Below are 116,751 nucleotides of genomic sequence, written 5' to 3'. Positions count from 1 at the left end.
CCTTTGAAGAACCCTTTTTGGTTCCAGGTAGAACCTTTCCATTCCAGGTAGAACCATTTTGGGTTCTGTGTAGAATCCTTTCCACAGAGGGTTCTACATGGAACCCCCAAAAGTTCTACCTGGAACTTCAAAGGGTTCTCCTATGGGAACGGCCGAAGAACTCCTTTGGAACCCTTTGTTCTAAGAGTGAACCTTTGACCAGGGCCCAAAGAGTTCTGCTGAAAAGTAGTACACTATATTATGGGAAATAGGGTACTATTTCTCTCATCAGTGCAGCAACCAACTGTATAAGTTAGCATAAGCTACACATCTAACAACCCTAATCCTCCCAGCCTTCAGCAAACTATTATACAATGAAGGAACATTTATTTTACAGAGACAACGTTAAAAAAGAGACAGTTGTATTAGAATTAATGATATCATAGAATGAATTATAAAGCCCCTACTTAGAATAAACCATATGCGACCCAAATGGTACCCTATTCCCTATAGAGTGCACTACTTTAGACCAAGGCCCATGAGGCTCTCTGCACTATAAAGGGAGCATGGTGCCATTTGGGACCTAGCCTCAGGCTTTTGAACTGAATACTCACCATATTGTGGAATGTCATTGTGGATTTCTGGTCACACTGAAAAACCCCCTCAGGTACTCAATGCTACTAACTGAAGACAAAAAAAACATCCAAACTTCTTCAAGACAGTTAATGGTTTCCATCTATTAATGCTGCGGTTAGTTTCCATTGCTTATTAATGCTGGGGATTTAGGTTTACGTCCCAAATGGCAGCCTATTCCCGATGTAGTGCACTACTTTAGACCAGAGCACTATGGGTCTTACATAGGGAATAGGATTCCATTTGGGATGCAGGCTTGGATCACAATCAACTCCCTCTACTAGTCTATAGTGATGACCATCAACCCTGTCTACTAGTCTATAGTGATGACCATCAACCCTGTCTACTAGTCTATAGTGATGACCATCAACCCTCTCTACTAGTCTATAGTGATGACCATCAACCCTCTCTACTAGTCTATAGTGATGACCATCAACCCTGTCTACTAGTCTATAGTGATGACCATCAACCCTCTCTACTAGTCTATAGTGATGACCATCAACCCTCTCTACTAGTCTATAGTGATGACCATCAACCCTGTCTACTAGTCTATAGTGATGACCATCAACCCCCTCTACTAGTCTATAGTGATGACCATCAACCCTCTCTACTAGTCTATAGTGATGACCATCAACCCTGTCTACTAGTCTATAGTGATGACCATCAACCCTCTCTACTAGTCTATAGTGATGACCATCAACCCTGTCTACTAGTCTATAGTGATGACCATCAACCCTGTCTACTAGTCTATAGTGATGACCATCAACCCTGTCTACTAGTCTATAGTGATGACCATCAACCCTGTCTACTAGTCTATAGTGATGACCATCAACCCTGTCTACTAGTCTATAGTGATGACCATCAACCCTGTCTACTAGTCTATAGTGATGACCATCAACCCTGTCTACTAGTCTATAGTGATGACCATCAACCCTGTCTACTAGTCTATAGTGATGACCATCAACCCTGTCTACTAGTCTATAGTGATGACCATCAACCCTGTCTACTAGTCTATAGTGATGACCATCAACCCTGTCTACTAGTCTATAGTGATGACCATCAACCCTCTCTACTAGTCTATAGTGATGACCATCAACCCTGTCTACTAGTCTATAGTGATGACCATCAACCCTCTCTACTAGTCTATAGTGATGACCATCAACCCTCTCTACTAGTCTATAGTGATGACCATCAACCCTCTCTACTAGTCTATAGTGATGACCATCAACCATGTCTACTAGTCTATAGTGATGACTGTATATATACCATCAACTCCCTCTACTAGTCTATAGTGATGACTGTATATATACCATCAACTCCCTCTACTAGTCTATAGTGATGACCATCAACCCTCTCTACTAGTCTATAGTGATGACCATCAACCCTGTCTACTAGTCTATAGTGATGACCATCAACCCTCTCTACTAGTCTATAGTGATGACCATCAACCCTCTCTACTAGTCTATAGTGATGACCATCAACCCTGTCTACTAGTCTATAGTGATGACCATCAACCCTCTCTACTAGTCTATAGTGATGACCATCAACCCTCTCTACTAGTCTATAGTGATGACCATCAACCCTGTCTACTAGTCTATAGTGATGACCATCAACCCCCTCTACTAGTCTATAGTGATGACCATCAACCCTCTCTACTAGTCTATAGTGATGACCATCAACCCTGTCTACTAGTCTATAGTGATGACCATCAACCCTCTCTACTAGTCTATAGTGATGACCATCAACCCTGTCTACTAGTCTATAGTGATGACCATCAACCCTGTCTACTAGTCTATAGTGATGACCATCAACCCTGTCTACTAGTCTATAGTGATGACCATCAACCCTGTCTACTAGTCTATAGTGATGACCATCAACCCTGTCTACTAGTCTATAGTGATGACCATCAACCCTGTCTACTAGTCTATAGTGATGACCATCAACCCTGTCTACTAGTCTATAGTGATGACCATCAACCCTGTCTACTAGTCTATAGTGATGACCATCAACCCTGTCTACTAGTCTATAGTGATGACCATCAACCCTGTCTACTAGTCTATAGTGATGACCATCAACCCTGTCTACTAGTCTATAGTGATGACCATCAACCCTCTCTACTAGTCTATAGTGATGACCATCAACCCTGTCTACTAGTCTATAGTGATGACCATCAACCCTCTCTACTAGTCTATAGTGATGACCATCAACCCTCTCTACTAGTCTATAGTGATGACCATCAACCCTCTCTACTAGTGTATAGTGATGACCATCAACCATGTCTACTAGTCTATAGTGATGACTGTATATATACCATCAACTCCCTCTACTAGTCTATAGTGATGACTGTATATATACCATCAACTCCCTCTACTAGTCTATAGTGATGACCATCAACCCTCTCTACTAGTCTATAGTGATGACCATCAACCATGTCTACTAGTCTATAGTGATGACTGTATATATACCATCAACCCTCTCTACTAGTCTATAGTGATGACTGTATATATACCATCAACTCCCTCTACTAGTCTATAGTGATGACTGTATATATACCATCAACTCCCTCTACTAGTCTATAGTGATGACCATCAACCCTGTCTACTAGTCTATAGTGATGACCATCAACCCTGTCTACTAGTCTATAGTGATGACCATCAACCCTCTCTACTAGTCTATAGTGATGACCATCAACCCTGTCTACTAGTCTATAGTGATGACCATCAACCCTGTCTACTAGTCTATAGTGATGACCATCAACCCTGTCTACTAGTCTATAGTGATGACCATCAACCATGTCTACTAGTCTATAGTGATGACCATCAACCCTGTCTACTAGTCTATAGTGATGACCATCAACCCTGTCTACTAGTCTATAGTGATGACCATCAACCCTGTCTACTAGTCTATAGTGATGACCATCAACCCTGTCTACTAGTCTATAGTGATGACCATCAACCCTGTCTACTAGTCTATAGTGATGACCATCAACCCTGTCTACTAGTCTATAGTGATGACCATCAACCCTGTCTACTAGTCTATAGTGATGACTATCAACCCTGTCTACTAGTCTATAGTGATGACCATCAACCCTCTCTACTAGTCTATAGTGATGACCATCAACCCTGTCTACTAGTCTATAGTGATGACCATCAACCCTCTCTACTAGTCTATAGTGATGACCATCAACCATGTCTACTAGTCTATAGTGATGACTGTATATATACCATCAACTCCCTCTACTAGTCTATAGTGATGACTGTATATATACCATCAACTCCCTCTACTAGTCTATAGTGATGACTGTATATATACCATCAACCCTCTCTACTAGTCTATAGTGATGACTGTATATATACCATCAACCCTCTCTACTAGTCTATAGTGATGACTGTATATATACCATCAACTCCCTCTACTAGTCTATAGTGATGACTGTATATATACCATCAACCCTCTCTACTAGTCTATAGTGTTGACTGTATATATATATACCATCAACCCTCTCTACTAGTCTATAGTGATGACTGTATATATACCATCAACCCTGTCTACTAGTCTATAGTGATGACTGTATATATACCATCAACCCTCTCTACTAGTCTATAGTGATGACTGTATATATACCATCAACCCTCTCTACTAGTCTATAGTGATGACTGTATATGTACCGTCAACTCCCTCTACTAGTCTATAGTGATGACTGTATATATACCATCAACTCCCTCTACTAGTCTATAGTGATAACTGTATATATACCATCAACTCCCTCTACTAGTCTATAGTGATGACTGTATATATACCATCAGCTCCCTCTACTAGTCTATAGTGATGACTGTATATATACCATCAACTCCCTCTACTAGTCTATAGTGATGACTGTATATATACCATCAACCCCCTCTACTAGTCTATAGTGATGACTGTATATATACCATCAACCCTGTCTACTAGTCTATAGTGATGACTGTATATATACCGTCAACTCCCTCTACTAGTCTATAGTGATGACTGTATATATACCATCAACCCTCTCTACTAGTCTATAGTGATGACTGTATATATACCATCAACCCTGTCTACTAGTCTATAGTGATGACTGTATATATACCATCAGCTCCCTCTACTAGTCTATAGTGATGACTGTATATATACCATCAACCCTGTCTACTAGTCTATAGTGATGACTGTATATATACCATCAGCTCCCTCTACTAGTCTATAGTGATGACCATCGACCCTGTCTACTAGTCTATAGTGATGACTGTATATATACCATCAACTCCCTCTACTAGTCTATAGTGATGACTGTATATATACCATCAACCCTCTCTACTAGTCTATAGTGATGACTGTATATATACCATCAACCCTCTCTACTAGTCTATAGTGATGACTGTATATATACCGTCAACTCCCTCTACTAGTCTATAGTGATGACTGTATATATACCATCAACTCCCTCGACTAGTCTATAGTGATGACTGTATATATACCATCAACCCTCTCTACTAGTCTATAGTGATGACTGTATATATACCATCAACCCTCTCTACTAGTCTATAGTGATGACTGTATATATACCATCAACTCCCTCTACTAGTCTATAGTGATGACTGTATATACACCATCAACCCTCTCTACTAGTCTATAGTGATGACTGTATATATACCATCAACCCCCTCTACTAGTCTATAGTGATGACTGTATATATACCATCAACCCTGTCTACTAGTCTATAGTGATGACTGTATATATACCGTCAACTCCCTCTACTAGTCTATAGTGATGACTGTATATATACCATCAACCCTCTCTACTAGTCTATAGTGATGACTGTATATATACCATCAACCCTGTCTACTAGTCTATAGTGATGCCTGTATATATACCATCAGCTCCCTCTACTAGTCTATAGTGATGACTGTATATATACCATCAACCCTGTCTACTAGTCTATAGTGATGACTGTATATATACCATCAGCTCCCTCTACTAGTCTATAGTGATGACCATCAACCCTGTCTACTAGTCTATAGTGATGACTGTATATATACCATCAACTCCCTCTACTAGTCTATAGTGATGACTGTATATATACCATCAACCCTCTCTACTAGTCTATAGTGATGACTGTATATATACCATCAACTCCGTCTACTAGTCTATAGTGATGACTGTATATATACCATCAACTCCCTCTACTAGTCTATAGTGATGACTGTATATATACCATCAACCCTCTCTACTAGTCTATAGTGATGACTGTATATATACCATCAACCCTCTCTACTAGTCTATAGTGATGACTGTATATATACCATCAACTCCCTCTACTAGTCTATAGTGACTGTATATATACCATCAACCCTCTCTACTAGTCTATAGTGATGACGGTATATATACCATCAACTCCCTCTACTAGTCTATAGTGACGACTGTATATATACCGTCAACTCCGTCTACTAGTCTATAGTGATGACTGTATATATACCATCAACCCTGTCTACTAGTCTATAGTGATGACTGTATATATACCATCACCTCCCTCTACTAGTCTATAGTAATGACCATCAACTCCCTCTACTAGTCTATAGTGATGACTGTATATATACCATCAACTCCCTCTACTAGTCTATAGTGATGACTGTATATATACCATCAACTCCCTCTACTAGTCTATAGTGATGACAGTATATATACCATCAACCCTCTCTACTAGTCTATAGTGATGACTGTATATATACCATCAACCCTCTCTACTAGTCTATAGTGATGACCATCAACCCTGTCTACTAGTCTATAGTGATGACCATCAACTCCCTCTACTAGTCTATAGTGATGACTGTATATATACCATCAACTCCCTCTACTAGTCTATAGTGATGACCATCAACTCCCTCTACTAGTCTATAGTGATGACCATCAACCCTCTCTACTAGTCTATAGTGATGACTGTATATATACCATCAACTCCCTCTACTAGTCTATAGTGATGACCATCAACTCCCTCTACTAGTCTATAGTGATGACTGTATATTAGAGGTCGACCGATTATGATTTTTCAACGTCGATACCGGTACAGATTATTGGAGGACCAAAAAAAGCAGATACCGATTAATCGGCCGATTCTTTTTCAATTTTATTTGTAATAATGACAATTACAACAATACTGAATGAACACTTATTTTAACTTAATATAATACAAATCCATTTAGCCTCAAATAAATAATGAAACATGTTCAATTTGGTTTAAATAATGCAAAAACAAAGTGTTGGAGAAGAAAGTAAAAGTGCAATATGTGCCATGTAAGAAAGCTAACGTTTAAGTTCCTTGCTCAGAACATGAGAACATATGAAAGCTGGTGGTTCCTTTTAACATGAGTCTTCAATATTCCCAGGTAAGACGTTTTAGGTTGTAGTTATTATAGGAATTATAGGACTATTTCTCTCTATACGATTTGTATTTCATACCTTTGACTATTGGATGTTCTTATAGGCACTTTAGTATTGCCAGTGTAACAGTATAGCTTCCGTCCCTCTCCTCGCCCCTACCTGGGCTCGAACTAGGAACACATCGACAACAGCCACCCTCGAAGCAGCGTTACCCATGCAGAGCAAGGGGAACAACTACTCCAAGTCTCAGAGCGAGTGACGTTTGAAACGCTATTAGCGCGCATACCGCTAACTAGCTAGCCATTTCACATCGGTTACACCAGCCTAATCTCGGGAGTTGACAGGCTTGAAGTCATAAACAGCGCAATGCTTGAAGCATTGCGAAGAGCTGCTGGCAAAACGCACGAAAGTGCTGTTTGAATGAATGCTTACGAGCCTGCTGGTGCCCACCATCGCTCAGTCAGACTGCTCTATCAAATCATAGACTTAATTATAACATAATAACACACAGAAATACGAGCCTTAGGTCATTAATATGGTCGAATCCGGAAACTATCATCTCGAAAACAAAAAGTTTATTCTTTCAGTGAAATACGGAACCGTTACGTATTTTATCTAACGGGTGGCATCCATAAGTCTAAATATTCCTGTTACATTGCACAACCTTCAATGTTATGTCATAATTACGTCAAATTCTGGCAGATTAGTTCGCAATGAGCCAGGCGGCCCAAACTGTTGCATATACACTGACTTTGCGTGAAATGGACGCAAGAGAAGTGATACAATTTCACCTGGTTAATATTGCCTGCTAACCTGGATTTCTTTTAGCTAAATATGCAGGTTTAAAAATATATACTTCTGTGTATTGATTTTAAGAAAGGCTTTGATGTTTATGGTTAGGTACACGTTGGAGCAACGACAGTCCTTTTTCGCGAATACGCACTACATCGATTATATGCAACGCAGGACACGCTAGATAAACTTGTAATATCATCAACCATGTGTAGTTAACTAGTGATTATGATTGATTGATTGTTTTTTATAAGATAAGTTTAATGCTAGCTAGCAACTTACCTTGGCTTCTTACTGCATTCGCGTAACAGGCGGGCTCCTTGTGAGGCAGGTGGTTAGAGTGTTGGACTAGTTAACCGTAAGGTTGCAAGATTGAATCCCTGATCTGACAAGGTAAAAATCTGTCGTTCTGTCCCTGAACAAGGTAGTTAACCCACTGTTCCTAGGCCGTCATTGAAAATAAGAATGTGTTCTTAACTGACTTGCCTAGTTAAATAAAAATTAAATAAAGGTGTAAAAAAGAAGAGAAAAAAATAGGAAAAAATAATATATATACCGTCAGACAGACAAACAGGCAGGCAGTCAGACACGCAGACAGACAGAGAGACAGACAGACAGGCAGGCAGTCAGACACGCAGACAAACAGAGAGGCAGGCAGTCAGACAGACAGAGACAGACAGGCAGTCAGACACGCAGACAGACAGAGAGACAGACAGACAGGCAGGCAGTCAGACACGCAGACAGACAGACAGGCAGTCAGACATGCAGACAGACAGAGACAGAGAGACAGACAGGCAGGCAGGCAGTCAGACACGCAGACAGACAGAGAGACAGACAGAGAGACAGACAGGCAGTCAGACACGCAGACAGACAGACAGACAGGCAGGCAGGCAGTCAGACACGCAGACAGACAGACAGACAGACAGACAGACAGACAGACAGACATGCAGACAGACAGACAGGCAGTCAGACATGCAGACAGACAGAGAGACAGACAGGCAGGCAGGCAGGCAGTCAGACAGAGAGACAGACAGGCAGTCAGACACGCAGACAGACAGACAGACAGGCAGTCAGACACGCAGACAGACAGAGAGACAGGCAGGCAGGCAGTCAGACACGCAGACAGACAGAGAGACAGGCAGGCCGACAGGCATTCAGACAGGGAAGCAGACAATCAGACAGACAGACAGAAAACCAGACAGGCACAGACATACAGACAGGCAGGCAGGCAGTCAGACACGCAGACAGACAGAGAGACAGGAAGGCAGGCAGGCAGTCAGACAGACAGAGAGACAGGAAGGCAGGCAGGCAGTTCCCTCTCAGGGAGGGAACTTGTTTAGAATTGAAGATGGGGAAAATAAGGTTCAGTCTAGACACAGTTACTTTTAGTTTAGGTCAGTTCTATCTTGCCTCTGAAGGACCCTTTAAAGCCTTTCCTTACAGGTAGACTCAGAGCTCCATGGGTAGTTATTTTGTGTGGAGTCATTCTATGATTCACTAGTGTGGTTTGGGTTGAGTACCTCCGAGGGTCGAGGTGGGCGGGCAAAAAAACAGCCCTCCAGGAGTCTTAGCCCACAGCCTTCCATCCACTGGTGGAAACGACAAGTCACACTTTAAAAACCCGTTCAATGACTGGAGGAATTCATCTAGTCTTTTTTTTACTACAAGTGGAATGAATGTCATATACATTTAGTGACATCTGCAGGTTTATATAATATTCCCTTTCATGATATTGTTGACTTCTGAAATGTGTTTTATGTATATATATATTTGTGTAAACACATTGGTCAACAGTAGTACAGATAATAGCCTAGCTGAGTGGACACGTCCCATTACCAAGATGTATGGAGCAGCAATGGGAGAATTATCTGATCAACTCAAATCTACATTTATATCATCTAGCAATCAATCATTTTGGTGAAATTATTATTCGACTCTTTTCAAGAGAAAACAGACATTTTTATTTTCTATTTACATCGGGAAACGAGTGTTCAGTCTCGGCTGGGGATAAGTGATGGGTAAACTCATCACCACTTCCTATCAGTAGGCGGTGCTACTGTAAATATATTCAGAAGCATTTCAAGGATATTACATAAAATTATTACCCATAAATAATATTCACACGTTAACGTAGCCTACTGATGATGGAACTTGTAGACAGTATCCTTTAGGTAAATGTATGAATCATTACTTTTCCATTACATTTATAAAATCATGCAGTAAAAACGTTTATTTGAACAGAAGACACACTATTATTTTTTATTTTAAGAATAGTCCGGGTGTAGATTCATGCCCGCAGACAGTTACGTACTGAATGTGCATTCCAAGACTTGTTTCACAAACTAAACAATTCGCCACGACTTGTTCTCTCCCTGTGTGTCAGAGTCTCTCTCTCAGACCAGTGGACAGAATGCGTTTACCCTAAAAACTCTGTGGCTTAAAGTTTCGTGGAGTTAGAGAAGTCCGACTTCAATGTTTGTACTAACGCCTCCCCATCCGTGCGTAATGGTGCGGGACTGCGCCGCAGATGTTTGTGTGCAGGAATGCTTTTTTACTTCTGAGGTTGGGGTTGACTTTTATACGAATTAGTATGTTGTAGGCCAATGACTGTACATATGAAGGTGCAGGCCTACCTCTCTTTTTCTAAACAACCATAAGGCATCTAAACAGTTCCAGGCTCCGGCTGTGAGTTAGTTGATCTGTACCTCCCTGAACTCTCCGATTAGCCGGGCAGGCAGCTGTCGTCATCAGCACCCCCGGTTTTTTCCCTTTTCTAAATGGATGGGGCTGTCCAGCTTTATGCACAGTTCAACGGAAGCCGAAAGATTGGAAACAACTTGTGAATTCACCGGTCAGTTTGGTTTGCGTTTGCGGTAACGTTCAGAAGAATGCTCGACGGCGGCTTCGCTGAAGAAGTTAAAGATTGAGAAGTTTTTTTTTTCTTTCTCATAAACTGTGCGGCGTTCAGGACTGGAGCAGGAGAGGAGGGAGAGGGAACAGCGGTTGCCTACTACAACGTTTACAATAGAAAGGAAACTTCAACTCCCGTTAGAGTGGACTGAAGTGAAGTGGCAGCTCGTAATTCCACAATGGCTTTCGCTGTGGATTGTATATATTTATTGATGTGCTGTTCTCTCAACTTGATATGTTTAGATCACAAACATACTGTGAAATCACATGGTAAGTTCTTATGATTTTACACTTTTTTTCTCAACTTTTTGGTATTCAACTTTGAAGTACTGTGGATTTTGAGCAGAGAGCTATAAAACGTATGGCATACTGTATTTGAAGTTATATAACCCCCTGGGTTTGATAGAGACTGAGGTCTTAGTGATGAACGTGTCCAGAAATGCCACAAACTAGTCCAATAATTTAGTTGTACCTGAAAGGGTTTAGCCAAACTAAACTAAATCTTTAGTGATGCAACTGGCTGGCTCATAACCCATAGACTAAACTAGAGACACATTATCCTGTGTCTCCACTATTCAGAAGTTCAATATCATCTTTAAAAAAGGTTAAAAAAATTATAAAAATATAATCTTCCATATTCATTAACCATTTGTTAGCAGGCCAATTATCCTTTAACTAGCATGCATTACTCTTATCCACACCAGAGTATAATCATAATTGTTTTATTTATGTATTTAACCTTTATTTAACTAGGCAAGTCAGTATCAATTAAAGTATCCTATATTATTTTCTGTGCTTTTCACCAAGTTCCCATACGTTCCCAATCCCCCAAGTTCCCATAGGTTTCTGTGCATAGGTTCCAACTATCTGAGAAAGAAATGTGCTATCTAGAACCTAAAACGGTTATTTGGCTGTCCCCATAAGGTAACCCTTTGAAGAACCTGTTTTGGTTCCAGGTAGAAACCTTTTGTGTTCCATGTAAAAACCGTTTCCACAGAGGATTCTACCTGGAACCCAAAAGAGTTCTACCTGGAACCCAAAAGAGTTCTACCTGGAACCCAAAAGAGTTCTACCTGGAACCCAAAAGAGTTCTACATGGAACCCAAAAAGAGTTCTACATGGAACCCAAAAAGAGTTCTACATGGAACCCAAAAAGAGTTCTATATGGAACCCAAAAAGAGTTCTATATGGAACCCAAAAAGAGTTCTATATGGAACCCAAAAAGAGTTCTACCTGGAACCCAAAAGAGTTCTATATGGATCCAAAAGGGTTATCCTATGGGGACAGCCTAAGAACCCTTTTGAGACCCATTTTTTCTAAGAATGTATATTAGACCTGTCCAGTTGTCTCTGGTTCTCTGATGTTATTCTTGACTATTTGTCTCATCAGAACATCTCTCTGGAAAGTTAAGTGAATATGGTCTTATCGTGCCGTTCAGCACAGACTCCCACGGACGCTACATCTCCCACGTGGTCTCAGCCTGGGCCTCAGCTGCAACGGGAGAAACTGAAAGTGAAGGTGCTGATGCAGGGGGTGGTGCTGGTGATTCCTCATCCCCTGGTCCAGGAAAGAGGCGTGTGGCCCGTAGCGCCCCCGAGACTCCCTCTGTCACCTCTGGCGCAGGCCAACACCTGTTTTTCAACGTCACTGTGTTTGGGAAAGAGTTGCACCTTCGCCTCAAAGCAAACAGGAGGCTGGTGGCTCCGGGGGCATTTGTGGAATGGCAGGAGGACTTCGAGGAGAAGGCTAAGGAGCGTCTCCACGGGGACTGTGTTTTCACTGGAGACGTATCCGACATGCCAGAGGCTACTGTTGCCATAAGCAACTGTGATGGACTGGTAAGTCAATAACCAAACCCACCCTCCCTGAATTCCATACAATACAATGGTGCAAATGAGTTAGCGTGCATACACACACACACACACACACACACACACACACACACACACACACACACACACACACACACACACACACACACACACACACACACACACACACATACCCTAGTACTGTATACTGTACTGTACTATCAGCCAGGTCTCAGATCTGTTTGTGGATTGGAAATGACAAATCAACCGTATGAGTTGGCCTTACAGCACAAACAGATCTGGGACCAGGCTGCTGTACACTGTAATCTAACCATATGAGTTGACAAGACAGCACAAACATATCTGGGACCAGGCTGCTGTACACTGTAATCTAACCATATGAGTTGACAAGACAGCACAAACATATCTGGGACCAGGCTGATGTACACTGTTTAAATGGCTTAGGTATTCTCCTCACACTGTTCCTAGCCCTGGCAGTCACTATGAATGCAGGTTGCGGGTGAATAAAAATCAGCAGTTGGATATCCTAACTCTGGCTGGATTCCAATAGGAATTACACATCACTTTGCAAGCCAGCATAATGTGACATGCAGGTAGGATTGCAAAATTCTGCTACATTTCACAGGTTTTCCAGAAATGGTGTTTAAAAGATTCCTGGAAATCCTTCAACCAGGATTTTTTTTAAATCTGGGATTTTTTGGGAAAGTTACCAGAATTTTGCAACCCTACTTGCAGGCCTGATGTGGCCTGTAAAACCATGAGTTTGAGGCCACTGAGTGAGGGAAAAGTTAGGCCTCAAAATAAGACATTATGAGATATGTAATACATTGTCATAATGAGTTTTATTATAATGACAACATTCACCTATGAACTCACTTAGTGAAGGCCTCAGGGCTGACAATGAAGGAATTCAAAAACCATGTCTCTGTCACTAACAAATGCAGTCATGGGTGGTAACTCTACAATTCACTCGAAAAGGCAAGGCACACTGGGAAAATATATTGGAGGCGTGGCTTAGTGGTGGTGTTACTCAAAATGTCAAGCTGATACAACTCAAATCTGGACCCACTACGGGGTCACAGTGACTCTATCCGTTTGAGTAATGACTACAAAATCCCTTTAAGTAACTGGACTGATATATATTAAAGGGATACATCGGGATTTTGGCAACAAGGTCATTTATCTAATTCCCCAGTCAATTGAACTGGTGGATAATCATGTTTTATGTCTCTTTGTGCAGTTTGAAGGAGGTTGCTAACTAGAGATAAACTTCCAGTCATTGTGTAAACTAGAGGTCGACCGATTAATCGGAATGGCCGATTAATTAGGGCCGATTTCAAGTTTTCATAACAATCGGAAATCTGTATTTTTGGACGCCGATTTGGCCGAATTTCTTTTTTTTTTACACCTTTATTTAATCTTTATTTAACTAGGCAAGTCAGTTAAGAACACATTCTTATTTTCAATGACGGCCTAGGAACAGTGGGTTAACTGCCTCGTTCAGGGGCAGAACAACAGATTTTCACCTTGTCAGCTCAGGGATTCAATCTTGCAACCTTTCGGTTAACTAGTCCAACGCTCTAACCACCTGCCTCACAAGGAGCCCGCCTGTTACGCGAATGCAGTAAGAAGCCAAGGTAAGTTGCTAGCTAGCATTAAACTTATCTTAACCAAATCAATCAATCAATCATAATCACTAGTTAACTACCATTGGTTGATGATATTACTAGTTTATCTAGCGTGTCCTGAGTTGCATATAATCGATGCGGTGCGTATCGTTGCTCCAATGTGTACCTAACCATGAACATCAATGCCTTTCTTGAAATCAATACACAGAAGTATATATTTTTAAACCTGCATATTTAGCTAAAAGAAATCCAGGTTAGCAGGCAATATTAACCAGGTGAAATTGTATCACTTCTCTTGCGTCCATTGCACGCAGAGTCAGTGTATATGCAACAGTTTGGGCCGCCTAATTTTCCAGAATTTTACGTAATTATGACATAACATTGAAGGTTGTGCAATGTAACAGGAATATTTAGACTTATGGATGCCACCCCTTAGATAATATACGTAACGGTTCCGTATTTCACTGAAAGAATAAACGTCTTGTTTTCGAGATGTTAGTTTCTGGATTCGACCATATTAATGACTTAAGGCTCGTATTTCTGTGTGTTTATTATGTTATAATTAAGTCTATGATTTGATAGAGCAGTCTGACTGAGCGATGGTGGGCACCAGCAGGCTCGTAAGCATTCATTCAAACAGCACTTTCGTGCGTTTTGCCAGCAGCTCTGCTGTTTATGACTTCAAGCCTATCAACTCCCGAGTTTAGGCTGGTGTAACCGATGTGAAATGGCTAGCTAGTTAGCGGGGTGCGCGCTAATAGCGTTTCAAACGTCACTCGCTCTGAGACTTGGAGTAGTTGTTCCCCTTGCTCTGCATGGGTAATGCTGCTTCGATGGTGGCTGTTGTCGTTGTGTTCCTGGTTCGAGCCCAGGTAGGGGCGAGGAGAGGGACGGAAGCTATACTGCTACACTGGCAATACTAAAGTGCCTATAAGAACATCCAATAGTCAAAGGTTAATGAAATACAAATCGTATAGAGAGAAATAGTCCTATAATTCCTATAATAACTACAACCTAAAACTTCTTACCTGGGAATATTGAAGACTCATGTTAAAAGGAACCACCAGCTTTCATATGTTCTCATGTTCTGAGCAAGGAACTTAAACGTTAGCTTTCTTACATGGCACATATTGCACTTTTACTTTCTTCTCCAACACTTTGTTTTTGCATTATTTAAACCAAATTGAACGTTTCATTATTTATTTGAAGCTAAATTGATTTTATTGATGTATTATATTAAGTTAAAATAAGTGTTCATTCAGTATTGTTGTAATTGTCATTATTACAAATAAATTTAAAAAATCAGCCGATTAATCGGTATCGGCATTGAAAAATCATAATCGGTCGACCTCTAGTGTAAACGCCAGTTAGCATTGGCTCTCTGAAACTCTCTCTAACTTCCTTTATATACTGGATGCAGAGACATAAAAATGGTTTCCATGAGTCCCGAAGTTTCCCTTTTAAGTGCAACGGGTTTCCTCAAGTTTAGAGTAATGACAGCACAACGGGGTTTACACTGTAGCCTTGTCCACTGGACACAACAACTTGAATTAATAACAACAAGGTGAAGAAAACAGCAGGGAGGCATGATGCTTGTCCATTGCTTTGCTATGGAGCCCTGTTAACTATAGAGAACTCAGTATACAGTAGCCTCTACTTAGCCTACAGCCCTACACTGCTGCTTCCAGCTAATCATTTTCTGTTAAGCTGTCCAGACACTACTTTCTCTGAGGGAATAGTATCTGTTAAGCTGTCCAGACATTACTTTCTATGAGGGAATAGTTTCTGTTAAACTGTCCAGACACTACTTTCTCTTTTTCCAACGCAGTCTGGTTTAAAGTATTGGGTGGTAATGATAGCTGGACCAAGCTGAGGTGACGTCCCATCGCAGTCTGGTTTAAAGTATTGGGTGGTAATGATAGCTGGACCAAGCTGAGGTGACGTCCCATCGCAGTCTGGTTTAAAGTATTGGGTGGTAATGATAGCTGGACCAAGCTGAGGTGACGTCCCATCGCAGTCTGGTTTAAAGTATTGGGTGGTAATGATAGCTGGACCAAGCTGAGGTGACGTCCCATCGCAGTCTGGTTTAAAGTATTGGCTGGTAATGATAGCTGGACCAAGCTGAGGTGACGTCCCATCGCAGTCTGGTTTAAAGTATTGGCTGGTAATGATAGCTGGACCAAGCTGAGGTGACGTCCCATCGCAGTCTGGTTTAAAGTATTGGCTGGTAATGATAGCTGGACCAAGCTGAGGTGACGTCCCATCGCAGTCTGGTTTAAAGTATTGGCTGGTAATGATAGCTGGACCAAGCTGAGGTGACGTCCCATCGCAGTCTGGTTTAAAGTATTGGGTGGTAATGATAGCTGGACCAAGCTGAGGTGACGTCCCATCGCAGTCTGGTTTAAAGTATTGGGTGGTAATGATAGCTGGACCAAGCTGAGGTGACGTCCCATCGCAGTCTGGTTTAAAGTATTGGGTGGTAATGATAGCTGGACCAAGCTGAGGTGACGTCCCATCGCAGTCTGGTTTAAAGTATTGGCTGGTAATGATAGCTGGACCAAGCTGAGGTGACGTCCCATCGCAGTCTGGTTTAAATTATTGGGTGGTAATGATAGCTGGACCAAGCTGAGGTGACGTCCCATCGCAGTCTGGTTTAAAGTATTGGGTGGTAATGATAGCTGGACCAAGCTGAGGTGACGTCCCATCGCAGTCTGGCTTAAAGTATTGGGTGGTAATGATAGCTGGACCAAGCTGAGGTGACGACCCATCGCAGTCTGATTTAAAGTATTGGGTGGTAATGATAGCTGGACCAAGCTGAGGTGACGACCCATCGCAGTCTGATTTAAAGTATTGGGTGGTAATGATAGCTGGACCAAGCTGATGTGACGTCCCACCCCAGTCTGTCACCTTCCCTGCTACTTCTGACAGAAACAACATGCAAGGAATAGTGATTAAGACAGCATTTTCACCCTTGACCTCTAATGACATGTCTATGTGGATATTATTCTGCCACTTGTCAAGTTAACACTGGGAGAAAAAAACATTTGGTTGTCCTAACCTGTCTAACCCTGTTGAACTCTGAACCACCTGGTTGTCCTAACCTGTCTAACCCTGTTGAACTCTGAACCACCTGGTTGTCCTTACCTGTCTAACCCTGTTGAACTCTGAACCACCTGGTTGTCCTAACCTGTCTAACCCTGTTGAACTCTGAACCACCTTGCTGTCCTAACCCGTCTAACCCTGTTGAACTCTGAACCACCTGGTTGTCCTAACCTGTCTAACCCTGTTGAACTCTGAACCACCTGGCTGTCCTAACCTGTCTAACCCTGTTGAACTCTGAACCACCTGGTTGTCCTAACCTGTCTAACCCTGTTGAACTCTGAACCACCTGGTTGTCCTAACCCGTCTAACCCAGTTGAACTCTGGTTGCCTCTTTGTCTATGATGTTTTATGTGTGTTTGTGTCTAATATAAACCATAGTGGTACCCTACATTACCCCATTACATTGCCTTTATTTCTGTCAACACCCCCCCCCCCCCTGACAGGGGCAGAAGAATAGAGCGCCACTGTTCAGCATAGGAACAATGAGATCATTCATTAAAGAGACATTGATTTCTCACTCTGAGGTAATTACAGACACATGCTTACACACACACACACACACACACCCTAGTACTGTATAGTTACTGTACTATCAGCCGGGTCCCAGATCTGTTTGTTCTTTGTAAATGACAAACCAACCATATGAGGACTGTTCTGTTCTGTGTACTCTGAGTGAGGGAATCAGTCCCGTAGCCTAAAAGGGCAGAATGTTGTTCTTTCTCTGACTGTAGTTTCTGCTTTAACATGATGTTGGTGCTCTCAAACAGACTGCATTTCTCCATGGACTGAAGAAAATAAACAATTACTTTTCTGAACAATATTCATCTGGAAGAGTTACATTTTGATTTAACCAAATTCACAAACATTCTCAGACTTATAACGGACAGTATTGATAAATGTTTTTGCGATTTTATTGGGATTTTTTTTTATTGAGATTTTATGTTTCAAACATATTGGTCACTATACACTGAGTGGACAAAACATTAAGAACACCTGCTCTTTCCATGATATAGACTGACCAGGTGAATCCAAGTGAAAGCTAAGCTTATTGATGTCACTTGTTAAATTGGGGCGGCAGGTAGTCTAGTGGTTAGAGTGTTTTCGCCAGCAACCGAAAGGTTGCTAGATTGAATCCCCGAGCTGACAAGGTAAACATCTGTCGTTCTGTCCCTGAACAAGGCAGTTAACCTACTGTTCCTAGGCCGTCATTGTAAATAAGAATTTGTTCTTAACTGACTTGCCTAATTAAATAAAGGTTAAATACAATTTTAAAAATCCACTTCAATCAGTGTAGATGAAGGGTAGGAGACAGGTTAAATAAGGATTTTGAAGTGTGTGTGCCATTCAGAGGGTGAATGGGCAAGGCAAAATATTTAAGTGCCTTTGAACGGGGTATGGTAGTAGGTGCCAGGCGCACCGGTTTGAATGTGTCAAGAACTGCAACGCTGCTGGGTTTTTCACACTCAACAGTTTCCTGTGTAAATCAAGAATGGTCCACCACCCAAAAGACATCCAGCCAACTGGACATAACTGTGGGAAGCATTGGAGTCAACATGGGCCAGAATCCTTGTGGAACTCTTTCCACACCTTGTAGAGTCCATGTCCTGACGAACTGAGGCTGTTCTGAGGGTGGAACCCAATATAAGGAAGGTGTTCCTAATGTTTTGTACACTCAGTGTTGAGAGCAGAGAGAAGAGAGAGCATGAGAAAGTTCGTTTTGATGACTCAGAGAAAAGTTCTGAAAACATGTTGGCTCACTATTTAAAAAGAAGATAGAGAACCAGGAGTTTTGGCACAGGAACAGCCGACTAACGCTAACTAATGATACCTACAGTAGCTAATGATACCTTCAGTAGCTAATGATACCTACAGTAACTAATGATACCTACAGTAACTCATGATACCTACAGTAACTAATGATACCTACAGTAACTCATGATACCTACAGTAACTAATGATACCTACAGTAACTAATGATACCTACAGTAGCTAATGATACCTACAGTAACTAATGATACCTACAGTAACTAATGATACCTACAGTAGCTAATGATACCTACAGTAGCTAATGATACCTACAGTAACTAATGATACCTACAGTAACTAATGATACCTACAGTAGCTAATGATACCTACAGTAACTAATGATACCTACAGTAACTAATGATACCTACAGTAGCTAATGATACCTACAGTAACTAATGATACCTACAGTAGCTAATGATACCTACAGTAGCTAATGATACCTACAGTAACTAATGATACCTACAGTAGCTAATGATACCTACAGTAACTAATGATACCTATGATACCTACAGTAGCTAATGATACCTACAGTAACTAATGATACCTACAGTAACTAATGATACCTATGATACCTACAGTAGCTAATGATACCTACAGTAGCTAATGATACCTACAGTAACTAATGATACCTACAGTAACTAATGAAACCTACAGTAGCTAATGATACCTACAGTAGCTAATGATACCTACAGTAACTAATGATACCTACAGTAACTAATGATACCTACAGTAACTAATGATACCTACAGTAACTAATGATACCTACAGTAACTAATGATACCTACAGTAGCTAATGATACCTACAGTAACTAATGATACCTATGATACCTACAGTAGCTAATGATACCTACAGTAACTAATGATACCTACAGTAACTAATGATACCTATGATACCTACAGTAGCTAATGATACCTACAGTAGCTAATGATACCTACAGTAACTAATGATACCTACAGTAACTAATGATACCTATGATACCTACAGTAGCTAATGATACCTACAGTAACTAATGATACCTACAGTAACTAATGATACCTACAGTAGCTAATGATACCTACAGTAGCTAATGATACCTACAGTAACTAATGATACTTACAGTAACTAATGATACCTACAGTAGCTAATGATACCTACAGTAACTAATGATACCTACAGTAGCTAATGATACCTACAGTAACTAATGATACCTACAGTAACTAATGATACCTACAGTAACTAATGATACCTACAGTAGCTAATGATACCTACAGTAGCTAATGATACCTACAGTAACTAATGATACCTACAGTAACTAATGATACCTACAGTAGCTAATGATACCTACAGTAACTAATGATACCTACAGTAGCTAATGATACCTACAGTAGCTAATGATACCTACAATAACTAATGATACCTACAGTAGCTAATGATACCTACAGTAGCTAATGATACCTACAGTAACTAATGATACCTACAGTAACTAATGATACCTATGATACCTTCAGTAGCTAATGATACCTACAGTAACTAATGATACCTACAGTAACTAATGATACCTACAGTAGCTAATGATACCTACAGTAACTCATGATACCTACAGTAGCTAATGATACCTACAGTAGCTAATGATACCTATGATACCTTCAGTAGCTAATGATACCTACAGTAACTAATGATACCTACAGTAACTAATGATACCTACAGTAACTAATGATACCTACAGTAGCTAATGATACCTACAGTAGCTAATGATACCTACAGTAACTAATGATACCTACAGTAGCTAATGATACCTACAGTAACTAATGATACCTACAGTAGCTAATGATACCTACAGTAGCTAATGATACCTACAGTAGCTAATGATACCTACAGTAGCTAATGATACCTACAGTAGCTAATGATACCTACAGTAACTAATGATACCTACAGTAACTAATGATACCTACAGTAACTAATGATACCTACAGTAACTAAAGTCAAATATCGATTTAATATCGTCCAAAAATAATATTGTGATATGTAACTGTATCGACCCCCCCCCATAATCAATGATTATATATAATATAAGTCATTTATCTGCTGCTTTTATGCGTGCATATATTTCCCGTATCAGTGGCCCCAGCGGGAATCGAACCCCCGATACTGGCATTGCAAGCGCCATGTTCTACTAACTGAGCCACAGAGGACCACCGGGCTGAGACTGTCTGGTACAGTGTTAATACCGTGTACTGCCTTACAGTAGTTGGCCCTGATAGAACTATCGACTGTAGCCAATGGCTCCCATCCACAATATGTCTAGTTCATTCCATGTCCATCCATCCAGAGACTGATGAACCATCTGATCAATGCTAAACAAAAAAACACCAGGCACACACACACACACACACACACACAGACACACAGACACATATACACACACACACAGACACATATACACACACACACAGACACATATACACACACACACACACACACAGACACATATACACATATACACAGACACATATACACACACACACACACACACACACAGACACATATACACACACACACAGACACATATACACACACACACAGACACATATACACACCCACACAGACAGACACAGCCACACAGACACTACTAATAGTGCTGAATGAGCAGCCTACCTCTATTCTCTATAAGTTTGAACTGGTTATTTTGGCAGAGAGTTCTGGGCCAACGCTATGAAGCTGGCATAGCAGCAGCCCTGTAGATGGACTACTCCTCTCATTGGTTAGTTAGACATTGCTGATGTCTGTACATTTGTAGATAAGGGCTAGGTTCCCACCACAGGCACCCCAGCAATGTCAACTATTTCAAGGCATGTCTTCTTCTTCTCTTCCCTGACTCCGGCTCTCTCACAGAATGATTGAATAGTCTCTTGTGTGTCTAAAAGGCTATGAGTTTGACATGGCAGCGGAACATGTGAAAATGGGGTATCATCTCCTTAAAGGAAGTGATCTTGACCACAGTCAGGAGGAGAGAACACAGTCCATGTGTTTCATTGAGCCACAGCCAACATAAACACATCAGGCACGTCTGTACACGTCTGCCAGCCTGCGCTTTTCTGAGAGAGAGAGCAGAGAGAGAGCAGAGAGAGAGCAGAGAGAGAGCAGAGAGAGAGCAGAGAGAGAGAGAGAGAGAGCAGAGAGAGAGAGAGCAGAGAGAGAGAGAGAGAGCAGAGAGAGAGAGCAGAGAGAGAGAGAGAGCAGAGAGAGAGAGCAGAGAGAGAGAGAGAGAGAGAGCTGGTCTTGGCTTAATGTTCCGGTCGGTAGCTAGCTAGCTAACACTCGCGTAGCTAGCTAGCTAGCACCTTCATGAAAAGGGGCATGAGGGAAGCCCTACAATACTAAGTTTCTCTAAGTAGTGAGAAAACAGGCAATGTTGAAAATGAATCATTAGACATATTGTACTTTTCTTAAATGTCGTTTTGTAATTGACTAAAACAAGTCACTGTGAGCCAATGGGGTAACCTAGGTAACCACGGGTTGTTTTCCCCACAGGTGGGCGGGGCCGTGACGTTCTATCTTTAAAGTGGAACTGACAGTGTTTTAGCAACATGAAATCTTATTAAAATCGGTTCATATAAACACCCAGGAAAAATATAACGCCTTTAAAAAAAATTCTGACAAAAAATTCTGACAAGCGAGGATTTAGATATGGTCATTTACACGTTATTTCATAAATTAATAGAATGTTTGGGAATGGCGCATAGTAAGGCATTTTTGAAAATTCTATAGCAATATAGAGTGTGAAAGCGGCCATCCGTTTGGACAATTAATAGACACTGCAGTAAATAAAACCTAATAAAAACATCTGTCTTGTCCAGGACCGGAGTCTACACAGACCGGTGTGCTATAGCCAATCAGAGCTACAGTAGGCTTATATGCAAACATGCCATTTGTCACACGGGCCTGCCATCATTCACTTTGAACTGGACTGTGTGCTTACAGACAGTTGCAAGACATTAGATCATTAGAAAGCATTTGCCAAAAGCCACAAAATACACCTGAATGTATTTCTGTAAATATATAAATACCACGGGAGTCCTCTTACATTTGGGAACTTTACAGTCCTATTAATCAAACAACCATGAACAGGTAGGCTCTCTCCCTCAGTTATGCACATCAACAAGATCAACTAATACCAGAGCAAGATGAGCTAAAATCTAACAAAGGAACATTAGATAAACCCTCTCAAACGTTTTCAGCTAGTTGGCCATCAGAATTACACTGATAAACGATGGGGAATAGAAGCCTCCACGTCCTTCTGCAGCTTGCCTGCCAATGCATTCTTGTCCCAACCCACGTTTTGACAACTGAATGGGAACTTTCCTGTCTGTCCCGCCAGCTCATTTGATTGATGCCAAGTACATTTGATTGATGCCAAGTACATTTGATTGATGCCAAGTACATTTGATTGACAACTTAGAGATACGCTGACTGTCGATAACAGTCATTCAAGTTCAGCATAGCTAGTCAGTCCTCTCTCCTCTCTCAAAGGGGGAACATCTTCCAACACCCTATAGTCAGTCCTCTCTCCTCTCTTAAAGAGGGAACATCTTCCAACACCCTATAGTCAGTCCTCTCTCCTCTCTTAAAGAGGGAACATCTCCCAACTCCCCACAGTCAGTCCTCTCTCCTCTCTTAAAGAGGGAACATCTCCCAACTCCCCACAGTCAGTCCTCTCTCCTCTCTTAAAGAGGGAACATCTTCCAACACCCTATAGTCAGTCCTCTCTCCTCTCTTAAAGAGGGAACATCTTCCAACACCCTATAGTTAGTCCTCTCCCTCCTCTTTCACCCCCCCCCCCCCCCCCCCCCACGCCCGACATGAAGTCAGTCCTCTCTCAAAGAGAGCATGACATCACCCAGTAACGGTTACGTTATCTTGGTACCCTGCCATGTACCCAGGGGGGCAAGATTGTTCATCCCTCTGCTCAGCCCTCTGCTCAGCCCTCTGTTCAGCCCTCTACTCAGCCCTCTACTCAGCCCTCTGTTCAGCCCTCTGTTCAGCCCTCTACTCAGCCCTCTGCTCAGCCCTCTGCTCAGCCCTCTGCTCAGCCCTCTGCTCAGCCCTCTGCTCAGCCCTCTGCTCAGCCCTCTGCTCAGCCCTCTGCTCAGCCCTCTGCTCAGCCCTCTGCTCAGCCCTCTACTCATCCCTCTGTTGGGGTGGCAGGTAGCCTAGTGGTTAGAGCGTTGGGCCAGTAACCGAAAGGTTTCTGGATTGAATCCCCGAGATGACAAGGTAAACATCTGTCCTTCTGCCCCTGCCCCTAACCCACTGTTCCCTGGGTGCCGTGGATGTCGTTTAAGGCATTACCCCGCACCTCTCTGATTCAGAGGGGTTGGGTTAAATGTGGAAGACACATTTCAGTTGAATGCATTCAGTTGTACGACTGACTAGATATCCCCCTTTCCCTGTTCAGCCCTCTGATCCCAGACCCCCAGCACATGACAGTTAGATCCAGGGCCCTGTGTAACAGCTTCTCAGCTACAGTATCAACATTCACATGACAGTTAGATCCAGGGCCCTGTGTAACAGCTTCTCAGCTACACTATCAACATTCACATGACAGTTAGATCCAGGGCCCTGTGTAACAGCTTCTCAGCTACAGTATCAACATTCACATGACAGTTAGATCCAGGGCCCTGTGTAACAGCTTCTCAGCTACAGTATCAACATTCACATGACAGTTAGATCCAGGGCCCTGTGTAACAGCTTCTCAGCTACACTATCAACATTCACATGACAGTTAGATCCAGGGCCCTGTGTAACAGCTTCTCAGCTACAGTATCAACATTCACATGACAGTTAGATCCATGGCAGCTATACTAAGATATACGTATATATGTGTACTAGGATAGTGATAACACCATGACAGATGGACTAGGATAGTGATAACACCATGACCTATAGACTAGGATAGTGATAACACCATGACAGATGGACTAGGATAGTGATAACACCATGACCTATAGACTAGGATAGTGATAACACCATGACAGATGGACTAGGATAGTGATAACACCATGACCTATAGACTAGGATAGTGATAACACCATGACAGATGTACTAGGATAGTGATAACACCATGACAGATGTACTAGGATAGTGATAACACCATGACAGATGTACTAGGATAGTGATAACACCATGACAGATGTACTAGGATAGTGATAACACCATGACAGATGTACTAGGATAGTGATAACACCTTGACAGATGTACTAGGATAGTGATAACACCATGACAGATGTACTAGGATAGTGATAACACCATGACAGATGGACTAGGATAGTGATAACACCATGACAGATGGACTAGGATAGTGATAACACCATGACAGATGGACTAGGATAGTGATAACACCATGACAGATGTACTAGGATAGTGATAACACCATGACATATGTACTAGGATAGTGATAACACCATGACAGATGGACTAGGATAGTGATAACACCATGACAGATGGACTAGGATAGTGATAACACCATGACAGATGTACTAGGATAGTGATAACACCATGACAGATGTACTAGGATAGTGATAACACCATGACAGATGTACTAGGATAGTGATAACACCATGACAGATGGACTAGGATAGTGATAACACCATGACAGATGGACTAGGATAGTGATAACACCATGACAGATGTACTAGGATAGTGATAACACCATGACAGATGTACTAGGATAGTGATAACACCATGACAGATGTACTAGGATAGTGATAACACCATGACAGATGTACTAGGATAGTGATAACACCATGACAGATGGACTAGGATAGTGATAACACCATGACAGATGTACTAGGATAGTGATAACACCATGACAGATGTACTAGGATAGTGATAACACCATGACAGATGTACTAGGATAGTGATAACACCATGACATATGTACTAGGATAGTGATAACACCATGACAGATGGACTAGGATAGTGATAACACCATGACAGATGGACTAGGATAGTGATAACACCATGACAGATGGACTAGGATAGTGATAACACCATGACATATGTACTAGGATAGTGATAACACCATGACATATGTACTAGGATAGTGATAACACCATGACAGATGTACTAGGATAGTGATAACACCATGACATATGTACTAGGATAGTGATAACACCATGACAGATGGACTAGGATAGTGATAACACCATGACAGATGGACTAGGATAGTGATAACACCATGACAGATGGACTAGGATAGTGATAACACCATGACATATGTACTAGGATAGTGATAACACCATGACATATGTACTAGGATAGTGATAACACCATGACAGATGGACTAGGATAGCTCTAGCACATTGTTGTTCTAGGTGCCGATGAACGATGGCTATGATTACACGCCTGCTGTTTCTCATGGTTGGGGAATTAACACCAATGACGTGTGATGGAATGACATCTGTTAGTGAAACATGAGTCCTGGGATGGATGACTGCACTGACTGGGAACTGGGAAGAGAAGACAGGCTATTTCTGTTACCGTCAGTTAAATACAGAGAGAGCCACCTAGCAACAGCAGCGCCGGAGAGGGCATGCGTCACAAATGGCACCCTATTCCCCCTATGGGCCCTGTTCAAAAGTAGTGCACTAAATAGAGAATAGGGTGCCATTTGGGATGCATGTCTGGGATCACATCAACTAACTGATGGGTGTGTTAGGATGGTATTGTGTTACCTCATCCAAGTGGACAGGGACACATTCCAGATTCCTACCATCATGTGATATTGAATTCTTTACGTGTCCAACTACAGTATGTTGGTGCTGATTAGTCTGTGTTTAGTAGTTCACTACTGTACATGATGAAACTAAAGCGTCAGTCACTTTCAAGTAGTTGACCCGTTGGATTGGAGTTAGATGTTACATCATCAGATCTAGCCAGGCCGGTTCAGTGGTGTGTTCTACTAGGTCTGGCTTTAGTACGATGCTTTGTCACGTCCTGCTCCACGCACACAACGGACAGGACTGGAACTATGACATTTAGGAATACAGCTGATAGGCCTGGAACCATGACATTTAGGAATACAGCTGATAGGACTGGAACCATGACATTTAGGAGTACAACTGATAGGACTGGAACCATGACATTTAGGAATACAGCTGATAGGACTGGAACCATGACATTTAGGAATACAACTGATAGGACTGGAACCATGACATTTAGGAATACAACTGATAGGACTGGAACCATGACATTTCGGAATACAGCTGATGGGACTGGAACCATGACATTTAGGAATACAACTGATAGGACTGGAACCATGACATTTAGGAATACAACTGATCGGACATTTAGGAGAATAAAGTGAGCTGATCAGACATGGTTTTGAAATTAATGTTAAAGGAACTGTCCAGTTTTTCCAGATTTCTATGAAATACAGTATGACTTATAATTCGTTTTCCATCCAAAAAATGGTCATTAAGTGTGTTAAAAATACTTGTGTGCGTACAGCGGTCAGAAAACATATTCATGTGAGTAGAGCGCTGATTGGCCAGCTCATCCTCCATAGGAGGATGACATCATCCTCTATGAGGAAATAGCAAGCATTTTATAAACGGTCTGTTTGAGATACAAGTTTGCGGTGTGGTTTTTAAAGAGTTGTTTCCCCAATTTATGCTCTGGCCTACTGTACATTGTTTTTCCAGCCTTCAGCAATAAGGGATGTGCGTTTGCTCTTTTAATCAAAATGTTTATTTTATTTTATTTGAGAATTCATAATTGTCAAGCTATATTCACTTTCATTTCATTTAGTCTTGTGCTGTGGGAATGGGATTGAGATATGTTGTATATTGTAGCCTGTAGCAGTGTCAGGAAAGACATCTGTCACTGTCTCCTTCTGACACCTTGATCGACCCTCACAGATGTACAGATGGAACAAATGAACTGCCCTCCCTGTCTGTCTGTCTGTCTGTCTGTCTGTCTGTCTGTCTGTCTGTCTGTCTGTCTGTCTGTCTGTCTGTCTGTCTGTCTGTCTGTCTGTCTGTCTGTCTCTCTGTCTCTCTCGCTCTCTCGCTCTCTCTGTCTGTATCGAAAGCATTAGCCAATTTCTCACAATTTGGATGAACTTTCCTATGTTGTGAAGATCCTACTGAATGAATAATCGTTGCCAGAAAAGGGCTCCCTCTAACCATTAGTGCAGAGTGAGGAAAAGAGAGTCAAACTCCTTTGAATGATATAAATATTGTAATGTCGTGTATTGGTGGGGTTAAAGATGATATACACTGAGCATACCAAACATTAGGAAGTTGGGGCCAGGTGTCGAAAGCATTCCACAGGGACGCTGGGCCATGTTGACTCCAATGCTTCCCACAGTTGCGTCTCATGATAAGCTGTGTCAAGTTGGTTGGATGTCCTTTGGGTGGTGGACCATTCTTTTTTACACATGGGAAACTGTTGAGCGTGAAAAACCCAGCAACTGTAATATCTAATGTTTCACAGAGTCGTGGCTGAACGACGACATTAAGAACATACAGCTAGCAGGTTTTACACTCTATCGGCAGGACAGAACAGCAGCCTCTGGTAAGACACGGGGCGGGGGCCTATGCATATATGTAACCTGTCTAAATGACTACCGACCCGTAGCACTCACGTTTGTAGCCTTGAAATGCTTTGAAAGGCTGGTCATGGCTCACATCAACACCATTATCCCAGAAACCCTAGACCCACAGTGCGTGCTCAGTCCCCTCCTGTACTCCCTCTTCACTCATGACTGCACGGCCAGGCACGACTCCAACACCATCATTAAGTTGGCTGATGACACAACAGTGGAAGGCCTGATCACCGACAACGACGAGACAGCCTATAGGGAGGAGGTCAGAGACCTGACCGTGTGGTGCCAGGACAACAACCTCTCCCTCAGCATGATCAAGACAAAGGCGATGATTGTGAACTACAGGAAAAGGAGAAACGAGCACGCCCCCATTCTCATCGACGGGCTGTAGGGGAGCAGGTTGAGAGCTTCAAGTTCCTTGGCGTCCACATCACCAACAAACTAACATGGTCCAAGCACACCATGACAGTCGTGAAGAGGGCATGACAAAACCTATTCCCCCTCAGGAGACTGAAAAGATTTGTCATGGGCCCCAGAGAGCATCCTGACTGGTTGTATGGCAACTGCTCGACCTCCGACCGCAAGGCACTACAGAGGGTAGTGCGTACGGCTCAGTACATCACTGGGGCTAAGCTGCCCGCCATCCAGGAACTCTACACCAGGCGGTGTCAGAGAAAGGCCCTAAAAATTGTCAAAGACTGCAGCCACCCTAGTCATAGACTGTTCTCTCTGCTACTGCATGGCAAGTGATATCGGAGCACCAACTCTAGGTCCAAAAGGCTCCTTAACAGCTTCTACCCCCTTCTAGCCATAAGACTCCTGAACAGCTAATAAAATGGCTATACAGACTATTTGCATTGATCCCCCCCCCCCCCCCCCCCCCACGCTGCTGCTACTCTTATTATCTATGCATATCTACTTTAATAATTCTACCTACATGTACATAATTACCTTGACACCGGTGCCCCCACACATTGACTCTGTACCGGTGCCCCCTGCTATTGTTATTTACAGCTGCTCTTTAATTATTTGTTATTCTTATCTCTTACTTTTTTTGGTGTATTTTCTTAAAACTGAATTGTTAGTTAGGGGCTCGTAAGTAAGCATTTCACTGTAAGGTCAACACCTGCTGTATTCGGCACATGTGACAAATAAAATTAGATTTGGACTTTGTGAAGATCTGCACTATGTAAAGATCTGCACTATGTAAAGATCTGCACTATGTAAAGATCTACACTATGTAAAGATCTACACTATGTAAAGATCTACACTATGTAAAGATCTACACTATGTAAAGATCTGCACTATGTAAAGATCTACACTATGTAAAGATCTACACTATGTAAAGATCTGCACTATGTAAAGATCTACACTATGTAAAGATCTGCACTATGTAAAGATCTACACTATGTAAAGATCTACACTATGTAAAGATCTGCACTATGTAAAGATCTACACTATGTAAAGATCTGCACTATGTAAAGATCTACACTATGTAAAGATCTACACTATGTAAAGATCTGCACTATGTAAAGATCTGCACTATGTAAAGATCTACACTATGTAAAGATCTGCACTATGTAAAGATCTGCACTATGTAAAGATCTGCACTATGTAAAGATCTACACTATGTAAAGATCTACACTATGTAAAGATCTGCACTATGTAAAGATCTACACTATGTGAAGATCTACACGATGTGAAGATCTACACGATGTAAAGATCTGCACGATGTAAAGATCTACACTATGTAAAGATCTACACTATGTAAAGATCTACACTGTGTAAAGATCTACACTATGTAAAGATCTACACTATGTAAAGATCTGCACTATGTAAAGATCTACAGTGCCTTCAGAAAGTATTCATACCCCTGAACTTATTCCACATTTTGTTGTCACAGCCTAAATTCAAAATGGATTAAATATATATTTTTTCATACACATCTACACACAATACCCCATAATGACAAAGTGAAAACATGTTTTAAGAAACGTTATTGAGAATAAAATACAGAAAGATGTAATTTACATAAGTATCCACACCACTGAGTCAATACTGTGTAGAAGCACCTTTGGCTGCAATTATAGCTGTGAGTCTTTCTGGGTAAGTCTCTAAAGGCGTCCACATGCTTTCCAAGTGAGGGTTGTTTTTATGGAGGCAAGCCGAAGTTCGGAGCCAAAGTCTACGCCCCTTCCTCTGTGATTGGTCAACGGTAGGGATCCAACGAGAGACAAAAAAATAGTTAGATGTAAAATTGCGTGACTAAGATCTCCTCGGGCAAAAACGTCAAAATGAATGACAGATTTCTTTAGTTATCTTAGATGAATTTTGACTGTTTTGAGAAAGTGTATACTGGCTACTGTGTCTCAAAATGGACAAACCGTACTATTGCCGCTTTTTTTTGCGTTTTTCAAGCGAAGGTCTTTTAAGGGAGTTAACGAGCACTCTCGTTGGGTTTTGGCTAGCTGACTTTGGCTAGGCGCCAGCTGAACTGAGGCACTCTCGTTGGGTTTTGGCTAGCTGACTTTGGCTAGGCGCCAGCTGAACTGAGGCACTCTCGTTGGGTTTTGGCTAGCTGACTTTGGCTAGGCGCCAGCTGAACTGAGGCACTCTCGTTGGGTTTTGGCTAGCTGACTTTGGCTAGGCGCCAGCTGAACTGAGGCACTCTCGTTGGGTTTTGGCTAGCTGACTTTGGCTAGGCGCCAGCTGAACTGAGGCACTCTCGTTGGGTTTTGGCTAGCTGACTTTGGCTAGGCGCCAGCTGAACTGAGGCACTCTCGTTGGGTTTTGGCTAGCTGACTTTGGCTAGGCGCCAGCTGAACTGAGGCACTCTCGTTGGGTTTTGGCTAGCTGACTTTGGCTAGGCGCCAGCTGAACTGAGGCACTCTCGTTGGGTTTTGGCTAGCTGACTTTGGCTAGGCGCCAGCTGAACTGAGGCATGCTGAGATGCCTTAAGAGCTTTGAACACCTGGATTGTGCAACATTTTCCCATTATTCTTTTCAAAATTCTTTAAGCTCTTTCAAATTGGTTGGTGATCATCGCTAGACAACCATTTTCAGGTTTTGCAATAGATTTTCAAGTAGATTTTATTCAAAAGTATAACTCAGCCACTCAGGAACATTCACTGTCCTGTTGGTAAGCAACTCCAGTGTAGATTTGGCCTTGTTTTAAGTTGTTGTCCTGCTGAAAGAGGAATTCATCTCCCAGACTGAACCAGGTTTTCCTCTAGGATTACCTATGCTTAACCCCATTCCGTACATTTTTTATCCTGAAAAACTCCCCAGATTACAAACATACCCTTAACATGATGCAGCCTCCACTAAGCTTGAAAATAGGGAGAGTGGTACTCAGTAATGTGTTGTATTGGATTTGCCCCAAAAATAACACTGTATTCAGGACAAAAAGTGAATTGCTTTGCCACATTTTTTGCAGTATTACTTTAGTGCCTTGTTGCAAACAGGATGCATGTATTGGAATATTTGTATTTTGTACAGGCTTCCTTTTCACTCTGTTGTTTAGATTAGTATTGTGGAGTAACTACAATGTTGTTGATCCATCCTCAGTTTTCTCTTATCACAGCCACGAAACTATGTAAGTGTTTTAAAATCACCACTGGCCTCATGATGAAATCCCTGAGCGGTTTCCTTTCTCTCCGGCAACTGAGTTAGGAAGGATGCCTGTCTTTATTGTGACTGGTTGTATTGATACACCATCCAAAGAGTATTTAATAATACCATGCTCAAAGAGATATTAAATGTCTGCTTTTATTTTTTTCCGCATCTACCGATAGGTGCCCTTGTTTGTGAGGCTTTGGAAAACCTCCCTGGTCTAATGATCAGAACTGTAAGGGAAGGGAAAGTGGTTACCTAGTCAGTTGCGCAATTGAATGCATTCTACCAAAATGTGTCTTCCGCATTTAACCAAACCCTGTCATCGGCACTCAAGGAGCAGTTGTTGTTGGGGGTTAACTGCCTTGCTCAAGGGCAGAACGGCAGATTTTTCCACCTTGCCAGCTCAGGGATTCAAACCAGCGACCTTTCAGTTACTGGCCCCCGCCGCGCTTAACTGTTAGGCTACCTAGGAGGTGTGTATGAATATGAAAGTTATTTAATTTATATGACACTTTATTAAACTTTCTTCTTTTTGTAAGATCTGTAAGATTATATATTTTTTTAAACAATACAAAACATACACATACAAGCGACAACATACAGACGTTCACAAGCAACCACAACATCACCACTGTCCAAACCCACCAGCTCACACCCCCATCTCCAGCACCTGCATCACAACCACAACATCACCAGTGGCCAAACCCACCAGCTCACACCCCCATCTCCAGCACCTGCATCACAACCACAACATCACCACTGTCCAAACCCACCTGCTCACACCCCCATCTCCAGCACCTGCATCACAACCACAACATCACCACTGTCCAAACCCACCTGCTCACACCCCCATCTCCAGCACCTGCATCACAACCACAACATCACCACTGTCCAAACCCACCTGCTCACACCCCCATCTCCAGCACCTGCATCCCAACCACAACATCACCACTGCCCAAACCCACCTGTCACGTTCTGACCTTAGTTCCTTTTTTATGTCTTTATTTTAGTTTGGTCAGGGCGTGAGTTGAAGTGGGCATTCTATGTTGTTTTTCTATGTTTTGTTCTGTAGGTAATTTTCTATGTGTTTGGCCTAGTATGGTTCTCAATCAGAGGCAGGTGTCAGTCGTTGTCTATGATTGGGAGCCATATTTAGGTAGCCTGTTTTCTATTGTGTTTTGTGGGTGGTTGTTTTGTGTTTGCACCTTTCGGGACTGTTTCGATTTTCGTTTGTATCATTCACTTTGTTATTTTGTATTTTTTAGTGTTCAGTTTTAATAAATTAAAATGGACACTTACCACGCTGCATATTGGTCCGATATCTCCTACTCCTCCTCCTCCTCAGAAGAGGAAAATCGTTACACCACCTGCTCACACCATCTCCAGCACCTGCATCCTTCTCTGCCACATGGCCTCGATCTGCACCATTATGTTTCTCTCCGTCGCCCTAGTTACAGAGCGCCCTTTCAACATCTACATCATAAAGCGGTTGACCTTTCCATTGTGTTAACGATGAAGTCTTGGTTGATTTCCAGGAAGATAGATCAGCTTTCGTATTGTTGAGTAATGGGATAAAGTTATGTTTATATACTGTATTTTGTTGTTTGTTGTCACTTATCCTAATTATTAAGATTTTTTTGTGGTCCACTGAAAGGATTGCTGTAGATCATGAGTTACTGTTTTTATTTTTATTATTGCCATTATTTCGTTTTTTTCCCACGTTAATTTTATATCCTGAGATTTTAGAGTATTCTGAAGATATTTTTTAGCAAGGGGGGCATTGAGATTTAAATATGATCAGGTTTCAGGTTGATTGATATGTATCAAGGACCCAGATACAGACAGTGTCAAAGAAACAAAAGTGTATTTCTAGTACAAGGGCAGGTAAACAACAGGTAAACAACAGGGCAAAGGCAGGCAGAGGTCAATAATCCAGTATGGTGGGGTAAGGTACAGAACAGCAGGCTCAGGGTCAGGGCAGGCAGGGGTCAATAATCCAGTATGGTGGGGTAAGGTACAGAACAGCAGGCTCAGGGTCAGGGCAGGCAGGGGTCAATAATCCAGTATGGTGGGGTAAGGTACAGAACAGCAGGCTCAGGATCAGGGCAGGCAGGGGTCAGTAATCCAGTATGGTGGGGTAAGGTACAGAACAGCAGGCTCAGGGTCAGGGCAGGCAGGGGTCAATAATCCAGTATGGTGGGGTAAGGTACAGAACAGCAGGCTCAGGGTCAGGGCAGGCAGGGGTCAATAATCCAGTATGGTGGGGTAAGGTACAGAACAGCAGGCTCAGGGTCAGGGCAGGCAGGGGTCAATAATCCAGTATGGTGGGGTAAGGTACAGAACAGCAGGCTCAGGGTCAGGGCAGGCAGGGGTCAATAATCCAGTATGGTGGGGTAAGGTACAGAACAGCAGGATCAGGGCAGGCAGGGGTCAATAATCCAGTATGATGGGGTAAGGTACAGAACAGCAGGCTCAGGGTCAGGGCAGGCAGAACGGTCAAAACCGGGAAGGACTAGAAAACAGGAGCAAGAAGAGACAGGAGCAGAGGAACAAACTCTGGTAGGTTTCACGAAACAAAACAAACTGGCAACAGACAACCAGAGAACACAGGTATAAATACACAGGGGATAATGGAGAAGATGTGCGACACCTGGAGGGGAGGGGAGACAAGCACAGAAACAGGTGAAACAGATCAGGGTGTGACAAATATTGGTCAGGTTTATCAGCAGATCATCTGCAAATAAGTTGAGTTTATATTCATGTTTACCAATACTGATAGCTGTTACGTTTAGTTCCTGTCTAATTCTTTCTGCAAGCGGTTCAATTGCCACTGCAAACAAGAGGGGGGAGAGAGGACATCCCTGTCTCGTACCCCTTTCTAAAGCAATTTCATCAGATACTGTATTATTTGTGTACATTTTTGCTTTAGGACATTTTATATAATATTTCTAATAAATGTATTATTTCAGCTGGAAAGTTGAAGCTTTCAAAGTTTTGAATAGAAAAGGCCATTCAAGATGGTCGAAAGCCGTTTTGGCATCAACAGCCATTATTGATAAATCTATATCTTGTTTTTAGCATATTGTATTAAACTGAAATATGTTCTTGTTTTTGTTTGTAAGTATTTATTTTTAATAAACCCTGTTTGATTGATATGTATCAAGTCTGGTAAGACGTTTGCCATTCTATTGCTTATGAGCTTTGTTATTATGTTGTTGTCACAATTTATTAAAGTTATGGGTCTGTAATCAGCAGGGGACTACATATTTTCCTGGTTTTATTGATATTCTAGACGATTTGATACATGGAACTAGGAAGTACTGAATTGAGTGATGTGTGTTGTCACTTGTGGAAATAGGGGCGCTACTTTGTCCCAAAAGGTTTAATAGAATTAGATGGGGAAAGCCAATCATTCCTGGGGTGTTTCTCCATGCGAATGTTTTAATAGTATTGTATTTCTTCTATGTTTTTATTGTATTGTTTGTCTTCAGAGTTATGGAGTCGAAGAAGGTTAAAGGATCCCACTGTTATTTCATTCTGATTTATGTCGATGTTCATAGAAGCTTTTAAAAATTGTCATTAATCGCGTTCCTGTTTTACTGGGTTACTGGGTTACATTTACGTATTTAATACATTTCGGGTCTTGAAGATGTGCTCTGTTCATTCTCCATGTTCTGTCACTAAGTGTATTTTCTGTTGGTGTAATTCCGCATGATACCGGAGAATGATCCCATATCACTATTTCACTGATTTTTTTAACCCAGTAACCCGTGTCTTTATCTTTAAAAATGATAACTGGTTTGGCATGTATTTGTTTTTTGAGGGGTTGTGAGATGCTTACCCTGTAATTGTTGGCTCTCTCTTCAAAAGTAAAAGATCATATTCCTGCTTCAGTTCAGAAATGTCATTTCATTTTTTTAACCTTTTAAACCTTGTATAGATTTTTTATGGGCTTATTTGAAAATAGTAATTTATTTTTCTTTCATTTTAATTTCAAACTCAGATTTAATTTTGGCCGAGTATGAGATTATAATTTCCGTAATGTACACCTTTAAAAGCATCTCAAATTATATCGGGGCACACACTTTTCTCTGCCCTCTATGTTTACATTTGTAATGGTAAAATTTTACATTTTTTACATTTACGTATTTAATACATTTCGGGTCTTGGAGATGTGCTCTGTTCATTCTCCATGTTCTGTCACTAAGTGTATTTTCTGTTGGTGTAATTCCACATAATACCGGAGAATGATCCCATATCACTATTTCACAGATTTTTTTAACCCAGTAAATTGTTCAGAGCATTGTTTAAAATAGAAATGTAGTCAATTCTTGAATAGATTTTCTTACTTTGAGAAAAAAAAGGAGTAGTCTTTTGTAGTTGGGAATAGTAATCTCCAGGTGTCCTGTAAATTATTTGTAGAGATGAACATTTTCAGCCTCTTTGTGGAGGTTCCTTGAATTGGCCCTTTTCTTATTTCAACATCTGTCAATCTTATCAAATGTATGATTTAGGTCTCCTGCTTGAATAATAGTTTGTGTCTGGATTTGATCTAATATAGTTTGAATTCTATCCAAAAACGCCAGATATGCCCCTGGTGGGATATACAATGAAAGGTACAATTCAACATTAGAAAACGACCTTCTTGGTCCGTGTGCTGGGATATAATGATTTATTCTTATTTATCAGGATGCCTACACCTCTGCTGTTACCACAGTATGTGGCAGCATAGGCCTCTTTAACCCGGCTCCTCTTTAAATATTCCATTTCAATTGTTTTATGTTTTATGTAACTCTTGCAGGAAAACCACATCTGCTGACAATTTCTTTAAGTGTTCAATAACCTTATGCTTTCCCCCCCCCCATCATGAAGCCCGTGCACATTCCATGTAATTAGTTGTATTTTATTGGTCTTGTATAAAATCCAAGTGTGTTCCGTCTATCATTGAAGAACCAGATAAAACATTTTAGCAGACATGTCCATATGAGGGTGGTGGACATTCCATAGAATGGGAGTCATAGTATGAATGCATAGTGATTATATCCATTACATATATAGAGTGTGTGAGGACTTTATTACACTTGTATTAGACAGTTATTACACTTGTCAGTTTTTTTTTTATCCGTAGAAACTTACTGTACACTGAGTGTATACTTTTTCAGTGTGTCTATGTGATCCCTGTGGGACTTGAACCCACAACTTTGGTGTTGATAGCACCACACTCTACTCTTACCACTGAGCCACGGTGACAGGACCACACTCTACTCTTACCAACTGAGCCACGGTGACAGCACCACACTCTACTCTTACCAACTGAGCCACGGTGACAGCACCACACTCTACTCTTACCAACTGAGCCACGGTGACAGGACCACACTCTACTCTTACCAACTGAGCCACGGTGACAGGACCACACTCTACTCTTACAACTGAGCCACGGTGACAGGACCACACTCTACTCTTACCAACTGAGGCACGGTGACAGGACCACACTCTACTCTTACCAACTGAGCCACGGTGACAGACCACACACTCTACTCTTACCAACTGAGCCACGTGACAGACCACACTCTACTCTTACCAACTGAGCCACGGTGACAGGACCACACTCTACTCTTACCAACTGAGCCACGGTGACAGGACCACACTCTACTCTTACCAACTGAGCCACGGTGACAGGACCACACTCTACTCTTACCAACTGAGCCACGGTGACAGGACCACACTCTACTCTTACCAACTGAGCCACGGTGACAGGACCACACTCTACTCTTACCAACTGAGCCACCGTGACAGGACCACACTCTACTCTTACCAACTGAGCCACGGTGACAGGACCACACTCTACTCTTACCAACTGAGCCACGGTGACAGGACCACACTCTACTCTTACCAACTGAGCCACGGTGACAGGACCACACTCTACTCTTACCAACTGAGCCACGGTGACAGGACCACACTCTACTCTTACCAACTGAGCCACGGTGACAGGACCACACTCTACTCTTACCAACTGAGCCACGGTGACAGGACCACACTCTACTCTTACCAACTGAGGCACGGTGACAGGACCACACTCTACTCTTACCAACTGAGGCACGGTGACAGGACCACACTCTACTCGTACCAACTGAGGCACGGTGACAGACCACACTCTACTCTTACCAACTGAGCCACGGTGACAGGACCACACTCTACTCTTACCAACTGAGGCATGGTGACAGGACCACACTCTACTCTTACCAACTGAGCCACGGTGACAGGACCACACTCTACTCTTACCAACTGAGCCACGTTGACAGGACCACACTCTACTCTTACCAACTGAGCCACGGTGACAGGACCACACTCTACTCTTACCAACTGAGCCACGGTGACAGGACCACACTCTACTCTTACCAACTGAGCCACGGAGACAGCACCACACTCTACTCTTACCAACTGAGCCACAGTGACAGCACCACACTCTACTCTTACCAACTGAGCCACGGTGACAGGACCACACTCTACTCTTACCAACTGAGGCACGGTGACAGGACCACACTCTACTCTTACCAACTGAGCCACGGTGACAGCACCACACTCTACTCTTACCAACTGAGGCACGGTGACAGCACCACACTCTACTCTTACCAACTGAGCCACGGTGACAGCACCACACTCTACTCTTACCAACTGAGCCACGGTGACAGGACCACACTCTACTCTTACCAACTGAGCCACGGTGACAGGACCACACTCTACTCTTACCAACTGAGGCACGGTGACAGCACCACACTCTACTCTTACCAACTGAGCCACGGTGACAGGACCACACTCTACTCTTACCAACTGAGCCACGGTGACAGGACCACACTCTACTCTTACCAACTGAGGCACGGTGACAGGACCACACTCTACTCTTACCAACTGAGCCACGGTGACAGCACCACACTCTACTCTTACCAACTGAGGCACGGTGACAGGACCACACTCTACTCTTACCAACTGAGGCCACGGTGACAGGACCAAACTCTACTCTTACCACTGATGCCACGGTGACAGGACCACACTCTACTCTTACCAACTGAGGCCACGGTTGACAGGACCACACTCTACTCTTACCAACTGAGGCACGGTGACAGGACCACACTCTACTCTTACCAACTGAGCCACGGTGACAGGCACCACACTCTACTCTTACAACTGCAATGACCGGCACCACACTCTACTCTTACAACTGAGGCCACGGTGACAGGACCACACTCTACTCTTACCAACTGAGGCCACGGTGACAGCACCACACTCTACTCTTACCAACTGAGCCACGGTGACAGGACCACACTCTACTCTTACCAACTGAGCCACGGTGACAGAACCACACTCTACTCTTACCAACTGAGCCACGGTGACAGACCACACTCTACTCTTACCAACTGAGCACGGTGACAGGACCACACTCTACTCTTACCAACTGAGCCACGGTGACAGCAACCACACTCTACTCTTACCAACTGAGGCCACGGTGACAGGACCACACTCTACTCTTACCAACTGAGCCACGGTGACAGCACCACACTCTACTCTTACCAACTGAGGCACGGTGACAGGACCACACTCTACTCTTACCAACTGAGCCACGGTGACAGGACCACACTCTACTCTTACCAACTGAGGCACGGTGACAGGACCACACTCTACTCTTACCAACTGAGCCACGGTGACAGGACCACACTCTACTCTTACCAACTGAGCCACGGTGACAGGACCACACTCTACTCTTACCAACTGAGCCACGGTGACAGGACCACACTCTACTCTTACCAACTGAGCCACGGTGACAGGACCACACTCTACTCTTACCAACTGAGCCACGGTGACAGGACCACACTCTACTCTTACCAACTGAGCCACGGTGACAGGACCACACTCTACTCTTACCAACTGAGCCACGGTGACAGGACCACACTCTACTCTTACCAACTGATCCACGGTGACAGGACCACACTCTACTCTTACCGACTGAGCCACGGTGACAGGACCACACTCTACTCTTACCGACTGAGCCACGGTGACAGGACCACCTAATTAGTTAAGCAGGGAAAAGATCAGTGGTTGTTTTAAAGCTCCACCAGGTGAGCCCCATTAGACTCAGTATGCCAGGCTATTCCCCCGTCTCCTCTCCCTGCCTCCCATTAGACTCAGTATGCCAGGCTATTCCACCATCTCCTCTCCCAGCCTCCCATTAGACTCAGTATGCCAGGCTATTCCCCCATCTCCTCTCCCAGCCTCCCATTAGACTCAGTATGCCAGGCTATTCCCCCATCTCCTCTCCCAGCCTCCCATTAGACTCAGTATGCCAGGCTATTCCCCCATCTCCTCTCCCAGCCTCCCATTAGACTCAGTATGCCAGGCTATTCCCCCGTCTCCTCTCCCAGCCTCCCATTAGACTCAGTATGCCAGGCTATTCCACCATCTCCTCTCCCAGCCTCCCATTAGACTCAGTATGCCACGCTATTCCACCATCTCCTCACCCAGCCTCCCATTAGACTCAGTATGCCAGGCTATTCCCCCATCTCCTCTCCCAGCCTCCCATTAGACTCAGTATGCCAGGCTATTCCCCCGTCTCCTCTCCCAGCCTCCCATTAGACTCAGTATGCCAGGCTATTCCCCCATCTCCTCTCCCTGCCTCCCATTAGACTCAGTATGCCAGGCTATTCCCCCATCTCCTCTCCCAGCCTCCCATTAGACTCAGTATGCCAGGCTATTCCCCCGTCTCCTCTCCCAGCCTCCCATTAGACTCAGTATGCCAGGCTATTCCCCCGTCTCCTCTCCCAGCCTCCCATTAGACTCAGTATGCCAGGCTATTCCCCCGTCTCCTCTCCCAGCCTCCCATTAGACTCAGTATGCCAGGCTATTCCCCCGTCTCCTCTCCCAGCCTCCCATTAGACTCAGTATGCCAGGCTATTCCCCCATCTCCTCTCCCAGCCTCCCATAAGACTCAGTATGCCAGGCTATTCCCCCATCTCCTCTCCCTGCCTCCCATTAGACTCAGTATGCCAGGCTATTCCCCCATCTCCTCTCCCAGCCTCCCATTAGACTCAGTATGCCAGGCTATTCCCCCATCTCCTCTCCCAGCCTCCCATTAGACTCAGTATGCCAGGCTATTCCCCCATCTCCTCTCCCAGCCTCCCATTAGACTCAGTATGCCAGGCTATTCCCCCATCTCCTCTCCCAGCCTCCCATTAGACTCAGTATGCCAGGCTATTCCCCCATCTCCTCTCCCAGCCTCCCATTAGACTCAGTATGCCAGGCTATTCCCCCATCTCCTCTCCCAGCCTCCCATTAGACTCAGTATGCCAGGCTATTCCCCCGTCTCCTCTCCCAGCCTCCCATTAGACTCAGTATGCCAGGCTATTCCCCCGTCTCCTCTCCCAGCCTCCCATTAGACTCAGTATGCCAGGCTATTCCCCCATCTCCTCTCCCAGCCTCCCATTAGACTCAGTATGCCAGGCTATTCCCCCATCTCCTCTCCCAGCCTCCCATTAGACTCAGTATGCCAGGCTATTCCCCCATCTCCTCTCCCTGCCTCCCATTAGACTCAGTATGCCAGGCTATTCCCCCATCTCCTCTCCCAGCCTCCCATTAGACTCAGTATGCCAGGCTATTCCCCCATCTCCTCTCCCAGCCTCCCAGATGTTTGGCTGCTTTAGTGTTCTAGAGTGGTGTAGCTAGACGTCCTCCCCCAGACAGCCCCAGTTCAGTCTCCGCCCACCAGCCAGCTGGCTGGTAAAAGAAAATACCACAGAGGAAGTATTCATACATTTCATTGCCTGGCATTTCCTGGTTTTAAAGTGATGGATCCCTCCGTTCTTTCCTATAGACTACACCTCCTCCAGTGTGTTATTGTTACCTGTCCAACTTGAGTTTGTTTTTCCTCACAACAAGTTATGTATGAGAAGATGCTTAGGATTCTTTATGATAGGGGTTACATTTAGCTGTGTGTGGTGTGTGTGTGTGTGTTTGTTGGTAGGTTAAATTTGGCTGCAAAACAGTTGTTCCCACTTCTTGTGCATATTAAGTTGTGCACCATTTTGTCTGGGATCTGAAATACATATCTCTCCCTGACAAAATGCAGATGTTTTTCCCCCTTTTTACCAGTATAATGATGGCCTACTGTATTTTCTAAAGGAAAGGGTGTGGGTTCCTCAGAGAATGTTGGACATGAGTACAATAACTCTAAAGCATCACATACAACAAAATGTACTGTGTCACACATTTCAAAAGGAATCCACGACTGTTGATGACAGTACCAAACAAATGTCTTCACCCATTTATACATGTGAGAGTAATTGTTAACTTCTCTCTGTCATGGGATTGCATCATCAAACTACTGGAGAACTGAAATGGTTAATTATAGTCTGGAGAGAGGAAAGGAGGAGGAGAGAGGAAAGGAGGAGGAGAGAGGGGAGGAGGAGGAGGAGAGAGGGGAGGAGGAGGAGAGAGGAAAGGAGGAGGAGAGAGGAGGGAGAGAGGAGAAGGAGGAGGAGAGAGAGGAGAGGGGGGAGTGGATGGGGGAGAGGAGAAGACGAGGAGAGGGGTGGATGTGGAGAGGAGAGGAAAGGAAGAGAGGGGAGGATTGGAGAGGAAAGGAGTGCTCTACAATCATGCAGAAATGACTGTGCCAGAGGAAATGGCTCTGGAGTCTGGACTCATGAAATACTCTCAGAACCAGTATGGAAGACCCTGGGCTCTGCCATCTCTCTCTCTTTGCTTTGAATCAAACTCGCAGGGGTCATACAGAGTTGAGATGAGACACATTAGAGAGAAAGCTGGTCTTGTGTCCTTTGTACAGTTTAGAAGTCATTATGGACCTCTGCCTCTCCAGTGATTGGTTTAAAATGAGTTTACCTCACAGTAGCCCCACAATTGAATGTTTCCTCCTTAATTTGTTTTACTATTATTGTTAAAACTATTGAATAAAACCGTATGAATAGAGACGCTAGACTGAACAATCAGATATATAATTTGATTGGAGAAAAACACACAGTCAAACGTTTTCCAATAGTTTTGAAAGTAACATTGTTGAATGTTGAAATAATGATCTCAATTATTTCGACCTATGTAATTTCCCCACTGATTCCCCCATACACTGTAGGCTAACATCCTATTGATAATTATAAGCTCCTCTACAATTACAGCTTGAAAGGAGAGGAGATTATTCAAGGATGGATATGGAGGAGAAGGGAAATAATTTAAAGAATATGACCAAAAGTATGTGGACACCTGCTCATCCAACATCTCATTCCAAAATCATGGCCATAATATGGAGTTGGTCCCCCCTTTGCTGCTATAACAGCCTCCACTCTTCTGGGAAGGCTTGCCACTAGATGTTGGATCATTACTGCGGGGCTTCCATTCAAACACAAGAGCATTAGTGAGGTCGGGCACTGATGTTGGGCGATTAGCCCTGGCTTGCAGTCGGAGTTCAAATTCATCCCAATGGTGTTCGATTGGGTTGAGGTCAGGGCTCTGTGCAGGCCAGTCAAGTTCTTCCACACCAATCTCGACAAACCATTTCTGTATGGACCTCGCTTTGTGCACGGGTGTATTGTCATGCTGAAACAGGAAAGGGCCTTTTCCAAACTGTTGCTACAAAGTTGGAAGCACAGAATCGTCTAGAATGTCATTGTATGCTGTAGAGTTAAGATTTCCCTTCACTGGAACTAAGGGGCCCGAACCATGAAAAACAGCCCCAGACCATTATTCCTCCTCAACCAAACTTTACAGTTGGCACTATGCATTCGGGCAGGTAGCGTCCTCCTGGCATCATAAAAACCCAGGTTCGTCCTGTCGGACTGCCAGATGGTGAAACGTGATTCATCACTCCAGAGAACGCGTTTCCACTGCTCCAGAGTCCAATGGCCGCGAGCTTTACACCACTCCAGCTGACTCTTGGCATTGCGCATGGTGATCTTAAGCTTGTGTGCGGCTGCTCGGCCATGGAAACCCATTTCATGAAGCTCCAGACAAAGTTTTTGTGCTGACGTTGCTTCCAGAAGCAGTTTGTACCTCGGTAGTGAGTGTTGCAACCGAGGACAGAAGATTTTAAAGCGCTTTGCGCTTCAGCACTCGGCGGTCACATTCTGTGAGCTTGTGTGGCCTACCACTTTGCGGCTGAGCCGTTGTTGCTCCTAGACGTTTCCACTTCACAATAACAGCACTTACAGTATACCGGGGCACCACTAGCAGGGCAGAAATATGACAAATTGACTTGTTGGAAAGGTGGCATCCTATGATGGTGCCACGTTGAAAGTCACTGAGCTCTTCAGTAAGATCATTCTACTGCCAAAGTTCATCTATGTGTCCACATAGTTCACTTTAGGTGGGTTCCCACTCCCAAAGATACTATACTGGGGTATAGTATTCAGCCTGGTATTATACTGGGGTTAACGTATACAGCCTGGTATTATACTGGGGTTAACGTATACAGCCTGGTATTATACTGGGGTTATAGTATACAGCCTGGTATTATACTGGGTTACAGTATACAGCCTGGTATTATACTGGGGTTACAGTATTCAGCCTGGTATTATACTGGGGTTACAGTATACAGCCTGGTATTATACTGGGGTTATAGTATATAGCCTGGTATTATACTGGGGTTATAGTATATAGCCTGGTATTATACTGGGGTTATAGTATATAGCCTGGTATTATACTGGGGTTACAGTATACAGCCTGGTATTATACTGGGGTTATAGTATATAGCCTGGTATTATACTGGGGTTATAGTATATAGCCTGGTATTATACTGGGGTTATAGTATACAGCCTGGTATTATACTGGGGTTATAGTATATAGCCTGGTATTATACTGGGGTACAGTATACAGCCTGGTATTATACTGGGGTTATAGTATACAGCCTGGTATTATACTGGGGGTATAGTATACAGCCTGGTATTATACTGCGGTTATAGTATACAGCCTGGTATTATACTGGGGAAGTTGTGTTTGTTTCCATACCTAGGGCTGATACTAAGGGCTTGTGAAGGGCCAATCAATAACCTCTGAACACTGAGTGTAGTAATACGGAGGCCTGTGTAGTAATACGGAGGCCTGTGTAGTAATACGGAGGCCTGTGTAGTAATACGGAGGCCTGTGTAGTAATACGGAGGCCTGTGTAGTAATACGGAGGCCTGTGTAGTAATACGGAGGCCTGTGTAGTAATTCGGAGGCCTGTGTAGTAATTCGGAGGCCTGTGTAGTAATTCGGAGGCCTGTGTAGTAATTCGGAGGCCTGTGTAGTAATTCGGAGGCCTGTGTAGTAATTCGGAGGCCTGTGTACTAATGTAGAGGCCTGTGTAGTAATGTAGAGGCCTGTGTAGTAATGTAGAGGCCTGTGTAGTAATGTAGAGGCCTGTGTAGTAATGTAGAGGCCTGTGTAGTAATGTAGAGGCCTGTGTAGTAATGTAGAGGCCTGTGTAGTAATGTAGAGGCCTGTGTAGTAATGTAGAAGCCTGTGTACTAATGTGAATAGTGGTGGGAAAAAAGTAAATATACCTTAATAGAAAATAACTAAAGTAAAAGTGAAAGTCACCCAGTAAAATTATACTTGAGGAGAAGTCTAAAAGTATTTGGTTTAAAATATACTTAAGTATCAAAAGTAAATGTAGTTGCTAAAATATACTTAAGTATCAAAAGTAAAAGTATAAATACTTTCTAATTCCTTATATTAAGCAAACCAAATGGCATAATTAAATTTTTTAATTTTTAATTTGCGGGTAGCCAGGGGCACACTCCAACATTCAGACATCATTTACATAACGAAGTATGTGTGTCTAGTGAGTATCAGAGGCAGTAGATCCCTACTGGGATGTTCTGTTAAGGGCATGAATTGGACCATGTTCCTGTCCTGCTACGCATTCAAAATGTAGCCAGTACTTTTGGGTGTCAAGGAAAATGTATGGAGTAAAAAGTACATTATTTTCTTAAGGAATGTAGTAAAGTAAAAGTAAAAGTTGTCAAAAATATAAATAGTAAAGTACAGATACCCCCAAAACAACTACTTAAGTAGTACTTTAAAGTATTTTTACTTAAGTACTTTAAACCACATTATGTGAAGAGCTGTGTTTTTTTCCAGGCAGGCCTGATCCGGACTGATAACGGGGAGTTTTTCATCGAGCCTTTAGAGAAGGGTCAGCAGGATGTGGAGGTGAAAGGTCGTGTCCATGTGGTCTACAGGAGATCTGCCATCAAAAGTGAACCAGTCCAAAGAAGGAAGGACCTCCACAATGAAGGTAAGGAAGGGAACACCACCAGTGTAGTGGAAAGAGGAGGGGTGAGTACACACACACACACACACACACACACACACACACACACACACACACACACACACACACACACACACACACACACACACACAGCAGACAGACTGTTCACTGCACCAGCTGTGAGGAATGCTAGGCCCTTATGAAAGCACTGGAGAAAAGTCTGTCTCTCTGCTCTGCAGTTAAAATGGACCTGACTGCTCCATGAATTCCCTCCTGTCCGTGAACAATAGCTTGAGCATCTGGCGGTAGGCTGTCCTACTGTTATAGGTGCCATAGATTCTCTCTCCAGTGTCTGTGACTGTAAAGTTGATGTACAGTCGTACACACTAAAAAAATTAGGGTTCTTAAGGGTTCTTTGGGAAGCTGATGGTTCTATGTGGAACCATAATGACTCAAATAGCCCTTTGAGCTCTTTAATGTTTTTTTACAGTTCATAAAACGGTTCTTTCCTCTTTTAGTGATAATTAAAGTGTAGGGGAAGCAGCTCATTAGAATATTTTGAGGCGTGGTTTGCCAACACCGTGAGTGAGAGTGTCATGTTAGTTTATCTGATGTCATATACAAAATGTAATGGCACAACACAATGGTCAGTGATGGTGTCCTGTGAAAGACTCATGTTATGGCCTTGTGTTAGTTGAGAACAGTTGACTAAATCAGCCAGTGGGTCTCAATTCTCTCCTCAGGGACCCCCAGCTGTTCCAGAGGAAGCTCACTTGTTTCAACTTGTCAATAATAACACCTATGGAATTTTAACAATATAACATGTCTGACCAGAATAAAACCCTGTATGGTTTTCAATAGGATCTACAAAGAACCTTTAAGATTAAAGAAGGTTCTTTATAGAACCATTCTCCATAAAGGTTCTTTATAGAACCATTCTCCATAAAGGTTCTATAAAGGACCATAAGAAAAGGGTTCTACATAGCACCAGACAGGGTTGTAACCATAGCACCAGACAGGGTTGTAACCATAGCACCAGACAGGGTTGTAGCCATAGCACCGGACAGGGTTGTAGCCATAGCACCAGACAGGGTTGTAGCCATAGCACCAGACAGGGTTGTAGCCATAGCACCAGACAGGGTTGTAGCCATAGCACCAGACAGGGTTGTAGCCATAGCACCAGACAGGGTTGTAGCCATAGCACCAGACAGGGTTGTAGCCATAGCACCAGACATGGTTGTAGTCATAGCACCAGACAGGGTTGTAACCATAGCACCAGACAGGGTTGTAGCCATAGCACCAGACAGGGTTGTAACCATAGCACCAGACAGGGTTGTAACCATAGCACCAGACAGGGTTGTAACCATAGTACCAGACAGGGTTGTAGCCATAGCACCAGACATGGTTGTAACCATAGCACCAGACAGGGTTGTGGCCATAGCACCAGCCAGGGTTCTACATAGCAGCAGACAGAGTTGTAACCATAGCACCAGACAGGGTTGTAACCATAGCACCAGACAGGGTTGTAACCATAGCACCGGACAGGGTTGTAGCCATAGCACCAGACAGGGTTGTAACCATAGCACCAGACAGGGTTGTAGCCCAAGCACCAGACAGGGTTGTAACCATAGCACCAGACAGGGTTGTAGCCATAGCACCGGACAGGGTTGTAGCCATAGCACCGGACAGGGTTGTAACCATAGCACCGGACATGGTTGTAACCATAGCACCAGACAGGGTTGTAGCCCAAGCACCAGACAGGGTTGTAACCATAGCACCAGACAGGGTTGTAGCCATAGCACCGGACAGGGTTGTAGCCATAGCACCGGACAGGGTTGTAACCATAGCACCGGACATGGTTGTAACCATAGCACCAGACAGGGTTGCAGCCATAGCACCAGACAGGGTTGTAACCATAGCACCAGACAGGGTTGTAGCCATAGCACCGGACAGGGTTGTAGCCATAGCACCGGACAGGGTTGTAACCATAGCACCGGACATGGTTGTAACCATAGCACCGGACAGGGTTGTAGCCATAGCACCGGACAGGGTTGTAACCATAGCACCGGACAGGGTTGTAACCATAGCACCGGACAGGGTTGTAGCCATAGCACCGGACAGGGTTGTAGCCATAGCACCGGACAGGGTTGTAACCATAGCACCGGACAGGGTTGTAACCATAGCACCGGACAGGGTTGTAACCATAGCACCAGACAGGGTTGTAGCCATAGCACCGGACAGGGTTGTAACCATAGCACCAGACAGGGTTGTAACCATAGCACCAGACAGGGTTGTAGCCATAGCACCAGACATGGTTGTAACCATGGCACCAGACAGGGTTGTAGCCATAGCACCAGACAGGGTTGTAGCCATAGCACCAGCCAGGGTTCTACATAGCAGCAGACAGAGTTGTAACCATAGCACCAGACAGGGTTGTAACCATAGCACCGGACAGGGTTGTAGCCATAGCACCAGACAGGGTTGTAACCATAGCACCAGACAGGGTTGTAGCCATAGCACCAGACAGGTTGTAACCATAGCACCAGACAGGGTTGTAACCATAGCACCAGACAGGGTTGTAGCCATAGCACCAGACAGGGTTGTAGCCATAGCACCAGACAGGGTTGTAACCATAGCACCAGACAGGGTTGTAGCCATAGCACCAAACAGGGTTGTAACCATAGCACCAGACAGGGTTGTAACCATAGCACCAGACAGGGTTGTAACCATAGCACCAGACAGGGTTGTAACCATAGCACCAGACAGGGTTGTAGCCATAGCACCAGACAGGGTTGTAACCATAGCACCAGACAGGGTTGTAGCCATAGCACCAGACAGGGTTGTAGCCATAGCACCAGACAGGGTTGTAACCATAGCACCGGACAGGGTTGTAACCATAGCACCGGACAGGGTTGTAACCATAGCACCAGCCAGGGTTGTAGCCATAGCACCAGACAGGGTTGTAACCATAGCACCAGACAGGGTTGTAGCCATAGCACCAGACAGGGTTGTAACCATAGCACCAGACAGGGTTGTAACCATAGCACCAGACAGGGTTGTAGCCATAGCACCAGACAGGGTTGTAACCATAGCACCAGACAGGGTTGTAGCCATAGCACCAGACAGGGTTGTAGCCATAGCACCAGACAGGGTTGTAGCCATAGCACCAGACAGGGTTGTAACCATAGCACCAGACAGGGTTGTAACCATAGCACCGGACATGGTTGTAACCATAGCACCAGCCAGGGTTGTAACCATAGCACCAGCCAGGGTTGTAGCCATAGCACCAGACAGGGTTGTAACCATAGCACCAGACAGGGTTGTAGCCATAGCACCAGACAGAGTTGTAACCATAGCACCAGACAGGGTTGTAACCATAGCGGTTGTAGCCATAGCACCAGACAGGGTTGTAACCATAGCACCAGACAGGGTTGTAGCCATAGCACCAGACAGGGTTGTAGCCATAGCACCAGACAGGGTTGTAGCCATAGCACCAGACAGGGTTGTAGCCATAGCACCAGACAGGGTTGTAACCATAGCACCAGACAGGGTTGTAACCATAGCACCAGACAGGGGTGTAGCCATAGCACCAGACAGGGTTGTAACCATAGCACCAGACAGGGTTGTAACCATAGCACCAGACAGGGTTGTAGCCATAGCACCAGACAGGGTTGTAGCCATAGCACCAGACAGGGTTGTAACCATAGCACCAGACAGGGGTGTAGCCATAGCACCAGACAGGGTTGTAACCATAGCACCAGACAGGGTTGTAACCATAGCACCAGACAGGGTTGTAACCATAGCACCAGACAGGGGTGTAGCCATAGCACCAGACAGGGGTGTAGCCATAGCACCAGACAGGGGTGTAGCCATAGCACCAGACAGGGTTGTAACCATAGCACCAGACAGGGTTGTAACCATAGCACCAGACAGGGTTGTAGCCATAGCACCAGACAGGGTTGTAACCATAGCACCAGACAGGGTTGTAGCCATAGCACCAGACAGGGTTGTAGCCATAGCACCAGACAGGGTTGTAACCATAGCACCGGACAGGGTTGTAACCATAGCACCAGACAGGGTTGTAACCATAGCACCAGACAGTGTTGTAGCCATAGCACCAGACAGGGTTGTAACCATAGCACCAGACAGGGTTGTAACCATAGCACCAGACAGGGTTGTAACCATAGCACCAGACAGGGTTGTAGCCATAGCACCAGACAGGGTTGTAACCATAGCACCAGACAGGGTTGTAGCCATAGCACCAGACAGGGTTGTAGCCATAGCACCAGACAGGGTTGTAGCCATAGCACCAGACAGGGTTGTAGCCATAGCACCAGACAGGGTTGTAACCATAGCACCAGACAGGGTTGTAACCATAGCACCAGACAGGGGTGTAGCCATAGCACCAGACAGGGTTGTAACCATAGCACCAGACAGGGTTGTAACCATAGCACCAGACAGGGTTGTAGCCATAGCACCAGACAGGGTTGTAACCATAGCACCAGACAGGGTTGTAACCATAGCACCAGACAGGGTTGTAACCATAGCACCAGACAGGGGTGTAGCCATAGCACCAGACAGGGTTGTAACCATAGCACCAGACAGGGTTGTAACCATAGCACCAGACAGGGTTGTAACCATAGCACCAGACAGGGTTGTAACCATAGCACCAGACAGGGTTGTAACCATAGCACCAGACAGGGTTGTAACCATAGCACCAGACAGGGGTGTAGCCATAGCACCAGACAGGGTTGTAACCATAGCACCAGACAGGGTTGTAACCATAGCACCAGACAGGGGTGTAGCCATAGCACCAGACAGGGTTGTAACCATAGCACCAGACAGGGTTGTAACCATAGCACCAGACAGGGTTGTAGCCATAGCACCAGACAGGGTTGTAACCATAGCACCAGACAGGGTTGTAGCCATAGCACCAGCCAGGGTTGTAGCCATAGCACCAGCCAGGGTTGTAACCATAGCACCAGACAGGGTTGTAACCATAGCACCAGACAGGGTTGTAGCCATAGCACCAGACAGGGTTGTAACCATAGCACCGGACAGGGTTGTAACCATAGCACCAGACAGGGTTGTAACCATAGCACCGGACAGGGTTGTAACCATAGCACCAGCCAGGGTTGTAGCCATAGCACCAGACAGGGTTGTAACCATAGCACCAGACAGTGTTGTAGCCATAGCACCAGACAGGGTTGTAACCATAGCACCAGACAGGGTTGTAACCATAGCACCAGACAGGGTTGTAACCATAGCACCAGACAGGGTTGTAGCCATAGCACCAGACAGGGTTGTAACCATAGCACCAGACAGGGTTGTAGCCATAGCACCAGACAGGGTTGTAGCCATAGCACCAGACAGGGTTGTAGCCATAGCACCAGACAGGGTTGTAGCCATAGCACCAGACAGGGTTGTAGCCATAGCACCAGACAGGGTTGTAACCATAGCACCAGACAGGGTTGTAACCATAGCACCAGACAGGGGTGTAGCCATAGCACCAGACAGGGTTGTAACCATAGCACCAGACAGGGTTGTAACCATAGCACCAGACAGGGTTGTAGCCATAGCACCAGACAGGGTTGTAACCATAGCACCAGACAGGGGTGTAGCCATAGCACCAGACAGGGTTGTAACCATAGCACCAGACAGGGTTGTAACCATAGCACCAGACAGGGTTGTAACCATAGCACCAGACAGGGGTGTAGCCATAGCACCAGACAGGGTTGTAACCATAGCACCAGACAGGGTTGTAACCATAGCACCAGACAGGGTTGTAACCATAGCACCAGACAGGGTTGTAACCATAGCACCAGACAGGGTTGTAACCATAGCACCAGACAGGGTTGTAACCATAGCACCAGACAGGGGTGTAGCCATAGCACCAGACAGGGTTGTAACCATAGCACCAGACAGGGTTATAACCATAGCACCAGACAGGGTTGTAGCCATAGCACCAGACAGGGTTGTAACCATAGCACCAGACAGGGTTGTAACCATAGCACCAGACAGGGTTGTAACCATAGCACCAGACAGGGTTGTAGCCATAGCACCAGACAGGGTTGTAGCCATAGCACCAGACAGGGTTGTAACCATAGCACCAGACAGGGTTGTAGCCATAGCACCAGACAGGGTTGTAGCCATAGCACCAGACAGGGTTGTAACCATAGCACCGGACATGGTTGTAGCCATAGCACCAAACAGGGTTGTAGCCATAGCACCAGACAGGGTTGTAGCCATAGCACCAGACAGGGTTGTAGCCATAGCACCAGACAGGGTTGTAACCATAGCACCAGACAGGGTTGTAACCATAGCACCAGACAGGGTTGTAACCATAGCACCAGACAGGGTTGTAGCCATAGCACCAGACAGGGTTGTAGCCATAGCACCAGACAGGGTTGTAACCATAGCACCAGACAGGGTTGTAGCCATAGCACCAGACAGGGTTGTAACCATAGCACCAGACAGGGTTGTAACAGAAGTATTTTTTTGATGCTGTTCATGAGTTGCTCTTCCGTCACTCGGTCACGTGGTTGCCGTTGTTATCAACATTCAGACGCCTCATTGATGCTCAATAGTAGAACGGAGGCTAAAGACTTTGAAGCGGGGCTGATGACTGTGCTGTCTAAATTACACTGTAGGGGCTATTTGTCATGTTTTGCCACTTCCATATTTGTCACATTGTCACTGACAGCATGCAACATGTGGCCTACTTACCTTCTCTCAGTTTGTCCTGATATTATCTCAATCATGTCAAATCTCCAACCTCACATGTGGATGCTTGGACCGTAGACACATAGAGAGCCCTTGTATTTCTATAGAGTAGTGGATGATTGGACCTTAGACACATAGAGAGCCCTTGTATTTCTATAGAGTAGAGGATGATTTTACCTTAGACACATAGAGAGCCCTTGTTTTTCTAGCCACTGAGACGAACCTTCCTTCTGTGGCAGCCTATTATTTGTCTGACAGATTCCAAGAATTCATTCTAACGACACAGTAGTATTTTCTCTTCTCTATGCTGTGCTGTTTCTCACCTAGGAACATTTATACGATTCACCTTCCTGGAACTGTCTGCATAATGAAGCAGGCTAGAGCAAGCGCTGAAAGTCCTTGATTTGGAATAGTATTGAGCCCAGGTCTGGTGGCTGGATGCCCATCTGGTCTAGTGTGTGGGTCTCAGACAGCGTAGTGAGGTGGCAGAGATTCCTTGCCGTCATGGTGGAATGTGATAATTTCCAGCTGCCCATAGCCAAATTCCATGTTTTATAACACCAGGCTGTTTTTACATGGTAATAAACATTTTGATCCAGACACATTCCTGTTGCTGTCGACAACAACAATGTTCAATAAGGAAATGAAAAACATTGTTTTGTTTGCTATTGCACTTAACTGTTAATTCGGATGGTTTCCATTCTTTCCATTGTTGACTTACAAGTAACTGTTGCATTTTGCCGAGTCATTTTCCAGGGACACATACAGCTTAAAAATAAAATACCTAAAATGCCAAATCATATCCTACTGAAAATGCACATTCACCTGTTTCTTTAGGTTGTATATTCCAGAAGATGATCTCTCTGACGTACAGGACGTCAACATTATATTCCAGATATGGACCATACAGAGGTTTCTGTCATTGTATATAGTGTACATAGTTCTAGGGGGTTGAGCAGGAAGAGGATGTTGAGGGGGGTGAGCAGGAAGAGGATGTTGAGGGGGGTGAGCAGGAAGAGGATGTTGAGGGGGGTGAGCAGGAAGAGGATGTTGAGGGGGTTGAGCAGGAAGTGGATGTTGAGGGGGTTGAGCAGGAAGAGGATGTTGAGCAGGAAGAGGATGTTGAGGGGGTTGAGCAGGAAGAGGATGTTGAGGGGGTTGAGCAGGAAGAGGATGTTGAGCAGGAAGAGGATATTGAGGGGGTTGAGCAGGAAGAGGATGTTGAGGGGGTTGAGGAGGAAGAGGATGTTGAGGGGGTTGAGCAGGAAGAGGATGTTGAGGGGGTTGAGCAGGAAGAGGATGTTGAGCAGGAAGAGGATGTTGAGGGGGTTGAGCAGGAAGAGGATGTTGAGCAGGAAGAGGATGTTGAGGGGGTTGAGCAGGAAGAGGATGTTGAGCAGGAAGAGGATGTTGAGGGGGTTGAGCAGGAAGAGGATGTTGAGCAGGAAGAGGATGTTGAGGGGGTTGAGCAGGAAGAGGATGTTGAGCAGGAAGAGGATGTTGAGCAGGAAGAGGATGTTGATGGGGTTGAGCAGGAAGAGGATGTTGAGCAGGAAGAGGATGTTGAGGGGGTTGAGCAGGAAGAGGATGTTGAGCAGGAAGAGGATGTTGAGGGGGTTGAGCAGGAAGAGGATGTTGAGCAGGAAGAGGATGTTGAGCAGGAAGAGGATGTTGAGGGGGTTGAGCAGGAAGAGGATGTTGAGCAGGAAGAGGATGTTGAGGGGGTTGAGCAGGAAGAGGATGTTGAGCAGGAAGAGTTGAGCAGGAAGAGGATGTTGAGCAGGAAGAGGATGTTGAGGGGGTTGAGCAGGAAGAGGATGTTGAGCAGGAAGAGGATGTTGAGGGGGTTGAGCAGGAAGAGGATGTTGAGCAGGAAGAGGATGTTGAGGGGGTTGAGCAGGAAGAGGATGTTGAGGGGGATGAGCAGGAAGAGGATGTTGAGGGGGTTGAGCAGGAAGAGGATGTTGAGGGGGTTGAGCAGGAAGAGGATGTTGAGGGGGTTGAGTAGGAAGAGGATGTTGAGGGGGTTGAGCAGGAAGAGGATGTTGAGGGGGATGAGCAGGAAGAGGATGTTGAGGGGGATGAGCAGGAAGAGGATGTTGAGGGGGTTGAGCAGGAAGAGGATGTTGAGGGGGTTGAGGAGGAAGAGGATGTTGAGGGGGTTGAGCAGGAAGAGGATGTTGAGCAGGAAGAGGATGTTGAGGGGATGAGCAGGAAGAGGATGTTGAGGGGGATGAGCAGGAAGAGGATGTTGAGCAGGAAGAGGATGTTGAGGGGGATGAGCAGGAAGAGGATGTTGAGGGGGATGAGCAGGAAGAGGATGTTGAGCAGGAAGAGGATGTTGAGGGGGATGAGCAGGAAGAGGGTGTTGAGGGGGTTGAGCAGGAAGAGGATGTTGAGGGGGTTGAGCAGGAAGAGGATGTTGAGGGGGATGAGCAGGAAGAGGATGTTGAGGGGGATGAGCAGGAAGAGGATGTTGAGGGGGTTGAGCAGGAAGAGGATGTTGAGGGGCTGAGGAGGAAGAGGATGTTGAGGGGGTTGAGCAGGAAGAGGATGTTGAGGGGGTTGAGCAGGAAGAGGATGTTGAGCAGGAAGAGGATGTTGAGGGGGATGAGCAGGAAGAGGATGTTGAGGGGGATGAGCAGGAAGAGGATGTTGAGCAGGAAGAGGATGTTGAGGGGGATGAGCAGGAAGAGGATGTTGAGGGGGTTGAGCAGGAAGAGGATGTTGAGGGGGTTGAGCAGGAAGAGGGTGTTGAGGGGGTTGAGCAGGAAGTGGATGTTGAGGTTGGTTGAGGAGGAAGAGGATGTTGAGCAGGAAGAGGATGTTGAGGGGGTTGAGCAGGAAGAGGGTGTTGGCGTGTCATGCTGTTGTTGATGTATGATTGGAGATAGTGTTCAGGTGATGGGATCAAGGGGTCGTTGTAATGTACAGGTCTCAGTTCAGCCTTGTACAGTCTCTCCTGTTCATGTCTGGACTGTCTGTATCATTGTACAGGTCTCAGTTCAGCCTTGTACAGTCTCTCCTGTTCATGTCTGGACTGTCTGTATCATTGTACAGGTCTCAGTTCAGCCTTGTACATTCTCTCCTGTTCATGTCTGGACTGTCTGCATCATTGTACAGGTCTCAGTTCAGCCTTGTACAGTCTCTCCTGTTCATGTCTGGACTGTCTGCATCATTGTACAGGTCTCAGTTCAGCCTTGTACAGTCTCTCCTGTTCATGTCTGGACTGTCTGCATCATTGTACAGGTCTCAGTTCAGCCTTGTACAGTCTCTCCTGTTCATGTCTGGACTGTCTGCATCATTGTACAGGTCTCAGTTCAGCCTTGTACAGTCTCTCCTGTTCATGTCTGGACTGTCTGCATCATTGAGATGACACGAGACAATTTTAAAGCTTGGTTGTGTCCCCATTTCCTATTTAAGTGCACTACTTTTGACCAACGCTTGAGCAGCAAACTCATAGGCTATGTCCACAATGGCACCGTTTTCCATTTTTAATGTTATTGAGCACCTACAAGGAGTGCACTAAATAGGGAATTGGGTGCCATCAGAGAGGAGGCCATACTATCTCCTCATCCTCATGGAAACATGCTGCTGTCTGCTAAATGGTGCTTGTTGTAATTCCTCACGTCTCTTCTCTTCCACACAGTGACAGACTTTGGGATTGCTAACCTCCCCGGTGGTCTGGACCTCTTGGAGCACAAGCTGACAGAGTCTGTGCGCAAACGGCGGCACGCCAAGACGGACGACTACAACATCGAGGTGCTGCTGGCTGTGGACGACTCTGTGGTGCGCTTCCATGGCAAGGAGCACGTACAGAACTATGTTCTCACACTCATCAACATAGTAAGTCCATTTTTACTCTTTATGCCACACATATAAATACTTTGTGAATGCTATTGGCGATAACACGCCAGCGTAGGCCGAAAATATTTTTGGTATGTCAGATTGTTCTGGCAATGTTCACATAGTAACTTCATTGGGAGGAAGGATGTTTGACCTGTTTTTTATATTTGTATCACCAACCATTTTTGGGAAAATCATGATGAAAGTGGCCTTTGTAGGCCCTTTTTCAACCCTGTGGCTGCGTTTACACAGGCAGCCCAATTCTGATATTTTCTTTCTCCATAAATTGGTCTTTTGATCAATCACATCAGATCTTTTCACATCAGCTCTTTTTCAGAGCTAAACTGATTGGTCAAAAGACCAAATAGTGAAGAAAAGCTCAGAATTGGGCTGCCTGTGTAAACGCAGCCGTAGGTCTGTGAACCGTACGTGATACAGACACCATCTGAGTGTCGTTATACTCCTTATATTGTTCTCTCAAATATGGATTATGTTTACATTTTGTAAAACAATTTTTCACACTAATTTCATCAACATTTAAAATACTTATATTAATATCTCAAAAGTACCCTTTTTTTTTACATATTGGTTGTAACAATATATTCTTCAATCACATTTCCAGAGTGGGCTCTCTGGTACTTTTAATGATATGACCCATTTTATACATAGAAATTGATATTATAAAGTCATTAACCAACCACAGCCCTCCTTTAGGATTGCACATTCAGCAAATCACCAGCGGAGGGAGTTCCCTTTTGTATCCATTTTCCCATTCACTGTGTTGGCGGGGCTCATAAATCGTATCTTCAGAGTTAGCAGAGAGCCCACTCTGGAAATTGTATGTACTTGTAGAGTATATTGATCCAAACAATACTGTTGAGATATTCATATTTTAAATGTTGCATAAATGAATGTGAAAATAGTATTTCAGAATCAAGACATACTCTGTATTTTAGAGCACATTATAAAGATGTTGTCGGTGTCATGTACGGTTCACAGATCATAGGGTCTTACAGGAGGCATGTATAGGTTTAAAAAGGGTCTACAATTTCCACTTTCATTATGATTAATAAACATTTAAAAAAATACCAATTAGTGAAAAAAAAATGTGTGATACAAATGTAAAAAGAATGTTAAATATCCTTCCTACCAATGAAGTATCTATGTGATAATTGGCAGAACAATCTGAGATATAAAATATATGGGGTCTACGCTGGCATGGAATCGCCCTATGTGAATGTTACACATCATATACCCACCACTCTACTTAAGTGTTACCTTAAAAGGTCCCGTACAGTTAAAAATCATGTTTTTAATCAAATTGGATTATATTAGGATGAAACGAGATCAAAGATGACCAAAGTATAACAAATGACTGTTGCTTCTAAAGTTTGATCATAAAGTCACACTTGGATTCAGGAGGCGGGATTATTAAGGGTTTTTTGTGACATCACAAAAAGGCTCTCATTTTAATACACCAATGGTAACGTCTTATTCTCTTAACTAATTTAAATATGGTATGCCTTGTAACCAACATGGCAGAAGGCGTGTTTGCAGAGGGGTATGGTTTACATAGCTAGTTAGCTAGTCAACTGATGCCTAAAGTTGACTGCGGCGTGTCAACAAATATAATTAGAGGTTTCCCCTATTCATCTATTCTAAGGCACATGTGCTTATAGGTTTCAGCTTTCGTCTGTGTCTGGTGTTCGCTACAGTAGTTACTGGCTAGCTAGGTCTTTAGCCAGCATGGAACAAAAGCAAGGGGAAGGGTTGCCAAAAATCCCCCAACACAGTCGTCACGTCATTACGTCGAGAGACATTTCAAACAGGAGATTCATACAAACTTCTTGACATCGTTGATGGTCATGAGTTATGAACATTGTCTGAGAGTTAATACACACTGAGTATTACCAAACATTAGGAACAGCTTCCTAATACTGAGTTGGAAAAACCCACTAGTGTTGCAGTTTAAACCGGAGTGCCTGACACCTACTACCAGACCCCATTCAACCCACTAGTGTTACAGTTTAAACCGGTGTGCCTGACACCTACTACCAGACCCCATTCAACCCACTAGTGTTGCAGTTTAAACCGGTGCGTCTGACACCTACTACCAGACCCCATTCAACCCACTAGTGTTACAGTTTAAACCGGTGTGCCTGACACCTACTACCAGACCCCATTCAACCCACTAGTGTTGTGCCTGACACCTACTACCAGACCCCATTCAACCCACTAGTGTTGTGCCTGACACCTACTACCAGACCCCATTCAACCCACTAGTGTTGTGCCTGACACCTACTACCAGACCCCGTTCAACCCACTAGTGTTACAGTTTAAACCGGTGTGCCTGACACCTACTACCAGACCCCGTTCAACCCACTAGTGTTACAGTTTAAACCGGTGTGCCTGACACCTACTACCAGACCCCATTCAACCCACTAGTGTTGTCCCTGACACCTACTACCAGACCCCGTTCAACCCACTAGTGTTACAGTTTAAACCGGTGTGCCTGACACCTACTACCAGACCCCGTTCAACCCACTAGTGTTACAGTTTAAACCGGTGTGCCTGACACCTACTACCAGACCCCATTCAACCCACTAGTGTTGCAGTTTAAACCGGTGTGCCTGACACCTACTACCAGACCCCATTCAACCCACTAGTGTTGCGCCTGGCACCTACTACCAGACCCCATTCAACCCACTAGTGTTGTACCTGGCACCTACTACCAGACCCCATTCAACCCACTAGTGTTGCAGTTTAAACCGGTGTGCCTGACACCTACTACCAGACCCCATTCAACCCACTAGTGTTACAGTTTAAACCGGTGTGCCTGACACCTACTACCAGACCCCATTCAACCCACTAGTGTTGTGCCTGACACCTACTACCAGACCCCATTCAACCCACTAGTGTTACAGTTTAAACCGGTGTGCCTGGCACCTACTACCAGACCCCATTCAACCCACTAGTGTTGTGCCTGACACCTACTACCAGACCCCATTCAACCCACTAGTGTTACAGTTTAAACCGGTGTGCCTGACACCTACTACCAGACCCCATTCAACCCACTAGTGTTACAGTTTAAACCGGTGTGCCTGGCACCTACTACCAGACCCCATTCAACCCACTAGTGTTGGAGTTTAAACCGGTGTCCCTGGCACCTACTACCAGACCCCATTCAACCCACTAGTGTTACAGTTTAAACCGGAGCGCCTGACACCTACTACCAGACCCCATTCAACCCACTAGTGTTGCGCCTGACACCTACTACCAGACCCCATTCAACCCACTAGTGTTGTACCTGACACCTACTACCAGACCCCATTCAACCCACTAGTGTTGCAGTTTAAACCGGTGCGCCTGACACCTACTACCAGACCCCATTCAACCCACTAGTGTTGCGCCTGACACCTACTACCAGACCCCATTCAACCCACTAGTGTTGTACCTGACACCTACTACCAGACCCCATTCAACCCACTAGTGTTGCGCCTGACACCTACTACCAGACCCCATTCAACCCACTAGTGTTACAGTTTAAACCAGTGTCCCTGACACCTACTACCAGACCCCATTCAACCCACTAGTGTTGTGCCTGACACCTACTACCAGACCCCATTCAACCCACTAGTGTTGTGCCTGACACCTACTACCAGACCCCATTCAACCCACTAGTGTTGTGCCTGGCACCTACTACCAGACCCCATTCAACCCACTAGTGTTACAGTTTAAACCAGTGTCCCTGACACCTACTACCAGACCCCATTCAACCCACTAGTGTTGCAGTTTAAACCAGTGTCCCTGACACCTACTACCAGACCCCATTCAACCCACTAGTGTTGTGCCTGACACCTACTACCAGACCCCATTCAACCCACTAGTGTTGTAGTTTAAACCGGTTGCCCTGACACCTACTACCAGACCCCATTCAACCCACTAGTGTTACAGTTTAAACCGGTGAGCCTGACACCTACTACCAGACCCCATTCAACCCACTAGTGTTGCAGTTTAAACCGGAGTGCCTGACACCTACTACCAGACCCCATTCAACCCACTAGTGTTGTAGTTTAAACCAGTGTCCCTGACACCTACTACCAGACCCCATTCAACCCACTAGTGTTGTACCTGGCACCTACTACCAGACCCCATTCAACCCACTAGTGTTGCAGTTTAAACCGGTGTGCCTGGCACCTACTACCAGACCCCATTCAACCCACTAGTGTTGCAGTTTAAACCGGAGCGCCTGACACCTACTACCAGACCCCATTCAACCCACTAGTGTTGCGCCTGACACCTACTACCAGACCCCATTCAACCCACTAGTGTTGTACCTGACACCTACTACCAGACCCCATTCAACCCACTAGTGTTGCAGTTCAAACCGGTGTCCCTGACACCTACTACCAGACCCCATTCAACCCACTAGTGTTGCAGTTTAAACCGGAGTGCCTGACACCTACTACCAGACCCCATTCAACCCACTAGTGTTACAGTTTAAACCAGTGTCCCTGGCACCTACTACCAGACCCCGTTCAACCCACTAGTGTTGTGCCTGGCACCTACTACCAGACCCCATTCAACCCACTAGTGTTGTGCCTGACACCTACTACCAGACCCCATTCAACCCACTAGTGTTGCAGTTTAAACCGGAGCGCCTGACACCTACTACCAGACCCCATTCAACCCACTAGTGTTGCGCCTGACACCTACTACCAGACCCCATTCAACCCACTAGTGTTGTGCCTGACACCTACTACCAGACCCCATTCAACCCACTAGTGTTGCGCCTGGCACCTACTACCAGACCCCATTCATCCCACTAGTGTTGTGCCTGACACCTACTACCAGACCCCATTCAACCCACTAGTGTTCCAGTTTAAACCGGTGTCCCTGGCACCTACTACCAGACCCCATTCAACCCACTAGTGTTGCAGTTTAAACCGGTGTGCCTGACACCTACTACCAGACCCCATTCAACCCACTAGTGTTACAGTTTAAACCGGTGAGCCTGACACCTACTACCAGACCCCATTCAACCCACTAGTGTTGCAGTTTAAACCGGTGTGCCTGACACCTACTACCAGACCCCATTCAACCCACTAGTGTTACAGTTTAAACCGGTGAGCCTGACACCTACTACCAGACCCCATTCAACCCACTAGTGTTGTACCTGACACCTACTACCAGACCCCATTCAACCCACTAGTGTTGTGCCTGACATCTACTACCAGACCCCATTCAACCCACTAGTGTTGCAGTTTAAACCGGTGCGTCTGACACCTACTACCAGACCCCATTCAACCCACTAGTGTTGCAGTTTAAACCGGAGCGCCTGACACCTACTACCAGACCCCATTCAAAGGCACTTCAGTCTTTTGTCTTGCCCATTCACCGTCTGAATGGCACACATACACATTCAATGTCTCATTTGTCTCAAGGCTTCAAAATAATTCTCCTCCACTTCATCTTACCTGATTTGAAGTAACAGCAATAAGGGATCTTCGCTTTCACCTGGTCAGTCTATGTCATGGAAATAGCATTTTGTCTATATTGATGCTTTATTCAATAACCAAACAGGATACTTTTTATTTTAAAAATGTTTTATTTCACCTTTATTTAACCAGGTAGGCTAGTTGAGAACAAGTTCTCATTTACAACTGTGACCAGGCCAAGATAAAGCAAAGCAGTTCGACACAAACAACAACACAGAGTTACACATGGAATAAACAAACATACAGTCAATAACACAATAGAAAAAAAGAAAGTCTATATACAGTATGTGCAAATGGCGTGAGGAGGTAGGCAATAAATAGGCCATAGTAGCGAAGTACATCATTTGTGAAACCGTGAGAGAGTATGTATGACAGGATTGGATGTTACATGCAATTTCATTGTTGTTTGAGTTGATTTGTGTATCAGAAAATTAGCTTGTGATAATCTGACTGCAGCACTGCTCACTGTGTCCATGGTGGTGGACATGGACGTTTTCAAAGAACCGTCACTCACGCTGAACTCCCCGCCCACTCAGTCTACTAGGTCCCCGCCCACTCTGTCTACTAGGTCCCCGCCCACTCAGTCTACTAGGTCCCCGCCCACTCAGTCTACTAGCTCCCCGCCCACTCAGCCTACTAGGTCCCCGCCCACTCAGTCTACTAGGTCCCCGCCCACTCAGTCTACTAGCTCCCCGCCCACTCAGTCTACTAGCTCCCCGCCCACTCAGACTACTAGGTCCCCGCCCAATCAGTCTACTAGGTCCCCGCCCACTCAGTCTACTAGGTCCCCGCCCACTCAGTCTACTAGGTCCCCGCCCACTCAGACTACTAGGTCCCCGCCCACTCAGACTACTAGGTCCCCGCCCACTCAGACTACTAGGTCCCCGCCCACGCAGACTACTAGGTCCCCGCCCAATCAGTCTACTAGGTCCCCGCCCACTCAGACTACTAGGTCTCCGCCCACTCCGCCTACTAGGTCCCCGCCCACTCAGCCTACTAGGTCCCCGCCCACTCAGCCTACTAGGTCCCCGCCCACTCAGACTACTAGGTCCCCGCCCAATCAGTCTACTAGGTTCCCCGCCCACTCAGTCTACTAGCTCCCCGCCCACTCAGTCTACTAGCTCCCCTCCCACTCAGTCTACAAGCTCCCCGCCCACTCAGTCTACTAGGTCCCCGCCCACTCAGCCTACTAGGTCCCCGCCCAATCAGCCTACTAGGTCCCCGCCCACTCAGACTACTAGCTCCCCGCCCACTCTGACTACTAGGTCCCAGCCCACTCAGCCTACTAGGTCCCCGCCCACTCAGTCTACTAGGTCCCCGCCCACTCAGACTACTAGCTCCCCGCCCACTCAGACTACTAGGTCCCCGCCCACTCAGTCTACTAGGTCCCCGCCAAATCAGTCTACTAGCTCCCCGCCCACTCAGCCTACTAGGTCTCCGCCCACTCAGACTACTAGGTCCCCGCCCACTCAGACTACCAGGTCCCCGCCCACTCAGACTACTATGTCCCCGCCCACTCAGACTACTAGGTCCCCGCCCACTCAGGCTACTAGGTCCCCGCCTACTCAGCCTACTAGCTCCCCGCCTACTCAGACTACTAGGTCCCCGCCCACTCAGACTACTAGGTCCCCGCCCACTCAGTCTACTAGCTCCCCGCCCACTCAGCCTACTAGGTCCCCGCCCACTCAGCCTACTAGGTCCCCACCCACTCAGGCTACTAGGTCTCCGCCCACTCAGGCTACTAGGTCCCCGCCCACTCAGTCTACTAGCTCCCCGCCCACTCAGACTACTAGGTCCCCACCCACCAGCCTACTAGGTCCCCGCCCACTCAGACTACTAGGACCCCGCCCACTCAGACTACTAGGTCCCCGCCCACTCAGACTACTAGGTCCCCGCCCACTCAGCCTACTAGCTCCCTGCCTACTCAATCTGTCCTTTCAGACTTCCTATTTTCAAATTTTGAAATGTTTTATTTGGTGAGAAATATTGTGGGTGATGTTTTAGTCACTCAAAAGGCAATTTTACATGGGAATCAGAATGAGTGTTCGGGACCTTTAAATCTGTCCTAACTGTTTGTCCCCTATACACTGTTTGGCTGTGTGTGAGTGCTTTAACTTTCCTGTGAACAGCTTACTGTACTATTCACCATTCAGACCAGGGTTGGGGGGTCAATTCCATTTAAATTCACTTATGTAAACTGAAATTCCAAAAAGCTATTGGAATGTAATTGACCAAACCAGTTGACCTTTACCTGCAGTACAAGATGACTGTTTGTGGAAATTGGAAAACTGTGCTCTCTCGTGGGGAATGACTTGCCATGATAGAGTAGTAACAGCTTTGTTGTTGGCTCGCTGGTCAGACTGATTCTCACCCCCCCCCCCCCCCCAATGTGTATAGATTCCCCCTCAGGGCCTAGTTGTTACTGTACTAGTCCCCTCCTCTCACGTAGTGGACGTTGACACGTTATGTATCCCTCGCCCCTCTCTCTCTCTCTCTCTCTCTCTCTCTCTCTCTCTCTCTCTCTCTGAATGTTGATGGATTACTAATGAAAGAGAAAAACCTCTCAGTTTGTTCATTACAGTCTCAGGCAGCTCCTTCCACCTTAATCTGATTCCACAACCCTAATCCACCAAGTCAGATGTTCACAGGGTGCTGGTTTCACTCTGTAACAGTTACCATTTGGGTCCAGCAGGGTGGTCTGATTAGCTGCACTAGACCTGTCACTGTTGTATCTTAAATGGCACCGTATTCCCTAGGACTGCTTGTTAAACGTTGTGCACTATATAGGGAATAGGTTTCCATTTGGGAGGCAGCCACTGTGAGTTGACTAGGAGTAGAGAGGGAAGGGGGGGGGACTGTGGCGGGATGGGGCTGGCTGGTGCTGGACTGCTGCTTTGCGTGGCAGCCAATCAGAACACACATCCACCCGACTAGAGGATCTGCTGCTGCTCAGCCCTGCTGGTCTGCTCTGCCAGGGCAGGCTGACACCTAACACAGCATATTAAACAACTTCAGGCTGCAGTGAATGTCTGTTGAGGAGGCCTGCTGCTCTGTGGTCCATCTGTTGATGATTCCATATTCTACTGTCTGTTGAGGAGGCCTGCTGCTCGATGGTCCATCTGTTGATGATTCCATAGCCTACTGTCTGTTGAGGTGGCCTGCTGCTCGATGGTCCATCTGTTGATGATTCCATATCCTAATGTCTGTTGAGGAGGCCTGCTGCTCTGTGGTCCACCATCTGTTGATGATTCCATAGCCTAATGTCTGTTGAGGAGGCCTGCTGCTCTATGGTCCACCATCTGTTGATGATTCCATAGCCTAATGTCTGTTGAGGAGGCCTGCTGCTCTATGGTCCACCATCTGTTGATGATTCCATATCCTACTGTCTGTTGAGGAGGCCTGCTGCTCTATGGTCCATCTGTTCGATGATTCCATAGCCTACATATTTTACTTTTGACCAAAGATGGCGCAGTGGTCTAAGGCACTGCATTGCAGTGCTAGCTGTGCCACCAGAGATTCTGGGTTCGAGTCCAGGCTCTGTCGCAGCCGGCCGCGACCGGGAGGCCCATGGGGAGGCGCACAATTGGCCCAGCGTCGTCCGGGTTAGGGAGGGTTTGGTCGGCAGGGAAATCCTTGTCTCATCGCGCACTAGCGACTCCTGTGGCGGGCCGGGTGCAGTGCACGCTGACCAGGTCGCTAGGTGTACGGTGTTTCCTCCGACACATTGGTGCGGCTGGCTTCCGGGTTGGATGGGCATTGTGTCAAGAAGCAGTGCGGCTTGGTTGGGTTGTGTTTCGGAGGACGCGTGGCTCTCGACCTTCGCCTCTCCCAAGGCCGTACGGGAGTTGCAGCGATGAGACAAGACTGTAACTACTACCAATTGGGGAGAAAAAAGGGGTTTGAAAAAAAGATACAACTTCCCTGGGTAGCCGAAACCTGCTGGGTAGCTGCTGGTTAGCTGAAACCTGCTGGGTAGCTGCTGGTTAGCCGAAACCTGCTGGGTAGCTGCTGGTTAGCTGAAACCTGCTGGTTAGCTGAAACCTGCTGGGTAGCTGCTGGTTAGCCGAAACCTGCTGGGTAGCTGCTGGTTAGCTGAAACCTGCTGGTTAGCCGAAACCTGCTGGGTAGCCGAAACCTAAATCCACTGTGCTTCCAAATATAGTCACGGAATCCAAAACCAATGATAGCTATGCCTACATGAATGTTCACACCTTGATACTGAATACCACATTGTTGGGAAAGAGCTTACAAGTAAGCATTTCACTGTACAGTCATGGCCAAAAGTTTTGAGAATGACACAAATATTCATTTCCACAAAGTTTGCTGCTTCAGTGTCTTTAGATATTTTTGTCAGATGTTACTATGGAATACTGAAGTATAATTACAAGCATTTCATAAGTGTCAAAGGCTTTTATTGACAATTACATGAAGTTGATGCAAAGAGTCAATATTTGCAGTGTTGACCCTTCTTTTTCAAGACCTCTGCAATCCGCCCTGACATGCTGTCAATTAACTTCTGGGCCACATCCTGACTGATGGCAGCCCATTGTTGCATAATCAATGCTTGGAGTTTGTCAGAATTTGTGGGTTTTTGTTTGTCCACCCGCCTCTTGAGGATTGACCACAAGTTCTCAATGGGATTAAGGTCTGGGGAGTTTCCTGGCCATGGACCCAAAATATCGATGTTTTGTTCCCCGAGCCACTTAGTTATCACTTTTGCCTTATGGCAAGGTGCTCCATCATGCTGGAAAAGGCATTGTTCGTCACCAAACTGTTCCTGGATGGTTGAGAGAAGTTGCTCTCGGGGGATGTGTTGGTACCACTCTTTAGTCATGGCTGTGTTCTTAGGTAAAATTGTGAGTGAGCCCACTCCCTTGGCTGAGAAGCAACCGCACACATGAATGGTCTCAGGATGCTTTACTGTTGGCATGACACAGGACTGATGGTAGCGCTCACCTTGTCTTCTCCGGACAAGCTTTTTTCCGGATGCCCCAAACAATCGGAAAGGGGATTCATTAGAGAAAATGACTTTACCCCAGTCATCAGCAGTCCAATCCCTGTACCTTTTGCAGAATATCAGTCTGTCCCTGATGTTTTTCCTGGAGAGAAGTGGCTTCTTAGCTCCTCTTCTTGACACCAAGCCATCCTCCAAAAGTCTTTGCCTCACTGTGCGTGCAGATGCACTCACACCTGCCTGCTGCCATTTCTGAGCAAGCTCTGTACCGGTGGTGCCCCGATCCTGCAGCTGAATCAACTTTAGGAGACGGTCCTGGCGCTTGCCGGACTTTCTTGGGCACCCTGAAGCCTTCTTCACAACAATTGAACTGTTCTCCTTGAAGTTCTTGATGATCCGATAAATGGTTGATTTAGGTGCAATCTTACTGGCAGCGATATCCTTGCCTGTGAAGCCCTTTTTGTGCAAAGCAATGATGACAGCACGTGTTACCTTGCAGGTAACCATGGTTGTCAGAGGAAGAACAATGACTCCAAGCACCACCCTCCTTTTGAAGCTTTGTCTGTTATTCGAACTCAATCAGCATGACAGAGTGATCTCCAGCCTTGTCCTTGTCAACACTCACACCTGTGTTAACGAGAGAATCACTGACATGATGTCAGCTGGTCCTTTTGTGGCAGGGCTGAGATGCAGTGGAAATGTTTTTTGGTGGATTCAGTTCATTTGCATGGCAAAGAGGGACTTTGCAATTCATCTGATCACTCTTCATAACGTTCTGGAGTGTATGCAAATTGCCATCATACAAACTGAGGCAGCAGACTTTGTGAAAATTTATATTTGTGTCATTCTCAAAACTTTTAGCCACGACTGTACTATTCTATACCTGCTGTATCCTGTGCATGTTACAAATAAACGTTTAAACTTGAAACTTTACATTCTAATAATGTTTATATTCTAATAACATTCACTCAGAGAGAGCGAGAGCAAGTGAGGAGAGAGAAATGGTTTGTTGCTCCCAGTCTCTTTAGACTGAAAGGTCTAAGTTTCTACAAACAAGGTAAACACTGTAGCTCTTCTGGTTAAGCCAGTGGCTTGCTGTGTCTGAAATAGCTCTACCCACCCAAATCCCACCAATCCTTCCCAGCCACCAGTACAGAATGTGGAGCTAGTACAGTACCACTTGGAGAAAATCTCCCGGGCCAAGGAACTGATTAAAGCACATCCTGTCTGGACCAAGCCATGCTAGGAGCCTGCAGAGCCTGCGAGGTGCCTGCCTGGATCAAGCCATGCTAGGAGCCTGTGAGGTGCCTGCCTGGACCGAGCCTGCAGAGCCTGTGAGGTGCCTGCCTGGACCAAGCCATGCTAGGAGCCTGCAGAGCCTGTGAGGTGCCTGCCTGGACCAAGCCATGCTGGGAGCCTGCAGAGCCTGCGAGGTGCCTGCCTGGACCAAGCCATGCTGGGAGCCTGCAGAGCCTGCGAGGTGCCTGCCTGGACCAAGCCATGCTAGGAGCCTGTGAGGTGCCTGCCTGGACCAAGCCATGCTAGGAGCCTGCAGAGCCTGTGAGGTGCCTGCCTGGACCAAGCCATGCTAGGAGCCTGCAGAGCCTGCGAGGTGCCTGCCTGGACCAAGCCATGCTGGGAGCCTGTGAGGTGCCTGCCTGGACCAAGCCATGCTAGGAGCCTGTGAGGTGCCTGCCTGGACCAAGCCATGCTAGGAGCCTGCAGAGCCTGTGAGGTGCCTGCCTGGACCAAGCCATGCTAGGAGCCTGCAGAGCCTGTGAGGTGCCTGCCTGGACCAAGCCATGCTAGGAGCCTGCAGAGCCTGTGAGGTGCCTGCCTGGACCAAGCCATGCTAGGAGCCTGCAGAGCCTGTGAGGTGCCTGCCTGGACCAAGCCATGCTAGGAGCCTGCAGAGCCTGCGAGGTGCCTGCCTGGAACAAGTCATGCTAGGAGCCTGTGAGGTGCCTGCCTGGAACAAGCCATACTAGGAGCCAGCAGAGCATGTTAGGTGCCTGTCTGGACCAAGCCATGCTAGGAGCCTGCAGAGCATGTTAGGTGCCTGTCTGGACCAAGCCATGCTAGGAGCCTCCAGAGCCTGCGAGGTGCCTGCCTGGAACAAGCCATACTAGGAGCCAGCAGAGCATGTTAGGTGCCTGTCTGGACCAAGCCATGCTAGGAGCCTGCAGAGCCTGTGAGGTGCCTGCCTGGACCAAGCCATACTAGGAGCCAGCAGAGCATGTTAGGTGCCTGTCTGGACCAAGCCATGCTAGGAGCCTCCAGAGCCTGCGAGGTGCCTGCCTGGAACAAGCCATGCTAGGAGCCTCCAGAGCCTGCGAGGTGCCTGCCTGGAACAAGTCATGCTAGGAGCCTGTGAGGTGCCTGCCTGAGCACAATGGCTGTGTTGTTAGAGAAAACCCACGAGTGTTTTGTCCATGTTGGTGTTATGCTGTACACAAGACAGGCAGGTAGGGAGAGATATACAGTACCATTCAAAAGTTTGGACACCTACTCATTCAAGGGCTTTTCTTTATCTTTACTATTTTCTTTGTTGTAGAATAATAGTGAAGACATCAAAACTATGAAATAACACATGGAATCATGTAGTAACCAAAAAGGTGTTAAACAAACAAAATCTATTTTAGATTTGAAATTCTTCAAAGTAGCCACCCTTTGCCTTGATGACAGCTTTGCATACTCTTGGCATTCTCTCAACCAGCTTCACCTGGAATGCTTTTCCAACCGTCTTGAAGGAGTTCACACATATGCTGAGCACTTGCTGGCTGATTGTCCTTCACTCTGCGGCCCAACTCATCCCAAACGGTCTCAATTGGGTTGAGGTTGGGTGTTTGTGGAGGCCAGGTCATCTGATGCAGCACTCCATCACTCTCCTTCTTGGTCAAGTAGCCCTTACACAGCCTGGAGGTGTTGGGTCATTGAAAAACAAATGATAGTCCCACTAAGTGCAAACCAGATGGGATGGCGTATCGCTGCAGAATGCTGTGGTAGCCATGCTGGTTAAGTGTGCCTTGAATTCTAAATAAATCACTGACAGTGTCACCTGCAAAGCACCCCGACACCATCACACCTCTTCCTCCATGCTTCACTGTGGGAACAACACATGCGGAGAGAATATCCGTTCACCTACTCTGCGTCTCACAAAGACACGTCGGTTGGAACCAAAAATCTCAAATTTGGACTCTTTTTTGGTTACTACATGATTCCATATGTGTTATTTCATAGTTTTGATGTATTCACTATTATTCTACAATGTATAAAATACTAAAAATTAAGAAAAACCTTTAAATGTGTAGGTGTTCTTAATCTTTTGACTGGTACTGCATGTCCCTCCAGCTATCTTACAGCTGCTGTGCTCATTGCTGTGAGCTAGCTGGACAGAAACAATCTAAATCCGAATGAGGCTCTGTGAGTCGTGAACTCAGCTGAGCAGAGGCAGAGCAGCCATTGGCTGTTTGGGATGCGTTCCAAATGGAACCCTATTTGACCTATTAGCTTTATAATGCAGTACTTTTGACCAATTGATCCCGGTGAAAAGTAGTACACTATATAGGGAATAGGGTGCCACTTGGTTTGGTACCTCCCTTCACTAGTAAAGTTTTTTAAATAAATCAAATAAAAAAAGACTATGGATCGATTTAAAGACTGTATGCAGGAGATTTTAAACTGCATCAGTAGTATGTACTTCTGTATGTACTACAGTATTCTGACGCAAGGTTATTGAAACTACATTAAATAACATTTATGATGTTTAGAGTATGTTCCACTATGGCTGGAAAAGGCTGTGGCTATTTCTGATGTTTGGTCCTCATTGTTCAACAGCTGCTTAGTTTAACGTCCAACATCAACCTGACATTTATACAGGTCAGCATTCAACTCCGTATGGAGATCTGAGTACATTACATCACACAAAGTCAAGGGGAATCTGGGGTCATCTGCCTTTACTTTACTTATACACTGTTTCATTAAACAGCTGATTTACTGTTCTGGAAGTGAATGAACAAGGCTGTTTGGTTGATGTGTAGCCTAGTCGACGTTCCTTTGCTGTGTAAATGTTGGATTGTTGCCAAGTTCCAGTCTTGCGTCAGTTACACAGTCGTTTCTATGTTTGTACTGTGGTGTTTTAAACCGTGTGTGCTGTCCTGCCTATTGACATTTAGCTTATCATTTATCTAGTGTGTTAAGACATCTCTTCCCTCTTAATTCAGCGATATGTGCACAGATAGAAGGCTGATAGATGGGTGATGTGTCCTTGGGGAGAGGGTAAACACCACGTCTTGTTTTGGAGAACTTGGCGTAGACTCCCCCCCCAGCTGGGTTTATTTACATTCATGACATAGTTACAGAGAGACCAGCAACAACAAAAATGCGTCCTTATTTTGGTCCTGTAATTTGTAAGGACCACCACCGTACTTAGAGTGACCTGAGAGGCGGCATGTGCAGCGTCTGCCTTTATCACTGTGACTGCTGTGTTTATGACTTACTGGGATAATGACATCATAGACAGGCAGGCCATCCCAGGGCCTTCGTCGGCTGTGTTTTAAAGCATCACTCGAGAACAAAGTGCATCAGCTCAGACCTCCAGTATGCTGGTAAACAGGAGAGAGACTGTCACTAACACAGATAAATCAATATGGCCGACCTCCGCTCTGCTGGGAGGAGACCATTTGACCTAACTCACCATGGTCTAGTGTTGTTGAGACATATCTGGTCTAGTGTTGTTGAGACATATCTGGTCTAGTGTTGTTGAGACATACCTGGTCTAGTGTTGTTGAGACATACCTGGTCTAGTGTTGTTGAGACATATCTGGTCTAGTGTTGTTGAGACATATCTGGTCTAGTGTTGTTGAGACATATCTGGTCTAGTGTTGTTGAGACATATCTGGTCTAGTGTTGTTGAGACATATCTGGTCTAGTGTTGTTGAGACATATCTGGTCTAGTGTTGTTGAGACATATCTGGTCTAGTGTTGTTGAGACATATCTGGTCTAGTGTTGTTGAGACATATCTGGTCTAGTGTTGAGACATATCTGGTCTAGTGTTGTTGAGACATATCTGGTCTAGTGTTGTTGAGACATATCTGGTCTAGTGTTGTTGAGACATATCTGGTCTAGTGTTGTTGAGACATATCTGGTCTAGTGTTGTTGAGACATATCTGGTCTAGTGTTGTTGAGACATATCTGGTCTAGTGTTGTTGAGACATATCTGGTCTAGTGTTGTTGAGACATATCTGGTCTAGTGTTGTTGAGACATATCTGGTCTAGTGTTGAGACATATCTGTGTGTGTGTGTGTGTGTGTGTGTGTATTTTGAAACATATCTGGGCGTGTGTGTTTGTGATGGTTTCTGCACACTTTATTGTTAAATTATGCTTTGAAGTTAACTTTGAACAGGCATTAAACTGGAAGAGAATAACATCTATCTTCCATGTTTTGTTGTGGTCAATATCCTATATAATGTCCTTATTATTATTATTATTATTATTATTATTTGTATTTTTTTACGTTCTTGTTTCATCGCTGCAACTCTCCAACGGGCAAAGGTAAAGGTCAAATCATGCGTCCTCCGAAACATGACCCCCCCCCCCCCCCCCCCCCCAAATCCGCGTTTCTTAACACCAGCCGCTTAACCCAGAAGCCAGCTGCACCATTGAACTGATGATGAGGTCAGCCTGCAGGCGCTTGGCCCGCCACAAGGAGTCGCTAGAGCACGATGAGCCAAGTAAAGCCCCTCCGGCCAAACCCTCCCCTAACATGGACAACGGTGGGCTTATTGGACGCCGCCCTACGGGACTCCCGGTCATAGCCGTTTGGGACACGGCCTGGGTTCGATCCCAGTCTGTAGTGACGCCGCAACACTGCGATGCGGTACCTAGGAAGGCTGCACCACTCGGGAGGCTCAACGGCAGTCTATTTCATCCATACATTTTAGTTTAAGACACAGTTGAAGAAAAAGGAAAACGATGCAGTAAAGCATCGAGACATATTCACACAAACTGTCTAGTAACCGCAGCCAGTACATCAGGTTCATGTCTGGGCACACATACAAAGTTCAAAACAAACCAATCATAGAAGACTGATTGTATGTATAGCTTACATATATGTTTTCATAGCATATATATTTTCTAGGACAACAGGTTAAAGAGTCACCTGTGAGAAAAAAAATCATTAGAAAGGTTTTTTTTTTTATGTGGAACTCAATGAACCCTGTGTCTCCTGGTCCCTACTGGTCTCCAGTCAGCTGACTCGGCATGTTGATAATCATGATCCATAACCAAGCTGGACTGTTGCTGTTCTAAGACTTCTATATGTAGCTATGGAAACAGAAACAAGATTCCAAGTCCCTCCACCCATCCCTGGTTCTTTTCCTCAAACCAGCATTCAGCAAACCACAAATTGAAGCTGTTGATTGACTCTATAGGACCCTAGAGGGAGTGTTGATGTGTAGTGGATGGTTTGATGAGGATTAAACATGCTCGGATGGAAATGTTACTTAGGCTGCGTCACAAATGGCTCCCTATTCCGTAGTGCACTATGTTTGACCAGAGCCTTATGGGTTGAGTAAACCTAGGAGGGGGGAAAAGTCAACTTAAAATTGTCTGTTTGCTCAACTTGTCTCATATGTTCATTAAACTATAAATTATTATTTGGGCATCTTAACTAAAAAAAGTGCATCTGGTTACAAGCACAGTGCTTTTAACATACAATGTTTTCAATGTATATATTTGACACACGTTGATATTTATGCATGGTCATATATATATATATATGTCCTCACCTGGGATTTGAACTCACAACCTCTTGGTTTACATCATTCTGATCTTCCTGTTAAACCACCATGTCTGTCTGGTATCAGTTCATCTGACTATTCTCTCATCATTCATTTACTTATTTCAGCAATTTAAGGGTTTTCTGTTTTGTTGTCTAATGTTGTTGGGGAATATTACTCTGTTTAAATGGTACTTCTTAATCACTATGGTGAATAAAATAGTTTTTCTGGAGTGTCCTTTTAACAGAGGTGAGATTTACTTTGAAGTGCAAAGTGTAGCAATACAGGTGAAAATCAGTCATTGACACAGACATGGTGGAGACGCAGGAAGATTGGAATGCTGTGAACCAAGAGGTTGTGAGTTCAAATCCCAGAGAAGAACATGTTAAATAACAATTACTGTATAAATGAACAGAGACCGTGTCAAATATGTCAGTTGAAAACATTGTATATTAAAAGCACTGTTTGTGTGTCTAACTAGTTCCAGTGACTTTTTTTTTTTAGTTAAGATGCGCAAATAATAATTTTTGTTGAATGAACATATGAGACAAGTTGAATGAACATATGAGACAAGTTGAATGAACATATGAGACAAGTTGAATGAACATATGAGACAAGTTGAATGAACATATGAGACAAGTTGAATGAACATATGAGACAAGTTGAATGAACATATGAGACACGTTGAATGAACATATGAGACACGTTGAATGAACATATGAGACAAGTTGAATGAACATATGAGACAAGTTGACCATACATATGAGACAAGTTGAATGAACATATGAGACACGTTGAATGAACATATGAGACAAGTTGAATGAACATATGAGACAAGTTGAATGAACATATGAGACAAGTTGAATGAACATATGAGACACGTTGAATGAACATATGGGACACGTTGAATGAACATATGAGACAAGTTGACCATACATATGAGACAAGTTGAATGAACATATGAGACACGTTGAATGAACATATGAGACACGTTGAATGAACATATGAGACAAGTTGAATGAACATATCATTTTATGTTCACCTACGTTTTTCTCCAGTTGGACCTACAGGAAATTTGGCCCAACTCAATTTTTTTAAGTTCAGGTAACACTTAGACCGAATTAGTTGAGTCAACTAAAAAAGGCTGTGGAACCAGTTAGTTCATAATAATTAGTTGAAACAACTTACAGATTGGAATTCCATGTTGGTTTGAAGCTCCTCCATTAAGTCTCCACACATTCCAGAGCGTCATTATGGGCCCGTGTTACAGTCATCAAAGCATTTCTATTCCAGAGCGTCATTATGGGACCGTGTTACAGTCATCAAAGCATTTCTAGGTCAGAGCGTCATTATGGGACCGTGTTACAGTCATCAAAGCATTTCTAGGTCAGACTAGCTCAGCCGTTGCATAATAACAGTGGGTTCATTTGGACGCGTGCCAATGTTTTAACAAGACGTCGCACATGATCGCCTGTTGAATCACAGCTCATAAGAATAGAGGGAGAACGACTCCACAGTCCCATGGCCAGGAAGGCCCAGCACCAGCATGACAAGCACTCACTGTGGATAGCAGTATCCCATTACCACCCACCCACTGTGGACAGCAGCATCCCATTACCAGCCACCCACTGTGGATAGCAGCATCCCATTACCACCCACCCACTGTGGATAGCAGCATCCCATTACCAGCCACCCACTGTGGATAGCAGCATCCCATTACCACCCACCCACTGTGGATAGCAGCATCCCATTACCACCCACCCACTGTGGATAGCAGCATCCCATTACCAGCCACCCACTGTGGATAGCAGCATCCCATTACCACCCACCCACCCACTGTGGATAACAGCATCCCATTACCAGCCACCCACTGTGGATAGCAGCATCCCATTACCAGCCACCCACTGTGGACAGCAGCATCCCATTACCACCCACCCACTGTGGATAGCAGCATCCCATTACCAGCCACCCACTGTGGATAGCAGCATCCCATTACCAGCCACTCACTGTGGATAGCAGCATCCCATTACCAGCCACCCACTGTGGATAGCAGCATCCCATTACCACCCACCCACCCACTGTGGATAACAGCATCCCATTACCAGCCACCCACTGTGGATAGCAGCATCCCATTACCAGCCACCCACTGTGGACAGCAGCATCCCATTACCACCCACCCACCCACTGTGGATAACAGCATCCCATTACCAGCCACCCACCCACTGTGGATAGCAGCATCCCATTCCATGTATGCAAAACCAAACCGTCAGAGAGCAGACAGACAGACAGACACACACACACACACACACACACACACACACACACACACGCACACACACATTCTCTCTGTAAAGGGGATTGCTTCCACTCCTGTGCTGTCGAGTGGAAGCACATTGGTGTGAACTATTGAGCCAAGTGGATCAGTATTCAGTAGGGGTGTTTGTCCTGTCAGGTTCTATGTCAGATTATTACAGGTTATTGTTCAGTAGGGTTGTTTGTCCTGTCAGGTTCTATGTCAGATTATTACAGGTCATTGTTCAGTAGGGGTGTTTGTCCTGTCAGGTTCTATGTCAGATTATTACAGGTTATTGTTCAGTAGGGGTGTTTGTCCTGTCAGGTTCTATGTCAGATTATTACAGGTTATTGTTCAGTATGGGTGTTTGTCCTGTCAGGTTCTATGTCAGATTATTACAGGTTATTGTTCAGTAGGGTGTTTGTCCTGTCAGGTTCTATGTCAGATTATTACAGGTCATTGTTCAGTAGGGTTGTTTGTCCTGTCAGGTTCTATGTCAGATTATTACAGGTTATTGTTCAGTAGGGGTGTTTGTCCTGTCAGGTTCTATGTCAGATTATTACAGGTTATTGTTCAGTAGGGGTGTTTGTCCTGTCAGGTTCTATGTCAGATTATTACAGGTTATTGTTCAGTAGGGGTGTTTGTCCTGTCAGGTTCTATGTCAGATTATTACAGGTTATTGTTCAGTAGGGTGTTTGTCCTGTCAGGTTCTAAATCAGATTATTACAGGTTATTGTTCAGTAGGGTGTTTGTCCTGTCAGGTTCTATGTCAGATTATTACAGGTTATTGTTCAGTAGGGTGTTTGTCCTGTCAGGTTCTATGTCAGATTATTACAGGTTATTGTTCAGTAGGGTGTTTGTCCTGTCAGGTTCTATGTCAGATTATTACAGGTTATTGTTCAGTATGGGTGTTTGTCCTGTCAGGTTCTAAATCAGATTATTACAGGTTATTGTTCAGTAGGGTGTTTGTCCTGTCAGGTTCTTTGTCAGATTATTACAGGTTATTGTTCAGTAGGGGTGTTTGTCCTGTCAGGTTCTATGTCAGATTATTACAGGTTATTGTTCAGTAGGGGTGTTTGTCCTGTCAGGTTCTAAATCAGATTATTACAGGTTATTGTTCAGTAGGGGTGTTTGTCCTGTCAGGTTCTATGTCAGATTATTACAGGTTATTGTTCAGTAGGGTGTTTGTCCTGTCAGGTTCTATGTCAGATTATTACAGGTTATTGTTCAGTAGGGTGTTTGTCCTGTCAGGTTCTATGTCAGATTATTACAGGTGATTGTTCAGTAGGGTGTTTGTCCTGTCAGGTTCTATGTCAGATTATTACAGGTGATTGTTCAGTAGGGTGTTTGTTCTATCAGGTTCTATGTCAGATTATTACAGGTTATTGTTCAGTAGGGGTGTTTGTCCTGTCAGGTTCTAAATCAGATTATTACAGGTCATTGTTCAGTAGGGTGTTTGTCCTGTCAGGTTCTATGTCAGATTATTACAGGTTATTGTTCAGTAGGGGTGTTTGTCCTGTCAGGTTCTATGTCAGATTATTACAAGTTATTGTTCAGTAGGGTGTTTGTCCTGTCAGGTTCTAAATCAGATTATTACAGGTCATTGTTCAGTAGGGTGTTTGTCCTGTCAGGTTCTATGTCAGATTATTACAGGTTATTGTTCAGTAGGGTGTTTGTCCTGTCAGGTTCTATGTCAGATTATTACAGGTTATTGTTCAGTAGGGGTGTTTGTCCTGTCAGGTTCTATGTCAGATTATTACAGGTTATTGTTCAGTAGGGTGTTTGTCCTGTCAGGTTCTATGTCAGATTATTACAGGTTATTGTTCAGTAGGGTGTTTGTCCTGTCAGGTTCTATGTCAGATTATTACAGGTTATTGTTCAGTAGGGGTGTTTGTCCTGTCAGGTTCTAAATCAGATTATTACAGGTTATTGTTCAGTAGGGGTGTTTGTCCTGTCAGGTTCTATGTCAGATTATTACAGGTTATTGTTCAGTAGGGGTGTTTGTCCTGTCAGGTTCTATGTCAGATTATTACAGGTTATTGTTCAGTAGGGTGTTTGTCCTGTCAGGTTCTATGTCAGATTATTACAGGTTATTGTTCAGTAGGGGTGTTTGTTCTGTCAGGTTCTATGTCAGATTATTACAGGTTATTGTTCAGTAGGGGTGTTTGTCCTGTCAGGTTCTATGTCAGATTATTACAGGTTATTGTTCAGTAGGGGTGTTTGTCCTGTCAGGTTCTATGTCAGATTATTACAGGTTATTGTTGAGTAGGGTGTTTGTCCTGTCAGGTTCTATTTCAGGTTATTACAGGTTATTGTTCAGTATGGGTGTTTGTCCTGTCAGGTTCTATGTCAGATTATTACAGGTTATTGTTCAGTAGGGGTGTTTGTCCTGTCAGGTTCTATGTCAGATTATTACAGGTTATTGTTCAGTAGGGTGTTTGTCCTGTCAGGTTCTATGTCAGATTATTACAGGTTATTGTTCAGTAGGGGTGTTTGTCCTGTCAGGTTCTATGTCAGATTATTACAGGTTATTGTTCAGTAGGGGTGTTTGTCCTGTCAGGTTCTATGTCAGATTATTACAGGTTATTGTTCAGTAGGGGTGTTTGTCCTGTCAGGTTCTATGTCAGATTATTACAGGTTATTGTTCAGTAGGGTGTTTGTCCTGTCAGGTTCTATGTCAGATTATTACAGGTTATTGTTCAGTAGGGTGTTTGTCCTGTCAGGTTCTATGTCAGATTATTACAGGTTATTGTTCAGTAGGGGTGTTTGTCCTGTCAGGTTCTATGTCAGATTATTACAGGTTATTGTTCAGTAGGGTTGTTTGTCCTGTCAGGTTCTATGTCAGATTATTACAGGTTATTGTTCAGTAGGGGTGTTTGTCCTGTCAGGTTCTAAGTCAGATTATTACAGGTTATTGTTCAGTAGGGTGTTTGTCCTGTCAGGTTCTATGTCAGATTATTACAGGTTATTGTTCAGTAGGGTGTTTGTCCTGTCAGGTTCTATGTCAGATTATTACAGGTTATTGTTCAGTAGGGGTGTTTGTCCTGTCAGGTTCTATGTCAGATTATTACAGGTTATTGTTCAGTAGGGGTGTTTGTCCTGTCAGGTTCTATGTCAGATTATTACAGGTTATTGTTCAGTAGGGGTGTTTGTCCTGTCAGGTTCTATGTCAGATTATTACAGGTTATTGTTCAGTAGGGTGTTTGTCCTGTCAGGTTCTAAATCAGATTATTACAGGTTATTGTTCAGTAGGGGTGTTTGTCCTGTCAGGTTCTATGTCAGATTATTACAGGTTATTGTTCAGTAGGGTGTTTGTCCTGTCAGGTTCTATGTCAGATTATTACAGGTTATTGTTCAGTAGGGTGTTTGTCCTGTCAGGTTCTATGTCAGATTATTACAGGTTATTGTTCAGTAGGGGTGTTTGTCCTGTCAGGTTCTAAATCAGATTATTACAGGTTATTGTTCAGTAGGGGTGTTTGTCCTGTCAGGTTCTATGTCAGATTATTACAGGTTATTGTTCAGTAGGGTGTTTGTCCTGTCAGGTTCTATGTCAGATTATTACAGGTTATTGTTCAGTAGGGTGTTTGTCCTGTCAGGTTCTATGTCAGATTATTACAGGTTATTGTTCATTAGGGGTGTTTGTTCTGTCAGGTTCTATGTCAGATTATTACAGGTTATTGTTCAGTAGGGGTGTTTGTCCTGTCAGGTTCTATGTCAGATTATTACAGGTTATTGTTCAGTAGGGGTGTTTGTCCTGTCAGGTTCTATGTCAGATTATTACAGGTTATTGTTCAGTAGGGTGTTTGTCCTGTCAGGTTCTATTTCAGGTTATTACAGGTTATTGTTCAGTATGGGTGTTTGTCCTGTCAGGTTCTATGTCAGATTATTACAGGTTATTGTTCAGTAGGGTGTTTGTCCTGTCAGGTTCTATGTCAGATTATTACAGGTTATTGTTCAGTAGGGGTGTTTGTCCTGTCAGGTTCTATGTCAGATTATTACAGGTTATTGTTCAGTAGGGGTGTTTGTCCTGTCAGGTTCTATGTCAGATTATTACAGGTTATTGTTCAGTAGGGGTGTTTGTCCTGTCAGGTTCTTTGTCAGATTATTACAGGTTATTGTTCAGTAGGGGTGTTTGTTCTGTCAGGTTCTATGTCAGATTATTACAGGTTATTGTTCAGTAGGGTGTTTGTCCTGTCAGGTTCTATGTCAGATTATTACAGGTTATTGTTCAGTAGGGGTGTTTGTTCTGTCAGGTTCTATGTCAGATTATTACAGGTTATTGTTCAGTAGGGGTGTTTGTCCTGTCAGGTTCTATGTCAGATTATTACAGGTTATTGTTCAGTAGGGGTGTTTGTCCTGTCAGGTTCTATGTCAGATTATTACAGGTTATTGTTCAGTAGGGTGTTTGTCCTGTCAGGTTCTATTTCAGGTTATTACAGGTTATTGTTCAGTATGGGTGTTTGTCCTGTCAGGTTCTATGTCAGATTATTACAGGTTATTGTTCAGTAGGGGTGTTTGTCCTGTCAGGTTCTATGTCAGATTATTACAGGTTATTGTTCAGTAGGGGTGTTTGTCCTGTCAGGTTCTATGTCAGATTATTACAGGTTATTGTTCAGTAGGGTGTTTGTCCTGTCAGGTTCTATGTCAGATTATTACAGGTTATTGTTCAGTAGGGGTGTTTGTCCTGTCAGGTTCTATGTCAGATTATTACAGGTTATTGTTCAGTAGGGGTGTTTGTCCTGTCAGGTTCTATGTCAGATTATTACAGGTTATTGTTCAGTAGGGGTGTTTGTCCTGTCAGGTTCTATGTCAGATTATTACAGGTTATTGTTCAGTAGGGTGTTTGTCCTGTCAGGTTCTATGTCAGATTATTACAGGTTATTGTTCAGTAGGGTGTTTGTCCTGTCAGGTTCTATGTCAGATTATTACAGGTTATTGTTCAGTATGGGTGTTTGTCCTGTCAGGTTCTATGTCAGATTATTACAGGTTATTGTTCAGTAGGGGTGTTTGTCCTGTCAGGTTCTATGTCAGATTATTACAGGTTATTGTTCAGTAGGGGTGTTTGTCCTGTCAGGTTCTATGTCAGATTATTACAGGTTATTGTTCAGTAGGGTGTTTGTCCTGTCAGGTTCTATGTCAGATTATTACAGGTTATTGTTCAGTAGGGGTGTTTGTCCTGTCAGGTTCTATGTCAGATTATTACAGGTTATTGTTCAGTAGGGGTGTTTGTCCTGTCAGGTTCTATGTCAGATTATTACAGGTTATTGTTCAGTAGGGTGTTTGTCCTGTCAGGTTCTATGTCAGATTATTACAGGTTATTGTTCAGTAGGGGTGTTTGTCCTGTCAGGTTCTATGTCAGATTATTACAGGTTATTGTTCAGTAGGGGTGTTTGTCCTGTCAGGTTCTATGTCAGATTATTACAGGTTATTGTTCAGTAGGGGTGTTTGTCCTGTCAGGTTCTTTGTCAGATTATTACAGGTTATTGTTCAGTAGGGGTGTTTGTTCTGTCAGGTTCTATGTCAGATTATTACAGGTTATTGTTCAGTAGGGTGTTTGTCCTGTCAGGTTCTATGTCAGATTATTACAGGCTGTTGTTCAGTAGGGTTCTTGTCCTGTCAGGTTTCGTGTCAGGTTATTAGCATGATATTAGTGTTAAATGGGCAATCTGGGATTTAAACAACAACAAGTGAACACCCACCACTTTTTGGGGGGCGTACAGCTGAGGGATGGCGCTGGAGAAATGCAACCACTCAAATTCATAGACCGAGCTATGGATGCTAGTTAATGTTTATTGTTCATGTTAAGAGAGAGTATTTAATACAGGGGCTTTTTACTGTAGCAGCATAGATACCAGTTGTAGGTAGAATAGAGATATTTAGTGAGAGAGACTTTGCGGTTCTGTTAACTTGATCGTCCTACCTCTGGAGGGCTGGCCCTGGCTGGCTGCCTTATCTTTCTGGAGGGGCAGTCCTGGCTGGCTGCCTTATCCTTCTGGAGGGATGGCCCTGGCTGGCTGCCTTATCCTTCTGGAGGGCCGGCCCTGGCTGGCTGCCTTATCCTTCTGGAGGGCCGGCCCTGGCTGGCTGGCTGTCTTATCCTTCTGGAGGGCCGGCCTCGGTTGGCTGGCTGCCTTATCCTTCTGGAGGGCCGGCCTCGGCTGGCTGGCTGGCTGTCTTATCCTTCTGGAGGGCCGGCCTCGGTTGGCTGGCTGCCTTATCCTTCTGGAGGGCCGGCCTCGGTTGGCTGGCTGCCTTATCCTTCTGGAGGGGCAGTCCTGGCTGGCTGGCTGCCTTATACTTCTGGAGGGCCGGCCTCGGTTGGCTGGCTGCCTTATCCTTCTGGAGGGCCGGCCTCGGTTGGCTGGCTGCCTTATCCTTCTGGAGGGCCGGCCTCGGTTGGCTGGCTGCCTTATCCTTCTGGAGGGGCAGTCCTGGCTGGCTGGCTGCCTTATACTTCTGGAGGGCCGGCCTCGGTTGGCTGGCTGCCTTATCCTTCTGGAGGGCCGGCCTCGGTTGGCTGGTTGCCTTATCCTTCTGGAGGGGCAGTCCTGGCTGGCTGGCTGCCTTATACTTCTGGAGGGCCTGCCTCGGTTGGCTGGCTGCCTTATCCTTCTGGAGGGCCGGCCCTGGCTGGCTGGCTGCCTTATCCTTCTGGAGGGCCGGCCTCGGTTGGCTGGTTGCCTTATCCTTCTGGAGGGGCAGTCCTGGCTGGCTGGCTGCCTTATACTTCTGGAGGGCCGGCCTCGGTTGGCTGGCTGCCTTATCCTTCTGGAGGGCCGGCCTCGGTTGGCTGGCTGCCTTATCCTTCTGGAGGGCCGGCCCTGGCTGGCTGGCTGCCTTATCCTTCTGAAAGCTAAACAAACTACCAGCTATGTTTTTGCCAGATGTGACGTGCTGTGTAGAGTCTTTGATGTAGGCCTGTGTACATCTGTGTACTATGAGCTATCATCACATCACGTATTAAGAAGCACACTATGAGATGATGAATCTAGCATCAGAAGCACACTATGAGACGATGAATCTAGCATCAGAAGCAATCTCATATGGGACAACGTCCCAAATGGAACCCTATTCCCTATATAGTGCACTACTTTTGACCAGGCCCCATGTTTGTTACCATTGACGTGACAATGACCATAAGAGTTGGCAAGACAGCACAAACAGATCTGAGACCAGGCTATAGACTCCTTCACCCCTTAGTGCCTGTGGGGTGGAGCAAACCATGCACCACATTCCTAAGGTCTGTCCAATCTACCAACTCAGCGGAGGGCTTACTCACCCTCAACTCAGCAGGACCGGAAGCAATGGCTTGGCTAAAGGAATTCACTAAATAAATAAATTAATGTTGTTTATCTCTCTGGCTGCTTCCCTTAGGTTGATGAGATCTACCACGATGAGTCCTTGGGAACCAACATCAACATCGTCCTCGTCCGCATGATCATGGTTGGGTACAGACAGGTAAGACTTCTCATCTTCCTGATCACGGTCAGGTACAGACAGGTAAGACTTCTCATCTTCCTGATCACGGTCAGGTACAGACAGGTAAGACTTCTCATCTTCCTGATCACGGTCAGGTACAGACAGGTAAGACTTCTCATCTTCCTGATCACGGTCAGGTACAGACAGGTAAGACTTCTCATCTTCCTGATCACAGTCAGGTACAGACAGGTAAGACTTCTCATCTTCCTGATCACGGTCAGGTACAGACAGGTAAGACTTCTCATCTTCCTGATCACGGTCAGGTACAGACAGCTAAGACTTCTCATCTTCCTGATCACGGTCACGTACAGACAGGTAAGACTTCTCATCTTCCTGATCATGGTTGGGTACAGACAGGTAAGACTTCTCATCTTCCTGATCACGGTCGGGTACAGACAGGTAAGACTTCTCATCTTCCTGATCACGGTCAGGTACAGACAGGTATGACTTCTCATCTTCCTGATCACGGTCAGGTACAGACAGGTAAGACTTCTCATCTTCCTGATCACGGTCAGGTACAGACAGGTAAGACTTCTCATATTCCTGATCACGGTCAGGTACAGACAGGTAAGACTTCTCATCTTCCTGATCACGGTCAGGTACAGACAGGTAAGACTTCTCATCTTCCTGATCACGGTCGGGTACAGACAGGTAAGACTTCTCATCTTCCTGATCACGGTCAGGTACAGACAGGTAAGACTTCTCATCTTCTTGATCACGGTCAGGTACAGACAGGTAAGACTTCTCATCTTCCTGATCACGGGCAGGTACAGACAGGTAAGACTTCTCATCTTCCTGATCACGGTCGGGTACAGACAGCTAAGACTTCTCATCTTCCTGATCACGGTCGGGGAAAGACAGGTAAGACTTCTCATCTTCCTGATCACGGTCAGGTACAGACAGGTAAGACTTCTCATCTTCCTGATCACGGTCAGGTACAGACAGGTAAGACTTCTCATCTTCCTGATCACGGTCGGGTACAGACAGGTAAGACTTCTCATCTTCCTGATCACGGTCAGGTACAGACAGGTAAGACTTCTCATCTTCCTGTTCACGGTCGGGTACAGACAGGTAAGAGTCTCTCTCTCTCGCTCTCTCTTTCTCTCTCTCTCCAGGGGCGATAATGGGTGGCCATGGGAAATCAACTAATTGTGTCACAAATAGTGTTGAAATTGGCTTAAACTAGGATGCATTGTATTGAATAACTGTTTCAATTGTTAATTTGTATTTGCCCTAATTTATTCAAATCGATCAATTTGAAGTGATCCATTTTGATCCATATATCCATCCATCTTGATCCTTCCAGACACACATTAAGCATCTCCAATCCAAAATGAAATCTAGAATCGGCTTCCTATTTCCCAACAAAGCATCCTTTACTCATGCTGCCAAACATACCCTCTAAAAACTGACTAACCTACGGATCCTTGACTTTGGCGATGTTATTTACAAAATAGCCTCTACTCAGCAAATTGGATGTAGTCTGTCACAGTGGCATCCGTTTTGTCACCAAAGCCCCTTATACTACCCACCACTACAACCTGTATGCACTCGTTGGCTGGCCCTCGCCTCATATTCGTCACCAAACCCACTGGCTCCAGGTTATCTATAAGTCTTTGCTAGGTAAAACCCTGCCTTTTCTCAGCTCACTGGTCAGCATAGCAGCATCCACCCATAGCACGCGCTCCAGCAGGTATATTTCACTGGTCACCCCCAAAGCCAACTCCTCCTTTGGCCGCCTTTTCTTCCAGTTCTCTGCTGCCAAAGACTGGAACGAATTGCAAAAATCACTGAAGCTGGAGACTTATATCTCCCTCACTAACTTTAAGCATCAGCTGTCAGAGCAGTTTACCGATCACTGCACCTGTACACAGCCCATCTGTAAATAGCCCACTCAACTACCTCATCCCAATATTGTTATTTATTTTTTTGCTCATTTGCACCCCAGTGTCTCTACTTGCACATTCATCTTCTGCACATCTATCACTCCAGTGTTTAATTGCTAAATTGTAATTATTTCGTCACTATGGGCTATTTATTGCCTTACCTCCCTAATCTTACTACATTTGCACACATTGTATATAGATTTTTCTGTTGTGTTATTGAATGTACGTTTGTTTATCCCATGTGTAACTCTGTGTTGTTTGTGTCTCACTGCACTGAGATGCAGTACCTTAGACCGCTGCGCCACTCGGGAGCCCCACTAACCTTATCTAATAGGTTAATGACTGTAACTGTGCTGCTGGCAACAATTTAATTGAGTTATTTTTGCCAATGTTTACGACACCTGTCATATTCATAAATTGTTCTACGCTCTCAAACGAGAATGCTCAGGAATCAGAGCAGACTTGTGGGCAAAAAAATCACTGGCATGTTTTGGCCCGTGGCCGCCTGTCGCCGACCCCTGATAGTCCTTCATGGGGCTCCCGATTTATCTATAGGATCTGTGTCATTTATGATACTATATACTGTATCTCCCGAGTGGCGCAGCGGTCTAAGGCACTGCATCTCAGTGCTAGAGGCGTCACTACAGACCCTAGTTTGATCCCGGGCTGTATCACAACCGGCCGTCCCATAGGGACTCCCAACAATTGGCCCAGCATCGTCCAGGTTAGAGGAAGGTTTGACCGGTGTAGGCCATCATTGTAAAATAAGAATTTGTTCTTAACTGACTTGCCTAGTTAAAATATATATATATATTCTCCTCAAGCACAAGAACCCTCTCCAGGCTGTTGCTGTAAAACAATAAGGATGACTCCCAAATGGTACTCTATTCCCTATATAGTGTACTGCTTTTCCCTATATAGTGTACTACTTTTTCCTATATAGTGTACTACTTTTCCCTATATAGTGTACTACTTTTCCCTATATAGTGTACTACTTTTTCCTATATAGTGTACTACTTTTCCCTATATAGTATACTACATTTCCCTATATAGTGTACTACTTTTCCCTATATAGTGTACTACTTTCCCCTATATAGTGTACTACTTTTCCCAATATAGTGTACTACTTTCCCCTATATAGTGTACTACTTTTTCCTATATAGTGTACTACTTTTCCTTATATAGTGTACTACTTTTCCCTATATAGTGCACTACTTTTCCCTATATAGTGCACTACATTTCCCTATATAGTGCACTACATTTCCCTATATAGTGCACTACTATTCCCTATATAGTGCACTACATTTCCCTATATAGTGCACTACATTTCCCTATATAGTGCACTACTTTTCCCTATATAGTGCACTACTTTTTCCTTATATAGTGTACTACTTTTTCCTATATAGTGTACTACTTTTCCCTATATAGTGTACTACTTTTCCCTATATAGTGTACTACTTTTTCCTATATAGTGTACTACTTTTTCCTATATAGTGTACTACTTTTCCCTATATAGTGTACTACTTTTCCTTATATAGTGTACTACTTTCCCCTATATAGTGTACTACTTTTTCCTATATAGTGTACTACTTTTCCCTATATAGTGTACTATGTTTCCCTATATAGTGTACTACTTTTCCCTATAGTGTACTACTTTTCCCTATATAGTGTACTACTTTTCCCTTTATAGTGTACTACTATTCCCTTTATAGTGTACTACTATTCCCTTTATAGTGTACTACTATTCCCTTTATAGTGTACTACTATTCCCTTTATAGTGTACTACTATTCCCTTTATAGTGTACTACTATTCCCTTTATAGTGTACTACTATTCCCTTTATAGTGTACTACTATTCCCTTTATAGTGTACTACTATTCCCTATATAGTGTACTACTTTTTCCTATATAGTGTACTCCTTTTCCCTATATAGTATACTACTTTTCCCTATATAGTGTACTACTTTTCCCTATATAGTGTACTACTTTTTCCTATATAGTGTACTACTTTTCCCTATATAGTGTACTACTTTTCCTTATATAGTGTACTACTTTTCCCTATATAGTGTACTACATTTTCCAATATAGAATACATCATTTTCCATATATAGTGTACTGCTTTTGACCAGGGATGGTAGTACACCCTAGGTACAGTATGTTCTCAATAACTAAATATTACATGATGTTTTAGTCATTGAGTAGATGCTCTTATCCAGGGCAACTAAAAAGCAGTGCTTTCAACTCAAGTAGCTAAAACAAGCATGCTGATCCCGATCATTGCAGGTAAAAGCATTTTGAAGTAGTCGTCTATGTGCTGAATAAGAGTAATAATGATGATTAAACACTGTGAGACCATCCTATTCAGCAGTTATGGTAGGCTGTTAGCCCAAACAGCAGGCACTCAGGCTATCAGGCCAACTCCTTGTCGCTCATTGGCTTAACAACGACAGCAATGGAGTTGGCAAGAGCACCAACAGATCTGGGATCAGGCTCGTAGATTGTTTCTGAAATGAGAACGGTATTCTTCTGTCCTCAGTCCATCAGCCTGATCGAGCGTGGGAACCCGTCCCGTAGCCTGGAGCAGGTGTGTCGCTGGGCCAACACGCAGCAGCGCCGGGACCCCGATCATGCTGAGTACCATGACCATGCCATCTTCCTCACAAGGCAAGATTTTGGTCCCGCAGGTATGCAAGGTACTGTATTTCTCTCGATCGAGGCCTGTGCAGACTGATACGACAGATATCTCCTTCCATTCACAAGGGTTGGTTCCTTTCAAGGCTAGCTCAGGTAAGGTCTCTGGAAACTTGACAGAGTTGGGGTCCGTTTCAATTCCAAGTCCATTCCGGAAGTAAACTTAAATTCCAATTCCGGATTTTTCCTCCCCCCCTTATTGTCACGGCTGTTGAAGGAGGAGGACCAAGGTGCAGCGTGGTGAGCGTACATTTTCTTTTTATTAGATAAAAATGACGCCAAACAAAACAATAAACACTACAAACACAAACCGTGAAGCTCAAAGGCTATGTGCCCTAAACTAAGTCAACTTCCCACAAAGACAGATGGGAAAAAAGGCTTCCTAAGTATGGTTCCCAATCAGAGACAACGATAGACAGCTGTCCCTGATTGAGAACCATACCCGGCCAAAACATAGAAATAGAAAATCATAGAAACACAAAACATAGAATGCCCACCCCAACTCACGCCCTGACCAAACCAAAATAGAGACATAAAAAGGATCTCTAAGGTCAGGGCGTGACACTTATTGCTTTTCAATTGGAATTGGATTGTCAGTTTACTTCCGGAATTCTTTTATTAGTGATGGACTGGACCCCAACCATGCTGGGATCTTACAGGGAAGCAGGCAGCTGCTGCTGTGGTCCAGAAATGGGGTCCATCCCAAGTGGCACCCTATTCCCTATATTGTGCACTATATTGTGACCAGAACCCAATGGGCCCTGGCCAAAAATAGTGCATAAAGGAAACAGGGAGCCATTTGGTGATGCTGACATGGTCCTGAGCATGTTTACATCCGCCAGGGGTGACCTCACATAACACTGAGTATTTTCCAACCCTTTGCTGACTGACTGGACATTGGTGCCAACCTATGTTTCCAAAAATACCATCAGATCTACAAAATAATGGTTTCTGGCATGTAGGGAAAAAAACATGAAAATGCTCAGAAATGGTTTGATTTTTCCTTTTTCCAGTATTTATAGTTTCCAGGTAGTCTGTAAGTAGCTTCTAATTTAAACAAAAATACGAAATGTCCTCTCTGTGTTGTTTTACATAATACACCTCATCTAAGATCATCTCTACTTACATCATCACAGTTTAAATCAATGTGAACCGAAGTCCTCCCACTCTGTCTATTTGTAAGACAAGTGAATGAAGATAGACATGTTGACTTTAATACGCATAGACTTGAAATCGTTTAAAGACAAAGAATATAAGTACCACAGTAACTATTTTCTCTCTGAGTAACTTCTAGAGGGAACACTTCAAGTTCAAGGTTAAAGTGTTTGAAAATATATTAAAGTATATTACTTAGTATTTGTTATAAAATGTACACATCCACATTACCGTATGTATTTTGGAACAAGATCTGTACAGTTGTTTTTTGCGTCACAACACGACCACAAGCACAACACCGTTTCTTGAGACTTGGTCACTGCAACGCAAGGCTTTGAGAAACAAACCTCTCGCTTCCTTCTTTTGAAGTTCACTGTCACATATTGACTTTTGACTTTGGTTGAACTTTGAGGCACATGTCATGTTTAAAAAAGACCGTCAGAAACGATCTGTTTTTGCTTTTCACACTTCAAACGTTACCGTAGCAGCCAGCGATGTTATGGCCATAACAGGCCCATCTCTAAGGCACCGTGGGATGGGTTGGGACTGGCCTCTTCAACTAGGGAACAACCTTCCAGGCTTAGGGGTAAACATCACACTCTGTTGCCAGAGTTTTATGATGACTTGGAGGATTTTACACCCAAATACAGACCCACGAGACCTTAGAGGAAACTCCTATTTATAACGAGTCAGCAAAAATAAATACATGGAAACGGTCCAGAATCTATGTAACGCTGTATTTTAAACTTTAATATCTTAAATCTTAACATCTGAATGCAAATCTGATGAGATTAATCTGAAGATTTTGTTATTGAATGTATGTGATTGTCCTCTCACTGTATCAGTAACCACTGACAGGTATGTTGAATGTATGTGATTGTCCTGTCACTGTATCAGTAACCACTGACAGGTATGTTGAATGTATGTGATTGTCCTCTCACTGTATCAGTAACCACTGACAGGTATGTTGAATGTATGTTATTGTCCTGTCACTGTATCAGTAACCACTGACAGGTATGTTGAATGTATGTGATTGTCCTCTCACTGTATCAGTAACCACTGACAGGTATGTGGAATGTATGTGATTGTCCTCTCTCACTGTATCAGTAACCACTGACAGGTATGTGGAATGTATGTGATTGTCCTCTCACTGTATCAGTAACCACTGACAGGTATGTTGAGTGTATGTGATTGTCCTCTCACTGTATCAGTAACCACTGACAGGTATGTGGAATGTATGTGATTGTCCTCTCACTGTATCAGTAACCACTGACAGGTATGTTGAGTGTATGTGATTGTCCTCTCACTGTATCAGTAACCACTGACAGGTATGTTGAATGTATGTGATTGTCCTCTCACTGTATCAGTAACCACTGACAGGTATGTGGAATGTATGTGATTGTCCTCTCACTGTATCAGTAACCACTGACAGGTATGTTGAGTGATTTATCTATAGGATCTGTGTCATTTATGATACTATATACTGTATCTCCCGAGTGGCACAGTGGTCTAAGGCACTGCATCTCAGTGCTTAAGGCGTCACTACAGACACCCTGGTTCGAATCCAGGCTGTATCACAACCGGCCGTGATTGGGAGTCCCATAGGGCGGCGCACAATTGGCCCAGCGCCGTCCGGGTTTGGCCGGTGTAGGCCGTCATTGTAAATAAGAATTTGTTCTTAACTGACTTGCCTAATTAAAGAAATAAAAATATCTAAATTACTGACTCATGTCATCCTCTCATATCATTCATGGAATATATAGGTGTGATTTATACTGAACAAAAATATAAACGCAACATGTAAAGTGTTGGACCCATGTTTTATGAGCTGAAATAAAAGATCCCAGAAATTTTCCATACGATAAAAAACGTATTTCTCACAAATTTTGTGCACAAATTTGTTTACATCCCTGTTAGTGAGCATTTCTCAATTGACAAGATAATTCATCCACCTGACAGGTGTGGCATATCAAGAAGCTGATAAAACAACATGATCATTACACAGGTGCACCTTGTGCTGGGGGACAATAAAAGGCCACTCTAAAACACAATGCCACAAATGTAGGAGCGTACAATAGGTATGCTGACTACATGAATGTCCACCAGAGCTGTTGCCAGAGAATGTAATGTTAATTAATCTACCATAAGCCGTCTCCAATGTTGTTTTAGAGAATTACGTCCAACCGGCCTCACAACCTGCAGAGCACGTGTAACCACACCACCCCAGGACCTCCACATCCGGCTTCTTCACCTGTGGGATGGTCTGAGACGGAATAATTTCTGCACAAACTGTCAGAAACCGTCTCAGGGAAGCTCAACTGCGTGCTCGTTGTCCTCACCAGGGTCTGGACCTGATTGCAGTGGTCAAATGCTCACCTTTAATGGCCACTAGCACGCTGGAGTAGTGTGCTCTTCATGGATGAATCCCGGTTTCAACTGTACCGGACAGATGGTAGACAGTGTGTATGGCGTCGTGTGGGCGAGCGGTTTGCTGATGTCAACGTTGTGAACAGAGTGCCCCACGGTGGTGATGGGGTTATGGTATAGGCAGGCAGGCATAAGCTACGGACAATGAACACAATTGCATTTTATCAATGGCAATTTGAATGCACAGAGATAACGTGACGATATCCTGAGGCCCATTGTCGTGCCATTTATCCACCACCATCACCTCATGTTTCAGCATGATAAAGCACAGCCTCATGTCACAAGGATTTGTAAACAGTTCCTGGAAGCTGAAAATGTCCCAGTTCTTCCACGGCCTGCATACTCACCAAACATGCCACCCACTGAGCATGTTTGAGATGTTCTGGGTCGACATGTATGACAGCGTGTTCCAGTTCCCGCCAATATCCAGCAACTTCGCACGGCCATTGAAGAGGAGTGGGACAACATTCCACAGGCCACAATCAACAGCCTGATCAACTCCTTGTGGAGGAGATGTATCTGTATTCCCAGTCATGTGAAATCCATAGATTAGGGCCTAATGAATTTATTTCCAATGACAGATCTCCTCATATGAACTGTAACCCAGTAAAATCTTTGAAATTGTTGCATGTTGCGTTTACATTTTTGTTCAGTGAATAACTATAGCTTCTGCACTATAATTACTGTACCATAGCTACTGTACTATAGCTAATGTACTATAACTACTGTACCATAGCTACTGTACCTACTGCAACTTTTTCTCATACTCTTCCATGCCAAGCTCACCATGGCTTTTTCATGGGAATGTATATAGTCTACATTCTCTTGAAGATCTTTTATCTGTCTCCAGATAAAGGGCTTAGCTAGCGCATCTCCATTGCTTTCATGTTGTGCCATTTTGCTTGCAGCATTTAAATAGGTGATGAGCAACTAAACTATTATGGAAGAAGAAACACCATCCACCATTCTAACTAAGTAGAACTAAGTCTAACTCAGCCATTCTAACTAAGTAGAACTAAGTAGAACTAAGTAGAACTAAGTCTAACTAAGCCATTCTAACTAAGTAGAACTAAGTCTAACTAAGTAGAACTAAGTCTAACTAAGCCATTCTAACTAAGTAGAACTAAGTCTAACTAAGCCATTCTAACTAAGTAGAACTAAGTCTAACTAAGCCATTCTAACTAAGTAGAACTAAGTCTAACTAAGCCATTCTAACTAAGTAGAACTAAGTCTAACTAAGTCTAACTAAGCCATTCTAACTAAGTAGAACTAAGTATAAATAAGTCTAACTAAGCCATTCTAACTAAGTAGAACTAAGTCTAACTAAGTCTAACTAAGCCATTCTAACTAAGTAGAACTAAGTCTAACTAAGTCTAACTAAGCCATTCTAACTAAGTCTAACTCAGCCATTCTAACTAAGTAGAACTAAGCCAGTCTAACTAAGTAGACTAAGTCTAACTAAACCATTCTAACTAAGTCGAACTAAGTCTAAGTCTAACTAAGCCATTCTAACTAAGTCATTCTAAGTAGAACTAAGTCTAACTAAACCATTCTAACTAAGTCGAACTAAGCCAGTCTAACTAAGTCTAACTCAGCCATTCTAACTAAGTAGAACTAAGCCAGTCTAACTAAGTAGACTATGTCTAACTAAACCATTCTAACTAAGTAGACTAAGCCAGTCTAACTAAGTAGAACTAAGTCGAAGTACAACTAAGTCTAACTAAGCCATTCTAACTAAGTCTAACTAAGCCAGTCTAACTAAGTAGACTATGTCTAACTAAACCATTCTAACTAAGTAGAACTAAGTCGAAGTACAACTAAGTCTAACTAAGCCATTCTAACTAAGTACAACTAAGCCATTCTAAGTAAGTACAACTAAGCCATTCTAAGTAAGTACAACTATGTCTAACTAAGCCATTCTAAATAAGCCATTCTAACTAAGTATAACTAAGTCTAACTAAGCCATTCTAACTAAGTAGAACTAAGTAGAACTAAGTAGAACTAAGTAAAACTAAGTCTAACTAAGGCTAACTAAACCATTTTAACTAAGTCCAACTAAGCCAGTCTAAATAAGTACAACCAAGTCTAACTAAGCCAGTCTAAATAAGCCATTCTAACGAAGTATAACTAAGTCTAACTAAGTACAACTAAGCCTAACTAAGCCATTCTAACTAAGTCATTCAAACCAGGTTTGGGGTCAATTCCAATTTCAGTTTCTTTCCTGAATTGACAGACTTGATTGAAATAGAATTGAGCCCAACTCTGACGGTGATCATGGGGATTATAGGACACCTTTATGTCAGTGGCATATCATAGGGAACGTCATCTTCCTATAAACAGAGTAACTATTGGATATAAATATAACACGACTATTACATAACCATTTGACCATTTAATATAACTACATAACCATTATAACATAACCATCTGGCCATTTGGTATAACTACATAACCATTATAACATAACCATTATAACGTAACCATCTGATCATTTGATAGAACTACATAACCATTGGATGCCACCATGTGCCGCCATGTTCATTGTAGTTCTTTCCCACCGGGCAGAGCTAGATGAAATAGCTCCATTACAACAACCAGATTACAACCAGAACTGGTTCAAATGTGCTTATAGTGACATCATTACAACTGGGTTCTAGCTAATCACCACAGAGCACGTGTCCCAAATGGTACCCCATTCACTATGTAGTGCACTACTTTGGACCAAGGCCAATAGAGCTCTTGTCAAAAAAGTAGTCCTCTATATAGGGAATAGATTGGCATTTGGGGCATGGCCAACTGAAGCAGCCCCAATCATCAATATCTGTCTGTGTCTGCATTTTCTGCTTTTTACCTGCATGCCAAAGGTCTTCACATGGTCAGAGAGCATGATCATTTGTTTGAACAACAAACCCCCCAAAAATGTTGCATTTGAACCAAACAAACACTTAGCTAATCTGGATCGCTGCACATCTCTTGATCGAGTATAGTAGTTATATATAGTAAGTAAATATAGTAGTTAGTATGTAGTATAGTAGTTAAATATAGAGTATAGTAGTTATATATAGTAAGTATATAGTATAGTAGTTATATATAGTGTATAGTAGTTAGTATGTAGTATAGTAGTTAGGATATAGTAGTTAAATATAGTGTATAGTAGTTAGTATGTACTTCAGTAGTTAGTATATAATATAGTAGTTATATATATTGTATAGTAGTTAGTATGTACTTTAGTAGTTAGTATATAGTATAGTAGTTATATATAGTGTATAGTAGTTAGTATGTACTATAGTAGTTAGTATATAGTATAGTAGTTATATATAGTGCATAGTAGTTAGTATGTACTATAGTAGTTAGTATATAGTATAGTAGTTATATATAGTGTATAGTAGTTATTATGTACTATAGTAGTTAGTATATCGTATAGTACTTATATATATATATATATATATATATATATATAGTGTACAGTAGTTCATATGCAGTATAGTAGTTAGTATATAGTATAGTAGTTATATATAGTGTATAGTAGTTAGTATGTAGTATAGTAGTTATATATAGTGTATAGTAGTTAGTATGTAGTATAGTAGTTATATATAGTGTGTAGTAGTTGTGTGTGTATATATATATATACATATAGTTTACAGTATAGCACTTATGTATAGTATATATTATAGTACTTATGTATTGTATAGTATAGTATAGTAGTTATATATAGTATATAGTATAGTAGTTATATATAGTATAGTAGTTTGTATATATTATAGTAGTTATATATAGTGTATAGTAGTTTTATATATAATATACAGTATAGCACTTATGTATAGTATATAGTATAGTACTTATGTATAGTATAGTAGTTATATATAGTGTATAGTAGTTGTATTCATGTGTCCTTTGTGCTTTGTGTTTAAATATGTGTCATTACTGTATTGTTGGGTTATATTATACGGTTGTGTTTGGTTTTAACAAGCTTGTGTTGGTCTGTCTGTGCTGGGTTTAACAAAATCCTTTCAAGCTTACTGTCTATTTTAGCACATAGAGGAGGAATTTAGACACAAGCAAGTACACAGACAAAATCTTCAGGCCTTTCTCAAAGTTTGACAGTTTTTCAATTTTGTCGTAGCATAATTTCCTGCCTTTAGGCATTTCCTGATTATTGACACAGTATATTTTTAAAGGGTATTTTACTCGTCTGTTCAGCAGCACTTATCAGCTAACAACAGAGACACGCACTTACTGCTATCAACAACACACTGCTCATTGGACACAAATCAGAACATCTACTATGGAAATGAACACAGACTATAAAGCAAGTCTTCTTCATGTGCATCTGTCCCAGAAGGCACACTATTCCCTATGATGCGCACTATGGTCCCTGGTCAAAAGTAGTGTACTATATAGGGAACAGGGTGCCATTTGGGGATTTAGCCACACATGAAGACGACATGCTTTATATACAGTAATCTGTGTTCATTTTCATATTTAGTTGTTCTGATTTATGTCCAATTAGTAGTTGTCTCTGTTGGGATAATTCATCATTTTCTCTTATGTAAAAAAAAAACAACAACACTTGGAGCCGAAGTCAATCAAACATCCTGTATTAGCAGCAATGTTTACGCAGTAGCTTTGTTTACACAACTACTACCTGTAAAAAGGTGCATGCATTCTGAGAAGTCTGACAACTAGAAGTACCTACCAGTGTCAGGAGACTCTACGTGCTATTTCACATGTACACAAAACTATTGCAAAATGCAATAGATACTTTATATGCCTCTTGACAGGTTGTCGTTGCAAATAGCAATGTGTTCTTAATTGGCCTCGCTGTAGAGGAAGTTGACCACTGACCAAGATAGTAAAGTATGATTTATGTATGATTTACTAGATAAATTGGTATTGAAGACGTCTCCCGAAACACAGACAGACATCTAAAAGCAGGCCAGCCTAGTCTCACCTTCATCCAACCCCACCACATCATCATAACCATGGTTTGATCACAGCATTAGAGAGGCATATGTACCAGACCTGGGTTCAAGTAATATTTATTTTTAATTGTAAGTCGTATTTCAAGTAGTATTTGAACCCAGGTGTGATGTAACAGCTATACAACCCTTCATCTCTGCATATGCCTGCCTAGCGGGTTTGTTATCAGTGCTGTGTGTGTGATCTGTGTTGCCTAGGTTACGCCCCGGTGACAGGCATGTGCCATCCTCTGAGGAGCTGCACTCTGAACCACGAGGACGGATTCTCCTCGGCCTTCGTGGTGGCGCACGAGACCGGACATGTGTAAGTCATCGCAGCACACAGGCTGCGTCCCAAGTGGCACCCTCCTCCCTGTTGTTCACTACTGTTGACCAGAGGCCTACGGGACCTATGAGCCCCATAGCATTGAAGAAACTAAAGGGATACAAGCAAAGAGCTGTGTGTGGGGGTTTGTCTGCACTGCAGAGGAAGTAGGCTGCCATTGGGAACAGAGACATGGACACAGCTGGTAAACACAGAATTTAGACACACTCCAGATGGGGGTCTATTCCATTACAAATCGGTCAATTCAGGAAGTAAATTGTAATTGCAGTTATTTTATATCAAGTTTATCATCGAATAATTAACCTGCAGCAACTATGTGTGACTGCTTGTCCAATTATACATGGACTGGATTACACATTGACTGGATTACACATTGACTGGATTACACATTGACTGGATTACACATTGACTGGATTACACATTGACTGGATTATACATTGACTGGATTATACATTGACTGGATTACACATTGACTGGATTACACATTGACTGGATTACACATTGACTGGATTACACATTGACTGGATTACACATTGACTGGATTACACATTGACTGGATTATACATTGACTGAATTACACATTGACTGGATTACACATTGACTGGATTACACATTGACTGGATTACACATTGACTGAATTATACATTGCTTGGATTACACATTGACTGAATTACACATTGACTGGACTACACATTGACTGGACTTTACATTGACTTGATTACACATTGACTGGATTACACATTGACTGAATTACACATTGACTGGATTACACATTGATGGATTACACATTGATGGATTACACATTGACTGGATTACACATTGACTGAATTACACATTGACTGGATTACACATTGACTGTAAATCCACTTTACTGTTTTGACAGGAAATCCACTTTACTGTTAGTTTTGACTGTAAATCCACCGTACTGTTAGTTTTGACTGTAAATCCACCTTACTGTTAGCCAGGACCATTACATTAGAGCTGCTGCTCTACTTAGTCTAGCCAGGACCATTACATTAGAGCTGCTGCTCTACTCAGTCTAGCCAGGACCATTACATTAGAGCTGCTGCTCTACTTAGTCTAGCCAGGACCATTACATTAGAGCTGCTGCTCTACTTAGTCTAGCCAGGACCATTACATTAGAGCTGCTGCTCTACTTAGTCTAGCCAGGACCATTACATTAGAGCTGCTGCTCTACTTAGTCTAGCCAGGACCATTACATTAGAGCTGCTGCTCTACTTAGTCTAGCCAGGACCATTACATTAGAGCTGCTGCTCTACTTAGTCTAGCCAGGACCATTACATAAGAGCTGCTGCTCTACTTAGTCTAGCCAGGACCATTACATTAGAGCTGCTGCTCTACTTAGTCTAGCCAGGACCATTACATAAGAGCTGCTGCTCTACTTAGTCTAGCCAGGACCATTACATAAGCGCTGCTGCTCTACTTAGTCTAGCCAGGACCATTACATTAGAGCTGCTGCTCTACTTAGTCTAGCCAGGACCGTTACATTAGAGCTGCTGCTCTACTTAGTCTAGCCAGGACCATTACATTAGAGCTGCTGCTCTACTTAGTCTAGCCAGGACCATTACATTAGAGCTGCTGCTCTACTTAGTCTAGCCAGGACCATTACATAAGAGCTGCTGCTCTACTTAGTCTAGCCAGGACCATTACATAAGCGCTGCTGCTCTACTTAGTCTAGCCAGGACCATTACATTAGAGCTGCTGCTCTACTTAGTCTAGCCAGGACCATTACATTAGAGCTGCTGCTCTACTTAGTCTAGCCAGGACCATTACATTAGAGCTGCTGCTCTACTTAGTCTAGCCAGGACCATTACATTAGAGCTGCTGCTCTACTTAGTCTAGCCAGGACCATTACATTAGAGCTGCTGCTCTACTTAGTCTAGCCAGGACCATTACATTAGAGCTGCTGCTCTACTTAGTCTAGCCAGGACCATTACATTAGAGCTGCTGCTCTACTTAGTCTAGCCAGGACCATTACATCATTATAAGAAGTATCGTAAGTGTTCCTAAGCACAGAGAATTTGTCTACGTACTAAACCGCACCGTATTCCCTATATAGTGCATTACTTTTGATCTGAGGCCTATGAGCCCTAGTCAACAGTAGTTCCCTATATAGGGCATAGAGAGTCAACAGCAGTGCCCTATATAGGGAATAGAGAGTCAACAGCAGTGCCCTATATAGGGAATAGAGAGTCAACAGTAGTGCCCTATATAGGGAATAGAGAGTCAACAGTAGTGCCCTATATAGGGAATAGAGTCAACAGTAGTGCCCTATATAGGGAATAGAGAGTCAACAGTAGTGCCCTATATAGGGAATAGAGAGTCAACAGTAGTGCCCTACATAGGGAATAGAGAGTCAACAGTAGTGCCCTATATAGGGAATTTAGAGTGAACAGTAGTGCCCTATGTAGGGAATAGAGTCAACAGTAGTGCCCTATATAGGGAATAGAGATTCAACAGTAGTGCCCTATATAGGGAATAGAGAGTCAACAGTAGTGCCCTACATAGGGAATAGAGAGTCAACAGTAGTGCCCTATACAGAGAATTTAGAGTGAACAGTAGTGCCCTATATAGGGAATAGAGAGTCAACAGTAGTGCCCTATATAGGGAATAGAGATTCAACAGTAGTGCCCTATATAGGGAATAGAGAGTCAACAGTAGTGCCCTACATAGGGAATAGAGAGTCAACAGTAGTGCCCTATATAGGGAATAGAGAGTCAACAGTAGTGCCCTATATAGGGAATAGAGATTCAACAGTAGTGCCCTATATAGGGAATAGAGAGTCAACAGTAGTGCCCTACATAGGGAATAGAGAGTCAACAGTAGTGCCCTATATAAGGAATAGAGTCCCATTTGAGACGCAGACTTTGTGTTTGAGCGTAATACTGTGTTTTGCTCATCAATAACTCAGGTACCATTTCAACAGGTTAGGTATGGAACATGACGGACAGGGGAATCGTTGTTCTGACGAGACCAGCATGGGGAGTATCATGGCACCACTGGTCCAAGCAGCCTTCCATCGCTACCACTGGTCACGCTGCAGTAAACAGGAACTGAACCGATACATCCAGTAGGTGCAGCCTTCACCATACCACTGACAACCTTCTGACAACCTTCCCAGAATTCACAGCTTTTCCACAAATCCTGGTCACTGACATAACACTGACATCACTGACCTATATCACTGACCTATCAGAGACATGTATCACTGACCTATATCACTGACCTATATCACTGACCTATCAGAGACATGTATCACTGACCTATATCACTGACCTATATCACTGACCTGTATCACTGACCTATATCACTGACCTATATCACTGACCTATCAGAGACATGTATCACTGACCTATATCACTGACCTATATCACTGACCTGTATCACTGACCTATATCACTGACCTATATCACTGACCTATATCACTGACCTATATCACTGACCTGTATCACTGACCTATCAGAGACATGTATCACTGACCTGTATCACTGACCTATCAGAGACATGTATCACTGACCTATATCACTGACCTATCAGAGACATGTATCACTGACCTATATAACTGACCTGTATCACTGACCTGTATCACTGACCTATATCACTGACCTATATCACTGACCTGTATCACTGACCTATCAGAGACATGTATCACTGACCTATATCACTGACCTATCAGAGACATGTATCACTGACCTATATCACGTCAACAGTGAAGAGGCGACTCCGGGATGCTGGCCTTCTAGGCAGAGTTGCTCTGTCCAGTGTCTGTGTTCTTTTGCCCGTCTTAATCTTTTCTTTTTATTGGCCAGGTTGAGATATGGCGTTTTCTTTGCAACTCTGGCTAGAAGGCCAGCATCCCGGAGTCACCTCTTCAGTGTTGACGTTGAGACTGGTGTTCTGCCTAGAAGGCCAGCATCCCGGAGTCGCCTCTTCACTGTTGACGTTGAGACTGGTGTTCTGCCTAGAAGGCCAGCATCCCGGAGTCACCTCTTCACTGTTGACGTTGAGACTGGTGTTCTGCCTAGAAGGCCAGCATCCCGGAGTCGCCTCTTCAGTGTTGACGTTGAGACTGGTGTTCTGCCTAGAAGGCCAGCATCCCGGAGTCACCTCTTCACTGTTGACGTTGAGACTGGTGTTCTGCCTAGAAGGCCAGCATCCCGGAGTCACCTCTTCAGTGTTGACGTTGAGACTGGTGTTCTGCCTAGAAGGCCAGCATCCCGGAGTCACCTCTTCAGTGTTGACGTTGAGACTGGTGTTCTGCCTAGAAGGCCAGCATCCCGGAGTCACCTCTTCAGTGTTGACGTTGAGACTGGTGTTCTGCCTAGAAGGCCAGCATCCCGGAGTCACCTCTTCAGTGTTGACGTTGAGACTGGTGTTCTGCCTAGAAGGCCAGCATCCCGGAGTCACCTCTTCACTGTTGACGTTGAGACTGGTGTTCTGCCTAGAAGGCCAGCATCCCGGAGTCACCTCTTCAGTGTTGACGTTGAGACTGGTGTTCTGCCTAGAAGGCCAGCATCCCGGAGTCACCTCTTCACTGTTGACGTTGAGACTGGTGTTCTGCCTAGAAGGCCAGCATCCCGGAGTCGCCTCTTCAGTGTTGACGTTGAGACTTGGTGTTTTGCGGGTACTATTTAATGAAGCTGCCAGTTGAGGACTTGTGAGGCGTCTGTTTGTCAAACTAGACACTCTAATGTACTTGTCCTCTTGCTCAGTTGTGCACTGGGGCCTCCCACTCCTCTTGCTATTCCGGTTAGAGCCGGTTTGCGCTGTTCTGTGAAGGGAGTAGTACACAGCGTTGTACCAGATCTTCAGTTTCTTGGCAATTTCTTGCTTGGAATAGCCTTAATTTCTCAGAACAAGAATATACTGACGAGTTTCAGAAGAAAGTTATTTGTTTCTGGCCATTTTGAGCCTGTAATCGAACCCACAAATGCTGATGCTCCAGATAGTCAACTAGTCTAAAGGCCAGTTTTATTGCTTATTTAATTAGCACAACAGTTTTCAGCTGTGCTAACATAATTTCGAAAAGGGTTTTCTAATGATCAATTATCCTTTTAAAATGATAAACTTGGATTAGCTAACATAAAGTGCCATTGGAACACAGGAGTGATGGTTGCTGATAATGGGCCTCTATACACCTATGTAGATATTCCATTAAAAATCAGCCGTTTCCAGTTACAATAGTAATTTACAATATTAACAATGTCTACACTGTATTTCTGATCAATTTGATCAGCTCTTATGACTGTCTCTGTTCTGATGTGTTTTATCCCCCTCCATCTCTTATGACTGTCTCTGTTCTGATGTGTTTCAACCCTCCAGCTCTTATGACTGTCTCCTGGACAACCCTTTTGAGCACAAGTGGCCCAAGCTTCCTGAGCTACCTGGGATTAACTACTCCATGGACGAGCAGTGTCGTTTTGATTTCGGAGTGGGCTACAAGATGTGCACCGCTGTAAGTCCACTCCACCAGCTAGCTAGACCCCTGAGATATGAGAATAAAAACTGTGACCGTTGGTGACGGGGCAGCCTGTCAATGTGTGTCCTAAATGGCACCCTATTCCATATATAGTGCACTGCTTTTTACCAGGGCCCATCGGGAATAGCTTGCCATTTGGGACGCAGATTCAGGACTGCATGGGGCACTCAGTACCACTCAGGCCTTTGACCTTCTGAGGATGGGATTCAAATATTACAAAGGTTAGTCTTAGATGGAGCAGGGTCCTGCATTCTCCTTACTAACCCCCTGGTCCATAGGATTAGATAGAGTGGGAAGCTATTTGCTGGGTTCTACTTTCCCTGTGTGAGATTGCAGAGGGGCCATGACTTCTGGGAAGAGACTAGGTGACCCGTAGACTGGCCACGGAAATGCACTAACTACCTCTCATCTCTCTCTCTCTCTGACCACCTCTTCCGTTCTCTCTGACCTCCTCTTCCCTACTCTCTCCTCTTCTCTCTGACATCCTATTTCTTAACTTTCTCTCTCTCTCTCTCTCTCTCTGTTTCTCTCTCTCTCTCTCTCTCTCTCTCTCTCTCTCTCTCTCTCTCTCTCTCTCTCTCTCTCTCTCTCTCTCTCTCTCTCTCTCTCTCTCTCTCTCTCTCTCTCTCTTCTCCTATAGTTCCGGACCTACGATCCCTGCAAGCAGCTGTGGTGTAGTCACCCTGACAACCAGTACTTTTGTAAGACCAAGAAGGGTCCGCCGGTGGATGGGACAGAGTGTGCACCGTCAAAGGTGGGAAATGGTTCAAAAAGAAACCATGGATTTCTGATGACAATAGATCGAGCTAATAATATACACTGCTATACTTCATCTTTAGGAACACTTCTCCAAAAACTACACAATTACTTGAAGAAGTTTTACTAAATTAATATTACAAAGAACATATCGGCCCGTTTGAATGTTATAATAATAATATTTGGTAGGTGCATATATTTGTTCTATGTCCCACATATACTGATGTCAATCTGCAATGGATGTGTAACACAGGTGGCGTCTTACCCATACATTTAACTAGCATTAAAAGAGCATTTAATCAGCTATCATACTCCATGGACGAATAGTGTTCGTTCTCATGTTCTATCCCTGTTCCTTTAGCCAGGATTGCTCGAAGCATAACAGTTGTTGTGAACTCTGACCCAGGACATGTTCAGGGCTCCATTCTAGCCATGGTTTGAATGGTAATAGGGCCGATGAATGGACAGATATTCTATGTACTGTATGTCTGTATGCGCTGTTGACTCTCCTGTGTCCTGTCTGTTTGTTTAGTGGTGCTTCAAGGGCCACTGTATCTGGCGCTCCTCTAGCCAGCCTCAGGGCCATGACGGTAACTGGGGGTCCTGGACTAAGTTTGGGTCCTGCTCCAGAACCTGTGGAGGTGGAGTACGCTCCCGGAGCAGAACTTGTAACAACCCTGTGTGAGTGTCTGTCACATGGGAACAGGTGGGGGGCATTGTGGGTAGTGTGGATAGAGATGTATAAATCTGGCTCTGGGGTGGGTTCTTAGGTCTCCTTACTGACGTTACCCTCTACATCCTGTTAGGACTTCTACCTACATCCTGTTAGGACTTCTATATACATCTTGTTAGGACTTCTACCTACATCCTGTTAGGACTTCTACCTACATCCTGTTAGGACTTCTACCTACATCCTGTTAGGACTTCCATATACAGGCTATATGATTCATGCACATAATGTGACATGTAGTTCACAGATACTTTGTGTCTTTAGTCAGAGACGTGTCAGAGGATGTCTGAAGGAAAGTCAAAGGGGATCATGTTTTTATTTACGCTGAACTTTCCTTGGATATTTGTGTGTGTGTGTGTGTGTGTGTGTGTGTGTGTGTGTGTGTGTGTGTGTGTGTGTGTGTGTGTGTGTGTGTGTGTGTGTGTGTGTGTGTGTGTGTGTGTGTGTGTGTGTGTGTGTGTGTGTGTGTGTGTGTGTGTGTGTGTGCATGTTTCCGTGCGTGCGTGACTTTATGCGTGTACTGTATGTGCGTACGTGTCATCTAAATAACAATTAACCCTGTGTACTACCTGGACGACAGGCCCAGTTCTACCATGATCCACATTACAGTTAAATGGAACTAATCACTGAACCTGGACGACAGGCCCAGTTCTACCATGATCCACATTACAGTTAAATGGAACTAATCACTGAACCTGGACGACAGGCCCAGTTCTACCATGATCCACATTACAGTTAAATGGAACTAATCACTGAACCTGGACGACAGGCCCAGTTCTACCATGATCCACATTACAGTTAAATGGAACTAATCACTGAACCTGGACGACAGGCCCAGTTCTACCATGATCCACATTACAGTTAAATGGATCTAATCACTGAACCTGGACGACAGGCCCAGTTCTACCATGATCCACATTACAGTTAAATGGAACTAATCACTGAACCTGGACGACAGGCCCAGTTCTACCATGATCCACATTACAGTTAAATGGATCTAATCACTGAACCTGGGCGACAGGCCCATCACTGCACTACTTTTGACCTGGGTCCATAGGGAATAGGGTGCTATTTGGGATACACAATAGGTGTTAATTACTCGGGTTGTTTGTTTATTGTTTCTGTGTTGTCGCCCCCTGTCTCCAGGCCTGCGTACGGCGGTCGGGATTGCCCCGGGTCCACCTTTGATTACCAGATGTGTAACATGGAGGAGTGTGCCGGACCCTACGAAGACTTCCGCGCTCAACAGTGTGTCCAGAGGAGCAACAAATACCACAAGAACACCAAGCACACCTGGCTACCTTACGAACACCCAGATGGTAGGACACGGCCTGCTTCCCAAATGGAACACTAGGCCTTTAGTGCGCTACTTTAGACCAAGGTCAAAGGTCAAATGGGTTGTAGTGAGTCATGTTAAACTTACAGTAAAGAAACTCAGAATGTCAATGTCTGCATCACAAATCGAACTCTATTCCATAGATGGTGCACTACTTGTGACCAGGACTCTGGTTAAGAGTAGTGCACTGTTTAGGGATTAGGGTGCCATTTTGGATATTACCACATTGTAAAGTATTGGCTTGATATATTAAGCCCTGCCGTTCTAAAAGGTGAAACCATAATGTCCAATAGGTGTCCAATTAGCAATAAAAGGATTCTAATACATATTTACCATAATAACACAGTTTCCATACAATAATAATCATTTCTATATTAATTATATATCTTACATAAGCAATACTAAATCAACCAAATACGTTTTATACATTTACAATATGTTTTTCTTTAACACAAACAATATGGCTGTAACAATGAGATGTGCAGAATGCAGAGAGCCGCTGCACGGCACGCACAGTAAGAACAATATGGCTGTAACAATGAGATAAAATGAAGATGGATGGGAGGGAGACACTCATATATATACACTATATATGCAAAAGTATGTGGACACCCCTTCAAATATGTGGATTTGGCTATTTCAGCCACACACAGGGGTAGAAAATCGACGACATAGCCATGCAATCTCCATAGACAAACATTGGCGGTAAATGGCCTTACTGAAGTGCTCATCCTACCGTCATAGGATGCCACCTTTCTGACAAGTCAGTTTGTTAAATTTCTGTCCTGCTAGAGCTGCCCCGGTTAACTGTAAGTGCTGTTATTGTGATGTGGAAATGCCAAGGAGCAACAACGGCTCAGCTGCGAAGTGGTAGGCCACACAAGTTCACAGAACGGGACCGGCGAGTGTTGAAGCGAGTAGCGCGTAAAATCATCTGTCCTTGGTTGCAACACTCACTACCGAGCTCCAAACTGCCTCTGGAAGTAACGTCAGCACAACACATTTTAATCGGGAGCTTCATGAAATGGGTTTCCACGGCCAAGCAGCCGCTCACAAGCCTAAGATCACCATGCGCAATGCCAAGTGTCGGCTGGAGTGGTGTAAAGCTCGCCGCCACTGGAAACATGTTCTCTGGAGTGATGAATCCCGCGTCACCATCTGGCAGTCTTACGGAAGAATCTGGGTTTGGCGGATGCCAGGAGAACGCTACCTGCCCGAATGCATAGTCCCAACTGTAAAGTTTGGTGGAGGAGGAATAATGGTTTGGGGCTGTTTTTCATGGTTCGGGCCCTTTAGTTCCAGTGAAGGGAAATCTTAACGCTACAGCATACAATGACATTCTAGACGATTCTATGCTTCCAACTTTGTGGCAACAGTTTGGGGAAGGCCATTCCTGTTTCAGCATGACAATGCCCCCGTGCACAAAGCAAGGTCCATACAGAAATGGTTTGTCGAGATCGGTGTGGTAGAACTTGCCTGGCCTGCACAAAGCCCTGACCTCAACCCCATTGAACACCTTTGAGATGAATTGGAACGCCGACTGCGAGCCAGGCCTAATCGCCCAACATCAGTGCCCGACCTCACTAATGCTCTTGTGGCTGAATGGAAGCAAGTCCCCCACAGCAATGTTCCAACAGTGGAAAGCCTTTCCAGAAGAGTGAAGGCTGTTATAGCAGCGAAGGGGGGGGACCAACTCCATATTAATGCCCATGATTTTAGAATGAGATGTTTGACGAGCAGGTGTCCACATACTTTTGGTCATGTAGAGTGTGTGACTCAGTGTTTTCCTCATTAATGTCTAAAGTCAGACTACTGCTGGTGAGACAGACACTGACAGAAGTCGACAGTATCTGGACATTAATTAGAACTTCCTGAAAGAACAATAGCACATTTGTGGTGTCAATAACATACAGGAACATCTACATCACACACAGCAGTGTAACCATTTCAGACGCCCACATGTGAACTGAGCATAGGATCTCTATCATCTCTGGCCTTGTGTTCCTGAGGTGAAAGAAAGCAGCAGAGATACAATGAAAACTTTCTCTGTTATTTATTTAGTTTATCTTCCCTCAGTCAGGACTAAAGTATGTGTTCATTTTGTTTTCTTTCTCTAGGGAGTTTTACTAGCCACTGTGCTTCTGCGTTGCTTTCTCTCTGGTATCTTAGACTGGGTATCCTCTAGGGAGTTTTACTATCCACTGTGCTTCTGCCTCTGCGTTGCGTCCTCTCTGGTTTCTTAGACTGGGTATCCTCTAGGGAGTTTTACTAGCCACTGTGCTTCTACTTCTGCATTGCTTCCTCTCTGGTATCTTAGACTGGGTATCCTCTAGGGAGTTTTACTATCCACTGTGCTTCTACTTCTGCATTGCTTCCTCTCTGGTATCTTAGACTGGGTATCCTCTAGGGAGTTTTCCTAGCCACTGTGCTGTTGCTTCCTCTCTGGTATCTTAGACTGGGTATCCTCTAGGGAGTTTTACTATCCACTGTGCTTCTGCCTCTGCGTTGCTTCCTCTCTGGTTTCTTAGGCTGGGTATCTGAAAAGCACTTTGTGACAACTGCTGATGTAAAAAGGGCTTTTTAAAATACATTTGATTGATTGATTGATCTTCACCTGTGTAGAGGCTCACAAGTGTGAGTTGAGCTGTCAGTCCAAAGAGACCGGTGAGGTGGTGGTCATGAACCAGGTGATGCATGATGGGACGCGGTGCAGCTACACAGACCCTTTCAGTGTCTGCACCCGGGGGGAATGTCTGGTATGTACAGTATAGCTATCTCTCTATCTATACCACTCTCTATCTATACCTCTCTATCTACACCTCACTATCTATACCTCTATCTATACCGCTCTCTATCTATACCTCTCTCTATCTACACCTCACTATCTATACCTCTATCTATACCTCTCTCTATCTACACCTCACTATCTATACCTCTATCTATACCTCTTTCTATCTATACCGCTCTATCTATACCTCTATATCTATACCTCTCTCTATCTATACCACTCTCTATCTATACCTCTCTATCTATACCGCTCTATCTGTACCTCTCTATCTGTACCTCTCTCTATCTATACCTCACTATCTATATCTCTCTATCTGTACCTCTCTATCTATACCTCTCTATCTGTACCTCACTATCTATACCTCTATCTATACCTCACTATCTATACCTCTATCTGTACCTCACTATCTATACCTCTATCTATACCTCACTATCTATACCTCTATCTGTACCTCTCTCTATCTATACCTCTCTATCTACACCTCTCTATCTGTACCTCTCTATCTATACCTCTCTATCTATACCTCTCTATCTGTACCTCTCTATCTATACCTCACTATCTATACCTCACTATCTATACCTCACTATCTATACCTCACTATCTATACCTCGTTCTATCTACACCTCTCTATCTATACCTCTCTCTATCTATACCACTCTCTATCTATACCTCTCTATCTGTACCTCTCTATCTGTATCTCTCTCTATCTATACCTCATTTTCTATACCTCTCTCTATCTATACCTCACTATCTATACCTCTCTATCTATACCTCTCTCTATCTGTACCTCTCTATCTATACCTCATGTTCTATACCTCTCTCTATCTATACCTCTCTCTATCTATACCTCATTTTCTATACCTCTCTCTATCTATACCTCTCTATCTATACCTCTTTTTATCTATACCTCTCTATCTATACCTCATGTTCTATACCTCTCTCTATCTATACCTCTCTCTATCTATACCTCTTACTATCTATACCTCATTTGCTATAGTCAGTGTAAAAGTCAGACAGCCTAGATGGAGCCTCCCCCAGCCTAATCTCAGTCAGTGTAAAAGTCAGACAGCCTAGACTGAGCGTCCCCCAGCCTAATCTCAGTCAGTGTAAAAGTCAGACAGCCTAGACTGAGCCTCCCCTTGGTTGATTGACTGACTGTGCCCTTCTCTCTCCCAGCACGTGGGCTGCGACAAAGAGGTTGGCTCGTACAAACAAGAAGACAAGTGTGGAGTCTGTGGTGGGGACAACTCCCACTGTCGCACTGTCAAACTGACCCTCACCAAGATGCCAAAGAAAACAGGTAAACATTGGCCAGTCACCAGGGAGAAACCACACTTCTGTTCAGAACACTGTGTTATTTCATTTGACTATCAAGCAATACTTTGATGCTGAGAAATAGATATTACAGTTTGAAATCCCTAAAATCCTCTCCTACATTCTTAGAAAAATGATATGCTAAAAGGGTTATTCGGCTGTTCCCGTAGGTAGAACCCTTTTGAGTTCCGTGTAGAACACCCTTTCCACACAGGGTTCTACATGGAATCCAAAATAGTTCTACCTGGAATCAAAAAGGGTTCTACCTGGAACCAAAAAGGGTTCTACCTGGAGCCAAAAAGGGTTCTACATGGAATCAAAAAGGATCCTACCTGGAACCAAAAAGGGTTCTACCTGGAACCAAAAAGGTTTCTCCTATGGGGACAGCTGAAAACCCCTTTTGGAAGCCTTTTTTTCTCAGAGTGTAATGTGCGTCACACTGTGTTATGAATTCCCAGTTGGTGACTCTTGACTCTTGATAAGAGTCACCGGCAGGGGTATTCACAACACACTACACTATTACCCTGTATTCACACAGCTACAGCCCTTGACATGTACACAGACTAAACACAAAACACTGCTATCACCTGTTCACACACAACAGTATAATTAGACACGTTTCTCCTCTGTTAGAGTCACTAGTAGGCCTGGGGTTGTCTGTATCATGGCTCTCAGAGTAGGACTTTGGTCTTTTAGATAACAATGAATAAGGTTACATGGACAGGGGGGGACCTGATCCTAGATCAGCACTGATACTCTGAGACCTATGATAGACATCGTCCCTGGTCTGTTGTTATTCTGTGGCTCATTGGATTAACTCCCTGACCAACCCCTTGTCTTCGTGTGTTGTCCTGTAGACATGCTGAAGATGTTTCATATTGTCTTGTTGTCCTGTAGACATGCTGAAGATGTTTCATATTGTCTTGTTGTCCTGTAGACATGCTGAAGATGTTTCATATTGTCTTGTTGTCCTATAGACATGCTGAAGATGTTTCATATTGTCTTGTTGTTCTGTAGACATGCTGAAGATGTTTCATATTGTCTTGTTGTCCTGTAGACATGCTGAAGATGTTTCATATTGTCTTGTTGTCCTGTAGACATGCTGAAGATGTTTCATATTGTCTTGTTGTCCTGTAGGCATGCTGAAGATGTTTCATATTGTCTTGTTGTCCTATAGACATGCTGAAGATGTTTCATATTGTCTTGTTGTGTTGTCCTGTAGACATGCTGAAGATGTTTCATATTGTCTTGTTGTCCTGTAGACATGCTGAAGATGTTTCATATTGTCTTGTTGTGTTGTCCTGTAGACATGCTGAAAATGTTTCATATTGTCTTGTTGTCCTGTAGACATGCTGAAGATGTTTCATATTGTCTTGTTGTCCTATAGACATGCTGAATATGTTTCATATTGTCTTGTTGTCCTGTAGACATGCTGAAGATGTTTCATATTGTCTTGTTGTGTTGTCCTGTAGGCATGCTGAAGATGTTTCATATTGTCTTGTTGTCCTATAGACATGCTGAAGATGTTTCATATTGTCTTGTTGTCCTGTAGACATGCTGAAGATGTTTCATATTGTCTTGTTGTCCTGTAGACATGCTGAATATGTTTCATATTGTCTTGTTGTCCTGTAGACATGCTGAAGATGTTTCATATTGTCTTGTTGTCCTGTAGACATGCTGAAGATGTTTCATATTGTCTTGTTGTCCTGTAGGCATGCTGAAGATGTTTCATATTGTCTTGTTGTGTTGTCCTGTAGACATGCTGAAGATGTTTCATATTGTCTTGTTGTCCTGTAGACATGCTGAAGATGTTTCATATTGTCTTGTTGTCCTGTAGACATGCTGAAGATGTTTCATATTGTCTTGTTGTCCTGTAGACATGCTGAAGATGTTTCATATTGTCTTGTTGTCCTGTAGACATGCTGAAGATGTTTCATATTGTCTTGTTGTGTTGTCCTGTAGACATGCTGAAGATGTTTCATATTGTCTTGTTGTCCTGTAGACATGCTGAAGATGTTTCATATTGTCTTGTTGTCCTGTAGACATGCTGAAGATGTTTCATATTGTCTTGTTGTCCTGTAGACATGCTGAAGATGTTTCATATTGTCTTGTTGTCCTGTAGACATGCTGAAGATGTTTCATATTGTCTGTTGTGTTGTCCTGTAGACATGCTGAAGATGTTCATATTGTCTTGTTGTCCTGTAGACATGCTGAAGATGTTTCATATTGTCTTGTTGTCCATGTAGATGCTGAGATTTTCATATTGTCTTGTTGTCCTGTAGACATGCTGAAGATGTTTCATATTGTCTTGTTGTCCTGATAGACATGCTGAAGATGTTTCATATTGTCTTGTTGTCCTGTAGACATGCTGAAGATGTTTCATATTGTCTTGTTGTCCTGTAGACATGCTGAAGATGTTTCATATTGTCTTGTTGTCCTGTAGACATGCTGAAGATGTTTCATATTGTCTTGTTGTCCTGTAGACATGCTGAAGATGTTTCATATTGTCTTGTTGTCCTGTAGGACATGCTGAAGATGCTTCATATTGTCTTGTTGTCCTGTAGGACATGCTGAAGATGTTTCATATTGTCTTGTTGTCCTATAGGACATGCTGAAGATGTTTCATATTGTCTTGTTGTCCTATAGACATGCTGAAGATGTTTCATATTGTCTTGTTGTCCTGTAGACATGCTGAAGATGTTTCATATTGTCTTGTTGTCCTGTAGACATGCTGAAGATGTTTCATATTGTCTTGTTGTCCTGTAGGCATGCTGAAGATGTTTCATATTGTCTTGTTGTCCTATAGGCATGCTGAAGATGTTTCATATTGTCTTGTTGTCCTGTAGACATGCTGAAGATGTTTCATATTGTCTTGTTGTCCTGTAGGCATGCTGAAGATGGTTCATATTGTCTTGTTGTCCTGTAGACATGCTGAAGATGTTTCATATTGTCTTGTTGTCCTATAGACATGCTGAAGATGTTTCATATTGTCTTGTTGTGTTGTCCTATAGACATGCTGAAGATGTTTCATATTGTCTTGTTGTCCTGTAGACATGCTGAAGATGTTTCATATTGTCTTGTTGTCCTATAGACATGCTGAAGATGGTTCATATTGTCTTGTTGTCCTGTAGACATGCTGAAGATGTTCATATTGTCTTGTTGTCCTGTAGACATGCTGAAGATGTTTCATATTGTCTTGTTGTCCTATAGACATGCTGAAGATGTTTCATATTGTCTTGTTGTCCTATAGACATGCTGAAGGATGTTTCATATTGTCTTGTTGTCCTGTAGACATGCTGAAGATGTTTCATATTGTCTGTTGTTGTCCTGAAGATGTTTCATATTTCTTAGCATGCTGAAGATGTTTCATATTGTCTTGTTGTCCTGTAGACAATGCTGAAGATGTTTCATATTGTCTTGTTGTCCTGATAGACATGCTGAAGATGTTTCATATTGTCTTGTGTTGTCCTGTAGACATGCTGAAGATGTTTCATATTGTCTTGTTGTCCTGTAGACATGCTGAAGATGTTTCATATTGTCTTGTTGTCCTAGTAGACATGCTGAAGATGTTTCATATTGTCTTGTTGTCCTGTAGACATGCTGAAGATGTTTCATATTGTCTTGTTGTCCTGTAGACATGCTGAAGATGTTTCATATTGTCTTGTTGTCCTATAGGCATGCTGAAGATGTTTCATATTGTCTTGTTGTCCTATTAGACATGCTGAAGGATGTTTCATATTGTCTTGTTGTCCTGTTAGACATGCTGAAGATGTTTCATAGGTCTTGTCCTGTAGGCTGCTGAGATGTTTGTGTTGTCCTATAGGCATGCTGAAGATGTTTCATATTGTCTTGTTGTCTGTAGACATGCTGAAGATGTTTCATATTGTCTTGTTGTCCTGTAGACATGCTGAAGATGTTTCATATTGTCTACAGTTAGGGCACATCCGCAGATCATGACTGCAGAACACCCCCCCCCCCCCCCACGCCTGTTCGTAATGCTCGCCAGCCGTAGAGTTTCAGCCTGTTCGTAATGCTCGCCAGCCTTAGAGTTTTAGCCTGTTCGTAATGCTCGCCAGCCGTAAAGTTTCAGCCGTTCGTAATGCTCGCCAGCCGTAGAGTTTCAGCCTGTTCGTATGCTCGCCAGCCGTAGAGTCTCAGCCTGTTCGTAATGCTCGCCAGCCGTAGAGTTTTAGCCTGTTCGTAATGCTCGCCAGCCGTAGAGTTTCAGCCTGTTCGTAATGCTCGCCAGCCGTAGAGTTTCAGCCTGTTCGTAATGCTCGCCAGCCGTAGAGTTTTAGCCTGTTCGTAATGCTCGCCAGCCGTAGAGTCTCAGCCTGTTCGTAATGCTCGCCAGCCGTAGAGTTTTAGCCTGTTCGTAATGCTCGCCAGCCGTAGAGTCTCAGCCTGTTCGTAATGCTCGCCAGCCGTAGAGTCTCAGCCTGTTCGTAATGCTCGCCAGCCGTAGAGTTTTAGCCTGTTCGTAAGGCTCGCCAGCCGTAGAGTCTCAGCCTGTTCTAATGCTCGCCAGCCGTAGAGTTTTAGCCTGTTCGTAAGGCTCGCCACCAGAGTTTTAGCCTGTTCGTAAGGCTCGCCAGCCTGGACCAGACATCAGATATTTTCTCCCATTTTTGAAATGCTAATCATGTCTAGCAAGCCCGCAGTGTCTGGTGAGTGTGTGTGTTTGTGTGTGTTTGTGTGTGTGTGTGTGTTTGTGTGTGTGTGTGTGTGTTGTGTGGGTGTGTGTGTGTGTGTTGTGTGGGTGTGTGTGTGTGTGTGGGTGGGGTGTGTGTGTGTTGTGGGTGTGGTGTGTGTGTGGGTGTTGTGTGTTGTGTGAGTGGGTGTGTGTGAGTGAGTGTGTGTGTGTTGTACAGAGCTTATCTAACATCATTAGATACAGAGAATAAACAGGAGAGTGGTGTGTGTGTGTGTGTGTGTGTGTGTGTGTGGTGTGTGTGTGTGTGTGTGTGTGTGTGTGTGTGTGTGTGTGTGTGTGTGTGTGTGTGTGTGTGTGTACAGAGCTTATCTAACATCATGTAGAGACAGAGAATAAACAGGAGAGTGGGTGGGCAGCAGATGAAGAGGAGCCAGTTAAAGCCCAGTGCAGCACAGCAGTAAACATGATGCCATATGGTGTTGGACGGTGTGATCACTGCCTCATTACTCTCAATGCAAACTAATGGTAATGGACAGATACTGCCTCGTTACTCTCAATGCAAACTAATGGTAATGGACAGATACTGCCTCATTACTCTCAATGCAAACTAATGGTAATGGACAGATATTGCCTCATTACTTTCAATGCAAACTAATGGTAATGGACAGATACTGCCTCATTACTCTGCAAAACTAATGGTAATGGACAGATATTGCCTCATTACTTTCAATGCAAACTAATGGTATAGGACAGATACTGCCTCATTACTCTCAATGCAAACTAATGGTAATGGACAGATACTGCCTCATTACTCTCAATGCAAACTAATGGTAATGGACAGATATTGCCTCATTACTTTCAATGCAAACTAATGGTAATGGACAGATACTGCCTCATTACTCTCAATGCAAACTAATGGTAATGGACAGATACTGCCTCATTACTCTCAATGCAAACTAATGGTAATGGACAGATACTGCCTCATTACTCTCAATGCAAACTAATGGTAATGGACAGATACTGCCTCATTACTCTCAATGCAAACTAATGGTAATGGACGATACTGCCTCATTACTCTCAATGCAAACTATGGTAATGGACAGATACTGCCTCATTACTCTCAATGCAAACTAATGGTAATGGACACCTATTTATGCAGAACATCCACCTCTTATCTTACCTGGAAATCAACTAGGATCATATGAACAGTGTCCAATCCATATGGCCTTAAACTAAACCTAACAAGTGTCTCTTACCTTCAGATTTTGCTTTTCTACTGCTGGGTATACCAGGGTATATATCACAGACTGTCTGAGGAATGATGCTGGACAAAGCCTTGATATAAATTCCTCCTACGGTCCTTTTGAATACACTTCAATGGTACATAGTTTTGGTCAGTGTAAAGGTCAATTCTATCCATTTTGTTAGTCGAAGGTGATATTCTGACTTCATCAGATCCACCCACTTTACTCACATTGACGTCAATTAATCATTTACCAAAACAAAAAAGACATGTAAGCAATTTGCTTGTGTTCATCTCAGCTGGGGATCAGGTCCTATGTGAGGGGAGTGTTCATCTTAGCTGGGAATCAGGTCCTATGTGAGGAGAGTGTTCATCTCAGCTGGGGATCAGGTCCTATGTGAGGGGAGTGTTCATCTCAGCTGGGAATCAGGTCCTATGTGAGGGTAGTGTTCATCTCAGCTGGGAATCAGGTCCTATGTGAGGGGAGTGTTCATCTCAGCTGGAATCAGGTCCTATGTGAGGGGAGTGTTCATCTCAGCTGGGATCAGGTCCTATGTGAGGGGAGTGTTCATCTCAGCTGGGAATCAGTTCCTATGTGAGGGGAGTGTTCATCTCAGCTGGGAATCAGGTCTTATGTGAGGGAGTGTTCATCCCAGCTGGGAATCAGTCCTATGTGAGGGGAGTGTTCATCTCACTGGAATCAGGTCCTATGTGAGGGGAGTGTTCATCTCAGCTGGGATCAGGTCCTATGTGAGGGAGTGTTTCATCTCAGCTGGGAATCAGGTTCTATGTGAGGGAGTGTTTCTCAGCTGGGAATCAGGTCCTATGTGAGGGGAGTGTTCATCTCAGCTGGGAATCAGGTCC

The 116,751-nt window shown here is 44.0% G+C and overlaps 1 protein-coding gene across 1 annotated transcript; it reads left to right on the top strand.

Annotated features, from left to right (window-relative positions):
• Positions 1-10,373: 10,373 nt before the first annotated feature.
• LOC120017462 (A disintegrin and metalloproteinase with thrombospondin motifs 14-like) lies at positions 10,374-111,138 on the top strand (the record flags this gene model as incomplete). Its single annotated transcript, XM_038960218.1, has 15 exons — positions 10,374-10,977; positions 12,146-12,545; positions 46,399-46,555; positions 56,904-57,100; positions 84,001-84,084; positions 88,526-88,682; positions 97,440-97,545; positions 100,514-100,657; positions 102,910-103,042; positions 103,707-103,820; positions 104,355-104,503; positions 105,699-105,871; positions 108,511-108,644; positions 109,853-109,976; positions 111,128-111,138. Coding segments are annotated over exons 1-15 (2,118 nt in total), but the record flags the coding sequence as incomplete, so codon positions are not given.
• Positions 111,139-116,751: the final 5,613 nt, after the last annotated feature.

The sequence above is a fragment of the Salvelinus namaycush genome, chromosome 22 (genome assembly GCF_016432855.1).
Source record: "Salvelinus namaycush isolate Seneca chromosome 22, SaNama_1.0, whole genome shotgun sequence".
Classification (NCBI taxonomy): domain Eukaryota; kingdom Metazoa; phylum Chordata; class Actinopteri; order Salmoniformes; family Salmonidae; genus Salvelinus; species Salvelinus namaycush.
The sequence above is the reverse complement of the archived record's forward strand: the minus strand, read 5'-3'. Positions and strand labels throughout refer to the sequence as shown.